This window comes from Crinia signifera, chromosome 5, assembly GCF_055691185.1.
Source record: "Crinia signifera chromosome 5, ASM5569118v1, whole genome shotgun sequence".
Taxonomy (NCBI): Eukaryota; Metazoa; Chordata; class Amphibia; order Anura; family Myobatrachidae; genus Crinia; species Crinia signifera.
In genome coordinates this window covers 24,347,369-24,475,242 of record NC_139221.1, presented here as the reverse complement: position 1 = coordinate 24,475,242, position 127,874 = coordinate 24,347,369, and the positions used below count along the sequence as shown (strand labels likewise).

At 44.6% G+C, this 127,874-nt stretch overlaps 1 protein-coding gene across 1 annotated transcript; it reads right to left on the bottom strand.

Annotated features, from left to right (window-relative positions):
- Window positions 1–9,810: 9,810 nt before the first annotated feature.
- MEOX2 (mesenchyme homeobox 2) lies at window positions 9,811–101,912 on the bottom strand. The gene is made up of 3 exons (XM_083186189.1): window positions 101,087–101,912; window positions 20,308–20,480; window positions 9,811–11,652 (listed from the first exon to the last, which is right to left on the bottom strand). The coding sequence occupies exons 1-3, from the start codon at window positions 101,586–101,588 to the stop codon at window positions 11,428–11,430; spliced, it is 900 nt and encodes a 299-aa protein (XP_083042315.1). The 5' UTR covers window positions 101,589–101,912; the 3' UTR covers window positions 9,811–11,427.
- Window positions 101,913–127,874: the final 25,962 nt, after the last annotated feature.

Genomic DNA, 127,874 nt, shown 5'->3' with positions numbered 1-127,874 from the left:
TTCTATATAAGATACAATATAACTGCTTACTGCCGCAGCTTATCTTTACTTTGCTCCTTTGCCAAGTATTTGGAGACCACCCGACAGATCTCCTGCAGCTCCCCAGTAGATTGCAGCACTACCTCACTTTAAACGAAACACTCCAGTCACGATTTTGACTCCACTCAGTAATACGCAGTGTTTGAGGTGTATTAATGTTAGACAGTCGCTGTAGTGTCTTTGGTTGTACTAATTAGTTAATTACTTGTTTTGTTCCATCAAGCCGGATTCATCCCCCACCTGCAGCTAATGTCTATGTGTGATAGATGCGGATGATGACAGCAGCTGCTGAGGACGGCGCAGAAAGCTAAATGATGCTTCCCCCCAAAAACTGGGTCTATTAGATATTGTTGGCAGTTTCTATGGAACTTTATGATAATGGGTTTTAAACCTTGCATCCATTAATAACTGCGTGTAGGGCTTCTGCGTCTCTGAATTCCGGCGGTTTCCAACCATAATGTGCCAAAATCATTTAACATTTCAGTTCTTTCTAGAATATTGTACTAATACGTGAGAAATTTGTTAATTTAATATATTAGAAAACGATGTGCACTTACGTCAGTGTACCCCTGAACCTTTATTCTTGGGTTCACTCATGTGACAATGGGGCAGATGTATTCGGCCTTAAAAAGACATAAACACAGGGTGATAAAGAGTGGTAAATGTCCAGCCAATCAGCTCCTAACTGTCATGGTTTAGACTATGTTTGAACATTTTCATTTAGGGGCTGATTGGCTGGACTTTTATCACTCGTTATCACCCTCGTGTTTATTAAGGCTGAATACATCTACCCCAATATGTCTTGGCTACTGGGATTCTGCAGGAACAATCTGTGAAGTAGTAACCAAATTTTGATGAATAAAAGATCAAATTGTACAACAGGGCAATCTGTGGCACTAAAAGTGCTGTGGAACTAGACCTCCCAGCATGCCCTGACACAGTTTTGATGGGATTTGTAGTTCCACAGGTCCGATCAACCAGCGTACGGCCTTTGTTTACAGGACATCGCTGACTGTCCTCCGTTAATTGCAGCCCTGCGCGCAAAACTGAATCGGGCCCTGTTTGAGAATCTCCAGTGACACCTTTGATTATTTGCTGATATAGATGTGGTTCCAGCATCCTGCATTGGTACCTGATACCCACAGCTGCTAGTGTGCTGTTTGACATCCTGCTCCACTCAAGCTCTTCCCCATTTACCAGTGTGTATAACAGTGAGTACAGCTGTAACTCAGGGTTGCCTATCTTCCCAGAATAGCCGGGAGTCTCCTGAATATCGGGTCTCCTTCCCGCCCCCTTGGAAAGGTGGGCAACCCTCCCGGATACTGGCGGAACCCCAGAATCTCACTGGTCGAAGAGGAGGCTTTAAAAGTAGACAACCCTGCTGTAACTCCTTAAAAAAAGCCCACTACACTGGTTAAGTAACTTGGCTGTTCGTAGTTACGAGTCAGTTGATGATGATTTTCTTGTTCGCTAATGAACTTTACATAAAGTGACGGAGCTACAGTTAACTCTGAGTAATATCTGTAACCAATAGTCCTTGGTGTCTTGTACAGTATTTAGGGGCACATTTATCAAACAATATTTGCGGCTAAATACCCGAAAACACCCGTTTTGGAGGGTTAGACACAAATATTAAGTATCCCCCAAATTTATCAAAAGGGGACCGCAGCAGGAATCTCTGATCCTTGCTGCGATCCCCCCTGCATCGCCGCCAGTCGCATCCCCCATAGCCAAGCTGCCTGATATATCAACATCGGGCAGCCCGGTTTTGCACCCCCTGGGCTATCGATAGCCCATTGTAGCCTATGGGCTGCACACCGCACTGCCCCGGCGGCAGTGCGGTCGGCGGAGGGTCAGCGCATAACCACGCATGCGCAGACCCCCCGTCTTCCAGCTCTTTCCGGAGACCCGTCCCTGCTCCTACATTTAGGTGATATGATCGCATTCAGGGCAGCAATTCTGGGCAGTAATATTCCGCCCAGGGGTAAATGGGACCCTAATGCAGCCCACACATGCACCGATTCCAGCGTGCGTTGTGGGCTTAACTAGCACACACAGCATCGCATCGTATGCCTTGTGCATACGATGTGCATGCGATGCTGTGCTAGAAAAAGCTAGTACAAAAAGTATGTGCAGCACATACTTTTTGTACTGTACGATGAGGTGCCGCGGGAGCGCGCACCCCATCATACAGCATCGCACCGCCGGCATCGGCGCGTGTGTGGGCTGCATTATGCTGGCCACACATCAGACCAACTTTCCTCCAACCATCCAACTAGTTGGTTGGTTGGACTGAAAATCTGGTACTGTATGGGGGCAATTGCCAATAAGCAATTTGCTCACAAACTCAGGAGAATGGACGAAAACATTCAGTGAAATTGTTTAAATCAAGTAGGTCCAACTACAGTACATTGTCTGAGTGACAGTTATTGTCCATTTTCCGATTTGGGAAACAAATGACTTAATTACAATTTGCATTTGCTCCTATCCAGTACCAGGTTTTTATTCCATCCAACCAACTAGTTGGATGGTTGGAGGAAAGTTGGTCTGATGTGTGGCCAGCATTAGACTGCTCATCATAAATGGAACTACAGTAATCTGGGGGATGAAAAAAACCTGGACAACAGCAATTTAGTATAATGGAAAATTATGTTTTCTTTATTCTTGAACATTTTTACACAGTACAAACAATGTTTTGCTATGTCGTATCTTGTCCTTGTTCATGGTAAGTGAGAATGAGTTTCTAATGCATACATATATATAACATATATTATACACACAGCCAAGGTACACTCTCGGCTAGTCCCTACTCCATAGACAGTAGAAGATTCCACTGTCATTTCCTTTATGTAAACCAAGTATTTCATTGCCTGGAAACCAAGAGTCATAAAGATAAGTCTACGGTTTCTACATGTGGTCCATGAATCAGAACCGTCATGGATCCCGCTTTCATTGACGACATTGTCATGTGCACCCAAAGAGCAATGTGCACAGGTTCATAAGGTCACAGAGAGATAAAGTGGAGAGAGACCAACCAGCCCCTAACTGCTGGCTAGTCAAAAGGTCGACCACTACTCGTTGACGTTGACACAAGGTTAACACAAGCAATAGGTCAATGCGCAATGGTCGACACAAGTTTTTCACTATTTTCGTTTTTTACCCAAATAATGGGTTTTAAACCTTGCATCCATTAATAACTGCGTGTAGGGCTTCTGCGTCTCTGAATTCCGGCGGTTTTCAACCATAATGTGCCAAAATCATTTAACATTTCAGTTTTTTCTAGAATATTGTACTAATACGTGAGGAATTTGTTAATTTAATATATTAGAAAACGATGTGCACTTACGTCACTGTACCCCTGAACCTTTATTCTTGGGTTCACTCATGTGACAATGGGGCAGATGTATTCGGCCTTAAAAAGACATAAACACAGGGTGATAAAGAGTGGTAAATGTCCAGCCAATCAGCTCCTAACTGTCATGGTTTAGGCTATGTTTGAACATTTTCATTTAGGGGCTGATTGGCTAGACTTTTATCACTCATTATCACCCTCGTGTTTATTAAGGCTGAATACATCTGCCCCAATATGTCTTGGCTACTGGGATTCTGCAGGAACAATCTGTGAAGTAGTAACCAAATTTTGATGAATAAAAGATCAAATTGTACAACAGGGCAATCTGTGGCACTAAAAGTGCTGTGGAACTAGACCTCCCAGCATGCCCTGACACAGTTTTGATGGGATTTGTAGTTCCACAGGTCCGATCAACCAGCTTACGGCCTTTGTTTACAGGACATCGCTGACTGTCCTCCGATAATTGCAGCCCTGCGCGCAAAACTGAATCGGGCCCTGTTTGGGAATCTCCAGTGACACCTGTGATTATTTGCTGATATAGATGTTGTTCCAGCATCCTGCATTGGTACCTGATAGCCACAGCTGCTAGTGCGCTGTTTGACAACCTGCTCCACTCAAGCTCCTCCCCATTTACCAGTGTGTATAACAGTGAGTACAGCTGTAACTCAGGGTTGCCTATCTTCCCAGAATAGCCGGGAGTCTCCTGAATATCGGGTCTCCTTCCCGCCCCCTTGGAAAGGTGGGCAACCCTCCCGGATACTGTCGGAACACCAGAATCTCACTGCCCGAAGAGGAGGCTTTAAAAGTAGACAACCCTGCTGTAACTCCTTAAAAAAAGCCCACTACACTGGTTAAGTAACTTTGCTGTTCGTAGTTATAGGTCAGTTGATGATGATTGTCTTGTACGCTAATGAACTTTACATAAAGTGACGGCGCTACAGTTAACTCTGAGTAATATCTGCAGGGCTTAAAGTGGTCCTGGAGAGGTGGTGGAACTCCGCTCCCCTAACACCGCCCCCTACCCCCATTAGGCAGAGCCGAGAACAGTGCTAGGGAATTGTGCCTTACCACCCATAAAGGGATAATGGTCCCACCATACATGGTAGCATAATCGTATACACATTACACCGCATGTAGTGCCCTTGATTCATATTAAGTCACAAAGTAATTCCCCTTATACACATAATGCCCACAGTTGTTCATCTTAACTTTACATTATGTACGCCGTGACAGAAGAAGAAGCCGATGGGACAGGTTTTTCTGTTGGAATAACTGTTCAGGGCTATGGTGGAGGTGGAACTCAGTTCCCCCTACCATTAGAGGTGGTGGAACTCAGTTCCACCCAGTTCCCCCTCACTTTAACCCCTGAATATCTGTACCCAATAGTCCTTGGTGTCTTGTACAGTATTTAGGGGCACATTTATCAAACACTATTTGTGGCTAAATCCCCGAAAACTCCCGTTTTGGGGGGTTAGCCACAAATATTAAGTATCCCCCAAATTTATCAAAGGGGGACCGCAGCAGGAATCTCTGATCCTTGCTGCGATCCCCCCTGCATCGCCGCCAGTCGCATCCCCCATAGCCAAGCTGCCTGATTTATCAACATCGGGCAGCCCGGTTTTGCACCCCCTGGGCTATCGATAGCCCATTGTAGCCTATGGGCTGCACACCGCACTGCCCCGGTGGCAGTGCGGTCGGCGGAGGGTCAGCGCATAACCACGCATGCGCAGACCCCCCGGCTTCCAGCTCTTTCCGGAGCCCCGTCCCTGCTCCTACATTTAGGTTATATGATCGCATTCTGGGCAGCAATTCTGGGCAGTAATATTCCGCCCAGGGGTAAATGGGACCCTTATTCTGGCCACACATCAGACCAACTTTCCTCCAACCATCCAACTAGTTGGTTGGTTGGACTGAAAATCTGGTACTGTATGGGGGCAATTGCCAATAAGCAATTTGCTCACAAACTCAGGAGAATGGACAAAAACATTCAGTGAAATTGTTTAAATCAAGTAGGTCCAACTACAGTACATTGTCTGAGGGACAGTTATTGTCCATTTTCCGATTTGGGAAACAAATGACTTAATTACAAATTACATTTGCTCCTATCTAGTACCAGGTTTTTATTCCATCCAACCAACTAGTTGGATGGTTGGAGGAAAGTTGGTCTGATGTGTGGCCAGCATTAGGGTGGTATTCAATGTCAGGGTCACGGCAGTCGAGCTTGCTCGACCGCCGTGACCCAGTCCCGTTCTCGGTCAGCTCGACCGAGAACACGCAGGCGGGATTCAATGTCCCGCCTGCCGGGGAGCGAAAAGGGGGCGTGGCCGTGAGTTGCGGCCGGAAAGAGGCGAGCTGCAGCCGGCAGCTCGTCACTTCCCGGCTGTTCTCGGCAGAACGAGCCCGACAGCTTTTGATGTCGGGCTTGTTCTGCCGAGATACCCTGCTCAATGCTGTCGGGGAAGACAGCATTTAATAGGGCCCGGCGGGCATTTCCCCGGTGGGAGGTGCTCGCCGGAGATTGAATATCCCCCTTAGACTGCTCATCATAAATGGAACTACAGTATTTTGGGGGATGAAAAAAACCTGGACAACAACAATTTCGTATAATGGAAAATTATGTTTTCTTTATTCTTGAACATTTTTACACAGTACAAACAATGTTTTGCTATGTCGTATCTTGTCCTTGTTCATGGTAAGTGAGAATGAGTTTCTAATGCATACATATATATAACATATATTATACACACAGCCAAGGTACACTCTCGGCTAGTCCCTACTCCATAGACAGTAGAAGATTCCACTGTCATTTCCTTTATGTAAACCAAGTATTTCATTGCCTGGAAACCAGGAGTCATAAAGATAAGTCTACGGTTTCTACATATGGTCTATGAATCAGAACCGTCATGGATCCCGCTTTCATTGACGACATTGTCATGTGCACCCAAAGAGCAATGCGCACAGGTTCATAAGGTCACAGAGAGATAAAGTGGAGAGAGACCAACCAGCCCCTAACTGCTGGCTAGTCAAAAGGTCGACCACTACTGGTTGACGTTGACACAAGGTTAACACAAGCAATAGGTCAATGTGGCAATGGTCGACACAAGTTTTTCACTATTTTCGTTTTTTACCCACTGACTGGTTCCTCCTTTACAATCCATTACAATTGAGAAGGGTACAGCATGGCGATCACGTTACACTTGTTGGGGGTCCATATCGACATTGACACAAAAAATCAAGTGAAAAAGCATGTCGACATTTTCCTGTGTTGACTATTTCCAGGCCCATCTATTGCCTGTGGCAACTTTTTGTCCGTGTCCACCTTTTTCTGTGTTAACCTTTTTCAAAGTCGGACGAATAGTGGTCGGTGTTCATACTGTTCTAACGGTCCACACCCTGCACTTTATCTCTCTGAGGCTTAGTACATATCCCCATTTTATCCAACCAGCATAATTAAGTAGAGTTATGGGGGAGCTTTCATCAAAGCTGGGAGAGAGGTAAAGTATTAACCAATGAGCTGCTAACTGCTAAACAGTGTTTGAAAAACAATTACAGTCTTTGGGCCAGATGCACTAAGCTTCAAAAGTGATAAAATGGAGAGTGACAAACAGCCAGCCAATCAGCTCCTACCTGCCATGTCACAGACTGTGTTTGAAAAATGTCAGGCAGGAGCTGATTGGCTGGTGGTGTATCACTCTCCATGTTATCACTTTTGAAGCTTAGAGAATCTGGCCCTTTGACTGAAGACTATGTCGGTGCCGCAATGCTGGGCATGGCTCCAGCTCTGATTATCAACACTTGTTCAGCCAGGCGGCGTTAAGCCCCTCTCTAAGTAGCGAATGGCCAGCCGCTGCTTAGTGAGCAGTATTGAATCAGGCCCTGAGTGGAAGTTTGAGGCCCAGTTACAGTAGTAAATACTTGTTGAAACTATTCTAGCATCTGTAATCTTTAGCCACCTGGTTGGATGCAAAAGAGCGTCAGGATGAACGATTGTCATCAGGGGTGGATTGGTGAACGGCGCCATTGTGATCCCGCCCCCGATGTGCAATGCCTGTAACACCGGCATTACACATGGGGAACATGGCCATGATGATGCAGTCACCATGGCCACACACCCTCACATGGTTCTTCAGGTAGCCCCGCCCCCAGCCCCGCCCCATTGACTGCGCTCTCCCAGCAACCCAGCAGTACAGTAACTCTGCCATCCAGTGACATGTTATACCTCTGGTATCGGGACACTTCTACAATATGGCCCTTATTCTGGTTCACTCGCAAAGGCAAATTCCTTCTCAATTGGGCAAAACCATGTGCACTGCAGGTGGGGCAGATGTTACTTGTGCAGAGAGTTAGATTTGGGTGGGGTTTTACTTCAAAGTGAGATCTATATTGCAGTGTAAAAATAAAGCAGTCAGTATTTTCCCTGCACAGAAACAAAATAACTCACCCAAATCTAACTCTCACTGCCCCCCTGCAGTGCAGCATGGTTTTGTCCATTTGAGAAGGAATTAGCCACTGCGATTGAACCAGAATAAAGGCCTATGTCATCTATTTCAAATGGAAACGTATAAGTGATGTAAGGAAATGAGTGTTTCTATATAGGAGTACATTGTGGTAATGTTGTCATGTAATCAGGGAAATTGCAGAATGGATTATTTACAGAGCTAAAGTTGTTTTTATATTATTGCATTTGCTTTTTTTTCCTTTTTTTAATTGAGTTTTTTTGTACTGTATTCAGAAGACTTATACCCCTTTCAGACAGACAAAAAGACCCGGGAATTTTCCTGGTCCAGGAGGGTAGACCCAGGTTTTTTTTCTGTCTGAAAGGGTCAACCCGGGTCTAAAATGCCAGGACTTCAACCCAGGAATTTACCTGGGTTTTTCCCGGGTCTGTTTTCCAAAAACCCGGGTCGCCGGCTGTCTGAAAGGAAACGACCCGGGTTTTGGGGATTATTACACATTGTTAGGCACTGATTGGCTCTCCTGGTTGGGTCCTGGCTGATTGGTTGTGAGGATGGGCCTCTCTGATTGGCTGGGAGGGCATGGCAATGGGGCTGGCCTCTGAGGTCATTAGGGAGCTGAAGAAAGGACAGCATGGGCCACTGGTAGAAGCAAGAGGTGAGAGCTGCTGGCAGTGAGAGGGGAGGAGGATATCGGCAGATGACTGGGACAGTCAAAGATGCCACAGTGTACTCAAACATTGCAAATATACTGACAGCCATGTGAGGTAACATGTACCTTCCAGTATATAAAAACAATAAAACTTGTTTACAACATATCCTTGTGTCATGCCATGGTTAATGCAATGCAGTGAGCAGTCACCACCCACTTTTGATGACCTCATCTCTGTGTGCCTTTAAAACTGTCCTTTTCTTATGACACAGAGAGTTTTGCAGGAAAAATCCGGCTTCTGTGTGAAAGGGGGTCAGCACCTTGCTGCCTAGTTCTACCCAGGTTTTTGTATCCGGGAAATACCTGGGTTTTTGGGATTTTTCTGTCTAAAAGGGGTATAACAGGGTAAATTTATAGGCAGGGAGTTCAATGCATGAATTTTCATTTCATATTCTGCCATAATCGTGAAAAAAAACTTCCTTTTCATTTCTGTGACTGTAGAAAAAACGTCACTGGCAAAACAGGAAAAACACAACTGTCTTTAAACGAAATCATATGAGCGTGTAAACAATGATCAAGGTAGGATTCCCAACATATACAGCTCAGGATAATGGAACCATGAGGCCTGTATTTTGCTCATCCTAAATTGTAGATGTTCGTCTTACTTACAGACGCGTCCTCATACACCTATTCCCAATGCTCCATGTGGCGGCAAGACATCCAGCGTGAGTGAGCTGCGCCAAGCCGTGTAGCATTTCCTTTAACCCTTTGAGTGCTACGCGAATTTGTCAAAATTGGTGTGAAAATTGCCAAGCAAGCAATTGTATTCCTGTAATGTTACCTTGTATAGGAAATATAATCTTTTTTTTACACCACATTTTTTATTTGAATTAGTATAACGAAAGTGAGCGACGCTGGCGTTTTTTAGCGGATATTTTGCACATCGCTCACAGAGATGTTGGCACTCAAAGGGTTAAATGTGTACCCTATTCTCATCTGAAATGCTGCAAAGCACCACCCAATATGTACTCGAGACGCCAGGCTGCGACTTTAACCACATTAGAATCAGTTTTAATGTCACAGATGAAGAACAATGGAACTGGCATGAAGAAAAGCCATCTATCATAGTGCCAGACGCACTAAGTTTCAAAAGTGATAAAATGGAGAGTGATAAACCACCAGTCAATCAGCTCCTACCTGCCATGTCACAGACTGTGTTTGAAAAATGTCAGACAGGAGCTGATTGGCTGGTGGTTTATCAATCCCAATTTTATCACTTTTGAAGCTTAGTTCATCTGAGCCATTGTGTTGGCCCCACCTCCTTTACCTGTGATGTCACGCACAGGGGGTGGGATCGCCGGCACCTGGAAACTACAGGAGCCTCCGGAGACCGGGCCTCGGTAGGGGTACGACTGCCATTCTATTGGCTGCAGGGTGCCATTCCATGCACCCTGCACGCCATAAGCCCAGGCTCGGTGTGGCGCACCTCTCGCCCACACCTAATTGCAGAGCCGGATTAAGCCTTTGGGGGGCCCGGGGCACTTTAAAAAGGGGGGGGGGGCCTCCTACTTGTCATTACTGGCTGCAAATTGCAGCTCATTCCAGTTAAAAAAAATACAAGCAACGCAAGTCCTTTGAGCACGACGGCGGCCATTTTGTATGAGGACACATCTGTATAGGTGGCAGTGTGGCTATTGCTGCCCATGAAGCAGTTATGCCAGTGCACCTCAGATATAGGGCCTGATTCAGACATTATTGCATAGCTGCCCAGGGCTGGGGCTCACACACCTTCCCCTAAAATGCCTGGGCACATCTGCGTTTTCCCTGAAACTCCTAGAAAATGGGCAGTTACCACCCACAAGCGCCGGATTCCTGTCAATCACTTTGCGAGCAGATAGTGATGCCTGGCATGTAAATTCGTTGCCGTGCAATTAGGTCTGAATTAGGCCCATAGCGACGCACTAATTAAATGCACAATAGCCACTAGGATGGACAGTTATCGGGCCTTCTACAGAGGACAAGAAGATGTGTTGCCCATAATAACAAATGAGTGTCTTGATACCATTTATATAGCAACAGGTCTAAAATGAAAGCAAGCATCTGATTGGTTACTCTGGGCAATGCCCCTGCTTGTCCTCTGTCAAAGCTCTGATTGATCGTTTCCTATATATAAATTAAATTAAATGGGATTTTCAAGTCTTCTGTCTCTTTGATAACATCTTGAAGGCGGTTGCACCGTGCTAGGAGGTAACCAACATTGGGGTATGAGAACAGAGCTATCAGCTTTGCTATTCAAACCTTGAGAAAACTCCTTTTAATACTCTGGAAATATTACTGTAAACAAAAGTGCAAGCTAAAAGCAAGATCACCTGCTCAACGTCACCCCCTTCATATTCTAAAGCCGGCCCGCCCAAACAGGTGGCCCTCCAGCTGCTGTGAAACTACAACTCCCAGCATCCCTTGCAACAGTTTTGCTCTTATACAATGCTAGAACTGTGGCAAAGCATGCTGGGATGTGTAGTTTCCCAACATCTGGAGAGCCACAGGTTTGGCCAGGCCTGTTATAAAGTACTGGAATGTTCCAAACCAACGTTATTCATCGTCAGTGCCCAGACCCGGGAATTAGGCATCCGAAGCAAAGACGCCAATCAGCGCCATTCGCCCACATTTAATGAACGTGTGGTGCTAAAGGTTGCTATGGCCCAGCCTGGCATCCACCTGTTACCTGCCCTGGTCCTGGCCCTGTCCTTAGTCCTATGACTAACTCGCGTGTAAGACCTTAGTGTCGTCAATAATGAAACCTTCTTTATGAGACAAACATTAGTTCAGAGAATCTATGTTCTTGAAGCTTTCTTCCAGCCAGTCTTTGCCGTGTCATTTTTCTTTCCTGAGAACAAAACTGGTTCCGAGTCACTTTTTTCATGTACAAATCATAAATGAGCGTGTTCTGAGCTCTGATCGCTGTCACGGCTGTCGTCATTGGCTAGTGAATCGGATGTGTGTTGGAGACTCGACGCGCCGATCCCAGACAGCTCTGAAGGCAGCAGTGTCCCCTTTTTCACATTAACCAGTTCTTTCTCCCTCGCTGCCGCACCCTGTTGGCCTCCTTTCACTCGCTTCCACTTCATTCGGCGGTTCTGAAACCAGACTTTCACCTTATAGGGAGAATACAAAAAGAACAGTTTAAGTTTGTTAAATACGCAAACATATTCCTATAGTAAAATTGCATCATACAGGGGTCGATTCATAGTCATTTCGGCATAATGGAAGGGCAACGTGCAATGTGCACAAAACCTGTACGTAAGGTAGGCCTTAATATGCACCCCTAATTAAAATGCCCAATCTACATGTGAGGTACGAGCTAATTACTGGCCATTGTCAGCATTCAAACTCCATCACAACAGCACTGCTTCTAACGGAATTGACTCCATAGCACAGGTGTTGGGATGGCCATCGACCATCGATGATTTTAAATCATCGGTGGTTTATGGCAGATGTAGAATACTTTTGCCATCGATGGGGGAGAACCAGATGTTTCCCTCCATCGATGGCATAACAGAACCGAATATTTATTTTTTCTTAAAAAGGCGACGGGACACGGAGCATAGCCCCGCCCTGACACCCCTGAAGCCCCATCCTGACACCCCTGAAGCCCTGCCCCCACAATATGATTGGCCTATGGGCTAGTCAGTCAAAGAAAATGCATATGTGAGGGATGACCATCGATAGTTTTACCTATCGATGGTCCTCCATTTCATATTATGTCACTATTGATTGCTGGTTGCACTATTGCCATTGACATGAGTTTTCCACTTTCTTTTCCTGAATTCCGATATGGACACCGAATCAGTGTACCGTGTCCCCTCGCAGGGCGCGCTGCGCTCTGCACACTGTTATATTCTCCCTCCCAAAAAAACTGTAAAAATGATGTCGACCTTTTTGACTGTCAACCTTCCCATTGTCGACCTAATGCTTGTGTCCACCTTCCGACCCCATGAACCATAGCCATGTCGACCTATCTCATGTTCCAACCTAAGCCGCGTCACCCTTTAGTGGTCGACCTAATAAATGTCAGCCTTCAGTGTCGACATGGTGACCATATCCCCACAAAAATAGGCAATTTTCAGAGATCGATAGATTTTTTTAGTAAATATAATTATAAATATTTGAAACTTTCTATTGCTACAACAGGGCTCCTCCTAATGAACAGCGCACAGACTTCAGTGCAGAAGAAGTGTAACAGAATTGTGAATATAGTAACAATTGCTACGACAGAAACCCGACACTCAGAACTGCCGCCACAAGCTGACAGACATGTAATGCAGCAGTGACCTCTGAGCTTCCCTCAGTCTCATCTGGTCACATTTTGTTCCCATAGCAGAGATCTATAGCAACAGCGGTGCCCACAGTCAGACATGGCCAGTGACTGGGAACTGCAGCCCGTAGGGCTACTGCTACTGGTGCAGAGCACTTGTTCCACTAAGCAGACATCAGAGCTGTCAAACCCCCCACTTGGACGCCTGGCGACTTTTTCCATCTTTCACTTTCACTCTGCAGCTCATCATCATACAGGTCCCGGATCCCTCCCAGGCAACACGTACATAGAAGCCATTTGCCAAAACAAATATTCCAGCGCAGTATACCGGTGGCGGAAAATAGATTCCGTTCCGATGCATTTGCTAAAGTTTATCAAATTAAATTGGACATTGGAGTTTGGACGGTGTGCTACTTTTCTGGGTGCTTATGGGATATATGAAATACGGGATGCAGTTACAATCCCGGCGGTCTGAATCCCGACATTCAAAATCCCGACGCCGGAATCCCGACCGCCGAAATCCCGATACTTTCTCCCTCTGTGGGAGTCCACGACACCCATAGAGGGAGAATCAATTAGTGTGCGCAGCGAGCCAGCAAGGGGGAGCGTTCCAATTCCCCCCCTTGTCGGGATTTCGGCGGTCTGGATTCAGGCATCTGGATTTTGAACGCCGGGATTCCGACCGCCGGCATTTAGAACCACTCCCATGAAATACTGTAGGGTGAGACTGACATGAACCGATGAGATACCGGCAACAAGGGGCGGTAGATTTCAATTGAAAGGTAAAACCAGGTTTGTAATTGCCTTGCAAATCATTGCTGCTTTAAAGCTACAGCTGATAGCAGCGATTATGTGTGACATCACACACAAAAGAGGCGGGGCCAGCATTTGTCACCAGGAGCGCTTGTTAGGGAGCTGATCCATGAAGGGATAAGCTGGTCGGGGGGAGGGAGGGGGATGCGGGTCTCTTTGGGTCACCTGTGTGATGCTCCCAAGGGCACGTGTTTATATCCATCCTATTTTAGTACATGTGAGGCAGGGATTGACTGGGACCATGAAGCAAACAAAGCGTGTGGCCGTGGTCTATGTGGGCATGCCATGAGCAGGGCCGGATTAAAGGGGGGGCACAGGGGGTCAGTATGTGGTTGGCATGTATTTTAAAAAGTAATTTATCCTCAAATTTCTCAAAATGTAATCTTCCTCTAGTGTCAGTGTATGTCCTCGTGTTCTGTTGCTCCTCTTCCTGTGAAGAATGTCTCCTACCTGTACCTTGTTATAACCCTGGGTATATTTGAAAGTTTCTATCATGTCCCCCCTTTCCCTTCTCTGCTCTAAAGTATACATATTAAGATCTTTTAGTCTTTCCTGGTACGTTTTGCATACCTCCCAACTTCCGCCCGAAAAGGGGGCGGGGCGCATGCAAATGAGGGCGCGGCTTATGCTAATTAGCCGCAACCTCATTTTCATACGAGAATAGACGCTGTGCGCATGCGCACAGCGTCTATTCTACTAGATTGGGGGGTCTCCCAACTGCCACCCCCCGCAGCGGGACAATGCCTGCCGCGGGTGGGACGTCGGGACAGGACCCAAAAATCGGGACTGTCCCGACGGAATCGTGACAGTTGGGAGGTATGCGTTTTGTGATGTAGGCCATGCACCATTTTAGTTGCCCTTCTTTGTACAGTCTCTAATGTATTTATATCCTTCTGGAGATATGGCCTCCAGAACTGAACACAATACTCTAGGTGAGGTCGTACCAATGACCTATACAGTGGCAGTATTACTTCTTTCTTTCTACTGCTGATACCTCTCCCTATGCAACCAAGCATCTGACTTGCCTTCTTCATTGCTTTGTTACATTGCCTACCTGCTTTTAAGTCCCCTGAAATAGTGACACCTAGATCCCTCTCTTCCTCAGTAGTTTCCATTATAGTGCCATTTATACTATATTTAGTCTTTGGATTTTTGCAACCCAAGTGCATGATTTTGCATTTTTTGCCATTAAACTGTAGTTGCCATGCTCTTGACCATTCCTCTAATCTACCTAGATCCTCAATCATTTGTTTTATCCCTCCTGGTGTGTCTACTCTGTTGCATACCTTTGTGTCATCTGCAAAAAGGCACATTTTACCCTTAGTTCCATTTGCAATATCACCAATAAAGATATTAACACTGGTCCAAGTACAGATCCCCGGGGTACCCCACTTGTAACCTTTCCCTCCTTTGACTGTACTCCGTTTACTACAACTCTCTGTTTTCTGTCCTGCAACTAAGATCTTATCCATTCAACCATCTTAGAATCCAATCCCAAGGAAAGGCAAAAATAGTGGAGAGTTTGGCCAAAGTTGAATTTTTTTTACTGGGTGCTTCTCTATCTGTCATCTCTCTACAGGAGGTCACCAATGATCTATTTATTATATGGTGGTCCCTGATGCTCCCTGTATTACATGGTGGTCACTGTGATCTGCTCTGTATTACATAACGTTCACTGCGACTCTCTATATTATATGGTGGACAGTCGAGTGGCGGCTCCAGAGATGAGGCTGCAGCACAGCACACAATTCAAATAGGGAAGTCCCAACAACTGTCAGTTTGGAATGCCAGTTTGAGACAGTTGCTGTGCCTTCCCTATTTGAATTGAAAACTCTTCTGCCGCCCCGCCTCCCCTGATGCGCTCTGTATTAGATGGTGGTAACTGTGATGCGCTATGTATTGTATTGTGGTTACTGCAATATTGTATGCATCACTGCATTTTCGCTACCGTGTGGGCATGGCCAGCGCCGTATCGACCTTAGCCGTGTCAACCTATTTCAGGTGTCGACCTAAGGCCTGTCCACCTTCCACTAAATAGGGTCGACCTTATGACCAGAGATGTGAAAGACGACTGCCTTGTGCTGTGATAAGCGCAGATCAAAAATCTCTGTTATCCATGCATGAGATTAAATCAAATAATCCATAACCAAGTGGCAGTGGGTGATATTTACTAAGGGTAAAATGCTGGCGGGGATCGCCGAAAACAAGCGACCCTCGCCATTTAAACCCCACGCCGGTCGCTCACCCTATTCAATGTTCCGAGGGAACCCTCACTGTCAGATGACGGCGAGCAGAGGCGTACCTAGATATTCATAGGCCCCATAACAAAAGTTTGTAAGGGCCCCCTATTTAGCAACTGATGGTGATAAATGTATGTAAAACATATTATTTAGACATCAAAGATGGGCCCCCTTCAGCTCTGGGCCCCATAGCAGCCGCACCCCTTGCACCCATGGTAGTTACGTCCTTGACGGCGAGGATTGCCCCAAACAGTGAGGCTACATTTAGCCCCGTGCCTCGCTGTTTTAGAGGTCGCACAAAACCATTTCCACATTGCTGAAAAAAACAAGCAAGGTGGAAACGGCGTGAGCAGGGGGTCAGCTGAATACTGACCGTGCTGTCAGAGCTAATACTAACATTGCTCGCTGTCACAGCTCGCAGAAGTCATTGAATAACCCCCAGAGACTTTCCTCTTCCCAGTAGTAGTTTGTAGAAGGATTGTGTGCACAAACAGAATGCACTTTCCTGTTTCCAGCTGCGAAATCTTTTTTTTTTTTAATGTAGGAAATCCACAGCTAGAAATTGGATTTCAAGGACAGTCCAAGGTTTCCTACATTCCATGGAAGGACGAAAAAGTCACCAGGGAGACCCCGAGCCATTAAATACAATCAGTATACAGAATATAACAAAATCTGGTTTTTCAGGGTAAAATTAACTGTCAGTGAATTAAGAAGCGTTGTATCAAACTTAGGGGGTTATTCAGACCTGATTGCATTTCTACGAATTCGCCAGGCGATAATGAATAGACTACGTATGCATGTGCGAGGCCTTCCATTTGTGGGTTGTGACCGTCCGTTTTCTGGGAGTGTCAGGGAAATGCAGCCATGGCTAGGTGTGAGGGGAAGTCATGTGACGCCAGCTCCGCCCCCGATCAGCCTGCTTCTATCGCAGCCGCTGAGTAAGTCCTGGGCTACGCACAGACTGCACTCACACACTGGGGAATCATTACACGGTGAGCGGCTGTTATCTGGGAGTGTCAGGTAATACGCAGGCGTTGTCAGGTGTATGAGGGGAAGTCATGTGATGCCAGCTCCGCCCCCGATCAGCCTGATTCTATCGCAGCCGCTGAGTAAGTCTTGGGCTACGCACAGACTGCACTCACACACTGGGGAATCATTACATGGTGAGCTGCTGTTATCTGGGAGTGTCAGGGACAATGCAGGCGTGGCCAGGTGTGTGAGGGGAAGTCATGCGATGCCAGCTCCACCCCCCGATCAGCCTGATTCTATCGCAGCCACTGAGTAAGTCCTGGGCTAGACACAGACTGCACACACTGTGGAATCATTACATGGTGAGCGGCTGTTATCTGGGAGTGTCAGGGATAATACAGGCGTTGTCAGGTGTATGAGTGGAAGTCATGTGACGCCAGCTCCGCCCAGGATCAGCCTGCTTCTATCGCAGCCGCTAAGTAAGTCCTGGACCTGTGTACAGACTGCGAACCCTGTCAAAATCATTCGATGGTGAGCGGCTTGCGAATGGATTTGCGGCGAATCGCTGATCCGGGTAATTTTTGCAAACCCTGCTCAGCAATTTGCAGGCTTGTACGGGGTGGGATTTCACTCTGGATGGGTGGTCTGCAATATAGCAGCCCAGCAATCATGTCTGACTAATCCCCTTTATTTGATGGTCTCAGATCTGAAATTAAATGTTATTATAGAACAAGAGTAAAAGTGAAGGAACGGCAGGATACTAATTGCATTAGAGATGTTATTAAAAAATCCACCTCTGAATAAGCAATAGCAGGTTGATGTGTGTCTGCACCTGCTCACCAGAATACCCGCCCCTCCCTTACTTGGGGTGTTGGTTTGCCCTCCTGTCTACAAAGTGATGATTAAGCTGTAGCCAGAACAGGTTGCAGAATCTGAATATATTGCCTAGCAGGCATTCGTGGTTGTATTTATGGAACGCTATATTTATCCTTCAATCACAAATCGCCTTGCAATCTTCTCTAAGTCAGCACGTTAATCGTGTGTAATTAATACGCTTGCACGTGTGTGTGTCTTGGATTAATTTAATGTGTCAAAATCTAGCTATGATAAGAATGTCTATTTTATAAGAGTCCAGGTTTATTCGGGTCATTAACATTATTTGGGGATCAACTACAACATGTAAAAAAAAAAACATGGAAGAAATGTGAATTTTAAGGGACTGCGCACCTTCCGTCAACATGAATTTATTTATTTACAGTTACTTACTGTATATAGCGCAGCATATTCCGTTGGGCTTTACAATTGGAAACAACAGTGATTAAACAAACTGGGTAGAAACAAACCGACATAGAGGTAGGAGGGCCCTGCTCGCAAGCTTACAATCTATAGGGATAACAGGAGGGATACATAAGGATAGAATTCCATAGCATGGCAGTCCCATCAGATTACAGGACGGTCCTGATGGGATGCAATTATATATGAATGCTACTGGAGGTTGTGTGGGGGGTTCGGTATATGATAAGCTTGCCTGAAGAGGTGAGTTTTCAGGGAACGCTTCAAAGTTTGGAGACTAGAGGAGAGTCTTAATGTGCGTGGAAGGGCATTCCATAAGGTGGGTGCTGCCCGACAAAAATCCTGCAAGTGTAAGTGGGAGCGAGTAATGAGTGTGGATGAGTGTGGATGAGAGACGCAGATCTTGTGCAGAGCGGAGAGGACGGGTGGGGATATATTTTGAGATAAGCGAAGAGATAGAAGTCAGTGTAGTCAGAGTAATGGCTATGTATGTAAGTAGAAGTATTTTATATTGAATGCAGTAATATAAAGACAACCAAAGGAGCGGATCGGCAGAAGATGCACGTCTAGCCAGGAAGATCAGCCTTGCAGCTGCATTCAAGTTGGATTGTAGTGGGGGGCGGGAGGAGGGGGGGGGCTCAGGTGGTCAGTACCATTCAGTCAAAGATAATGGATGATCATCGATAGCAAAAACTATCAATGGTTATCCATCACATAGTTTGTGGCTATGGATGGCTGGTTGCAGTATCACCATCGTTGGCAACCACCGATGGTGACTAAACCAATGACCATCCCTACCTGTGAGGCTTACTGTACAGGAGAGCTGTCCCTTAGATCACAATCGATGCTGAAAAACACACTAGTTGCAGTTCAGATATAAACTTCTGTTGGGAACGTCGTAAAATCTGATATGAATTAAATCTCACAGTATATTGTCATTCCTATGTCTACGCTGTGATAGAATTGTCTATACCTGCACATCTGTATGCACGTACTCTATCGGCATGAAGATATATATCAGCACACACATATATATTATATAACGGAACATACTGTAGATATAAATTAAACCGGGGATTGAAAGCATTTGCTTTCCTAAGTTTTGATGGCTTGCGGAAACTCCCTACATCCCGGCACCTGGCATAGCCCTTCCTCTAATATACTGCTTTAGGAATGTTTAAAGCCCCGATCATCTGCTTTACATTTGCTGTTAATAATTTGCACATTTTTATTGTGTGCACTGCGTGGTGCATGTCTGCTGTAGCTTATCTGTTGCGGGATAACCTTGTCTTATTCTACCTGTCCCCCAAACATGGAGGAGACAGCGTTCGGACTTGTGCCGCAGTGATGTCACTAGTTTGTGCGTTCTAATGACCTCTGTTTCCGGCCACTGTAATTCCTGTGGTCTCACCAATCACCTTTCTACATGGTATTCTATACTATTCTACCGCTGCGCCCTAGTGGATGGTAGGTCATGAAATACCGCCTGTCGGCACATGTCGGCCATACTTGCCGACTTTATAATTCTCCTCTCCGGGAGAAGCCCGGAGAGGAGTGAAAGGGGGGCGGGATGTGGCTTCGTTTTGGGGGCCCCCATAACAGACAGCCGCATTCATTCGCAGGTCCGCAGGTGGGGAAGGGGCTAAAATGATGCAAAATGACGTGTTTCGCGTCATTTTAGCCACGCCCCCTCCCCACGGACCCGCGAAATTCAGCGTTTTATACCGCGGGGAAGGGGGGGGGGGGTGTGGGGCTGTGGCATAATGTGGGAGACTTGCCCACCTTCCCGGGGGGCCAGGAGGGGGACCCAAATTGTGGGACCCTCCCAGCCATTCCAGGAGGGTAGGCAAGTATGATGTCGGCTAAAAATAAAAGTGAAAAACTCATTTTGACTAAGCCATTGTCGGCCTAATGCTTGTTTTGAGCTTCCATCCATGTCAACCTTAGGCATGTAGATCTATTTCAGGTGTTGATCTAAGCCATGTCGACCATCAATGGCCGACCCAATGCATGTCGACATGTCTTGTGTCGACTTAATGGCCATATACCTATGAGACAGTGTGGTTAATAGGTGTCAGTAAACTGACTGAGGGCATTACGATACAACCCTTGTGTTAGTATTAGATAGGAGGACAGTACAGCAATGTTATAATGCATCTTGGGGGGGGGGGGGGGAATACCTGTCTTTCAGTGAGGTCCAGGTTTACTGCTATTTCGTATCTTCTCAACCGCGTCAGGTAGTTATGGTGGGCGAACTCCGCCTCCAGCTCTCTGATTTGCTCCTTGGTGAAGGCCGTTCTTTCTTTCCGCGGCTTACTATTTACATCGGACTTGTAATTGCCCTCCTGGGAATCTGCAGAGAGAGAGAAACCTTCATTTGTATATTTGTAGTGTTATGTAAAATACATTGTGAAATGAGAAACAGGCGTCTCACATACACTCACTGTTGTCTGGGCTGTTTTATTTAGGATGCTATAACATAATAGCTTTTTACTTATTGAAAGCAGGTGTCATACACATAACAGTACACATCAACTAACACAAAGTGATTTCAATATATATATATATATATATATATATATATATATATATACTAGTAAGCCCACTCAAAGCAAGTGCTTCGAAAGCTAGTCTGCTACCTTGTAATTGCCTCGTTTGTGCATGTGTGAGAGAGAAAGAGATGTAGTTTCACTGGCTGCCAACAGATGGCAGTGTTTCGGAGACACACAATCAGACACTAGACATATATATAGATGATATGTGTGTGTGTGCTTTCCCGGGACCATCCAGTTTTAAAGATGGCTGGGGAGGGGGCAATGGTCTGTGGCCAGCTGTGTAGAGACTTGGTTACTTGGCACATGAAGAATTTAAACAAAGGAGGCCTCTTCTTTGGGAGCTGGCTGGCAAGCAGGAGAGGCTGCACCTCGCACACTACGTATAACCATGAATTGTAATATGTCTGAATGGCAAAGTGTGAAAAAGTCATAGAGGCCAAGACTGGGTTGTGTACCACCTGTAATGTTAGAGAGACCAGGACTGGGTTGTGCACCACCTGTAATGTTAGAGAGGCCAGGACTGGGTTGTGCACCGCCTGTAATGTTAGAGAGGCCAGGACTGGGTTGTGCACCACCTGTAATGTTATAGTGGCCAGGACTGGGTTGTGCACCACCTGTAATGTTATAGTGGCCAGGACTGGGTTGTGCACCGCCTGTAATGTTAGAGAGGCCAGGACTGGGTTGTGCACCACCTGTAATGTTAGAGAGGCCAGGACTGGGTTGTGCACCACCTGTAATGTTATAGTGGCCAGGACTGGGTTGTGCACCACCTGTAATGTTATAGTGGCCAGGACTGGGTTGTGCACCGCCTGTAATGTTATAGTGGCCAGGACTGGGTTGTGCACCACCTGAAATGTTAGAGAGGCCAGGACTGGGTTGTGCACAATCTGTAATGTTACAGAGGTCAGGACTGGGTTGTGCGCCATCTGTATTGTTAGAGAGGCCAGGACTGGGTTGTGCACCATTTGTAATGTTACAGAGATCAGGACTGGGTTGTGCGCCATCTGTATTGTTAGAGAGGTCAGGTCTGGGTTGTGCACCACCTGTAATGTTAGAGAGGCCAAGTCTGGGTTGTGCACCGCCTGTAATGTTAAAGTGGCCAGGACTGGGTTGTGCACCACCTGTAATGTTAGAGTTGCCAGGACTGGGTTGTGCACCGCCTGTAATGTTAGAGTTGCCAGAACTGGGTTGTGTGCCACCTGTAATGTTAGAGTGGCCAGGACTGGGTTGTGCTCCACCTGTAATGTTAGAGAGGCCAGGACTGGGTTGTGTGCCACCTGTAATATTAGAGAGGCCAGGACTGGGTTGTCCACCACCTGTAATGTTAGATTAGCCAGGTCTGGTTGTGCGCCACCTGTAATGTTAGAGTGGCCAGGACTGGGTTGTGCGCTGTCTGTAATATTAGAGAGACCAGGACTGGGTTGTGCACCACCTGTAATATTAGAGAGACGAGAACTGGGTTGTGCTCTACCTGTAATGTTAGAGTGGCCAGGACAGGGTTGTGCACCATCTGTAATGTTAGAGTGGCCAGGTCTGGGTTGTGTGCCACCTGTAATATTAGAGAGGCCCGGTCTGGGTTGTGCACCGCCTGTAATATTAGAGAGGCCAGGACTGGGTTGCGTGCCACCTGTAATATTAGTGAGACCAGGACTGGGTTGTGCGTTGTCTGTAATGTTAGAGAGACCATGTCCGCGTTGCACCCTACCTGTAATGTAATACAGATGTGTCCTTTGGGATTTTACACATTGCAGCATACAGTACAACACTTGGAATAGTGCGGCATATACAAGACTACGCCTCTGGTATGCAATGAAATTAATGGGAGCTGGCTATCGATTTATACACTGCGACTCCTGCGCATCGCGGGTCCCGTACAAAACACTGTTATATGCAGCAACAAGGCAGTGGGACGCTTCTGTCATTTATTAGACTTTACTGCATGTTATAGCATAGCGCCTGCATTTTGTAATACTCTATGAAAATAATAATTATAATAATAATAATAATAATTATACAATTAAAATAGCACTTAAAAATAAAAAAAATGTGAGACTAATAATTAGTCAAAATACCCCCTCCAAAGTTGTTGTACTGTCCTCGGAAAGAGAATCTGGGAGGAATCCAATGAACGGTTGTGTCTATAACCCCTTCAGTTAATGTACCCTTGGAAGTCATCAGACCATGTGAACAGCATAATACATGATAACCATGGGATATACCATAAGACCCACAATGGCAAAGGTAGGATCAATGTTATTGACAGTTTCTTATATAGCGCACACATATTCCACAGAGCTTTACATAGACAATTTGCACATTCACATCAGTCCCTGCCCCAGTGGAGCTTACAATCTATATTCCCTACCACATGTACACGCACACACATTCACTCTTGGGTTAATTTTTTTTGGAAGCCTATTAACACACCAGTATATTTTTTCGAATGTGGGAGGAAACCGGAGTACCCAGAGTAAACCCACGCAGGCATGGGGAGAATATACAAACTCTGCACAGTTAGAGCCATGGTGGGAATGGAACCCATGACCTCAGTGCTGTGAGGCAGTAATGCTAACCATTACACTGTCTGTACTGCTCATGAGACTAGAAGTGTACCCTCACTGTTCGCTTTTCTCAACAACCTTCAAGCTTTGTTCACCACAGGTTGCCAATTAGAGATATAGATGTTGACGTGGATAGTAAAACTGTTAGACACCAACCTTGCCCTTTCCCCTGCCGTTGTGGGTCACATGTTATTTCCCACGGCGCTGTGCAGTTCACGTGGTATGATGACATCAGAGGGTACATTAGCTGAAGGGGACCTAGCGTCTACCTTATGATCCAAGCTTACCTGTAAAGTTGCCCAGAATGTGTGTGCTACACGCCAAAGCCAACAGTATTAAAGAAAATTGCATTGGCAACCCTGCACCTAAAATGGTTTGCCAAGGTGCAATTTCGCTCCCTTAAACTGCATTTTTTTTCACACCCTAATAAAAGTTCATATGACATCACTGTATAAAATAAAATTCCTAAAATTATTCTTAAATGCTGGCTAAAAAAAATAAACCAAAACCACTTTATTAGGTCTTATTATAGGGGGGGGGGGGGGGTTGCATTCTATTCTGTGCTATTTTGTATGTGTTTTTTTTTACTATTTTACCTCTACAAACATATTATTTTCCTTTAAAAGTAAAAAGTCGTAAATCTCCTGTTTTTTAAACTTGTTTCTGGAAATATCCTGATTTAACAGCCCACTTGGGACTATGGGTTGGGAGATACCAACCCACCATGACCTTTCGGTCTCTTTTCACATCCTACGGAGCAAGGCGCTCATGGTTTCTCGCTGGTGGAAAAAGGGTTGGAGACCCAAAAAATGTTGGCAGGTTTTATATTAGTTTCCATCTGCTGTACAGATGTTGCAAGTTGTTCAAAAGTCCTGTTCTGTTTTATAAGGACTTATTCTTCCGTGCCCTATGATAAATGTTCAGTCTAGAACGTTTAGCCTGAGGGGATTTGTGGAGATGACCCCCTGTCCTCTCCTCTACTATACATCTGGTATACAATATGCTAATATTGCATGTATATTACATAGTATGATCCATAGAGTTACAGGCCAACATTGTAATGCAGATCTGGGATCTGGTGACAGTTCAGACTCAGACACTTTGTCAAATACAAGATTATTATGTATATATATATATATATATATATATATATATATATATATATCTATATCTCACCCTACAATAGTGTTATATGGCGCCCTTACATAAATTTAGAGTTTAACTAATTTCTGTTTTTCCCAATCCTTATTTGTCCAATTTGTACACACTAAGATTTTTCTTTCATGTAAAATACATTTATTGACACATACATAAAAACATTAAAACCAAACTTTTTTGCAGTTAATTCTTGTCTTTGGTATTATCCTTTGATTATGGATGATATAAAACAACCTGACACGTTTCATCTCCTTCAAGAGACTTCATCAGGGGTGTGCCAAATATTTTGAAATAATATGAAAGAATCTTTAAAGTGATATAAACTGGATGCGTCTTCTCAGTTTATTTGTAAACTCTCTGGTGTCTTTTTAGTATTTATTTTATTGGAAGCTCCTTAACGCCTTCCTAATATCTAGTAGCTTGGATGTGAATCCTTATATGTAAATTTTGTTTCCGAACCGTTTACTAACGGGTTATATTGACAGGATTTTGCGGTTATTCATTCATGCTCACATAAATGATTCCATAAGCATCTATATGACCCAGTTTGGAATAAAAATCCTTTTTAAATCCTCTAATAGTGGATATGTATTCCCACCTTTTAGAGTTCAAATTGATAGACAATCAGAAGGAGACAACACTCCTTCTAGTGCTAGGTGCATGTGTACTCCTCAAGGTCCAAATGGCAAGGAGATGAAACGCGTCGGGTTTTTTGATATCATCCATAATCAAAGGATAATACCAAAGACAAGAATTAACTGCAAAAAAGTTTGGTTTTAATGTTTTTATGTATGTGTCAATAAATGTATTTTACATGAAAGAAAAATCTTAGTGTGTACAAATTGGACAAATAAGGATTGGGAAAAAACAGAAATTAGTTCAACTCTAAATTTATGTAAGGGCGCCATATAACACTATTGTAGGGTGATTTGGATTGTGGGGATCTACTAGTAGAGGACAAAGTGTTATAGGCGACCGAGAGTCAGCATTTAGCGCAATTCTAGAGATTTTGTGTGATATATATATATATAGCGATGCTGCACGGGTGGCACTCCAGAAATAACGACAGGTAGACAGGTGTCAGGTGACCTGACACCTGTCTACCTGTCGTTATTTCTGGAGTGCCACCAGTGCAGCATCGCTATATTGGACAGAGATTGTCTCTCTCCCTCTGGGAGGGGACCCGACCCTATTGCTTTGACTTTTGGAGTGCCGGCCATCCATCGGACATTTTCTATATATATATATATATATATATATATATATATATATATATATATATATATATGTATATATATATATATGTATATATATATATATATACATACATTCCAGGCGAGTCTCCCTTATACGTTTATTCTAAACACCGAAATATTCAGAAAACCGTGGTTTTTCAGAATATTCTGCCTTTTTTGTTTGTATTCCCCCCCACACCTCAGGACCAGGTATGAAAAAAAAAATTCCAAAATCCACACAAATCCCTTATCCAAAATGCTCATGGTGCTGAGCATTTCGGATAAGGGATACTCAACCTGTATATAACCGAAATGCTCAGGACCAGGAGCATTTTGGATAAGGGATTTTGGAATATTTTTTTTTCTCCACACTTACCTGGTCCCCTGGTGGTGCCCCGATGGTCCCCCAATGTCCACAGTGTCCCCGGCGGCCACGGCGGCTTTCAGGATCCTCTTCAGCAGCATCTCCGATCCCAGGGGTGCATTGTATGAGTGCACGTCGGTGACGTCACTGGCGCACCCGCGCACTCCTGCCATGCACCGGAGGTGCCGCTGAAGAGGATCCTGAAGGCCCATGAAAACTAAAATATTCTAAAAAAAAAACATGATTTTCTGAATATTTCGGATTTTGGAATACACGAATAAGGGAGACCCGACCTGTGTGTATATATGTGTATATATATATATATATGGAAAAAAGGGTGAAAAGAGCGCCTCCTAGTGTAGTATTTAGTGTAATCAAAAGACACTTCCACCAATTGTGTAACACCCCAAGTCGTGAAGGTGTACCATTTATGGTGGTAAATGGTACACCTTCACGACTTGGGGTGTTACACAATTGGTGGAAGTGTCTTTTGATTACACTAAATACTACACTAGGAGGCGCTCTTTTCACCCTTTTTTCCAGATTTTTGCATGAACAGGGCTAAATTGAACTAGCCCACTGGAAAGGAGCAGCCGCCCTGGAAAGAGGGAAAAGCGGTGTAGAAGAAGAGACTGTGTTCCTTCTGAAAGATATTTGATACTCTTCTGATAAGGACTTTTGTGAGAAATAGTTGGACTAGCGCGGGTACCATTACTTGTTCTCCATATATATATATATATATATATTGTAAGACAGTGACAGGGAAAGTCATAGACGGCAGGTACCTTTCCCCTAGAATCCTGTCTTATGGCATATAGACTGCAGGCTATTTCAATCTGTGTGGTAAGCTCCGGCTTACAAAGGGTGTTCTGTCCTGGGCTGGTAATCAGGAGAGCACCTGATTCTTTAAAAAGGAGTCAGCCCTCTCCATAGTGCTCTCTCTCTCTCCCTGGGTGTTGGAGGCAGTAAGCTGCTGCTAGAGAGAGACAAGGCTGTAAGTACTGCACTACTTGATCTATATCTGCTGTGTGTGTCCAGTGTCACATAGTGTGGCCCTGGTATAGAGAGGGACGTTTATTCTGTTTAGTTAGAGCTCAGACGAGCAGGTTTTTATTTTCTGTTTTGCCTGAAGTGTAAAGGCTGTTTTTAGTTTCTTGCTCTGAGTGCTGCAATAAAACTCAGGCAAGCCCTGTTTTGGACCCAAGCCGTGATGTCACTGTCTAAGTCTGTGCCAAATCCTCACCTGTGCCTACCAGTTTGATGCTAAAACCCCACATATGGTGGAGAATGCGAGCAGGCATCTCACTTAAAGAGACATACATCGAACTATAGGACTTTTGCTACAGCAAGCTGGAAGTTGTTGCTAAAGGCAACCAGCCACAAGTGAGTGTCTGGAGTGTGTTGATACTTGTATGTCCTGGCTGAAGGCTGCTGTAACACTGCAACAGGAGACTGTTAAAATGGAGGACCTTTTAAAACACTTGGTGCAGGCAAATGAGCTGCAGCGGCAGGCAAACGCATATCAGCAAAAGGTGCATGAGGAGGCCATGCGTGCCCAGGCTGAAACCAATGTTTTGCTGCTTGAATCCAACAGACAAGCCTTAAAGGAACAGCAGCAAACTAATCTGCAATTACAAGAGCAAATACAGAATGTGGCTAAGAGTGTGGCGCAGAGTGTGCAAACACCCCAACCCTTGCTTCCAACCACACGGGCTGCAGTACAGAAGTCTCTGCAAAAGATGACTCTCACGGATGATGTAGAGGCCTATCTTGCAGTGTTTGAACGTGTAGCAGAGCGTGAACAGTTACCCGTGGATCAATGGGCAGGTGTGGTAGCACCTTTTCTAACTGGAGAACCACAAAAGGCGTATTTTGATCTGAGTGAGCAGGATGCTAAGGACTACGCGAAACTCAAGGGAGAGATCCTTGCTCGCTTAGGCGTAAACATGAGTGTGCGTGCCCGGAAGGTGCATAACTGGACTTTTTCTGAACAGTTACCTGCGCGGTCCCAAATGTATGACCTGGTCCACCTGGTAAGGAAATGGCTACAGCCAGAGGACTCTACACCAGCGCAGATCGTGGAGAGAGTCGTGCTGGACAAGTATCGTTGTTCCCTACCTCCAAAGGTTCAGCGCTGGGTCGGTCAGGGCGACCCTAATGATGCCGAGGGGCTTGTCAACTTGGTTGAGAGGTACAGAGCTACTGAAAATCTAATCCAAGAAGTGCCTCCTGGACATTCCACCCTCAAGAACAGCAAAGCGGCCGGATCATCTGGTAAGACTGTTCCGTTTACTAGAGGGGTAAATAATGTTGTAAAGGGAGGTGGCCTAGATGGGGAACAAACAGTGGAGAGGCGTTCCCAAGGGACAGTAGGGTCCAAACCTGGGTCGCAAAAAGACTGGGGCCGCATACAGTGTTGGCGTTGTCATGGACCTGGGCATATTGCTGCCAATTGCCCCCTTACTTCTGAGCCAATGGAGTGTGATACAGCCAGGCGAAGCTCTTTATATGCACGTTCTGTTTTCTCTGCTGAGACTGTGTCAGAAACTGGACAGCAAATATGTCATGTAAAGGTGGATGGTTATCCCGGGAGGGCTCTACTGGACTCTGGGAGTTTAGTTACTCTCATCCATGTCAGCTTGGTAGACCCTGGGACACTCACAGGACGTTACATAGGGGTCTTGTGCATACATGGGGACACCAAGGAGTATCCCACAGCTTTAGTCCAGCTAAAGAGTACTTGTGGAACTGTGTCCCATGAAGTGGGCGTGGTAGAGACCCTGATGCATAGTGTGATCCTGGGAAGAGACTTCCCATTGTTCTGGGACTTGTGGAAAAAAAATGTACACTGCACTAGAAATGATGTTAATAATGAGAATGTGTGCCCTGTGATTAGTCCTGAGCCTTTTGATCAGGATACTGAGGTTCAAACGGTAGGGGTGACCACTATTGAATCTGACCGTTTTACCCTAGCTGTTCTTGCAGGTGAAGCTGAGGAGCAGGAAGAAGCGTGTGACATGCCTGAACTAGAGATGTCACGTGATAATTTTGGGACTGCTCAACTTAGAGATCCCACCTTATTAAGAGCTAGGGAAAATCCTAAAGTCATAAATGGTGAGCCCCAATACCCCAATGCTGACAAAGAGTTCCCATATATGGCCATTAACCAGGATCTACTGTATCGGGTAGATAAAAAAGTGGGAAGTGTAAATTATAAAGTGTATCAACCAGGTAAACGGAAGCCAGAACAGTTGTACCATGTGAACTTAATTAAACCCTGGAAAGACAGAGAGACTCTAACAGCTGTAAGTGCCCCCTTTAGTGATAGCCCAGAGGTGCAGGTGTCAGAGACCCTGTCCAAATCCCAGAAGCAGGAAACTAAAGAGTTAGTACAAAGGAATTATGATGTGTTCTCAGAACTTCCAGGGCGCACCACAGCCATAAAACATGACATTGTCACCGAACCTGGAGTTCGGGTACGCTTAAAACCCTATAGAGTACCAGAAGCGCGTAGACAGGCCATATCTGGGGAGGTCCAGAAAATGTTAGACCTAGGGGTTATCGAGGAGTCTAAAAGTGAGTGGTCAAGCCCGATTGTGTTAATTCCAAAACCAGATGGCTCATTGCGCTTCTGTAATGACTTCCGGAAGCTGAACGAGGTATCAAAGTTTGATGCCTACCCAATGCCAAGAGTTGATGAGTTAATTGAAAGACTTGGTCATGCTAGATATTTCTCTACCCTCGACTTAACTAAAGGTTACTGGCAAGTACCTCTTACCGATAGTGCCAAAGAGAAAACAGCGTTTGTCACCCCCGATGGGCTGTTTCAATATCTCTGTTTGCCTTTTGGGTTGCATGGGGCTCCAGCAACTTTTCAAAGGTTGATGGACATTGTTCTAAAACCCCATCGTCAGTATGCCTCGGCATATCTAGACGACATCATAATTTTTAGTGATGACTGGAAGAGTCATTTACCCAAAGTCCAGGCGGTGTTGAATTCCCTCAGAGAGGCGGGGTTGACAGCGAACCCAAAAAAGTGTACTTTAGGCCTCGAGGAGGCACGTTACCTGGGGTATGTTATCGGGAGAGGTATAATAAAGCCTCAAATAAATAAAGTGGAGGCTATCCAAGACTGGCCTCGTCCTTCGACAAAAAAACAAGTCAGGGCTTTTTTGGGAATTCTGGGGTATTACCGTAGGTTCATTCCCCAGTTTGCAACCATGGCAGCGCCCCTAACCGATCTTACCAAAGGAGGTAGGGCAGTTATGGTCAGCTGGAACCCAGAGGCTGAAAGGGCATTCCAAGAATTAAAAGGGGCCCTTTGTAATCAACCAGTCCTGATCACTCCAGATTTTAAAAAAGAGTTTATCGTACAGACTGATGCTTCTGATGTGGGACTAGGTGCTGTCCTCTCCCAAGAAGTTGGTGGAGAGGAACACCCGGTAACATATTTGAGCAGGAAGCTCACACCTGCGGAGAGAAACTACAGTATAGTCGAGCGGGAGTGCTTAGCAATCAAGTGGGCCCTTGAATCCCTAAAGTACTATCTCTTAGGACGCTCCTTTAGATTAATCACTGACCACTCCCCACTTACATGGATGTACCAAGCCAAAGAGAGAAATGCAAGGGTCATGAGATGGTTTCTCAATTTGCAAAATTTCAAATTTACAGTGGAACACAGAGCAGGAAGGCTTCAGGGTAATGCCGATGCCCTATCCCGAACATACTGCCAGTTGGCAGACAGTGTCCGACCCCACAGGTTCGAACAGAGGGGGAGGGTATGTAAGACAGTGACAGGAAAAATCATAGACGGCAGGTACCTTTCCCCTAGAATCCTGTCTTATGGCATATAGACTGCAGGCTATTTCAATCTGTGTGGTAAGCTCCGGCTTACAAAGGGTGTTCTGTCCTGGGCTGGTAATCAGGAGAGCACCTGATTCTTTAAAAAGGAGTCAGCCCTCTCCATAGTGCTCTCTCTCTCTCCCTGGGTGTTGGAGGCAGTAAGCTGCTGCTAGAGAGAGACAAGGCTGTAAGTACTGCACTACTTGATCTATATCTGCTGTGTGTGTCCAGTGTCACATAGTGTGGCCCTGGTATAGAGAGGGACGTTTATTCTGTTTAGTTAGAGCTCAGACGAGCAGGTTTTTATTTTCTGTTTTGCCTGAAGTGTAAAGGCTGTTTTTAGTTTCTTGCTCTGAGTGCTGCAATAAAACTCAGGCAAGCCCTGTTTTGGACCCAAGCCGTGATGTCACTGTCTAAGTCTGTGCCAAATCCTCACCTGTGCCTACCAGTTTGATGCTAAAACCCCACAATATATATATATATATATATATATATATAGCACTTACCCAACCTCAACAGGACTCAGTTCGTGGTGAAAAAACGTGTGTATTCAAACAAAGTACAACATGGTTTAGACAGACAGCAGGGCTGACCCGACAGCCGTTTCAACCGGAACCCTGTCCGGTTTTCTTCAGGGGTGACACAGAATGAACAAATGCAAGTTTAAATAGCAGATAAAACAGGCGCCAAACCCGCCTTGAGCCTCGGCTCCGGGAGCTGTCACTCAGGACCACGGGCGGTGTGCAGAGGTTTGTTGTCAGTAACCTAGTTACCAGGGGGGTGTGCGGGCGCGTCATCAGGGAACCCCTGTGACGTATCATGCAAATGTTCCTGCGCCCCGACGTCTAGTTCCGTGTGTAACCAAATCATACTGCAGGGAAGCGCTGATAGTTAACCGGCGCGCTCAGGTCCCAGTGTGTGAGAATGATGGCCGTGAGGAGAGGTACAGGGGGGAACAGAATCGTGAGCCAGGGAGAGGGAAGGAAATGTGCAAAAGTACATCATGAACTAGTCGACACACGGCGGTGTCAACTCCTGCTATTAAGCAGGATACATAATGCTATAAACAGGCAAAATAATGTTGTGAGGGCAATGCAAGCTGCGCACTGGTACAATGCAGAGAAACAGGCATGTTAACTTTGAGAGCTGATCAACACACAGCGGTGTCGGCTCATATTCAAGAGCACTCGGCGGTGCCACACAATAAACGTACAACATGCATGATGGAAGAACAATGTGGCAAGCACTCGGCGGTGCTGCCTTGGATATCCATATCAGACCAGACCATGTATCATATGCTAATGCTACCATTATGTGCCTGTTGTGCATTTAAAAAGGATGTGATTCCAGGTGCCGTGTCCACATGTGGCCAGAGCACCTGCACACTTCTGGAAGAGATGTACTATGTATGTTAATGTATGTGTAACTTGCTATGGGCTAGCAGGAGTTTTTAAACACTTGTGAATAAGTGATGGTCTCTGGTTAATGTACAAAAGTCATTGACTAGAGTACACTCAGGTACTGTTCGTGACGGGATTACAAAAAGCATCCCATTTTCCAGTCCTCATTAAGTCCTATGGGGGCCAATGTCTTCAGTCGGAAGATCCACTGGAGTTCCCGTTGTAGGAGTCGCTTGTCACGATCTCCGCCACGTCTCAGTGGTGGTATGTGGTCAATCAGATGGCATTTTAACTGCCCAACGTTATGTTTGTACTCCAAGAAATGTCTTGCCACTGGTAAGTGCTTAAGGTCCAATTGTTCCTTGCTGGGAATAAAACATTTTTTGATTGAAGATCTGTGTTGGCTGACGCGCTCTTTAATCATTCGCGTAGTCTTGCCCACATAGACTAAGTTACAAGGACAAGTTAAGGCATAAATGACGTATCGGCTGTTGCAATCCAGCCTGTGGCGCATGATGTATTCAGCACCATCAGTGGGATTTTTGAATTTGTTGCCTGTCACCAAGAATTGGCAGTTGCTGCAGCCAGGACATCTGTACACTCCATTTTTTCGAGTTAGCCAGTTCTTTTTGGGGACAATGTTATTACTGATGTCAGTTACTACTAGCATATCCTTCAGATTCGGACCTCGTCTGTATGCAAATCTGGGTGGCACTTTGAGTACTGGCTCAAGTGTGGGGTCTGTAGCTAACAGGTGCCAGTGTTCAAGGATCTTAGATTTGATATGTCTTGATGCCACAGTGTAAGTACTGCAGAAGTTGAGTCTCCCATCTGTCTGTTTACCGTCACTTGTCTTTTGAGCAAGTAGCGACTCTCTTTCCAGGTTGAGAACCCTTTGTAGGGCATTGTCTACCTCAGTCTTTCTGTAGCCTCTATTTAGGAAGCGTTGGCCCATTTTGTCTAATGCCTGCCACAGATTAGCTGGGTCAGAGTTGATGCGGCATACTCTCATCATCTGTGAGAATGGTAAGCCATTCTTTAGGGCATCAGGGTGAAAGCTATCAGCATGCAGGAGAGTGTTTTTGTCCGTGCTTTTGGTGAAAACTGTAGTGGTGATTAGTCCATCTATAAGGGACACGCTCACATCCAGATAGCTGATGTTCACTTTGCTGAAGTTAACAGTGAATCTTATTTTGCCTGGAAGGGAATTCAAATGGTCAACAAACTTCAGTAGGGTGTTCTCGCCCCCAGTCCACAGGATGAAAAGGTCATCTATATATCTTACATATAGTCCAATGTGTTGCCAGAATTCTGGATTCCCATAGATATGGAGTTCCTCATAGGCCGCCATAAAAAGGTTCGCATACGATGGGGCCATATTGGACCCCATCGCAGTGCCCTGGCGCTGTAGAAAGAAACTATTGAGAAAGAGAAAATAGTTTTTGTTTAGTATGACCTCCATAAGCAGAGTGAGGTAGTCTACTGGAGGAACTCCTGTTGAGGTTGGGTAAGTGCTATATATTAAACTGTATGGACCCTGCACCGCTGCTACCTTCTGCTTAACCATATTGAGTGCCGTTCTGAGACTCACTTTATATATATATATATACATATACCTCCCACTCCTTGATATTGCTTCCACGACTGAGAAGTAGGGATGGCCAGTGTTGCCATTGATGGAACTGGCCATCGATAGTGGCATACTATGCAACGGATTACGATTGATGTTTTTACATATTGATGGTCATCCATTTTCTTTGACTGATTGGCCTGGGGCCTATCAAAACATGGGGCGGGACTTCATGGGTGTTAGGGGCGAAGCTATCCTGCGTGTTTGGCCCATTATGGGGGGGAGTATTTGTTTACACTTGACATCAAACCCTCTGGTTCTCCCCCATCGATGGCAACACTATTCTACATTTACCATAAACCTTCGATGATTTTGAATCATTGATGGTCGATGGCCATCTCTACTGAGGAGGCCCTGGGGCCAGTTGTGTCATTGTGACTGGCCAGTTGGAAAAGAGGAGCACCAAAATCAAATTATATCACCTCAACATGAGAACGTTCTGAGGAGGATCAACGGCGTGGACCGACGGGGAGCACCCCCTCCGACGGATGGCAAGGCCTGGCGGTTGGCAATTTTATTGCCAGCCCCTGCAAGCATGAGAGGGGCTCCATCTGTATATGTCTTATATGACTTATCTTAAAATGTCGACATGTCAAAAAGACGACATGAGTTTTTCATGATTTTTTTCTTTGAACCTGACCTGCATGGCAAGCGCAGTGAGCCATTTGAGGGGATACGGTATTTCGACACAGACACCCCTATAAAAAAACAACACGCAGATTATTAGACACGTCAACAATTTAAATGTCGGCATTTTGCCCAGTGTCAGCATTTTGACCATGCCGGCATCATAAATGTCGGCATTTTGGACATGCCGTTGGACATGTCTGCCAATGCTTGTCAGTATTTTCATCGTTGGTATTTTGAATGTCGGGAAATCATACCGGACCCGGGCTGGGGGGTGGCTGGTATGTACTGGAATCATTTGTGGCTCAGATGTCCTTGAGCATAATGACTTTTTCTTAACACCTCGGCCACTGAGTTTGTCTGTGAGCTGCTCTGTGACTTGCTGCCACTTGCTGTTATAAATATATCTGTGCCTGAATCAGAGATGAAAGTTGGAGAAACAGCTCCCGTATAATGGGGATTTACACAGACTATCCGGGATTATCCTGATTAGGTGAAATATCTCTGTGCCCACAGCAGTCAGTCATAATTACTTACCTAGTGATACAGAAAAAAATACATCTGCAGAACAACAAATCCTTCCTGCGCAGAATGAATAGACGTCTCGATAGACGGTCCGCCAGACAAACAGGTCATAGGCACCATGTGGCGCTCTCCTCCATTGCCTCTATACGCTATTATGTGTTTCGTTAGCGGGAGGGTGAGTAAGGTCTCTGGGCGGATATATTGGCACTGGGGGGGTGGTGCCACAATGGGGACCTTTGGATAAATGTTGGTGGGGGTTATGTTACTGGTGATCTGTTACCAATGTACATAAGGAGGTGGGAACCTCCCCCTAGCAGCGCCCCGCAGGTAAAATCTGCTACTGTGCTCTGAATAATACCCCTTTTACAACAAAAATGCCGGGTCGCACCCGTGTTTTTGATCCCTGCTTCAAGCCGGGTGCGACCCGGCATTTGCTCCATTTACAACGCCCGCAGCACCCCGCCGCTTGGAGATGACGTCATCTCCAAGCACCGATCACCACCGCCAAGACTCATACCGCTGCGCTGGGGGCAAGCCCAGCAATAAGGTAATCTGCTGGGCTGCCCCCAGCCCCTGTGCACCGTCATCCATTCACCTCCTCCACTGCCGCTGTCTGCAGAGTATAGCAGACAGCAGCGCAGCCTGTGTGTGCCCCCCCCGTCCAACCGCCGAATGCTACGGTCTGCAGGTTGCACGTCCCCCATTGATGTAAATGGGAGCTGGGTTGGATGACCCGGCGTACCCATTTACACCACCCTCTACCCAGGTCCTGGCCATGTTCTATCCAAGTCAGGACCTGGGTAGAAGTCCTGTGTAAAGGGACACGGCGTGTCCCATTTACACCGCCGCTAACCCGGGTCTGACCCGCCGAAGACCCAGAGTTTTGCGGCGGTGCAAAAGGAGTATAAGTGACGCCAGATGCAGTCTGTAAAACCTACGACTCCGATCCACATGGGACCGTGCATCGGATCGGATGTCAAACATATGTGATTTCGCCACTTATCACCTGATTTCTATGCCCGATCCATCAGAAGAAGTACATTTTGATCAATATGCCCCTAAACATGATAATAATAATACTTAAATATATAATAAAGAAGCAGACTTAAGTGAGAAAAATAGATAAAATATGGGGTGAAATGTAATAGGGTGAGAGAATCAGAAAGTGAGAGATTTGGTAAGAAATCCCCAGTTTATTTTAAAGCGGCAATCCTTTACACTGCAAAATCAAACTGGTTTTGCAGACTAAATGATTGCTGCTTTTAAAAAAAAAACGGAGATTTCTAACCAAATCTCTCACTTTTTGATTCTCTCACCCTATTACATTTCACCAAAGATGTTCACAGCGCGGAACATGAGGCAGCAATAATACAATAAACAGGAAAAAATGAGCTTTAAATTCCATTTATGCATTAGCAGGAAGGCGGACAGATCAGTACAGAATATTGCTGGAAACAATATACCGAAATGATTTGTTAGTTACAGTAACAGCCTTAGATGGAAAGTTACTTAATATTATCTGCAGAAAGAATGTAAACAGAGCCGGTAATAACGCGGCCTAGAACAGTTTAAAATATGTTTTATATTTTTGACTTTATTAAGTTCTCTGTCTGGCGAGCTGGAAATCACCAAGGAAAAGGAAAATCTAAGTATCATACATTAAAAAAAAAAAGTATAATAAACTTTATTGTAAATATTCCAAATTGTTAAAACAAAGAAACTGGTGAAAAATTGGATTAAGCCATTATTATGCTGGCAGCGACAATAAGAAATAGAATAGAATGGGACAGGGACGATATCTGTAATCAGAAAGGGACAGCGCGTTACTGCTTCTAAAACACTTATCAAGATCCGCCTCTTCATGCTAATTTTTCGTAAATCCCACCTGTCCTGCTTTTAGCGGGACAGTCCTGGTTTTTTATACCCCCTTTCAGACCGCAAATGATGGGTTGCATCCGGGTCGGGACATGCGTCCATCCCAGGAGCTGATGGGGGAGGCGGAGTGGCTGGGCATCCCCAGGGGGTGGGGGAGGATGCAGCACTTGGAGCTGACACTGTCTTCAAGCACTGCCTCCGCCATAGTGCCCATTCACACTGCATAGCAACCCAGGTCACAGCCATGTTTAACCCTGGTCATGACCAGGGTTGAAAAATGCTGGGTTGCTCGACCTGGGAAACATGGCAGTGGCTCTGCAGTTCAACCCAGATTAACACAGCATACATTTGATTGGGTGGTGTCAGAGGTATTAGTGAACTGTGAATACTTCAGAAGTATGGGAAACAGCGTAGACATGACATTAACTGGATAGTACATGTACAATCGCTGGTCTCCGGGAACATGGCACCTGTGCCACATTCTCTGAGATTTCTCTATTTCGCATGTGAAAATCACAGGAAAAATGGTGAAATGGCCATCACAACATTTTCCCAGGGATTTCTACTGTTCTTCAGGACTCCAAACAGGCAAGTATGAGTGGACACTATGCACCCTTTTAAACTGTAGATACACCTCTGTAGGGATGACTCAACCTATGAACATCTTAATTATTTATCTAGTGGTGTCAGTTTACTGACATATAACAGCCGTACTCACTGTTGTATTCACTCTGGTTGTCTTGAATCAAACCTTCAGTATAGTGGAATTTTATACATTTAACCAGCTGGGTAGGGTATACTGCTTGCAGGTCATGGTGCAAGGGTGCTGAAACAGCTTCATATTCAGGTCTTTTTGGAGCTAAGTATGGAGACATATGTCTCCTGCCATGTTACCCTACTTCTCAGTATTACACAGAACCAAGCATGGCTGTAGCCACATGGTGTAGCAATACAACAGATTGGAGGACAGACCACCCTGGGTCTTAGTGCCCTGCATGTATGCACAGTAATGATACAATGCAGTAGCGCACTGCTTTCAAACAATTTGGAAATTATAAATCAATTGATTAGTGATTATACAAAGACCCTTAACTCATAGTCAGTTTGGTCTTTCCAAAACATGAATTACTCAAACAAAAATTCCAAAGGTTGCAGAATATTTTCTGTGATAGGAGAGTTTATCTGTGAGAGGACAAAGTTCCCTTGAACAGGTGATAAAGCATTTCCAGGTAGGTTGTGTGTCAGGCTGATTATTTTCCACACTTCTGTGACTGCTTTAAGTTAATTGATGAAACCTTTGGCACGACAGGTACAGTACGTGCACGGAGCTAGACCCTCGGAGTCGCATTCCAAAATGACAAAATGAATTAATAACCAGATGTAGGAAAGCCGGAATATTACTATAGATGTGGGACACAGTAATTGTATCCGCTGCCAAACCACAGCAATGGAACTTATTGGGGTAATAAAAAGGCTGGTATACTGTAGAATTGCCGTATTTACACGCTGATAGAAATATACACAATTTTCTAACTGAAATATGTCAATTTTTAAAAAAAATTTACATACAAAAATATTGGGCCAAATGTAATAGGGTGAGAGTTTCAGAAAGTCAGAAAGTGAGAGATTTTGGGAGAGTTTTCACATTTTTTTTAAAGCAGCAATCAATGACATGGCAAAATCAACCTGGTTTTGCATGGTCAATGATTGCCACTTTAAACAAATGGGAAAACTGTCTCCCTTTCTGAAACTCTCACCCTATAACATTTGGCCCCATTACGTCTACAAAGTGCATAAATATAATTTTAACCAATTTCTCACACATTACCAATCCCTGGTTTATATTTTTAAAGGTCTAGCTATACTGTCAATAGAAGAGTTTATGCAGTTAGTATGCTTCATTTCCTGTGGTGTAAGAATGAAGCCAGATGGGATGTTGATTGAAAGGTCTACAGTTTCTAGTTGGTAGAGTCAATAGGTCGACCCCAAAAGGTACAGTAGACGTGCAATAGTTCGACACAGACAAAAGGTCAACTTGCAACATGTCAGCTTTGACGTGGTACAGTCACAAAAAAATCGTTACTGTCCCACGACAATCGGGAGGTATGGAGAAGCCTTGGGGAGAGATAAAGAACCAGCCAACTGGCTCATAACTGCCATGTTACAGGCTGTTTTTATACAATGACAGCAGCTGATTACAGTAGGATGCGCCCCACGCTGTCGAGGGGGCTTCTCACACTCTGCCCAAGAAGCAGGGTATCTATGCTTAAATGCTTGTTGCTGTGAGATATTTTTAGGTAGCATTAGTAACAATATATTTTGGGAAGCTTTGCAAGTATTGATACTAACATTGTGGCCTGCAATATGGGGTGTCTTGTTTGCAACTACAGTATATATTTGCTGTGATATTTTTTTTTTTTCTTACAAAGCAAAGTATACATGATTAATGTGCTGCCTATGCAATAACCTCCATATGTAATTTGACCTTGGGTGAGTTCATCCCTAAGCATATAACTATATTTTCTGTGTATTATGTGTTTATTTATTGTGAACACAAGACTGTCTGCAACTTGTAGACACTACCCATATTTATTGGATGTACTGTTTTCCTTACATTAAAGCATTAGCCAAATCAGTACGGACACTCTAATTAAGCAAATGTGTTTAATTAATGCAAGAAAAAGTTTGTCACTCACTAGCAGCAGCAGCAAGCTTTGGATGAGTGCACACCAGCACAGATAAGAAGACTCTGTGTGATCATGTGCTTCTGTTTCTCTGATGTCAGGGGTTCCCACAAGGGGGGCAATAAGAGTTGTCAGCATGAACTCCTGAGCAGCTACAGCAAATCACAGTGATTACAAAAACAAAATCACTGTTTTTTGCAAACTAACTGCTTAGTGGCACCCATGGCAGAATCTGAAGAATCCAGAAGATTAGATATACAATACAGGGTAGCAGGAGATTTATGACTGAAAGATGAGCCTCCTGCAGGATACTGTAGTGTTGGTAACTAAGAACTGATTGTCTGGTACTTTATCTCTGTACACTTTATCTCTCTCTCTCTCTCTAAGGCTTAGTACATAGACCCCCTAAGGAGCCTATTTATTATAAGGAGAAGAGCCCTAAATCCAAGGCACATTTCCCTTTTTTTTTAACTCTAACTGGGAATTCCGATTTGGTGCGCACGAGTTGCCCAAGTCATGTATGTGCCGAAAGGACTTGTATTGGCTACCCAAGAGGTAAGTTATCTCTTACCACTGCTGTATACTTACCGACAATCTGACTGCTCCCTGCCATTGGTCTCCGAGCTGAACCTATGGTCATTAGACCAAAAAAGGGCAAGTACAGTATTTTTGCTTTTATTTATTTCTTTGTAGGTTGCATTTCCTTATGTAAAGGGGGAATTTGGGTGTACACCCTGCCAGGGCTGGCCCAAGGTTTTTTGGACATCCTAGGCAAAAGTGGATTGCGGTAATTTACCATCGCGGCCAGGGAGATTCGGGGGGTTTCGGCGGCATCCGGGAGGATTGCCACCTCCCGAATGCACATATGTAATGAGCGTCCCGCTAGTTCCTATTTGCAGCAGGGACCCCGCCGATGAAATCACACTCTCCTAATGGACCCGCTTCCTCCTGCCCAGACAGCGCTGCCCGGATCCCCAGGATTGCTGCCAGGTACCAGGGGAGGGGGGGATGGGGGTACCGACTGCAAGGTACCAGGGGAGGGGGGGCAGGACAGGTACCAGGGGAGGGGGGAACCAGTGTGGGCTACCGTTTAAGACCCATTCCCACTGCCAAAAAATGGGTCTTAAGTGGGTAAAACACTGCTTTTTACCCATTTAACAAATACCGGTATCTGTTAAACGGGTAAAGCACCCTGAAGCTTTCCCGCTGCAGCTCTACCCGTTTAAAAGGGTTAAAAAACCGACAAATTACCGTTTAAGAGCTGCAATGGGAAAGGGGTATTTACTAGTTACTCCAAAAAGAGCAGTTGCAAAAAAGAAAAAACGTTCTTCCTTCCAGTATATTGACTTTTGCTCTGACTCTTTGCACCAAGCTTAAATATTTTCCGTGCATTAAATGTTTCACGGTCAAGATTAATTACTCAGCTCAGCGCACTGTACATAAGGCGATGCTTAATATCCTGAACTGTTTATAGGTATTGGATCAGAATTTACTCGGGTGCTATTTAAGAGACAGGAAAACTCAGTCCAAGTGTCAAAATGCCTTTTGGCAAATGGCAAATAATTCCGCAGCAACAGTTTCATGGAATTGCATCTACATTTCAGTGCAAATAAAGTTCAGACGAATAAAGACACCCCATCCCCCCCCCCCCCCCAACACACACACACAAAGTTTTGCAGTATTAAATTAGACAGGCTGCATAATAACTACCCGGTCCGGAAATGATGCAAGCTCCCGCAGTTGTGTACTGTATTGTGATTTTTAGGAAGTGTATTTTTGTGAATGATTTAGCAGATTGGTAACTTCTTTTTTTTTTCGCGATCATAACTTTTTATGATTATGTTTCAGCTGCGTACACCTGCTCTTTCAAGACTAAATGTAAGTACCAGATAGTCCGCCCATTGTGCTAGTATCTCTCTAGGGCAGCCTCTGCCAACCGGTTTATGACCTAATCATAAATCGTTTTAGCATATGTAGAATCCTTATGGTCAGTCGATCATTCTATTCGCTAATATTAAATGTCATATTATCCTAAAGGCTTAAGGCTCCAAGTATTAATGCATCCTTGCATTGGAATCTGGCTGGTGTGATTAATTCTCATTCATACCCCTTTCACACCAGCCTCAATTCCCGGGTTGAGTCCGGGAACAGCCCGGTACTAGCGCTGGTGTGAAAGGTTCCCGGGACAAATTACCGGGCTAATTTGCCGGCAATCCAACCCTGCTATGTAGCAGGGTTGTTCCCGGGTTCAACCCGGGGACCTGGCTGGTGTGAATGGGGTAGGGTATATTTACCCGAGCTGACGGTCCTCGGTGTCCTGTCCGGCCGGGAATCCACGCAGGCGGCGGGTACAAATGACGGGACAGGCGGTGGATGATGATGACGCAGCTCTCTGGCGGCAGTGAGGGCGCCGGAGAGCTGCGTCATCTTCATCCACCGCCTGTCCCAACATTTGCGCCGCCGCCTGTGTGGATCCCCGGCCTGCACAGAGGACCAACAACAGTGGTGAGTATTCTCACCACCTCCTGCCCACCTTCGCCGCCATCCCGCTGACTGCCCGATGCCATCCCGCCGACTGCCCGCCTCCTCCCCACCTCCTGCTGCCCTCCTTCCTGCCCCCTTAACACACCAGAAAATGCAGGGACTTATCTGTTGTGAAAGGGTTCCAACCCGGGAATGTCCCTGCTTGTCCCGGGAATGTAATTCCTGAGTTTGTCTCTGCATTTCTGGTGTGAAAAGGGTATGATATTAACAATACCTGAATTGTTTATTTATTTATTAAAAAAGACAAATGTTCTGTTGAGTTTTTGTTATTGACCTAAATAATGGGCCTGATTCAGGCTGCATATACACGAAGCCTAACGACCAAGTTAACGCCGCCCTGGCGCCCAGGCAAACGTACGCCCAAACCCCCCCCCCCAGCGCCTGAATCCCCTGGCTACACTGTGAGTGTATGCTTACAATATTTCTAGTGGTACTCTTTACCTAGAAGGGCGCCAGCGATTGAAATCGCGGTCGTCGGGGGTAAAAATCGCGGTCATCGCGGGCATCGCGGGTAAATCGGGATGGCCGCGATGCCCGCGATGACCGCGATTTTCCCATAGGGAACAATGTTAAAAAGGCTGATTGACCGCGATTTCACTGTTAAATGCCTCAATGGACCCGATTTGGCCCTAGGAATCAATGTTAAATGGGCCACAGAGCCCAAATAAGCACAATTAACCCTTAAATGTCCCCCCCAATTTTTAAATCCACGCGAACCCGAAGCGTGGCGAGCGCAGCGAGCCCGCGAGGGGCGGCGGTACGCGTCCTCCGACCTTTTCATGCCCTACTATCCACTAGGGCGTGGAGTGAGAATATAATAGTGTGGCGAGCGCAGCGAGCCACCGAGCCCGAAGCGTGGCGAGCGCACGCGGATACCTTCACAGGTAGACGCGTCCCCTCGCGGGCTTCACAGGTGTCGGCGTCGCCACGGACACCTGTGAAGCCCGCGAGGGGACGCGTATAACTGTGAAGGTATCCGCGTCCCCTCGCGGGGCTCGCTGCGCTCGCCACGCTTCGGGCTCGGTGGCTCGCTGCGCTCGCCACACTATTATATTCTCACTCCACGCCCTAGTGGATAGTAGGGCATGAAAAGGTCGGAGGACGCGTACCGCCGCCCCTCGCGGGCTCGCTGCGCTCGCCACGCTTCGGGTTCGCGTGGATCGTGGGGTGGCGTTAAAAATTGGGGGGGACATTTAAGGGTTAATGGGCTCTGTGCCCATTTAACATTGATTTCTATGGCCAAATCGGGTCAATTGAGCTATTTAACAGTAAAATCGGGTCCATCGCGCCTTTTAACATTGATTCCTATGGGAAATCGTGAGCATCGCGTCGCGGGCATCGCGGGTACATTTATGGCCGGCCGCGACGCGACCGACACGATTTCCATGTTTAACATGGGTTTCAATGGGAAATCGCGGGCATCGCGTCGGTCGCGTCGCGGACACACATAAATGTACCCGCGATGCCCGCGACGGGCGCCCTTCTAGGTAAAGAGTACCTTTCTAGTTTACATTGCGTTTCACTGTCCACATATAATAGTATGGTGACCTTCATTCTGTCGCAATAGGAGCACAGTGGATGTGAAATATACTTGCAAACTCTCCTGTGCAGGAGTATCACGATGTTCCGGACAGTCCCACGCACCCCCAGAAGAGTACCGCATCTCCCGAGGAGTTTATACAGAGAGTTTGATTGCCATATAGTGGGGCCTGGCTAAATGAATCCACTTATTTTAATCCCACCCCTCCCCAGGCAACCTGCGGCTGGGGCCTGCCAAGTCACCTGACAGTCTGGCATCGGCATCAGCCTGCAGTAAAACCTCAGATTGGAAGCTCTTGAGCACCCACAGAATCGGCGCCTATGCCACCTCCCCCCCCCCCCCCCCCAGATCCCTGCCCGTCTCCCTGAAGCGGAGACAGGCAGGAAAAGCCCTTCCACGTCGCGTTGAAGTGGGCACTTGTGCGTCTCCGCCAGATGCAGAGCCTCTCCGCCAGTAATCACCAGTTAAGAAAATCTGGTGATTCCTAGTGCTGGCTGAGAGGCGCTCCTTCTGTAACTGGATTAATCCTATTCATTCATTCACGATCGAAATTCAAGTGGATCAGCAAATCCGCCTCTGATCCATGTGTTTTCGACCAGTTTTGGTGCAGTTTGTGGGCGTTTTAAACCCCTCAATTAAAGACAGAGGGCACAAATTAGTTTTTTTTTTTTGGATAGCTCAAAAAAGTCACTTAATTGAATACCCCACACAGAATCCAACAGATGGAGCATACTGTAAATATTGATGAATATGCCCATAGTGCAGTGTGCGCATGGGCGCCGGAACGGGGGGGGGGGGGGGGCGAGGGGGCAGCTTGCCCCCCCCAAAATTACTGAGGCGCTAAAGTACCGTTGTCTGGGGGCGCTGTCAGGGCCGGCGACAGGGGGGGTCAAGGGGGACATGTGTGACGGGCCCCGGCGATCTGAAGGGCCCCAGAGCCCGGCCGGGGCCCGTCTGTGTCTTGATGTATGTGTGAGGTCTTTTCTACACTCACATATCCTGCAGTGCTATGCGCGCTGGCGCCGCTGCGCCGGGTCTCTCCATCCGTCCTCCCTGTCAGACTCAGTCCCCTCCCTGCCGGCCGCCCTGCCCAGCGGTGTTTGATTGACACTTACAGTGTCCGACGCCGCGGCCGCCCGCCCCCTGCTGCTTCAGCGACGAGCGTCGCATGGGCATGGCATCCAGCATCCAGGTCCCCAGCGCGCTCCAACCCCATCCTGCTGCGGCCAGCGTGTCTGCCCTGCTGTGTATGGGAGGGATCCAGGCAGCAAAACAAAAAAAGTAAGTTGAGGAGATCTCTAAACTTGCTCACAATTTGAGTTAATGTACATTGGGGATGTATTAAGTTATGGGGAGTGTGTGAACAATTGATGTTCTGGGCATATGAGTGGTGTGGGGACATGTTCTGGGCAAATGAGGGTTATAGGGACATGTGCTGAACATATGAGGGATGTGGGGACATGTGCTGGACATATGAGGGATGTAGGGGCATGTGCTGGGCATATGAGGGATGTGGGGGCATGTGCTGGACATATGAGGGATGTGGGGGCATGTGCTGGACATATGAGGGATGTGGGGGCATGTGCTGGACATATGAGGGTTATAGGGACATGTGCTGGACATATGAGGGTTATAGGGACATGTGCTGGACATATGAGGGTTATAGGGACATGTGCTGGACATATGAGGGATGTGGGGGCATGTGCTGGACATATGAGGGTTATAGGGACATGTGCTGGACATATGAGGGATGTGGGGGCATGTGCTGGACATATGAGGGATGTGGGGGCATGTGCTGGACATATGAGGGATGTGGAGGCATGTGCTGGACATATGAGGGATGTGGGGACATGTGCTGGACAAATGTTATTTTGTTACTAATAAAACTACAGTGTTTTTCTGTTACTCTATTACTATTGATGAAAACATATTTCATTAACTATCAGGGGGTAACATATAGCAATTTAGGGGGCGCCAAAATGAGATTATATCTTGCCCCCCCCCCCAAACCTAAAAACGTTCCAGCGCCACTGAGTGTGCGATTCATTTAATTACAAATGTCCCATAACCCTTTTGGTATGCGGTGAGATGGTGTAGAATTGACTCTATAACATTTGGAAACGCAATACTGCGCATTAATACAACATTTGAAAAAGTGGTTTGAAGAAAGTAAGCAAAGTATTAAAGGTGCTGTATTCTAAACTTACTTTGAGAGACTGGAGTTGATGTATTAAGCTGTGAAAAGAGTGGAGAAGTTGCCTATGGCAACCAATCAGCAAAAATCTGTCATACTTGATAAATGTTACCTTAATGCTGATTGGTTACTATCAGCAAATCTCCACTCTTTCAAATATGAAATTACTTTAGAGCAGTGAACTCCATCATTAATTGGGCATAAGCTCCTCGAGACAAAATAAACCTAAAATTAAAAAAAAAAACCCGATCTGGCTAATAACTGAAAAATGCCCCTTACACGTTATGCCACACACTATAATGCTTATTACATATTATGCCACATACCGTAATGCTTATTACACATTATACCACCACTGAAATGCCCCAATGCAATATGCCATACACAGCAATGCCCAACACAATATGGAGCACACCACAATGCCTGACACAATATGCCACACATCGCAGTTCCTGACGCATTAAGCCACACACCTCAATGCCTGACACAATATGCCGAAAACCTCCTAACCTGATACAATATGCCGCACACCGCAATGCCCCTGAAATAATATGCCGCACACCTCAATGCCCATGGCAAAGTATGGCTTTTGATTTACCTGCTCGTTGTCATGTTGATTGCCAGGGTTGTCATGTGCGTTGCCAGGGGTCAATGCTTGTTGCCAAGGATGCAATGCAAGAACCAGATGGTGTCCCCCCCCAGTAGCGCACGCAGGGGGGGTTTCTGAGTACCCAGAAACCCCTCCTGGAGTCTAACGGACCTCGGCTCTTGGGAACCGGAGATATCTGACTTCAAAGCAGTGGTCCCCATCCAAGCCTGTTAATTGCTTATTGCTATATTGTCAGATATTTCAGGTTCTGTATGACTTAGAGTTTTTTCTGAGTATATATTCCTAAACCTGGGACTCTCCCCCTTTAATGGACACTAGAAGCTTGTCTCTACTGTTCCCAGAACCAGAGATATCAGCCTTCCAGCAGCTGGTTACTGCTCCAGCTCCACACACCTGGTATGTAGTTTTATATACTCGTTGGCAGATTGCTCTGCCTCCTGAACTCTGATCCCCTAGTCCCCAGTACCATTTGGTAGGTGGGACTCTCTAGTTTTTAATTCCTTTAAAATCTAAGAAATCTATTTCTGGGAACTGGAGATCTCTGCAGTCAAGCAAGCTGTCCTCCCACCAGAAAATTATGAATAATAAGCCCACTCCACTATACACCCCTCCTCTGCGTATTAAATATCCTCTACCACCCTGGAAGTTATGTATCTGGGCCCCTTCATTCAGCCCAATGCCCCTTTCTCCCACCCCATCTCCCACCATCTGTGCAGTAAAGGTGTAATTAGTGGAAATTACTGATCCAGGCCCTACATGCAGAGCGGTTGATATAATACCCCCTACCACCCACTTGTCTGTGGTGACCGGTCCCTGCTCTCCTCCTGGCTCAGCTCCAGCTATAATGAAAAATCTCCGAGACAAAATGTCCGCCGCCTTACAGCAGACCGGTTTTTTTTGGATACTAGAGGAGGCCACCGCCTCCTCTAGCATCCCAAAAAAACTGTCTGCTATAAGTAGGCGGACATTTTGTCTGGAAGATTTTTCATTAAGCTGGAGCTAAGCCAGGAGGACAAGTAGAGCAGAGCTGCGTGTCCGGGTTAGAGGCAGCGGAACAACAGCGGCGCCCACACTTTACTCAGTGCCTCCCCGCCGCTGCGGGGTCTGCAGGGCTATTGTTAGGCCACTGCTGCTCAACCTGCTCTATATGCATCCCGCACTGTATTTCACCCACACTGTATCCCGCACTGTATTTCACCCACACTGTATCTTGCACTGTATCCGATGGTCACTCCAACAGAATTCAGATTTTGAATTTAACTTTAAGGTTTTGGATCACAAAAATTACCTGATTTTAACACGTGCATCAATTTTTATCAAAGTATTCAATTTTTTTTAAATGTTTTTTTAAGAAAACCAAAAACTGAATCAGGACCAAAATCAACATATCATCTCTCTCTCTCTCTCTCTCTCTCTCTCTCTCTCTCTCTCTCTCTCTCTCTCTCTCTCTCTCTCTCTCTCTCTCTCTCTCTCTCTCTCTCTCTCTCTATATATATAGATATATATATATATATATATATCTATATATATATATATATATATATATACTTTAAATCATCTATGAAAAGGCATTGAAATAATAAATGGAACGATGATCGTATGATGCAAGTATACTAGGGCAGAAGACAAAGGTTCCTTTTAAATAAACGTATACGTCTGCGTCTTCTACCAGACTAACGCAGACTGACCGATTTTTATGGCGGTGTGTCTGATTTGCTCCAATAAAACCCAGCGCTGGTAAAGTCATCACACAGGATCGGGGTCCAGCAGCCCTCAGTTGACTGAAGCTGGATGTTTGCGAGCAGTAGTTCCAGTAGGAACCCGAGGATTTAGCTTTGGCTGCCTGGCAGAGCTCTTCCTCAAAGCTTTGACTTAGGACCTGTTTGACTTCTGAGTGTATGGAAATCTCCGGCCTATTTTCCAGCAGGTGTGAGAGGATAGAGGCCCTTTCTGTTGCCGCCGGGTGCCATTTTCGGCCTAATTCATCCGAGTGGTTGAAACACAAGTGGGGTTTGTGCTTCTTAGCCGTCTACTGTGCGCAAGAACCCAATAGTAATTTGTTTATTTCAGAGGAAATGGAAAGCAGTCAGCGATGACAGATTTACTGGCTAAATGGACATCACTCCTTCCTTTTTCTCCGTTTCAAGCTCTGCAAGCTGAATTATAACCCCACCGAACGTGTTCCTGTAAGGATTTGACGGCGCATTACAAGCGAGGAGAATATACAGGAATATGGGCAATGAAATGCTTCCATAACGTAATTTTACTACTGCAAGTCTGAAAGGTTTATGATTCCTGTCAAGTACTTTGCAGGTAATATGATTCTTAAGTGTAATTTAGACGTCTATCAAACGTAAACGCGCTCAGATATTACTAGGCAGGATTTAGGGAATAATCCCTTTCTCCGAATGGGAACAATAGTGGTGGTAACACCTAAGCATCCAGTCGGCCATAAATCACAAACTAGCAAATGTCCTACAAAGATAAATAGTTATACCATGTATAAGGAAGAAGTTCTAATCATGGAACAACTTAATATATTTTACTGGGATTTTTTAACATAAAAACCTGCGGGCTGCAGCACCAACCACCCAGTGCGGGGGGTAGGGGGGCAATAAGCCCGTATAAACACCCACTGCCACCCTCGAACTACAGTACTACAGTACAGCACAAGCACACTGTACTGCTGACACTGACAGCAACCCTCTGTCGACACCCCATGTCAAAATAGTGTACTATGGGTGTATCCAATACTGTACCCAAACTAAACTATATCCAACACATACTACTGTGTATCCAACACTGTATCCAACACATACTACTGTATATCTCACACTGTATCCAACACATACTACTGTATATCTCACACTGTATCCAACCCACACTGTATCCAACCTGCACTGTATCCAACACATACTACTGTATATCGCACACTGTATCCAACACATACTACTGTATATCTCACACTGTATCCAACCCACACTGTATCCAACCCACACTGTATCCAACCCACACTGTATCCAACCTGCACTGTATCCAACACATACTACATACTACTGTATATCCCTCACTGTATCCAACACATTCTACTGTGTACCCCTCACTACTGTATATCTCACACTGTATCCAACCCACACTGTATCCAACCTGTACTGTATCCAACACATACTACTGTATATCGCTAACTGTATCCAACACATACTACTGTATATCCCTAACTGTATCCGACACATACACTGTATATCCCACACTGTATCCAACTCACACTGTATCCAACCTGCACTGTATCCAACACATACTACTGTATATCCCTAACTGTATCCAACACATACTACTGTATATCACTAACTGTATACAACACATACACTGTATATCCCACACTGTATCCAACCCACACTGTATCCAACACATGCTACTATATATCCCTCACTGTATCCAACACATACTACTGTATACCCCTCACTGTATCCAACACATACAGATGTAGCCGGTCTTATTGTTGCTGGCGAATTGCCAGCAGCATGTTGCTGGCGATCCGCCAGCAACACGGCGCTCCATCTGACTGAGACGTGCGTGCGTCCCCCACGCACACGCGTCTCAGTATCCGGGCGGCGAGGCGGACGCAATCCTGTCCGCCTCCCACTTCAGGGGGCTGCGGGGGGCTGCGGGGGGTGCGGGGACCCGGTGTAGACACCGGGCGACCGCCGGCAGCACCGTCGGAAGGGGACGCGCGCGCACCTCGTGCGCGCACGTCCCCTTCCGGCATACAGATGGCGCGGGGCAGGGGATGGCGGCTGGCGTCGCCATCGCCATCCCCTGGATAGATAAGTCCCGCTCCATCTGTACTACTTTATATCCCTCACTGTATCCAACACATAATACTGTATATTGCCCCACTGTATCCAACACATAATACTGTATATTGCCCCACTGTATCCAACACATACTACTGTATCAGCGCTCGGGTGGATGTCAAATGAAAGTCCTTTTCTTATAGATAAAAATGCGCAAACACATTTTATTTATCCATATACAGCAATTTCCATAATTGCTGTATATGGATGAATAAAGTGTTTGCACATTTTTATCTATAAGAAAAGGACTTTCATTTGACATCCACCCAAGCGCCTATTATTCTAGACTCCTAATTCTTTTCTGTATCACTCTATTTTTGCCTGGCTGTTTGAACCAGTAAGGCAGTTCCGGAGCCTGGCTGCCGGGAGGGCGCTTTTCAAAAAATCACACACCATTCCTTTTAACCCTACATACTACTGTATATCCTTCACTGTATCCAACACATACTACTGTATATCCCCCACTGTATCCAACACATACTACTGTGTATCCCTCACCGTATCCAACACATACTACTGTATACCCCTCACTGTATCCAACCCACACTGTATCCAACACACACAGATGGTGCAGGGGATGCAACTGCTATGGGGCCCCGTGGGTTGAGGGGCCCGGGGGAAAAGCAGGCTTTATTTACCCCTTTATTGGTACCCCGTCCAGGGCTGGCCAGCCACGGTGAGCATGGTACGCCCGGGGAACCTTATGTAAAAAGTGTCCCCCGGCTGTGGCATGACACCATGGGCTGTTGGAGCCAGGTGCTGGTTCCAAAATGCAGGGGACCCACAGTTTTTTTGCCCCCCATATTTTTCGGACCAGGACTGGTCCAAGAGTCCGGTGCTGGTTTCAGAAATACGGGGGATCCCTACGCTTTTTGTCCCCCATATTTTTGGAACCAGGTCCGGCTCAATGTCCCATTAAATTATCATATTATTTATTCACTAGTTTTAAGTCATTTTATTGAGCGCCGCTTAGTATTTTTTTCCTCTGCCACCTCCAAACAGGGAGCTGACTACTCCCCTCCAAGCAGCAGCCTTGGGTTAGCAACACACGACAAGCGCTCCTAATCAACTAATTGCTAATTCCTTCTTTACTCTATCTGCGCCGCCTGCAATCAGCAACAAAAATATAGCGCTATGGATTGTTGGAGGGAGAAGCATCCCAAACCGTTGTCTTGCCTAGGGCCTACAGATTTCTACACCCCCCTCTGCCGGCAACACAGCTATATGGGGAGAGGGGGGGGTCACTGCACGGTGCTCCTGGGCTGGTAGACTGAGGGCAGCCCCTTTAGAAAGCCCTAATGCAACTTTTATTGTACTGAGTTTAATGCCCTACAAATAAGTGTTTATATTATGGGAGATTAGTTCCTCTATAAAGAGTTTGTAAACGCAGATTGGCAAATTATTGTTCACTTCGAAAACTTCGAAATATTTCCGTGTACTTTACAGCTGTTCTTTCCGACTGCGCTAGGAGCGGCCCTTGTTATATAACAATAGAATTCATTCATTTCAAAACTCAGCAAGCGCCATCATATAACGCATATATCCTTCTTCCTCTGAAAGTTTGATTTCCTTGTACGTTTGCACTGTAGTTCCACAAATGAAAGAATAACATCCTCGTAGGCTGCGGCGCACAGCGCCTGGGATTTGTGAGGTGTTACTACAGAAGTTGTGGTGGAATTACCTGATACACACAATAAAATAGAATCTATCAGTTGCTACATCTGGGTCAGACGCCTTTTTCCGGAGAGTTTTGGGTTTGGAGATCGCTGCCAAGAAGTTTATTTACGGTCTTCTGACTAATGGTCTGTTTTATGCATAAGACACTTTATTAACACATTTCTTATACGTGCACTGATGCGATCACGTTTAATGTGTGTCTGCACATACTGGCCAGACACCCGGAGCTGTACAGTAGCTTTCAAGATGTTATAGATGGAAAAAATAATGTGCAAATGTTTGTAATTGTAGGCGCGAACGCGACTAAGTTATTTATTTGTGCATCAAGTTAATAAGCTTTGCCGGGCGTGTTTGCTTAATATTATGCTTAGGGGGTCAAATTAGACCTTTTCCCGGTGTTCGGGGGGTTGGCACATGCCCGAATATGTGCATGCACGAGCCCAGGGAGCCAACGGATTTGGCGAGTTTCACTCTTGACAGACCCACAAAAACAATGGGTGCGCCTATGAAAAAGCTGGGTGTAACCCCCAGTGGTGTAACTATTGGTACTTGTGTATTTTGGCGGCGCCCCCGATGTCCGTCGTACGACGATCAGATCGCATTGCATCGCATGCCATGCACCCGATGGCATACGATGCGATGCGACGCGATTTTGACCCCCTATACGACCAAAAATCGTATAGGCACCCTAAAGGGTGCTTTTGAGCACCCAAATGGGTGCTTACAATGTTAAATGCACCCCCACGCCACCCCCCCACTATAAACGTGAACCCGAAGCGTGGCGAGCGCAGCGAGCCCGCGAGGGGCGGCGGTACGCGTCCTACGACCTTTTCATACCCCCACTATCCACGTCGGCGTGGAGTTGAGAATAGAATAGTGTGGCGAGCGCAGCGAGCCACCGAGCCCGAAGCGTGGCGAGCGCAGCGAGCCCCGCGAGGGGACGCGGATACCTTCACAGGTAAACGCGTCCCTTCGCGGGCTTCACAGGTATCCGCGTCCCCTCGCGGGGCTCGCTGCGCTCGCCACGCTTCGGGCTCGGTGGCTCGCTGCGCTCGCCACACTATTCTATTCTCAACTCCACGCCGACGTGGATAGTGGGGGTATGAAAAGGTCGTAGGACGCGTACCGCCGCCCCTCGCGGGTTCACGTTTATAGTGGGGGGGTGGCGTGGGGGTGCATTTAACATTGTAAGCACCCATTTGGGTGCTATACAATGTTTAATCGCATCGCATCGCATCGTATGGCATTGTATGCCATGTACAATGGCATACAATTTCAAAATTGTATGCCATCGTGCACTATCGTACGATATCGCGTCGCATCGCATACCATCGTATGTGTTATGGTATGCGATGCGATGGGCGCCGCCAAAATACACAAGTACCTAACTATTAATTGCCCCCCCCCCCACCAGAAACTATGGCTGCCCCCTGTAAAATAAAGCCCGCCGCCCGCCTCCAACCGCGCTACTTACCCCTCTGCTCGCCGCCGCCGGGACCCGCAGATCTACTAGTCTCTTGTCTGCGGTCCCGGCTCTCCTCCTGGCAGGCTTCTGTTAATGAAAACAGCAGACCATTTTTGAGGATGCTAGAGGAGGCCGCCGCCTCAGACAGAAAGAGAAAACGCTGCTTGCTAAATTCACGACAGCATTACAAAAGGATCCAATCACAGATCCATACGGAATTCCTGAACCATCGCACAGTTTTTGTGGTCTGTGCAATTGTGAGTAGGCCTGAGGCTTTAACTTATTTGCGATTGAGAGAGGCTGGAAGTGGTCATCACACATGTCACGCTCCTCAAAAATACATGGCGCGCCTGCGTTTTTTAATACACACCCAGAAAATGGTAGGTGTTTGCCCGAAAATGCTGGTTTCCTGTTAGTCAAAGAGCCGGATTCAGATCTGTGTATACATAGGTAACAGGTAAATGCCACGCACCGCACCTCCGCCGCCTGGAGTCCGCTCTCCAGCATGCAAGTCGATGTGTTCACATACACAACCGCTCACATGCTGCCAAACGGAAGATCAATCGTTTGACGGTCGCTCACCATACCATGATTTCTTTTCCGTTTGCAAAATGGCCGAATTCAGGGCGGGCGCTGATGTCATGTGATGCCTGCGTTCGCAGGGTCACATCCATCTTTTTCACAGGAGTACTCACCATTTGCATGATTCTCTTGATTTGCTAAATCTGTAATTAGTGGCCAGGTCTGAATCAGGCCTTTTATCTTAAAGAATAGGGCCAATTTGTTCCCATCCGCCTATGAGGATGCGGGTGTGCTGTGATAATATCGGCCTATTCAGCAATGCGGTTGATTACATTGATTAAGAAGAAAGTGCTGTTGCTTAAAGATATCAGGAATTTTTTCAAAAAAAATACCCAACTATGGGCTGCGCGTGTGCATCGCCGCTGCCGGTTCCCCCTCCTCCCCATTTGAAATGACCCCCACAACCCTTATCATATATACCAAGGCCCGGTTTCAGTAATCGGAGTTCCTGGAGGGCTGTTGGGAATTGGAACTCCCTGCTGCTGAACTACAGTGCTGTAAAGTGAGCTGCCACTTTGCGGCATCATTTTACTACCACGGGGGTCCTGATAACCAGTAGCCCTTACCGATCGCGGGTGCACTTTATTTTTCTACAGTTATCATCACAGGGCTCACTGTGTTTTTTTTTTTTTTTTACTTTCTTTTTTGTTGTAAAATTTGGCCAGATTGCATTTCCCATTATAAGTGCGATTTGGTTACTAACAAAATGCGAACTAAAGTTTTTTTTTTTTAAAACTGCTACAAAAGCCCTTAAATGCATAAAGGTGATCCTAAAATAATGCGGTGTGAAACAGGTAAGAAAACACCACTTTTTACATTATGTTTCTCAAAAACAATAAATATGCCCTTTAATATTAAGGGATGCATATAGGCCTACAGTACATGGTAAGTTGGTGGTTTCCCTGACATGACATAATGCAGTAATGTACTGAGAGTTGGGGGACTGTGTATAATTAGACCTCACCCACATTGTGGCATAATAATGGGATTCCTGGCAATGTATGTTAAACGAATATAGGTAGACCCAACAACCATATTACTCTTCTGTTGATGTCCATTATAATTAACCTGACATCACAAACTGTAGGACATATAAAACACTCCTGATTGGATCATGCCAAGATGAGTGATAGGGGACATTTAGCCAATAGGACGAACAGCAGAAATTACTAATTAAAATAGTACCTAGGGCACTAAATTGAAAACTACTAGATGCAGCAAGTGGGACACAGCTTAATGTATTTTCTCAAGAACGGTACGCGTATTGCTAACTGTGTTGTTTCCAGGTATATTCGCATAGTTGTATTAAGCATTCTAGCTTTATGTTCCTGGACATTACATTGTGTAGCTAACAGAGCAAACATATAAATGTTAACATAATGCATTTATATTTATGTGTGCTGTGATTTATGTCAATATGCGCCAACCTCAAGGTGCCCAAACACGTTGCGATTTTAACATGCGTTTTGAACTTTTAAAGTTCAAAATGCATCGCATTAGTTAGAATCGCACCGTGTACCTGCGGGGATGCAATGCGATGCGCGCGCCCGCAGGTACAATATTGTATAGCACAAAAAAGTGCTACATCGCATCACTTTTGTAGTACATGCGATGTGATGCAATGCGATGTCCCTTAGGTAACTATAAACGCAAAAAAAAAAAAATTTTAAAGGGCAAAAATCCCATCGCAACAGTAAAGTACTGTACATTATATCGCATCGCATCCCCTACAAGTGCCAAAATCGCACGGCACCTTTAAGTTCAAAACTCACAGCAAATTAAAATCGGAACATGTATGGGCACCTTAAGTCAAGTTTCAGCTTTGTAACTGCTGGTAATAACCCCCACTGTGTGGCACAGGGATGAGGTGAGTCCGGAGGTGTTGGGTCACTCTCTCAAGGCCCTCTTCTCCTTTTTAAGTATATCACGGAGGCCTCCTCTGTGCCTGTGCAAGATTAGGGGGGTGCTGGCTCTACCATCGATGGATGAAAACCATCAATACTGTAGTTTGCATTTGATGACAATGGTTTCAGTAATTGATGGTGGAATATGCCATCATCGTCTGCTCATTGTTCTTGCACTATCCCCAACCAACAATGGTAAGAGCCATTCATCGTTTTGCCCAGTGGTGAGAAACCATCCATGGTTTTACTGTTGGGTATGGGTCATTGGATCGTAGATCGACACCTATTAAAGGTCAACATTGACTATAGTTCGACAGGGACTTTGGGTGAACATAACAAGGGTCGACATGGTGTTTTGTTTTTGGGTCTATGTTGTCTTCCTTCGACATGGACACCGTATAAGTGTACAGTGTCCCCTCGCTTGGCGCGCTTCGCTCGCTATGCTTGAGATACAGACCAGAGTGTGCTAGATCTACCAAAGCAACACCCCAAGCAGAAAAAAGTAAGGGTGGGATGTACTAAGGGAAAATGGGGAAAAACCCTGTTTTACCGCATTTTCCTATGTACTATTACCCGCCCTTTGGGTGGTGATACCCTATAAAAGCCTATGGGCTTCTTTTCGCCGCCCGCCGCAACCCCGCCGCCTCGCCGACCCCACCCTCTCCCCCTCCCTTGGGCTTACCTTCTTGCAGGTCCTCCTGGACCCCGGAAGGTAAGCCCTTCCTACCCCTAGCAACGCAGCCGGACGTCCTTCCGGCTGCAGGGGGGTGGAGGAGGCGCCGGGGACAGCCTGCTTAGCTGTCCCCGGCATAAAGGCAGCAAGAGACGGCAGGGAGGAGATGGAGACCCCCCGCACATCACAGTACAGGTATCGCGGAGGGTCTCCGTTACCGCACCGCGATGCCAGCCGCATATGTAAGTACATATGCGCTGGCATCGAGGCGGGCATACGGCGATGTATATTGATACATCCTGCCCTAAGTGCTCAAGTTTTGAACGGTTCATGGTGCTAGAATGAACATTAACATCAATGGACAGCTTGGCTCCTGAATGAAGATGTACAGATCTCCGCATTAGCTGGATGAGGTTTTGCATTATCACAAGTTAATAACTATGGACTCTCCAGCTGCCTGCAAATACGGCCACTTTGCATATCTCCTGGAATCTGCCATCAATGTAAGCGTTTAGTTATACAGTAGATTTCCTGTTGAAATGTGGGTGTGGAAGTGACACGTACTCTCGATATCATTCTTGTTGACATGACTGTTTCAAAGATCATTTAAAAATAACAGCACAAATTTAGGCCAGTGTTCCACTAATATCTAATTGTATGAAATGTACGCAGTGACCTGAGGACTCCATTGCACGCACCTCTGACTTTCTCCCAGTAGGGACAGACTGTTATGTTTCGTCATTTCTATAGATGTTGAAGCCAGAGCCAAAACCACCAACATCTTGCAGACAACCGCTCTCCGTCAGGCGACTTCTACCCATCAGGCCTTAGCGTAATAACAAGATACTGTAGGAAACAAATTTCTCTTATCCCCGCTTTGTAGCCGGCTCATTAACACATTCTTCTAAACTGCAATTTCTGCCAAGTAAAGGGGATGCGAGCCAAACAAAGAATTACAATAGATTGTAAACACTAATTTAAGGCTTAAGCATACTAGCAAAAATAATTACCACCGAATAAAAGACACATATGTACCGAATTTTCCAGAAATAGCTTATTGCCGCATTGTTACTCTCCCCCATCGTTCATAATTAAGGTTTGCTGAATAGTCGCTAGCAGCATTGTGATATAACAAGTGCTAAACTTACTGCAGATTATTGTTTTTTGCCATTTCGTCCTTATTTTCTCTCCCTACTGATATTTCTAGAACATTTTTAGGGTGCCCACACACGGTCCGTTTATCGATCCGTTTTGTACTTAAATAGCACGAATCGCATCGCATCGCATGCCTTGTGCATGTGTTGTGCATGCAATGCGATGCGATGAAATGTACAGGTATAATTATGTGAGTGCAGGGTATGAACTGTGGCCCACCCTGCACCCACTATAGATATGCCACTACTGGAACCACTGCATACAAGGATGCAATCGCTGGTTTTGATGCCCTGAAATGGTAGAAGCACGTGCATTTTGCATTTAAGTAGCCAGCTCCTCCCACAAATGGCCACTGTCTGTCAATCACCATCCACACTATTACTGTACATCCACATGTGAATGAGGCCATAGTCCGGCTGTACTAATGTTGGCAGACACTGGCCCTTTAGTTTATGTATGTATGCAGGGGCGCCGACTGGCCAGCCAAGCACCGATTAAATAGAGGTGGCATGGCCACCGGGCAGGGCGTGGTCAAGCCCCATGAAAAAAATAAAAGAGAGGGAGAGAGAGGACAGGCTGCTGCTGCAGCTGTCTCTCCCCCCAGCTCAGCACACAGCACTGAGCAGCTTATGCTGAGCTGGGGAGAGAGGCTGTGCTGCGGCAGCAACCTGTCATCTCTCTCCCCACTGCCCGGCTCGCAGCAAGGGGGTAGGGGGGTCACAGGATCCGGGCCCCTCCAGCAGACCTGGGCCCGGATAAAAAGTATACGGAGGAAGCCGCGATCGCCGGACTGTATATCTGCCAAGAAACCAACAATTCTCCTAAATAATCTTGCCAGAACTTTGATAATTGTCCTGACCTATTACGGGCTAATACGAGACACCGTTTACAACCAAAACAACATCTGTGAAGCCTTAAAACAGACCAGATGCATCTTTGTTAAATAAATGAACCCAGTTTGAAACATGATATCGGTTTATTCACTCCACTATGAATGACGGTGAACTTTCTTTCCATTCACATTATACAGTAAATAGTAAAGAAGGATTTCTAATTAATTTCTGGCAGAAAACTAACATTTATATTTAAATTGGTTGCTGGTTGCATGCTGGAGAACGCAGCTGTCGTGAAACGGTTCCGGTTGGAAAAACTTTTGTTTTGCAGCTGCGAGACAGCAAAAATCATATCAATGCTTCAGAAGGAGAACTATAAGAATACGATACTAAGATGGGAGTTCTATTCCAGATCTATTATCTTCTAATCTTCCCATCTGAAATAGACTCCCATTTTAGTAAATTTACCCCTAGATATAATTTTCTAGAATTTGCTAGAAAATAATGTTGCTAAGGGCAACACCTACTCATGTCCTCTTTACGACGTTTACTGCCATGGCCAAATCCAAAAAGGGTGCCCTCCATGTTGTCTCTCCGCCAACATGTTGTGTTACAGCTTAACTGGGCTCCTCATACTGGGGGAAATTTACTAAGAATACGAATACCAAAAAATCGTAATCGTATTCTTAATACGAATGAATACGTATTTTCATTGGTATTCCAGAAGATAATTTACTAATCAGTTGTATTCGACTGATTCGTATTATCTGATGGCGTATTGATTCGTATTTTTTCTGATACGAATTTGTATTTTAAATACAAATTCCTATTTTTTTAATACAAATTCGTATTTTAAAATACAAATTTGTATTGGTTTTAGCCTGCATGGATCAGTCAGATCCGTGCAGGCTGCAGTGTAAAAAAAAGTAAATATAAATAAATAATTTAAAAAAACGAACCATGTTACACTCTTTTGCCACAAATTCACATCTCATTAAATATGCAAATTAGCTGAAAAAATTCACTTTAAAAAAGTGCGATGTAGTGTGATTTCGGAAAATGCTAACTTTTTTCACATTCCATTAAATCTCGGCCCAGGTATCTCATAGCCTATACTGAAATGGTCTGTGAAATGGTCTGTGAATGCAAACCTTGTGCTATGTTTGAAGCTGAGAAGTGTGTATGTGTGCTTAGTGGCCTTTTATAAGGCACACATTTGTGATTTTGATCAGCTGGGGGTTATTTTCAGATTTTTTTTTCTCATGTGTAGAATTCTAAGACGTGAAATACACTTCCAAATCAAGGTGTATTTTTTGGAGTATTTTTTTACGATTCGTATGCGTTTATGATTCGTATTTGTATTTTTTGCAAATATGAATTGTTAGTAAATGACTAAAGTACGTTGTTTTTATGTTCAAAATCTGCGTATTCTATCGATGTCGTATTCATTAGTATTTGTATACAGAAATACGAATACGCCATGTATACACCATGAATATGAATACACATACAAAAATCGTATTTTGCTGTGCGAATACATATTTTTTATACGATTTTACCTTAGTAAATTTCCCCCACAGTATCAGCTATTGTGAATTATTCAGAAACATCAGCACTGTATACTATTTCCCATTAGGTAACTAATTTTATTTAACTACTAATATTTTGAAGCTACCTTTTGTCATCTTATAAAGACCATTTTTAATGTTCATGGGAAGCACGGACTGTGTGTAACTTTTTGATAAATATATATAGACAATTTAAAATGGCAGCATTTTGACCGTTTTGGCATTTTGGCCGTGTGGACATAATGAAAGTTGGCACTTTGAACATGTCGGTATTTTGACCGTTGGTATTTTGAATGTTGGGAGATCATACCTTCCAAATCCAAAGGACCAAATGACCTGCATAAGACTTGTGTTACAAAAATCGCACCTTATTTTTGAGTCTATATTTAACGTAGATTGAGTTAAGCTAACTCTGCAAGGATAGGATGTCACCTACCGCATATGTAAATTCCAAAAACATTTATGGAAAAAAGTTTGTTCTACACTGTACATTACATCATGAGCACTGATGGTTTCAAATTGACATGTGCTGCTCAGCTTAAGCCCCATATACACGAGGAGACCCCCCAGTGGTAAGGCCATGGAAACAAGATTGTGCGTACACACTGAACGATATTGGCAAAACAGTATCTTGAGTGACGACATTATTATTATTATTATAATTTTATTTATAAGGCGCCACAAGTGTTTCGCAGCACCGTACAAAGGAACAATAGAGGGAGACAAAACTTGGCATAACATTGAATAAATAACAAAAATACAGTACAAATAAAGAGTGCCACAGATCAATACACATTACAGCTTAAATGTAAGTAGTGAGGACCCAATCAACAAACTAGAGGCTTGATGCCAATGATGGAGAGGAGTATGCGGACAAGATGGTCACTGAGTGTTGGAGTATAGGAGAGCTGTGAGTGACATGTGAAGAGAAGTGGGCTTTGACAACAGGAGGGAAGAGGGCCCTGCTCAGAGGAGCTTACAATCTAGTAGGAAGGGGAGACAGACAGATTACAAGAGGTGCAAGCGAGTGGGTGATGGTTAGATAGCAGGATGTAAAAAGGCAAGGGATCGGAGAACCAGCTGGTTTATGCAGTGGAAGGGTACGCTTTGATGAATAGGTGAGTTTTCAGTGCCCGTTTGAAGCTTTGCAAGGTCGGGGAGAGTCTAATGGAGCAAGGGAGTGCGTTCCACTGAAGGGGTGCAGCACGGGCAAAGTCCTGTACTCTAGCATGGGAAGCAGTGATCAGGGTGGAGGAGAGACGACAGTTGTCAGCTGACCGTAGAGGGCGGGAGGGTGTATGAATGGAGATGAGGTTAGAGATATATGGAGCAATGGAATTAGAGATGGCCCTGTATGTCAGTGTGAGGTGTTTGAAGAGGATTCTGTAGGGGAATGGAAGCCAGTGCAGATTTTGTTGACATCCACCTTTGTTGACGATATTGCCAACATTGAGCATGCAGCACATACTGTATGCCAAGAAAGGTCGTTAAGGATGCCGGGAGCCTGCATCGTTAACAATACTAAGCATACACGCTAGATGATTTTTTTAAAGATTTCACTCACTAGGGCCAAAAATAATTGAACAATATTTTTTTTTTTAAATCCTCAAGTGTGTATAGGACTTAAGAAACATGACAAAACACTTCTCCCCTGCTCACTACTACTGGCTACTATATATCAGCACAATGGCACATCAGGCAGGTAAAGAGCAGAGGCTGCTGCTGTTCAGCCCTGTTCGCCCCTCCCTGGATCCGACACTATTATGCAAAGAAATGGATCCTTGCACTTTCACTGGCCTTCTCTGCTTGTATGCACACTTACACTGCTCAACCATGTAAATGTTCACCATTAGCTGCGACAGTGTAAGGAGGATAGGGATTATTGGACAGCTGCTTTTTCAGAGCCGCCTTCCTGCTTTCGGGCAATACTGAACAAATGGACATACTTTTGTATCTATCCCCATAACTCACTGTAGGCTAGATACTTATTGTTTCCTCTATAATAATAAAAGGATAAAATAATAATAAAATGTTAATTAAATAATATACATGGTTCCATTATCTGTCCGAATCGGCCACATAATTGCCGCATGTATGCAGTCAATCAATCCAAACATAACCAGCATGTCCCTCCGATTCAATCAGTTCCATGTTTCCAGTTGGTCGCATCTGGCAGTGTAGGCCCTACCGGAGTAGTGGGACTGACATTTCCCCTGTTCCTTCACATGATAAGGATTCAGGAAATGTCTCCTCCCCAAGGGCGGAGCACCAATCTCACAGTGTATGCCCCAGATATCTGCACGGTCAGATAAAATGTCTGTTGGTAGAGTATCATAGTAAAATGGTAGGTAATTATATCAGACCCAATACAATGCCCTAGTACAGTGGTTCCCAAACTGGGTGCCGGGGCTCCCTGGGGTGGCTTGGGACATTTGCAGGGGTGCCCCAGGTTGGTGGGCCAGGACCAATTCAAATTATTTATGGTCAATTATTTATGGTCAAAACCAGTGCTGGTGGCTGCCAATCATAAAATGTGTACAAACAAGCGAATCCTGCCCATTACCACATAACCGCATGTAAATCCAATCCACTTAATGTAATATTTAGTCTGCTTTTTTTTTTTTTTGGCCTAGGGGTGCCATGAAAAAGTTCTCATACTCTAGGGTGCTGTAATTCAAAAAATGATTGGGAAGCCCTGCCCTAGTCATTGAACATACAATAGAGAGGCAACCATGATGTCATAGATGTCCCATCTGACCACAAGCAGTAGGTGTTACCAGTTGATCCTTCTCGTATAATTTTTTTCATTTCTCATGTGGAATTGTGTACAGCTGTATATGACCAATACAGGACTCAGTTTTTGCCTTTTTAGCAGAATGTTTCCAGAGTGCTAATTGTATTCTGATTTAACCAAAGACAAATCCCAAAGTAACTCTATGCTGGGTTTTGTACAACAGCCAGCCGCAGCCTAAATAATGAAATCACTTTCACAGTTGTTAATCAGATTCATCCAACGAAACGAGTGATGTCACCTACGCTGCTAGACCACAACTAAGTGCTGTCCTAGACACAACTTCTGTAAAACTTTTTTTTCTATTTCAATCTGTGGGTTGTTTTAAAATGCAATAGCCTTATATTATAGAAACAAAACAGTAATAGAGAAGCGCCTACTATAATAAAAGAAATAAAAAATTAACGTTGTTAAGGGGTTACCTGAATTTTCTTTTTACACTTGGTTAACAATTTTAATGTTATGACCCGTATATTGGAAGAAGTGACGGTGATATGTAAGGCATGAGGTACACATAGAGTATTACACAACTGGCGGTCTCTATTATGTGGTCTAAAGGCTAAACTAAATTATTTTCTTCTGTGCATCTACTCTAACGGCCTGATTCTGGTTGTCTCGGTAAGCTGCGAAGATCGCAGCATACCAAGTGCCAGAGAGCCCTTCCGCCGCCCTGGTGAAAATCTGCCCCCCCTCCACCACCGTTTCCCTTCCCGTGTACCGAAGACACATCCCCTCTCATGCCACCGCAGCAGAAGAATTAATTTAATGGTCGCCAACCAACGAATGATTTCTCCTGCCTTCTCAAATATAAATCAGTCTCAACTGACTTATATTTGCAGCCGCAGGGACAAAGACAGGTTGGGTGGCTAACGTCGTGTGACGTCAGCTGCCCGCCCTCGCCAGGCATCGGCCTGTCCGCGTACCCATGGGAATGCCCAGCAAGCCACTGCCTTCCGTACGTCCTGTCCCACTCTGCCCGGCAGAAATACGCATGACCAACGAGGCAGAGGGCAAAATTCTACATGTGATCCAGAATCAGCACCTTAAGCCCCGTACACACTGAGTGACTTTCATCTGAGTGGCTTTCAGCATGAAAGCCGCCCAGTGTGTACAGGGCAACGATGAGTGGTGAGCGCTGCTGTGCACTCCCGCATCATCGTTGCCGGCCGCCACTCATCTGCTGGTATTACCAGCAGATGAGAGACAGAGGACACCTTTCCATAGCATCCTGCTATAGAAAGCTGACCACCCCCGGGGAATATGGCTGGGCAGGGGGAAAACCTCTCAGTGTGTATGTGTGTGTATATATATATATATATATATATATCTTTACTCTTTTTTACATGATGCAGATGTGTTGCTTCGTATACTTCTACTTATGTCATAATTTCAGTGTTTATTATTATGGGTGGATTGTAAATACTGTAGAAGTGCGTTATTACAGCAGGTACTTGAATTACCCCATATATTATGCAACATATCATAATGACAATCATGAGTAAAATATTCAGTATATTATGTCTACTATATATCTTATTGATTTTTTTTTTTTTTTAACTTTTACATACATTTGTTTTAGTTTTTGTTGTGGCCTGCAATTAAATCAATCAATGACACATTAGAACTTACAGTATTGACCATTATAGTATGTTAGTGATAGGACCCCAGCAATTAAAGAAATATAGAAACATATACAGACATAATTATTTTTATCGCTTAACAGAATGTTTTCATTTGTTATATATTTTAAAATATTCCATATATTTTTTCATGCCTATATATTTTTACACCATATATTTCAGTTGTTGGGGCAGTACTGATGGTGTAATGGTTAGCATTACCGCCTCACAGCACTGAGGTCATGGGTTTCGATTCCCACCATGGCTCTAACTGTGCGGAGTTTGTATATTCTCCCAGTACTTGCGTGGGTTTCCTCCGGGTACTCCGGTTTCCTCCCACAATCCAAAAATATACTGGTAGGCTAATTGGCTCCCAACAAATTAACCCTAGAATGTCTGTGTGTGCATGTACATGTGGTAGGGAATATAGATTGTAAGCTCCACTGGGGCAGGGACTGATGTGAATGCTGTAAATCGCTGCGGAATATGTATGCGCTATATAAGAAACTGTTAATAAATAAATAGTTGTTAATAATATAAACGGTGGCTTCATTTAAGAGCTATCATTCTTATAAAGAAAAAAGTAAAAGAAAGTAAAAGTAAAGTAAAAAAAAAAGTAAAAGTAAAGTAAAAAAAAATACCGATAAAATATCTGCTTCCTTAGTCATAGATATATGTACATTTTTGTATCAGTTATGTTAATAGAAAAATGTAGTATTAAAAAAAATCGGTTGGATTAAAGGTGATGTAATTGTTTTTAAAGTAGAATGATTTCAATTTCAATTTAATAAAGCCAGACAGAGATATAATTATGTTTGTATAAATGGTGAAATATTTATAGAACTGCTCATATGGATTTTTTTTAAAGTCAATACATTACTTAAAAATTACCACAGTTTAGAAATTACCATTATTTTCAGATTTTCACATTTATTGTTTAGTTTTCTGATGTTGAGGTTAAAATTTGTATTGATTAATCAATTAAAAAAAAAACTTATAGATAATACATTATGTTCCTGCACAAATCTGTAATGATAAAAATCAATTATGTACATCACTCTATTTAGAAAATACAAATATAAGTACTGGAAAACCATTAAGTAAAAAAATAGATCCTCACACACCTTCAAAGTAGTGTACTTTAACGGCACCAATTTGTGGAAAGTAAATTCTTGCACTCAATGTAACGTTTTTCCAACTGGGTCGTTTTACATTAAATGGAACCAAGTGAACCGTGCAATAGTTTAAACAAAATATTATTCATTAGTAAATTTGAAACTATTATAAATTATGACTCTACTTAAATATTTTCCTATAATGTAATACTCTAAAAAAGGATTAGAAAGTTGGAAGTCAAACTTACAGTATATACACTTTATATATTTTATAGCTATATCTAATTGCATACAAACTGGGCCAAAATATATTTTAAAAAAAGTCTATCCTTTTCTGGCAAACAATTTACTTCTTAGCCTCTCTTCCACTGAATATATATATATATATATATATATATATATATATATATATATATATATATATATATATAACATATATATATATATATATATATATATATATATATATATATATATATATATATATATATATATATGGACATCAGCTGTCCCCTAAATAATCTTTGATGGCAAGTCACTGAAAATAATACTGTATAAAAAAAGTTGGAATGGGGTATTAGCGAGCAATGGTGTCACAGTGCATTTAAATACAGTTTTAAAAAACCCTCTACATTTTCTCAAATTTTAAAAAGGACAATTTATTAAGAATTTAATTCTATAAAAAATATAAAAACTATAATTGAAATAACGCACTGTGAGTTATTGGCCAAAATATGGGATATATATAAATAAATACTTTTAAGAAGTTAAAAAGAGACTAAGAGTAGTTTTTAATTTACAACTCCTTTTAGTCTAAAGTTTAAGTATTTAAGTACTTCCGAATTCACTCAACAACTTGAAGCTTAAAGTTCTAGACTGTAATTTGGTCTCCTAGCTTTATTTATAGCTTAGCGTGTACGTAACTCTTTACCGTACGTAAGTACTTGGAACTCCATGTACAATGTCTGTACTCGTGTCAGCGGCCCTGCTCTAACAAATTATATACCAAATACAAGAAACCATTAATGATAGCCGCTTCAGCAAACTGGCTTTATAATAACAGCTATTTCTATGAACGGAAAACATTATTTTAGAAAAGGTCGCTAATACTTCTTGAAAAACTGAACACTACAGTAATTGTCCTCACATTTAGCAAGATTACTTGTTACAATCATTTCCCAGCCTTCTCCTAATACCAGACTTTAGAATCAATCTCAGAACCGCACCATGTTGTATAGATTTTCTGTGTACAGTATGGCATTAAATCACTTTTATAATCTTCAAAGACAGATAATTAATACATAACATGTCTATACGTTTTCTCGCTCACTACGCATTTCCTTTAGAAAAGAATTAAATTGAACTTACAGTATTATAACGAATGTTTTAGGAGTAAGACAAGAGGGTCTCTCCTCTTGGGATTCAGACTCTTTTTTTTTCCTTTTAGTATTTGTAAGACATGTAAGACTGAGAATCATTATCTGGACTATTAAATTCTATTCAGATATTCTATTGGTCCTTTTGAAAAAAGGAATTTTCTCATGCCAATATATTTACTGGTCTACTAGACCTTCCGTCATAGGATTTTATATTGCGCATGTTTATTAAGGATGATAACAGATGTCCTATAAGATCATTGTACAAATTCTTTGTGATTTGCCCCTGAGGAAGTCTTAAAGACGAAACGAGTTGGGGGGTATGAGAACAAATGTACTTACTATGGAATCTGTAATCAACTGACAACTTTGAAAATCTCAGATTATATAAGCTTTGTGCTAGCTTTGAATTGTGATCACTTCATGTATTTTTTTATTCACCAGAGTGGCATAACTAAGTTCACATTTGCACCCTCTAATATCTCGTTTTGATTAGATCACTTTTTTTGCCCATCACTAACAGGATGGGTTTATTGGAGGTGCTGCAATATTTGGTTGACCAGTTGAGTGCAAGTGGGACCTTCACACTAGATATATATAGATAGATAGATATAGATAGATATAATGTGTATATACAGTATATATATATATAATATCATCTATATACTGTATATGTCTAGTGTCCATGTGTCTCTGAAACACTGCCATCTGTTGGCAGCGAGTGAAACAACATCTTTCTCTCTCACACATGCACAAACACAGAAGATAGCAGATTAGCTGTTGAAGCTTTTGCTTCGAGCGGGCTTAATTATATGTAACCAGAGCAGCAAGACAAAAAAGGAAATATACATTTATATGAGATAGGTAGATCTATAGATTATTATTATTATTATTATTATTATTATTATTTGTTGTTTATTTATATGGCTCCACAAGGGTCCTACCAAAACACATAAATGTGCAAAGACAAGAAAACAACGACAGTAAAAGGAAATTTACTGTAGGACGAGTACAGTACAAGGTCAATAAAAATTGTTGCATTAGGGGACAGGACACTGCAATAATTATTAGGGTGGCAGAGCCCTGGGTTAGGTGCCATTGAACGGAGTAAGGAGTAAACTATCTATGTATAGAGAAAAAAGCAGTGAGGAGAGAGGGCCCTGCTCATGAGAGCTTACATTCTATAGATAGGTAGAGCGGTAGCTAGACAAATGTAAAATAGCTGGCTATTAGATACAGTACATTCTATAAATAGATAGATGGATACAATAGATAGATACAGTAGATACAGTAGATACAGTAGATAGATAGATTGATAGATGTTATCTAAATATAGAAAATAAAAGAGCAAATAGATAGTTTATCAGAAACAACTGTCATTAAATAATGGCAATTATCGCTGTTTATCGTTATCCAATTGTGCCAGGTCATCGCTTCCGTAAACCAGCTGTCCCAGCCACGATGCGCTCTTACGTACCATACTGAGCACATACCGGGGAGCCATGCGCAAAATTCAGTCTAGCGGCAGAATGTAAAAAATAAAGCTTTATAGCAGCGGCGTAACTATAGCACCGCTGTGCATGTGGGGGTGCCGGGGGCTGCGGTGCTATAGTTAAACACACCCCCCCCCCCCCCAATCCCCCGCAGACTTACCTATCTCGCTTGTCTCGGCGGCTCCGTTCTTCTGCTGAGGACCACCACAAAATGGCCGCCCCCATATAGCACACAGTTCTCTGAAACTGTCTGCTGTATGGGGGCGGCCATTTTGTGGTGGTCCTCAGCAGAAGAACGGAGCCGCCGGGACCAGCGTGATAGGTAAGCCTGTGGGGGATTGGGGGGGTTTGCATAGGCGGCGGGGCGGCAGGGCAGTGGGGTAGGGGTGCTCGGCGGGGCGGTGGCGAGGGGGGGGCGCCCCCCCACTAATGGTGGGGGGGCGCCCAAAACATAGCTACGCCACTGCTTTATAGATAGTGGCAAATACAGGCAGTATTATTAGGAGACACGTACTGTAGCACATACTCAAGAGACACATACTCAGGAGTCACATACAGTTACACATACTCAGGAGACACCTGCTGTAGCACATACTCAGGAGATATATACTGTAGCACAGCAGTTCTCAAACTGTGGGTCCTGACCCCAAAGTGGGTCCCAACCTTCTCAGCATGGGGTCATGACTCCATGTTGCTGACCATCAGGCTGATGACTTTTGTAATCTCAGTCAGTGATTTAAGGAGTCTGGAAAATCTGTTGAATTGTCTGTTATGTTAGACTCCTCCCATCACTTGTGCTGCCATGTTTGTGCTGTCTGCTGACTACACATGTGATGTGATAACCTTCTTCAGTATTTTTCTGTGGTCCCATAATTATTTTTATTGTCTAATGGAGTCCCAGAGCAAAGTAGTTTGAGGATCCTTGCTGTAGCACATGCTCAGGAGACACATACTGTAGCACATAATCAGGAGACACATACTGTAGCACATAATCAGGAGACACATACTGTAGCACATGCTCAGGAGACACATACTGTAGCACATACTCCGGAGACACACACTGTAGCACATAATCAGGAGACACATACTGTAGCACATACTCAGGAGTCACGTCACATAATCAGGAGTCACATACTGTAGCACATACTCAGGAGACACATACTGTAGCACATGCTCAGGAGACACATACTGTAGCACATAATCAGGAGACACATACTGTAGCACATAATCAGGAGACACATACAGTATCCCATACTCAGGAGACATATACTGTAGCCCATACTCAGGAGTCATATATAGTAGCACATACAGTAGCACATACTCAGGAGGCACATACTGTAGCACATACTCAGGAGTCACATACTGTAACACATACTCAGGAGTCACATACTGTAGCACATACTCAGGAGACACATACTGTAGCACATACTCAGGAGACGCATACTGTAGCACATATCAGGAGGCACATACTGTAGCACATACTCAGGAGTCATATACTGTAGCACATACTCAGGAGGTACATACTGTAGCACATACTCAGGAGACACAAACTGTAGCACATACTCAGGAGTCACATAGTAGCACATACTCAGGAGACACATACTGTAGCACATACTCAGGAGTCACATACAGTAGCCCATACTCAGGAACAAATACTGTAGCCCATATTCAGGAGACACATACTGTAGCACATACTCAGGAGACACATACTGTAGCACATACTCAGGAGACGCATACTGTAGCACATACTCAGGAGGCACATACTGTAGCACATACTCAGGAGACACATACTGTAGCACATACTCAGGAGTCACATACTGTAGCACATACTCAGGAGTCACATACTGTAGCACATACTCAGGAGACACATACTGTAGCACATACTCAGGAGACACATACTGTAGCACATACTCAGGAGACACATACAGTAGCACATACTCAGGAGTCACATACTGTAGCCCATACTCAGGAGACACATACTGTAGCACATATCAGGAGACACATACTGTAGCACATTCTCAGGAGTCATATACTGTAGCACATACTCAGGAGACACAAACTGTAGCACATACTCAGGAGTCACATAGTAGCACATACTCAGGAGACACATACTGTAGCACATACTCAGGAGTCACATACAGTAGCCCATACTCAGGAACAAATATTGTAGCCCATATTCAGGAGACACATACTGTAGCACATACTCAGGAAACACATACAGTAACCCATACTCAGGAGACACATACTGTAGCCCATACTCAGGAGACATATACTGTAGCCCATACTCAGGAGACACATACTGTAGCACATACTCAGGAGACACATACTGTAGCACATACTCAGGAGACACATACTGTAGCACATACTCAGGAGACACATACTGTAGCACATACTCAGGAGTCACATACAGTAGCCCATACTCAGGAACAAATACTGTAGCCCATACTCAGGAGACACATACTGTAGCACATACTCAGGAGACACATACAGTAACCCATACTCAGGAGACACATACTGTAGCCCATACTCAGGAGACATATACTGTAGCCCATACTCAGGAGACACATACTGTAGCACATACCCAGGAGTCACATACAGTAGCACATACTCAGGAGACACATACTGCAGCACATACTCAGGAGACACATACAGTAACCCATACTCAGGAGACACATACTGTAGCACATACTCAGGAGACACATACAGTAACCCATACTCAGGAGACACATACTGTAGCCCATACTCAGGAGACATATATTGTAGCCCATACTCAGGAGACACATACTGTAGCACATACCCAGGAGTCACATACAGTAGCACATACTCAGGAGACACATACTGCAGCACATACTCAGGAGACACATACAGTAACCCATACTCAGGAGTCACATACAGTAGCACATACTCAGGAGTCACATCCTGTAGCACATACTCAGGAGACATACTGTAACACATACACAGGAGACACATACTGTAGTACATACTCAGGAGACACATACAGTAACCCATACTCAGGAGACACATACTGTAGCACATACTCAGGAGACACATACTGTAGCACATACTCAGGAGACACATACTGTAGAAAATACTCAGGAGACATATACTGTAGCACATACTCAGGAGTCACATACAGTAGCCCATACTCAGGAACAAATACTGTAGCCCATATTCAGGAGACACATACTGTAGCCCATAATCAGGAGACACATACTGTAGCACATACTCAGGAGACACAAACTGTAGCACATACTCGGGAGTCACATACTGTAGCACATACTCAGGAGACACATACTGTAGCACATACTCAGGAGACACATACTGTAGCCCATACAATAACAGTACAGACTCACATGGTGGCTCGTGGTTGGGGGCTGTTAGAAAGGTGATTTTACTTCACTTCTTTGTTGACTCTTACAACACTGTTATTTTTCTTTTAAATTAATTTAATCTTAGATAATAGTAGAATTGTCGGTACATGTTTCCTAGCACGGCGCCCATCGTGGGCCATCGCATACCTTAAGTTAAGGTATGCGATGGACCCGACCAACTCGATTTTTGGCTATTTTTAGCCTTTTCCCGACAATTAGAAAATCGGGTCCATCGCATGCCATTATAATGGCATGCGATGCGACCGACGCGACGGACGCAATTTATTATTGAATGCATTGTACTCAATGTTAAATTCCTATGTAGCCACGCTTCGGGCTCGGTGGCACACTGAGCTCGTCACACTATATAAACTCAACTCCACACCGACGTGGATAGTGGGGGTATGAAAAGGTCGTAGGACGCGTACCACCGCCCAATGCGGGCTCGCTGCGCTCGCCACAATTCGGATTGGCGTTGATCGTGGGGTGGCGTTAACAATGGGAGGGCATTTGAACAATGAAAATTGGGGTCTAGGGGGGGGCATTTTACATTTGGCCCAATGTAAAATCGGGTCTCAGGGACCATTTTACATTGGTTCCAATGTAAAAATCGGGTCGATCACGTTGATCGCATCACATGCGATTTGGTTGCATGCGATGCGATCGACGTGATTTTTGAGGACCCGATGGATACAATTAAAATCGTTGGAGCCGTGCTAGGAAACAAGTACCGAATTGTCCAGCAATTAATGTACCTGTACCTCTGCTATTGGGCAAGGTGGTGATATGCTGCAGAGACACAGGGAAAGGACAGGGGTGATGGGAAAGGGAAGGTGCAGGCATGGGCATAATTATAGAGGGTGCCAATGGTGTTATTGGTATGGGGACCAGAGGCGTAATGGGGCAATGATCCAGGTTATAAAGTTGTAAACCAATTTCCCAGATTTACCTGCTAAGCAATGGGTCTGACCCATTGCCCAAACTGAAGTGTGTGACATTACATTATCAATGTAGGGGATGTTATAATGGTAAGGGGGCACTGTCATTTGCCATAATCTGATCTGTTCATTGTAATATGGATGGCACTATAATATTACAGAATAAGAACTGCGTCACGCTAATGTGGCACGATGTGACATGGATGCACTATAATGTGGTATAATGTGTAATGTTGGAACTGTAACTCTGCATAATATGAGCTTCAGGGCACTCTAATGTGGCACGATGTGACACGGAGGCACTATAGTGTGGTATAATGTGTAATGTTGGAACTGTAACTCTGCATAATATGAGCTTCAGGGCACTCTAATGTGGCACAATATGACACGGAGGCACTATAGTGTGGTATAATGTGAACTGTTGGAACTGTAACTCTGCATAATATGAGCTTCAGGGCACTGTAATGTGGCACGATGTGACACGGAGGCACTATAGTGTGGTATAATGTGAACTTAGGGTTACCACCTTTTTGTTGAGAGATTCCCGGACATTGGCCCACCCCTTGACACACCCACTGCCCCGCCCATGTCCCGCCCCAGCTCCGCCCTTTGGCCCCCTTATGTTGAATTTTTTTAAACCTTTGCTTCAATTTCATTCTTGATTTTGCATACCATAATGCCAGTTACATGTTACATCATACACAGTAATACCCATTACACGTTATGCCCCACACCGTGATGCCCATTACATGTTACGACATACACCGCAATGCCTATTACACGATATGCTAGGACTGTAAAGGTTTTTTGTAAAGCAGGCATAATACAGACAGTGCGCGCCGTAGGCAAAAAAATTCAACATAACGCCGATTACACGTCACACACCCATTACATAATGTACAAAATGGCATAGTATACCACATGCCATAATGCCCATTACATCTTATGCCACACAGCGTGATGCCCATTACACATTATGCTTATTACTTGTTATGCCAGGACTCAATTTTTTTCTAAGATAGGGACAACACAGTCACCATAATGCTGATTACACATCACACACCCATTACATAGTATACCACATGCCATAATGCCCATTACATGTTATGCCATACACCTAAATGCCCATTACACGTTATGCCAGGACTCAACAATTTTTTTGTAATGGAGGGACGAACAGTGCACGCCGAAGGCGTGCGCTAAAAAAAATTCACCGTAATGCTGATTACATGGCACACACCCATTACATAGTATACCACATGCCATAATGCCCATTACACATTATCCCAAACACCGCAATGCCCATTACACATTATTCCAAACACCGTAATGCCCATTATGCCACACACTGTGATGCCCATTACACACACCACACATCCTAATGCCTATTATATATATTATGCCATATAAGTGCCACTTACATACATGTTAATTGTTAGTGGTTTAATGCGTGATGACAGGGCCTTCATGCCCGATGCCACTAGGTAGTGCAAATGCATGTTGCCAAAGGGGGGGGGGGGGGGTGCAAATGCCCATTGCCAAGGGGTAGAATAAATACCTATTACCCTTATTACCAAGGGGGTGTGTATTCCAGGTCTGGGCTGGATCGGTCACATCAGTGGAGTGGCGTAACTAGAAATTTTGCGTCCCCCTGGCAACAAATGTTTTGCACCCCCTCCCATACATTATTAATTATAATTTTTTTCATACATATCCTTACATTTAATCCATCACTATTTCCCCTTTACCCCTCCTATCACAATTATCCCTCCTCCTCCCATCAAAGTTATCCCTCCTGTTCCCTCACTTAACACACATATATATATATATATATATATATATATATATATATATATATATATATATATATATAATCCTAGAAGTTTCAGAGTCAGACCTGGGGTGGCAGGCAGGCAGGCTCCAGGTGCAGCTGTCCGGATTCTGGACACACACAAGTGCAGTGTGCACTTGAATCTTTAGTTTCACTTTCAGCTCAGACTGTGGCAGCCTTTATAATCAACCTAAAGCCTCACTATAATATACCTTACTGTGAGGATTTAGGTTGATTGTAAAGCCTGCCACTGTCTATAAAACTAGCGAAGTGTCTGTGGCAGGCAGGACCGAGGGCGAGAAGCATTATGCTCACCTCGTCTCAGCAGGGAGAATTCCTCCTTGCTTCCTATACCCTGCTGAGGCTAGCACCGCCAAGGACTGAGCCCTGGCATTCTCCTCCTGCATTTACACAGGTACTGCTGCTGCATCACAGGGTCCGACAGCCCAGGGAGACGGGGGTCCCTCCAGGGTATGGGAAGTCCCGGCGGGGTCCCTCCAGCGCATGGAAATTAAGCGGAGACACCTCCGGTTACTTCCCATGCGCTGGAGGGACCCCGCCGGCGACTTCTCATACCCTGGAGGGACCCCCTGTCTGCCTGTGCTGACGGACACTGATGACACAGAGCTGTCTCTCCCTCAACCCCCCGCTAACCCCATAGATTCGGACAGTGCTGCTGCTGCCAGGGCCATCTGAATCCCGGACATTGTATAGTCCAGGACAGCCACCCGTCCGGACTCCGGACGCCGGCCTGAAATACCGGACTGTCCGGAGTAATCCCGGACGGGTGGTAACCCTATGTGAACTGTTGGAACTGTAACTGCATAATATGAGCTTCAGGGCACTCTAATGTGGCACGATGTGACACGGAGGCACTATAGTGTGGTATAATGTGAACTGTTGGAACTGTAACTGCATAATATGAGCTTCAGGGCACTCTAATGTGGCACAGTATGACTGGTTCTGGGATAAATGGTCGACAGTGTCTAGGTCAACAGTCACAAGGTTGGCCACTAGGTTAACACCAAAAAATTTGTCGACTTGCACTCTGTCGACAGTGAGAAAAGGTTGACATGGAAATGGTCAACACAGGCCTTACCAGTTTTTTATGTCTATGTCGCCGTATGTCAACATGGACACCGTATAGGTGTGATACATCCCCCCACATGGCTCGCTGCGCTCATCATGCTTCGGGCACGGTGCCTCATAGCCCTTGGCACACTATTCTATTCTAACTCTATGCCCACTTGGATCGTGAAATAAGAACGGGTTATTTAAAATAAAATTCCTGAAAAACTTGTGTTGACCTTTTCCTGTGTTGACCATTTCCATGTTGACATTTTGCTTGCCATGATCCTTTGTCAATGTTGACCTAATCATTGTCACCCAATAGTGGACGGCCAAATGACCGTCAAACTACGCACTGTTGACCGGATACAGTATGAACATGGATGCGATGTATTGTGGCATAATATGAATTGGGGGCACTGAACTTCATACTGTACTGTCAGCCCTACATTGTGACATCATGTAATCCAAAGAACTACAGTGCAATGATTCATAAAAGGAACTAGAGCACTGTGGGGAATAAAATTAATAAATTAATAAAATCAATAACTGCTGTGGAAAGGTGCCACTCAGGGCTGGATTAACAATGGGCCTGATGGAGCTACAGCTCCAGGCCCACTCTCCATGCCCATTTTGTAGCTGAGGGCCAGGGCTTTCCAATGAGCCCAGACCCGCTTTGCTAGCCCCCCAGGAACCGGAGATACTGCCAGGCAAACCTGGAACGTTTTCCCCATAGGATAACATGGGACCCGACCAGCACGCGGTTCCAACGGCTGCCGGATCCCCCTCTGGCATCACTGAAGCTCAAGGTCCAGTCGAACCCAAATCGCTGAGCCTTCAATCTGATACCAGGCTGGTCCATATGGGTTCATTAATTCCAGAGATATTGTGGGTAAATATTCAATTTATGAAATGTAATTTCATGGCTGTTCATGTTGTTTGAGGACAGATTTCTCTGGAACCAAAATCATTAGAAGCCCACTGAAAAGTTCTTCAATATGATACTGGTCTCATGTTGGTTAAAGGGGCGTGTGGTTTTCTCTCCCCTTTACACCAGAAAATGCATGGACTAGGCTGGTGTAAAAGGTACCAGCCCAGGAATGTCCCTGCATGATCCTAGGACCATATTCCCGGGTAAATCCCTGCATTTTCTGGTGTGAAAGGGGTATTATTTCAAATAGCTGGGACCTACAGTGCTCTGAATACAGCCGGGCAGCCACTTCTCTCTGCCCGGCTGTCAATGGCTGTCATTTCTGCCCGCCGGCTGCTGTCCCCCAGTTACTGCGAGCAAGTATTCCCCCTTGGCAATGAGCATGTAATCCCCCATGGCAATGAGCATGGAACCTCTGGCAATGAGCATTTAGGTAAGCAGCACTAATGTAGCAGAATTTTTAATAGGCATTATGGTGTTTGGCATAATACGTAATGGACATTATGGTGTGTGGCTTAACATGTAATGGCAATGCCCCTGTTTATGAGCCGTATTGTGCATTATTGCTCAATCTGTTTGGTATAGTGTGTATTTTGGCTCAATCCATGTTGCAAAATGTGAATTTTGCCTCAATCTGTGTGACATAAAATTTATTTTGACTCGATCCATTTGCCATAGTGTGAATTTTGGCTCAGTCAGTGTGAAATTTGGCTCATTCCATGTGGCATAATATGTAAGAGGCAAGTACAGTATAAGGGGGTTACTATTGTGCTGCATGATTTGTATAAGGGGTATATGGTGTGGTAAACTTAGATGACCATGTAAAAGGTGCTGAAATGTTGTCTACCAAGTTTTGGCTTTCAGTATTTTATTTATGACTGGAGTGCCGCCTCACCCCTCAAGTATCTTAGGACATCGGTTTTCTGCGGGTGCACCTTTGGAGGGCATCCGCCAATATGTCTCCCTGTATTTTTCCTATGCCAGCCCTCTGCCTTTCCCAGGCATATATAGTTAAAAGTATTTACACAAATGGAGACACACCCATGAGCAGACCACCCAACCAGAACACTGGTCACGCCTCCCATATTATTAGGTGCTGGACCCAACCGCTATTATTGCGCATAATAGGCCCTTGATAGTTTTCAGCCCCAGGCCCATTTAGACCTTAATCTGGCACTGGTGCCACTCAAGAATCATTGGAACACGGGCAGTGTTAGGGCCAGATGTATCAAGCTTCAAAAGTGATAAAATGGAGAGTGATAAACAGCCAGCCAATCAGCTCCTGCTTGCCATGTCACAGACTATGTTTAAAAAATGTCAGGCAGGAGCTGATTGGCTGGCTGTTTATCACTCTCCATTTTATCACTTTTGAAGCTTAGTACATCTGGCCCTTAGTGTGTGTCAAAATAGTATAGTGTAGTGTATTATATTATGGTACTGTATTTTGTAGTAGTATACGGTGGCGGTGTTAGTGTGTGTGATGTGCAATCTTTCGTGCTAGCAGTACTGTATAATTAGCATAATGCCAATCCCACGCAGCAAAAACAATGTTCTACCGTTCATTAAAATATGTGTAATGATGTCATGCCTCTCTGCCCATTATGTATGAAGCAATGAGGAGTGCACCGCCTTATTTGCAGAAGTGCACTAACAGTTTGTGTCAACCAATCATATTACCAGCTGTGCAGCCACTTCCTGTCCTTGCACCTTCTTTTGTGGATATGTAGATTAACTTACAGTATAATGCATTTGTTTAAAATAGGTTATATGACTTCATATCCAACTAACTTAATGTACACAATGGAATCATTTACAAAATGATCTACTTTTTTTAAATTTCTAGTAAAATATTGCTAAATTATGTTTCATATATAATCCTGAGACTGAATGGAGGTTGAGGCTCTCTATAATTTTGTACGTCTAAAGGTTTTTTTTTATTATGCCGCTTGTTGTGAGCCATTAATTGGGCTTTCACCCGGATGTGCAGCTGGAAGGTTCAAAATGGGCATCATTACCGTTAGGGGGTATCATTACCATTAGGGAGATGAGACCTGCGCCCTCCTACAGTAGGTGGTGGAAAAACCGCGCCTCTTCCATCATTAGAAAAATACTTTGAGGTTCCGATCCCGCATATTTACTACATGGCCCTAATTCTGGCTGACTCGCTCAGATGCGAATTTGCGTCCTTGCGAGTCACCCTAACCCCGCCTTGCGAATGGTTAGCCGGCCTCACACATTCGCAAGCGGGAATGGTTTCGCAAGGCTTGCGAATGGATGTGGGAACCTTCCCCCATCTTTAGATGGTCGCCGACCATCGAATGATGGTGAAGGCGCACGCATATGTAAGAGTGGTCCAGACCACCCTTACATATGCCTGTAGAATTGCAGGGAATTGGGCGGGCAGCTGATATCCGGTTATGTCATCTGCCCGCCCCCTGCACGTGCCTCGCGGACACATTAGCATGTGTACGCCCAGAGTTTCATGGGAACACCCATGAAACTCTGGGCATTCACATATGCTAATGGCCCATCCCGGCACCCCACTCCACTCTCCACCCCCTTGCTCGCAAGGCTGGGTGCGTGCACCCGGCAAACAGGCTTTTCGCCGAGTTCGCACGCACCCAGCGTATACACATGCGCAAAAATGCTGCTGCGCATACGCAAAACATCGGTCCCCGTGCATATTCACGGCTGAGCGAGTCAACCAGAAAAAGGACCCATATGCATGGTCCTCAGATATAGAGGGATACGGGGTAAAAGTAGGCCATTCTGCAGTAGGCACGTGCAGTCATAGGAGGTGGGTGTCATACTTTAATGATAAGAACAGATTTTTCCAATGATCAGTGGTAGATTTACAATATCTGAAAAGTCTGTGTTATATATTTTAAGAATCTGCTTTAATCATTAGAGTATGACAGGGAGAGTCAATGTGAGGCAGCGACAGATAAGCCTCACCTTTCATTTAGAAACTGCCTGGAACTAGGGGCAGTGCTGTTCCATGGGCAATACAGCCCGATTGAAGTAAAGCATCATTGGAGGCATGCCTCACTGTTGGGGCTGTACCTACAATGTCACATGAGCGGAGAAGAAGCAAATAAGGCATAAAGGAGAGAGGGCGGCCTGCTGTGCTCCTGCTAGACCGTCCCAATTATCCCTCCCCTTGAAATCATACTCTGAGACAAGTTTTGGGATTAAATCATTGGCCACAGTTTTATTCACAATCTTTAACCAACGTTTTGCAGGGTGAGGACAGAGAGCGGTGGGCAAGGTGCAAGAGCCTATCAATGCCGATCATTGATTTTGAGCTGGGGCGTGCCACATACCTACGCGGTAGGCCCTCGGCAACGCCCCTTCCCATTTCTGGGAGCCAGCCCCTGCAGATCACTCTCGCTTGGTGCGCAGCCGATGGCCCGCCATCGAAAGCTGGAGCCTGGCGTGCGGCCCAACGCCGAGGGTGAATCTGCCACCTCAGCTGGTTCCCCTCCTCCGCCTGCCTTGAGCACCGCCTCTTCCCACCCTGCAACATACATCAATGCAACCACTGTGACATAATACATAACTCATACCAAATATCATTACAATACATCCCTGTAACAGCTTTGACATAGCACATAACTCATACAAAATACCGTTACAATAAATCACTGCAACAATTGTGACATACCACATAACTCACAAAAAGTACCGTTACAATATCGACTTGACATGTCTAAACTTTCTCACGCACTTACAGTATGCCCCCCCCCTGTTGTGCCGGGTCACCGGTCGCGTGGCCTGCCCCTCACCCTTATGCCGTGTCGGCGCCATACCGGCGCCTGTGCTCCCTGCAGCAGCGGCTGGCAGGTTCACAGCCAGACCCGGAAGCTGCACCTGATCAGCATGGCTGCTTCTCCCTCTCCTCTGTACAACCTTAGGCAGCATGGTCACCCCTCACATTCCCCAATATACACACAGGTGGGGGCTGGAGGCTGCAGGGAGCCCGGCAGATGGAGTGTTAAGGGAAGTGGGGTGCTTCAATATATAATATATGCAGTGCCTCTCCAGATTTTAACCTCACTGCACGTCACTGCAATATATCAACCAAGGGCGTAACTACCATAGGTGCAGTGTGTTCAGTTGATATGGGGCCCAGAGCTGAGAGGGGCCCACTTTGCCTGTCAAAGTATCATGTGCTATATACATTTTTCAGCATTAGTTGATGAATAGGGGCCCTTACAAACTTTTGCTATGGGGCCCACATCTATCTAGTTATGCCACTGATATCAACAGAAACCCCTGATAATGGGGTGACTGCAGGTGGTGCTGTTACATGATGTGTTCTGTGCTGTCTCTATGGTTTAAACATCTTCTCTATTGTAGAAGCCTATGTATTATATGCACTATATCCAGGGTCCTCAGACTATTTTGCGCTGGGACCCCATCAGACAATAAAAATAATTACAGGACCCCATGAAGTAACTGTAGAAGGTCATCACATCACATGTGTAGTCAGCAGATAGCACATACATGGCAGCATTGTGGAGGCACAGAGTGATGGGAGGAGTCTGATATACCATAACCCATCACATCACATGTGTAGTCAGCAGACAGGACATACATGGCAGCATTGTGGAGGCACAGAGTGATGGGAGGAGTCTGATATACCATAACCCATCACATGTGTAGTCAGCAGACAGCACATACATGGCAGCATTGTGGAGGCACAGAGTGATGAAAGGAGTCTAATATACCATAACCCATCACATCACATGTGTAGTCAGCAGACAGCACATACATGGCAGCATTGTGGAGGCACAGAGTGATGGGAGGAGTCTGATATACCATAACCCATCACATCACAAGTGTAGTCAGCAGACAGCACATACATGGCAGCATTGTGGTGGCACAGAGTGATGGGAGGAGTCTGATATACCATAACCCATCACATGTGTAGTCAGCAGACAGCACATACATGACAGCATTGTGGAGGCACAGAGTGATGGGAGGAGTCTAATATACCATAACCCATCACATCACACGTGTAGTCAGCAGACAGCACATACATGGCAGCATTGTGGAGGCACAGATTGATGGGAGGAGTCTGATATACCATAACCCATCACATCACACGTGTAGTCAGCAGACAGCACATACATGGCAGCATTGTGGGGGCACAGAGTGATGGGAGGAGTCTGATATACCATAACCCATGACATCACATGTGTAGTCAGCAGACAGCACACACATGGCAGCATTGTGGAGGCACAGAGTGATGGCAGGAGTCTGATATACCATAACCCATCACATCACACGTGTAGTCAGCAGACAGCACATACATGGCAGCATTGTGGAGGCACAGAGTGATGGGAGGAGTATAATATACCATAACCCATCACATCACACGTGTAGTCAGCAGACAGCACATACATGGCAGCATTGTGGAGGCACAGAGTGATGGGAGGAGTCTGATATACCATAACCCATCACATCACACGTGTAGTCAGCAGACAGCACATACATGGCAGCATTGTGGAGGCACAGAGTGATAGGAGGAGTCTAATATACCATAACCCATCACATCACACGTGTAGTCAGCAGACAGCACATACATGGCAGCATTGTGGAGGCACAGAGTGATGGGAGGAGTCTGATATACCATAACCCATCACATCACACGTGTAGTCAGCAGACAGCACATACATGGCAGCATTGTGGAGGCACAGAGTGATAGGAGGAGTCTAATATAGCATAACCCATCACATAACACGTGTAGTCAGCAGACAGCACATACATGGCAGCATTGTGGAGGCACAGAGTGATGGGAGGAGTCTGATATACCATAACCCATCACATGTGTGGTCAGCATACAGCACATACATGGCATCATTGTGGGGGCACAGAGTGATGGGAGGAGTCTAATATACCATAACCCATCACATGTGTAGTCAGCAGACAGCACATACATGGCAGCATAGTGGAGGCACAGACTAATGGGAGGAGTCTAAAATAACAGACAATTCAACAGATATTTCAGACTCCTTGAATCACTGACTGAGATTAGCAAAAGTAATCAGCCTGATGATCAGCAACATTGAGTCACAACACCATGCTGAGAAGGTCGCGACCCACTTTGGGGTCAGAACCCACAGTTTGAGAACCCCTGCACTATATCATATGTGTGTGATGAAATGTCTGCACCTTCTAGTTACACCATGTACTGTACATCTTCCCTTTCTGTTTATGGTGATCACAAGAGTAGATTCTGCAATAGATTGTAATCAGTAAACCCCACTAGTACATAAGAGCACCTGCCCGCGAGGGTGGTTATTGCCCATTAGGACTAATTTTGCTGGCTGCAATTTGGTAACACACCAAGGGGGTTATATGAAGTTCATTCGGACAGGGTGTTTTGGGGACTGGGCATGTGCACGGCCTATTATGCGCATTTGAAGCCCAACTTTGAGAACAGCTTCGGTGAATACTTCTATTTGAGAAGGCATGCGAAGGGTGTTTTCATTACATATCCCCTAGCATGGTACTGAGGGGAATCGTTGTGGGGGTCGCACCGTTATTTGCCGGTGCGCTGTCTCAGGTGCTTGGTAAGCTGCAATGTTCTCAGTTTACAGAGCAAACCTGAACCAGGCCCCAAATTCCTTTCCCCTCATTCCAAACTATCCCAGGGTTTACACTTTTGTTTACACCCTTGAACCAGATACATTCTCAATATTCACGTGGATTGAAAACTGTCACCCTGCGCACCTCCTCGTTGCTGCCTGGGTACCTTAGTAGGTGTTCCCAACACTCATAAGTTTGTTGAGGAGAAATTTGTATATAATGAGCCTGGGCGCACTGGGTGTACTCACAAAAGGTTTATTTGGGACAATAGATAAAAAGTGCAAGATAAAAATTCCAGATAAAAAATTACAAGACGACACAGATTAACAAATCATGTGACCCTATCCCTCGTGTACATACAGTTTGCAATTTGCAGGGAGGGAATTTAGCTAGAATTACAGATATTTGACAATATAGATCATTACCTAGTTTCCAAGACCCAGTTCACACCAACACACGACCTGGGTTTCTCCTGAATCCTTGAGTGTCAAAGGGTTATCAATATGGGTTGGAACCATGTTGAGCATACCAGCTTGGACCTGGGATTTTGGTGTGTAATTGCTCATACTGTAGATTCTCTGAATAATATACAGGTAAGTATAGAGGAGGAGTAATGCCATTCAGGCAGTGGCGGCTCCTACCTCTTTCAGGGAGAGGGGCTGCCTCTGTCCGCAGGCACCACCCTCTACCTGTCACGGCCACTGCCTTCAGGTCCCCGGCACCTGTCCTATGATAACAGATGATGGGACTGGCGCATGTGCAGTACAAACATTTGTACTGCGCATATGGCCAGCTTCTATGGGCTGCTTCGGCATGTGCAGTACCGATATAGGTACTGCGCATATGCGTTTGCCGTTTTTGCAAGGCAGCCTGCAGCAAGGCGTCCCGGAGGGAGGTAACACCTCCCAATGGGACTGCCTTGGTGACTGGCAGGTCGGACTTCCAATAGGAAGTCACTGTCAGTCACAGTGAAGCCAGTGCAGTCTCACAGAACGCATCTGGCTTCACTATAGTGGCGGATTTTACCTGGGGGGGGGGCTGCAGCACTGCAGCCCATAGGTAAAAACTGCCACTGCGTTCAGGTAAAAAAAATCTGTACCTATAAGTAAAGTGTTATAGCAAACATAAAAATTCACCGCTACGCAGACAGCTGGGATCGTCATGTTATTTGGTCATAGTAATATTATTTCCCAAGATTTGGGGTTAGATTTAATAAAGCTTTTAAAAAGGAAAAGCGGAGGCATGGCCTATACCAATCAGATTTTAGGTTTCCTTTTTTATTCTGAATCAGTGAAAAAGACAAAATCTGATTGGTTTCTAAAAATGTCATAACTATAATGATGATGATGATAAAAATAACAGTTGAAATTGTGACCCTTATAGAAAGTATTAATTTATTTTAATCAACTTTATATTTATAATATAAAAGAAGTCCTGCCATTATAAACATTAATAAATTATACATTTAGTAAGTAAATGTTATCTCTAGTATCATTCAAGAGCTATACTGTAACTATTTCACAACACCCAACTATCTTAATTTTCACGGGACAGTCCCAATTTTTTTGGGACTGTCCCGCATCCACCCAGGACAGGCAATGTCCTGGGGGGCAGTTAGGAATCCTCCCAGTCTGCCATCAGTGAAAAAGAGGGGCTGGAGGCATGGTGATGGAAATGGGGGTGTGGCTTGCAACAAAGGCATCCACAAGGCCACACCCCCTACTGCAGAGGCCACACTCCTTTTTGGGCACTCGCAAACCCCAACATGCAAATGTTGTTAGGTATGCTGTCTATCAGCATTCTATCTATATATCTTGTATTATATAAATGTGTTTTTTAATAAATACTTACCCGTCCTTTCTACTACAAGGGACAGGTAAAGACTATATCGGTGACATGCAGAGGAGGAAGAGGCAGAGCCTCACCTGCTCTGTAAAATATAGCATTTTGAGTATAAAAATTATAAGAATAATACAAAGAAGATATTTATAACTTAAAATATTGCATATTTGTATTATGAATATAATTCTAATAATTTTTGTGATAGACAGATAAATAATATTGGTGCACATATCAGCCTTGCAAAACAGTAACAAATCTTCATTTCAGCAGGTTGTTATCATACAGCAAGATCAACATTTCTGTCCTCGCCTTGGACCTTTGTCAAGATAGTTATATACAGTATACTGTATAACAAGGAGGCAAAGACAGGCGGCACTCCGAGTCTTGTAATAATCAACAACTAGTATTCGGCATAACAGTCCAAACGGGCAACATTTCAGGGCCTTAGTAGCCCTTCTGTCAAAGCAACAAGCTGCTGAACACAAATTGTTATTACAAGACTAGAGTGACACTAAGTATAAACTATGAGTCTAATAATTTACTAATTAAACCAATAGATTCAAATACAGTATATATATATATATATATATATATATATATATACATACACATACAGTGCAGCAGATATAATGACACCTTGCTTTCTGCTGGTATTCAAATGTTGTTTAATACACACAATTATTTAAAAAATTGTGTAACATTATTGTGTGTATAAGGTGTATTTGAAACATAAATCAATTTCTTGTTTGGACACATAATGGGTGAGATTTAATAGGATGAGAGATTCAGAAAGTGAAAGATTTGGTAAGAATTCTCCAGTTTTTTTAAGGCGGCAATCATTTCTACTGCAATACCAGTTTCATTTTGCAGTGTAAATGATTGCCGCTTTAAAAAAAACTGGAGATTTCTTACCAAATCTCTGATCCTATTAAATCTCACCCATTGTTTCATGCACAAAATTGTTGACAATGATCTTCGGACCCTGTGTATATGTGTATATGAAACAAATTTGTATTCTGTGTACAGACTTGGGACCCCAATATCTCATTATGGTAAGCAAATACTCCAAAGTATAAAGACAATCTGATATTCAAAATACTGCCGGTCCCAAGCATTTTGAATATGAAATCCTGAATGTGTGTGTGTATGTATATATATATATATATATATATATATATATATATATATATATATATATATATAGGTACTTGTTTCCTAGAACGGCCACAACGATTTAGATCGTTGTGGTCGTAAGATAAAAAATCGGATCGGTCGCATCGCATGCGATTTGGTCGCATACGATGCGACCGATCCGATCTGCCGATTTTTCACCCGATTTTTTTTTTTTTTACACCAGATTTGTTTAAATTGCCCCCCCAAATGTTAATAAGTGTGCTAGACCCCACGATAGACGTGAACCCGAAGCGTGGCGAGCGCAGCGAGCCCGCGAGGGGCGGCGGTGCGCGTCCTCCGACCTTTTCATTCCCCTACTATCCACTAGGGCGTGGAGTGAGAATATAATAGTGTGGCGAGCGCAGCGAGCCACCGAGCCCGAAGCGTGGCGAGCGCAGCGAGCCCCGCGAGGGGACGCGTCTCACTTCACAGGTATACGCGTCCCCTCGCGGGGCTCGCTGCGCTCGCCACGCTTCGGGCTCGGTGGCTCGCTGCGCTCGCCACACTATTATATTCTCACTCCACGCCCTAGTGGATAGTAGGGGAATGAAAAGGTCGGAGGACGCGCACCGCCGCCCCTCGCGGGCTCGCTGCGCTCGCCACGCTTCGGGTTCACGTCTATCGTGGGGTCATGGCGGGCACATAAAAAATGTGAAATGGGTCATATTGGCCCATTTCACCTTTTTTATCATTTTTCCCTATGTGAGATGGACTTAATCAAGTCCATCTCATCTTGTGCCATTATAATGGCACAAGACCAACCGATTTCAATGTTAAAAGATTTTTTAACATTGAAGTCTATGGAAAAATCGGGTCAATCGGTCGGTCGCATCGCGGCCGATTTTAATTGGTCGCGACCGACCGATTGACCCGATTTCTGTCAATCAAAGTGAAAAAATTGTAAAAAATCGGCCACATCGTGAGGATCGTGTCCCTTAATTAAGAGCCACGATCACTCACGATTGTGGCCGTTCTAGGAAACAAGTACCTATATATATATATATATATATATATATATACACACACACGCACATAAATACATTAATCATATATACTGTATATTTGTCTTTCTATGTGTCCTAAAAAAAAAGCACTATTGAAGCCCGGTACATACTGTAATTAATGAGTCAGTTAATTCTACATAAAGTAAAGGCGAATTTTGTGTTACAAATGTATTGTTATTAGAAGGGCACAAACTAAATATTTTAAATTGTGCATAACTCGCTTATGTTTATATACAGACTTACAGTTGGGCTAAAATAATATTTCCGAATACTTCTCAATGCATGGATCAGATCTGTTATGCACCAGGCCTTGTTTTTAAATAAACTGATACATACACAATTTTTAAAAAATCACCACGTTAATTTTTGTATACACCACTACAGCTACAGTCCACTGTATGTTACTGCATAATACATGGAAAAACGTATGCGTCGTACAATTTAAAACTGTACTAGAAGGCTCCAGAGAATAACTCGCTTTAGTGACATCACTAAAAACCTATTGCAGAGTAAATTCTGCAATATCCCCAAACATCTCGCAGTAATTAGATCCTTGGGGGTATATGCGAGTATTTAATTCCTGCTTTTGTGACTACATAGGTGGGTCGTAATGAGTAAAATATTAACGACATGTATACATTGGTCAGGAAAACGGACATTTTCTACCAGCGGTAACCAATTTTAATAACCACTGCGTGAGAACCTTTTGCAGCGACGAATGAATGTGGCAACAAGAAAATGCAACACCTTGCATTGACTCTTGCTAAATATACTGTTATTTGTTACTAGTTGTCTTAAAGTACCTGGTTTTATACCTTTTCCAGCATTATTTTGTCCTACTGATTTTATTATTTTAACCCTTTTGAGTGCCCAATGAATTTATCAAAATTGGTGTGAAAATTGCATCATAATGACCTGTAATGTTACCTTATATAGGAAATATAATCTTTTCTCTTTTTTTTTACACATTTTTTACTTGAATTTATATAACAAATGTCAGCGACGCTGGTATTTTTAGCAGATATTTTGCGCCTCTCTCACAGAGAATTGGGCACCCAAAGGATTAAAATCCCATTATACCCCTAACATTTTAAAGTTAGTTTAAAATGTATAATTATGTTGAAGTTAATAAAACAATATATATTAAATAAAGACATTAAAAAAAATTATTTGTATGTCGGTCTCTTCCCTTTCGATATAAATATTGCAGAAATATTTTTGTTATTGTTTATGGTAAAATAATCAACTTCGAAGCTTAAATCGGGGCTGTCCCTATCTATGGTTCGTTTCAAATACATCTCTTATATATTTGGCTACATCTGTCACTCAAAGTGGGTGTCTGTGTCTATAACGCTCTGTTCCTGGACTTTCCTCTTAATGTGTGATTGCCTTCATCTGTGCTGAACACCTTTCTGAGAAATTAACCTGTTTAAAACAGGTGATGGCAATCATACATTAAGGGGAAGTCTAGAAACAGAGCATTGTGTCCCTCCTGGAGAGGGTCATGTTGGGAGGTATGTGACAGAGAACCAGCCCAGTGAGCCCACAGACAGTGCCAGACACCCACTGGCTTCCCATGTTGCCCAGCACTGCTACTCCACAGCCACCAGGTGAGCGCCCCCCTCCCGCGATTTGCGGCAAAACCTCCCCCCCGCGCGCCCCCCCCCCTCCCGCGATTCGCGGCAAAACCACCCGCTCCCCCACGACCCCCCCTACCGTGATTCGCAGCAAAAACACCCCCGCGACCCCCCCTCCCGCGATTCGCTGCAAAAAGAACCCCCCCACGACCCCTCCTGCAATTCGTGGCATAACCACAACCCCGCGACCCCCCCCTCCCGCGAATCGCGGCAAACCCTCCCCCGTGACTCCCCCCCCTGATTCGCGGAAAAAACACCCCCCCCGCGACCTCCCTCCCGCGATTCGCGGCAAAAAGAACCCCCCCGTGACCCCCCCTTGCACGATTGGCGGCACCCCCCCTGCGACCCCCCTCCCGCGATTCGCGGCACCCCCTCCCCCCCCGCAATTCGCAGCAGCCCCAGGATTAAATGGCACATACAAAACACTGACATGGCTATGGTCGACAATGAAAAAGGTTGACATGAGTTTTTGAAGATTTATTTTTAATTTTTTTAATTTTTTCATATTCATTGTCATGTGTCGACATGGACACCAATGAAGTGGCACACTTATGTCAACATTTACATGTGTTGACCTTTCTGTGTTGATTTTTTCTTGTGGCGATTCGCGTCACACCCCCCGCAACCCCCCCTCCCGCGATTCGCGGCACCCCCCGTGACCCCCCACCTCCCGCAATTCGCGGCAACCCCCCACCGGAACCCCTGTGAACCCCGCCCTCCCGCGATTCGCGGCACCCACCCCCGCGACCCCCCCTCCCGCAATTCGCGGCACCCCCCGTGATTCGCGGCAGCTCCAGAATTAAATTGCACATGGAAAACACTGACATGGCTATGGTCGACAATGAAAAAGGTTGACATGAGTTTTTGAAGTTTTTTTTTTCATTTTTTGAATATTTTCATATTCATTCTCATGTGTCGACATGGACACCAATGAAGTGCCACACTTATGTCAACATTTACATGTGTTGACCTTTCTGTGTTGATTTTTTCTTGTGGCGATTTGCGTCACCCCCCCCCCCCACAACCCCCACTCCCGCGATTCACGGCACACACACACACACCTCCCCCGCGATTCTCGGCACCCCACCCCGTGACCCCCCCTCCCGTGATTCCTGGCACACCCCAGCGACCCCCCCTCCCATGATTCGCCGCAAGCCCCGCCCCGTAACCCCCCTCCCGCGATTCGCGGCACCCATCCACGCGACCCCCCCTCCCGCAATTCGCGGCACCCCCCCCCCGCGATTCGCGGCAGCTCCAGAATTAAATTGCACATGGAAAACACTGACATGGCTATGGTCGACAATGAAAAAGGTTGACATGAGTTTTTGAAGTTTTTTTTTTTAATTTTTTGAATGTTTTCATATTCATTCTCATGTGTCGACATGAACACCAATGAAGTGCCACACTTATGTCAACATTTACATGTGTTGACCTTTCTGTGTTGATTTTTTCATGTGGCGATTCGCGTCACACCCCCCCACCCCCCGCAACCCCCACTCCCGCGATTCACGGCACACACACCCCCCCCCCCGCGATTCTCGGCACCCCACCCCGTGACCCCCCCTCCCGTGATTCACGGCACACCCCCCGCGACCCCCCCTACCATGATTCGCCGCAACCCCCGCCCCCGTAACCCCCCTCCCGCGATTTGCGGCAACCCACCCCGCGACCCCCCTCCCGCGATTCTCTGCAATCCCTCCCCTCCCGCGATTCGCAGCATCCACCCCCCCGCGACCCCCCCTCCTGCAATTCGCGGCACCCTCCGCGACCCCCCCTCCCGCGATTCGCGGACACCTAAGTTGCAATACAGGGCATCTTTCATACAATTCTAACCATATTTCTCATATACAAACGTTCACAAATTAAGGGGGCGCAGCCCCTTACGACGGTGTGAAGAGCGCCCGTAGGGCGCGATGAATCACCTAGTTAATATAATATGTAGGTAAAGAACTCAAGAAAATAACTTATAATACTTTTCCCATTTCCTCAAATAGAAAGACATTGGCGATTGGATCGCCACTCCTTGGAGATTATAAATTGTACAATTTTGTAATACTTTTTGGCAGTAGGAGGAATAGAACAGGTTTAAAAAAATTAATTTTCTATGTTCCTGAATAAAAAGTCCCATTATTTCATGGTCCCTTTTTAAAAAGAATTGTATTAATGTATCGCTTTTATCCCCCCCCCCCCCGAAAATGTATTATTATTATTAATATTATTATTAGCAGTAGTAGTAGTATTAATATTATAGTTGTTATTCTTCTTCCTATTATTATTATAACAAAAACAATGTAAGAAATCTGCATATTTTGAATGGTTTCAGGACGAAAACTTGCATTTAATCTTATTACTTGGCATAGGGATGATATATTATAACCTCATTAACCCCTATGTTTTCATATCATGTATCTCACATCGCCAAAATAACCCAGGTAAATAACCTGATGTAGCAACCCAGGTTGAGTTGCGGTGTGAAAGCACCCAACCTAATAACCTGGGTTGTCCAACCCGGCAATTCGACTCAGTTTATAAGAAGGGTTAAACCCAAGTCGCTTTCAGTACAATGGGTAACCCGGGTTAAATGTGAAAGCACCAGACCCAGGTCCGACCCGGCATAGTGATGTGAAAGGGGTATGAGTTGTCCTAGTGTATTTTAAAAGAGTGTTTTGCTTTTAATACTGATTGCTTGTCCTATGTGAATAATGTGTATTCAAGCCAGTGTCTGAAATACTTGGCGAGATACAAAAGATGTCCAAAGCAGAAATATATGGCGACATATTTGGGCTAAGCAGTGATCCATAGTGTCACTCTTGTTACATGTTGTCAGCAATTATTTCAAAACATCTGGGACATCCGAAAACTTACTTTTGCATTTTAAACCTTGACCCTTTAAATGCCAAGGGAATTTGTCAAGAGAGGTGTGAAAATGTCTAAACAAACATTGTTATTCGTCATAATGACCTGTACTGGTTACCTTATATAGGAAAAATATATATATTCTTTTCTACACAACATCTTTTATTCAAATTTATATAACAAATGTGAGCGACGCTGGTATTTTTAGCCGATATTTTGTGCATCTCTCACTGAGATATTAGAACTCAAAGGGTTAAGCCCAGAGATGTAGGACTATATCTGCAATAATCAGTCATTGTCTCCCTCCCATACCATTGCATCATATCCAGAAACTTTAGGGTTACGAGAGATTACACAAATATCACAAGTTACATTCTCAGAGCAAAGAAAAGAACAAAAAGTACATAACTGCATAACAATGAAACACACCAGCAACAGATTTTGGCCTATAAAGATGCCCTCAGTGAGCGTCTCAATGTATTTAAGGATTGAGTCATTTTACATAAACTTGCCTACTCTCCTAGAGCGTCTGGGAGATCCCCATAATTTTGGGGAGACCTCTCGGACTATGAGAAGATTAGGCATCCTAGTTTATTGTCCTGTGAAGTTGGTGGGGATGGATGACAAAAAAATACATCATCAGGTGGAGAAACGCATAGTCAAAAACACAGTAATTGCACCTTAGGCCTCCACATCCCCCAAAAAATGGCAAGTAGGATATGACAACTGTAGCAAGTTTTAGGTCACTGTATGAAAACATTTGGTTGTTGATCTCCCATTGTAAAGTGTCTTGAGACCATCTGAAGAATAGCTCTATATAATATTATTATTATTATTATTATTTTTTATTATTATTATTGTGATATATTTTCAGTCTTGCCTTTGTTCAGAAGCTCAGTGCCTCAAAATACTTTTGGTTCAGTATTTAGAGCTCTTTGTGGAATAAACAACAAAATGAGCCTCCTATACAAAGTAGCATAATTAGCTAATATTCAAAATTCCCTATGCGTATAAAACAGACAGTTGGTTGAACTAGGCGAGGGTGAGTTTATTTAATGAGAACTGGTAACATGACTGAGGTCCCCAGTGGATTGATAGGTGGCATTCTACTTGTCCTTTATTGTCTTGAACTGTAATGCCCCCGTACGCACGGTTCGATTTGGTCTATTTTTCTATTCCATTTTGCTTATATAAGCAAAATCAAATAAAAAATCAAACTCATTTCGATTCGATCCCGATGCATGGCCCCACAATTTCTAAATCAAATGGAAAAATAGACAAGACTGTATAGTACAGATCTGTACTAAATAGTCCAAATCTAATGCATTTTGCCTTGCTGTGCGATTCCATTGGGATCGAACAGGAAGGCAATTGCACCGTGCGTACCCCCCTTAAGTCACTGTTTCCTGTTTTGCTTATTTGTTTATGTACTTTGTAATTCTGTGCTGTGGATCCCTTGAGCCGCCGTATAAATAAAGGATCATAATAATAATAATAATAATTAATTATCATGAACGTTGGTTCAGACCAGAAAATTTGTTGCCTCCTGTCCTGGGAGGACCCAGTCTACTTGTTTTCATGCGAACGATTCACATTATTCAGATGTTCATATTAAATAAATCAGATTTCCTCTCTTACTTTGCCGTTCAAAAATATTTGTAGAAGATCAACTGTTCCCATTGCTTAAAATATTGGGCACCAATGTCTCCTAATAAAAACTTTGCTTTGACCACAGGAGGGTTACGTTCCAGCCGCACCGCCGGCAAAGACTAGAATTGTTTTTTTTATCATTCTGTTACCAGAGTATGTAGTTCAATGCAAGTGACATTAACTTGTGCATCACCTGTGTAGTACCTGCCATAAAGAAGCAATGGATTCAGTATTACCAATAATACACCTGCTTGCGGTAGTCTATAAGGACATTTTTAGTAAGTGTTCTCAGTACAATCGCAACGCTGCATCCTGGTGTCCACAGTCTACTTTAAGGTCAGAGAACTCCTGGCAGGTCTGCAATAAATGTATTAGTTTTGGTGATCAGAAGATATTTGAGTAGGCAGAGGCGGGAAATATCAATAAAGGATTTTTTTTATATATCTTATCCGGAAATTCGCTGTCCAAAAAGTTCTGGGTTCCAGGAAGGAAATAAAGTAAATTATTGGAGCTGTTGGGTGATTTTGTCATCCATGCAGACAGACATGATTACAAAGTGTTTCTTGTACAGTTATGGTGAGGAGGTCTGTTAAACAATTTAATAAGGAGAAAGACGAGGAGAGACAGGGAACTTTCTCATGTGTATTAGTAGATTTACAGAGAAACATCTTATACGGAGGATCCACAACTTTCTGCATCATAAATCTCATGACTACAGCCCAGACAGATTGAAAGATGGATAGATAAACGATTGATAGATCGATCGATCGATATATGTATCTATCAATCGATCTATCCATCAATAGATATATGTACTGTAAGACAGATAGATAGACAGATATATATCTGACAGATAGATAGATATCTACCTGTCTTATATATATATATCTAATAGAGGGTACACACAGTGAGATGTGCACTATTTTTCTATTAGATTTTGCTTATAGAAGCAAAATCGAATAGAAAATCTAATGGGCATCGAATGGTTTTTCTACATTCGATGCAGATGCGATCCCAATGCGCGCTCCTGTGTAGTATAGATCTGTATTATATAGTAGAATCTAATGCATTTTGCATACCATTCAATTTGATCCCGATACGATCCTAATTGAATCAGGATCGAATCGCAAGCAAAATAGCACTGTGTGTACCCACTATACGACAGATAGATATATAGACAGACACTGGTATCTGCAAAAAATTAAGATGCCCACAATGTACCAGGGACACTAGATTATTAATATTATTATTAGATTAGATAGTAGATTGGTGCTTTAGTGGCACAGGAATTGGTGTAGAGTCGCAGATTAAACATAAAGATAAGTTGCGGGAGGCAATGTGTACCATAAGCCCCTGTAGTCTGTGTACCCATGCATTGTACCTTTGTCATATTAGTGATGCAACAAAAAGATTTCATTTAAGAGACACTTGGTGCAGCTATAGGTGTGAAATCCGTGGGGTACCAAGTACCAAGTAGCCCCCCACCCCTCCCCTAAAGGGGGCTATTTGGTGCAATTTAAGAAAAGTTAAATGTGAACACATCTTATATATATAGATATATAGATAGGCAGACAGATAGTAGATTCATAGTAGATTAATAGACAGATATATGTGAAAATTTGGTAGATAGATAAATAGATATATATATCATAGCATGATGTCTGGCACTCAAACAACAGATAACAACTAGAACGGGTGCCCCCTTTAGCCGCCACAGCAATCAGCCAAACAGCCCAGTATAGTTCCGTAAGTGGCACTCACGTTACTTCAAAATGACGACAGCGACTCACTGATAAATCAACGTTTCGGTATTTATTAATACCGTCTTCCGGATAAGATATAACACAAACACACTCACCTTTAAATAAGAAATACCAAGTGAAAGACAGCTGGTCTCTCACTTGGTATTTCTTATTTAAGGTGAGTGTGTTCATGTTATATTATATCCTGAAGATGGTATTAATAAATAATGAAATGTTGATTTATTAGTGAGTCGCTGTCATAATTTGAGATAAATAGGTATGAGATAGACAGATTTACGATAGATAGATAGATAGATAGATAGATAGATAGACAGGTCATATATATATATATATATATATATGTATATATATATATGTAAAGCGCTGCGGAATATGTTTGTGCTGTATATATAAAAAAAAACTGTTAATAAATAAGTAAATAAATAAAATATATGCAGACAGATAACTGAGAGATATTGTAGATTTTAGAAAATGTAGATATGAGATAGATAAATAGACAATACACAATACAGTATGTTATAGATTGATAAAAGATGAGATAGATCGATGGATTACTTTATCTTATAGACAAATGTGTAAAATTTTATTTGCATTGACCCTTTGAGTGCCAAGGGAATTTATCAAAATAGGTGTGAGAATTGCCCAGCATGCATTTTTAATAACCCTTTGCGTGCCAATGGTGAGGTGAGAGCTCCTTAAAATATTTGTTACAAAATGCCAGCGACTGTTCTTTTTTGGGTGCAATATTTAATATAATATATTTAATATTTAATCCTAAACTACAATGAATTGACGTGGCTGAATTTGTATTTATATATATACTAGAAGAACAGTCGCTGTGAGCGGCGCTGGCATTTTTAGCGGATATTTTAAGAATCGCTCAACGTTTAAATTGAGGGTCAAGAAATAAAACAGGACGGGTCCATATAATGGTAGTTTCCCTAGTAAGATTTATATGTGCGGAGGTGCGGATGGCAGCAGCCATATAATCACACCGATTGTGCCAGAGTACTGTATGTACAATACGGGAGTGTTGTAAGGTTACCGCAGGGTGCTCTCCCAAAATCACAAGTACAGTAGGTTGTTGATGTTCTGTGATCTTACAGAAATAGCACCTCAAAGGTATAATACTCAAATACTTACATAATAGTGTAAGTACGAGTGTGAGTAATATAGTAATTAAAAGCTCATTGATAAAATTGTTCCTCATAATAATAAATTAAAATTACTAGAAAGCTGATTTTTGTAGTCATTCTAAAATGACTCAGCATGCAAATATAACAACAAAATGAACGTAATTCTATAGTGTAAGTAGGGTTGCCACCTCATCCCTTTAAAACTAGAGACATATTAATTACACAGGTTCTGTGGCTGATTAAAAAAATACAGTTGGAATGAAGTCTGATGGCTGTTTAAAAAAAAAAACAGTTGAAATTGAGTCTTAAAGTCAGCCAGCCACAGAACCTGTGTAATTAATATGTCTCCAGTTTTAAAGGGATGAGGTGGCAACCCTAAGTGTAAGGCAGGCACTAATGATACGCACACACATGTATAGTCTGTGGCAATACGCACACAAACACAATCCACATGCACCTGTTGCTTTTGTAAATATATGCAACATACACAAACTACAAGCCCCAGAATGCCCTGCTCGAGAAATATACCCGCTGGTATCAGCCGAATTCATGGCATCAGAAAACGTCTGCATTTTTTAATTGCATATCAAATATGTGCTCACAGCCACCGAAGGCTGGCAGGGAACACTGGGACTTGGGGGTAAATGTACTAATGGTTCAAAAAATGAAAAAGATGATATTGGTCAAAGCAGAGAATTGGATTACTGTATGTCTATCATTTATCTACGGTATCCCAGGAAATTAGAGAGAGAATTTAATCGGTTGCTATGGGCAACTTCACCTCTGTAACTCACCAAAGAAACTTTGTGAGACCGCCCGCAGGTATGGCATTTCAGTCTGTAGTATTGTTATATGATAAGGTAGAACTCCCCAGCAAATATTTGCAGGACACCATTCATTTGCCCTGTTGATAAATACGGCGCTGCAGGTAATAGTCACCTGTGTGAACAGCCTGTATAACTAATACAAATCTGCAACGCCAGCTTCCAAATGAAAGTATAATTTACATATACAAGGGGTGATATTTTGTGACCGCTCTTTAATGCTTAGAGCATAAAGGTTAATCTACGCTTTAACAAGGCAGCTGGAAAATGCTTTGCTTTACAATAAAGGCAGGCGTTAAATCTCCCCTTCGTTTTAATTCACGTGAATGTGGGTATCGTTAAATACACTACGCAAAGTCTTCAAACAGTTGCGTAACTGAAGTATAATGAAAGGCCCGTTAAGGTTCTGTTTTTGCAACGCACGCAAACATTAACATGAAAAACAGAAGTTTTGTATAGAAATCAGTTTATACCCCCCCCCCCCCCCCCCTACCCACACACACACACTCATCTCACTGTACACCCAGCGAAAATACACAAGAGGATGTTTTCCCAAGATATCCCCAGGGGAAGGGACGATGCATAGGTGCTGAAAGGGGTCCGTCCTGATAAATTTGATAGATATGTTCGTAAATATTGATATTGGAGCACTCCAAAAAGTATTTTCATCGGAAGATATACGTAACTTATTTTAAAGTTGCGTGTAAAGGCCGTTAACTATTTCCTTCCTGACGTTTGCGGCTAAACTGTCGCCCTATAATTTGATCCAGCAGTCAGAATATATTCTTGTAATATTTGTAACCTCTGGACACTATGTTTTGATATTTCATAAGATCCGCCATAAATAACCGTTGTGACGACAAGCAATTGAGAATTAGTGACAGTTCTCCAATTATTTTGATTAATTTTTTAATTTTATGTGTGACCATTAAATATTATTGAAGTATGACATATAAAGATGAAAAGTCTGATCAATCGCTTTCTCATTCTCAATTTCTCTATATATACTGTAATATATATATATATATATATATATATATATATATATATGCAGTATATAGTGTGTGTATAATATATTTATATACAGTATATATATATATATACAGTACTATTTTTCTGAAAAAATAGGTTCAGGAACTCCAGGTCTGGTGGTGGATCAATTAAATAAAAAGAAACATAAATAAAAGAGAGAGGTAGGGAGAGATAGATGTATATATTGTATTTAGAAACAAAGGCACTCACATGTGACTTTAAAATAAAACTTATCTTATGAAAAGTAGATTTTCAGTTCCTGATGATGTCATATTTAATTAGAGGTTCAGGAACTGAGTTCCTGCTGGTTCCTGCTGAAAAATAGCACTGTATATATATATATATATATATATATATATATATATATATATATATATGCATTATATATATGCATAGGAATTTCAGATAAAAGATTTTGTAAGATACCTAATTGAATGATGAGTTAAGTAACGAAGTAACGTATGTAGTTATTTACTGATAGGAAACATTCCTATTAATTTAATAGATAAAACAGGAATCAGACTGCATTACATAACAGGGCAGAGATGACTTAATCAGCGATACAGTAAAAGATATACATGAGACACAATAAATGTAATTTACTGAACTCAGCTAACTGCTATGGACTATTGTGCAGCATTTTGTCTCAGCATCTGTAGATTACATAGTAGTTAATAAGCAGTTAATAATTTTTTTTTTAATTCACTCTTTTAAATATTATCTTTTAGATTTTTATATTATTTTCAAAGAAGTTTGAGTTTATAACACAATGAATATAGTATTATGGAGGTATTGCGTATGATTTAAATGCCCAAGGATCACTCTGGATGATTATTTTAGAAAATTAAAATGTATTGTAAGTGTCAATTTATAGACATTTTTCAAGCTTGCATCAAACGAAAAAAAATCTCAGTTTGGACTTAATTTGGTCAGTAAAGTAACAATATTGTACTGATATAGTGTGAGGAAGGCACCACAGGCTGACAAAAAGGAAATTATTAATTCCCTTATGTAAAAAAAAAAAGGAAAAAACAGATTGTGGAATGTCCGGTGAAAAATGGATGAAATTAATTTATATTTTGATAGTTTATCTGCTGCAAGTGTCACATTCTGCTGCATTGTTGGCATTTATAATAATCTATTATAATTCTATATTCTTAAATAATAAATACACAATTTAGTAAGAAACATCTAACCTAAATATATTAATATATATATATATATATATATATACATATACATACATTAAGACACACACACATATATATATATATATATATATATACACACTAACACACACACACACATATATATACAAGCACACACTAACACACACACACACACACACACACACATATATATATATTTGTATATATATATATATATATATATATATATATATACACACACACATATTTTATATATATATACATACACACACTAACACACACACACACACATATATATACACGCACACACTAACACACACACACACACACACACACACACACACACATTGCATTAATAAAATTGATTGGCATGGTAAATAACTGAATTTGTTTATATAGAAATCTGCAGATCCTCAAAATGTGTAGATTCATTATTATAAACAACAATAAATGACGTAAGCTAATGAGTTTAGTCAGTACTCTAATTACAATTATAATAATAAAAAAATACATATATTTCACACAATAAAGTCTCGATAGTCTACAAATCAATCCAAATGTGCCATAATGCCTCTGTTGATAAACTTGAGTCTAGGCCCCTAATTAACACTTACTTTATAAGGATTACAAAGATGAATTACAGTGCCCTCAGCTCTTTCTTTCCCAAATATGTATATGTTATGGCATATTAATGGTGGTCCACTCTAGCGCTAATACGATAATGAATGGAAAAACAAGCTGTGTTTTTTAAACTACACGCTCAGATGTCTATTATACACATTGCAAGAGTAAATCACTCAGTCACTGTTAAAATATTAGTAACTGCAAACAGGATTACGCAACTACTAATGCTGATTGGGCTAAACCAGAATGAGATAAAATGCGTCAGTTGCCTTTACTGTATATCAGAATATCTTTCAAAGTCATTTTCAGCTAAAAACTGTGCCGAAATATTTTTGAAAAATGGTTTTATATTTTGCAGAGCTCACAGAAAAAGGTGCAAGTCGAGATAAAATTTAAGTCTGTTCCATTTAAGTCTTTTACTATTTGTGGATTTAATTAATTTCTGATGACTTTAAGAAAAATGAAATAAAAATAAAATTATTCCATGTACACTACACAAACATGCATATCGGTATATGTTAAAAATGATAAACTATGTAGAGTCGTGATTTGCTTTCGAAGTGAAATAACGTGCTGTTGTTGCCATATTAACGGCCAAATGCACAAAAATTAAAAACTACGCTGAAACGCTCAACCGCCATGCGTGATAACGCCATTATGCACTGCGATATAAAATTACTGCGTGTTCACAATTTTTTTTCTCTGCATTTCTACTGTATACAGTTTTATTAGTAAGAGAAAGAATTGGTTGTCCAATTGCAATACTTATTAATGACGGAAGTATGACTATATGTATACATGTATTGAATTTGGACAACCAAAGGTTATTCAGCCACTTAATAAGTTTGAACCTGCAATAACACGAAACCTTCTATAGCCTCTGTATAAAGCAGGTACAGCCGGTTAAGCCTTTATACTAAGATTGAAGACTAGTTTTTTAAACTGTGAAACATTCTAACATAGAACATTAAACTCTAGTGCAAAGATTAGTCTACTGCAAGGTGCTACAATGAGAAGATGGCCTTAGCAATGTCAAGCAAGGTGCCCTCCATCCAATGTTCTCTTACCTGAGCTGTCACTTTTCCTTTTCCCCGACCTTTTCTCTGTGTCGGAGGGGGAGAGGGTCTGTCTGCCATAGTCCCCACTCACACAAGCGGAACCAGAAGAGTTACTGCCCAAGTTAGACGCATTCGAACACAAAATAGGGGGGCTGCTCCCTAGTTCTGGGGGCCCAGAATCCTGCTGAAGGCAAAGGCTATGTCTTGTAGAGGCAAGAGGCGAGGACATCTGAGGAATGTGCCAATTGGATTGCAAGCTCTGGTGCTGCTGTTGCTGGTGGTGGTGGTGGTGATGGTGGAGGTGGTGGTGCCCTCTGTGGTGCTGGCCTCCGAACATGCCCTCCTCGTTAGGGTAGCCAGCGATTATGCAGGAGGAGGAAGAGGTGGACAAGTCAGGGTAGGACATATGGTCAGTTCTCCCATGGAGGGCAAGAGAAGATTGGGTAAAGGGGTGCAAGCTCTGCGAGGTGGCATGGGGGCTGCGTAGGCAGCCAAAAAGCGTGTGTTCCATCGCATGCAAGTTTCAAGTTGCAGGCAGCAGAGTTAGAAAGGATTAAACTTCACAACGCTGTCACTTTTCACTGTAAAATGATATTTTCCCCAAACAGTGACGGCACACTCTTAGCACGGATCAGGTAATCCAGGTCTTCAGCCTGGTGGCCGGTCTCCTTGGATTAAACACCGTACACTGACCAGGATGAGTTTTCTCTGAGCTACTCAGATGTCATCAGTAGGAGAGGTTACAGGCAGCAGAAGGTGGTCCCATGGATCTGCTTTAAGGGGGAAACAGCTAAGAGAGGATATAAATAGTGTGTAATGTGAGCCGGGGGCTGGCTTAGCAACACAGCACTGACCACAAGCTTTCTCCAAAACTTTAACACAGATCTCTGTGCGAGATGCAACAGCATCCCCGCACTGAGCACTCACAGCTGAAAGGAGCAGTGAGTGCTGTAAGAAAGGGACCTGACCTGACATCGCAGCGGCTTCACTATCCGGCCGCACTGTGACACCTAGAACAATTCAATTCTTACATTTGGAATCTCATACTCAGAGGGAGAACGTAAATGTTACTTCTACCACTCAGGGGAACCAATATCTGATTTCCTAAATCATTTTATGGGATATAATTATCAAATAGATTTATCAAAGCTTGGAGAGTTAAAAAAAGGGGAGAGAGATACAGTGCCAACCAATCAGCTCCTAACTGTCATTTTACAGGTGGTGGATCAGATGCACTACACTTTGACAAGGGATAAAGTGGAGAGAGATAAAGTACCAGCCAATCAGCGCCCAACTTAAAAATTGTCATTTAGGGGGCCAGTTGGTTAGTACTTTATCACTCCCCAAGGCTTAGTACATTCCCCCCTTCAGTGTTACCAGAGGCTCTGCAATGTATAAATAATATTACAGTTTATCACCTAGGGGCTTTGGGATTGTGTTTGTTTGGTTTTTATTAACTATGTTTTCTGTACCATGTGATTATTGTTTTTGTAAGTACCATGGTACTGTGTTAATGGCACTGTGTTTGCTTAATTTGTTTATTTAAAAAAAAGTATTAATACAAATAAATGTTTTGTTTTCAAAAATAAAAATACAGTTTATAATATTGAATTCACTAAATACTGCATTATACTACTAATATTAAATAAATAAAAAATATTTAGAAGTGAAGAAGAGGATAGCAAGGGTGGCTTTAGGTCATAAAGAATTAGATTTAAATGTATATTAAAAAATATATAAAATTGTACATCTACATGTGAGTGTATATATATACTAGTAAGCCCAATCAAAGCAGAAGCTTTGAAAGTTAGTCTGCTGTGTTTGTGTGAGAGAGAAAGAGATGTAGATTCACACGTTGCCAACAGATGGCAGTGTTTCGGAGACAAACGGACACTATACATGTATATATAGAAGATATATATATATATATATATATATGTGTTTGTGTGTGTATATATATATATATATATACTGTATATATATATATATATATATATACATACAGTATAAAGATAGAGATAGACACACACAACATGGGTGACATTTAATAAGATGCAAGTTTTAGTAAAATTCTAAAATCGCACCTTAACGCACCATATCACACTGTAGTGATGAGCACCTGGGGGGGGGGCATGTCGGCGGTAGTGATGTGCGCCGAAATGGCCTGGTTTCCCAGTGGGCCAATCCGCCCCTGCATACTCAGTGCTATTTTTCAGCAGGAACCAGCAGGAACTCAGTTCCTGAACTCTAATTAAATATGACATCATCAGGAACTGAAAATGTACTTCCCATAACATATGTTTTATTTTAAAGTCACCTGTGTGTGCCTTTGTTTCTAAATACAATATATACAGTACATCTATCTCTCCCTCTATTATACTGTATATACCTGTACATATTTTTTATTTAATTGATCCATCCCCAGACCTGGAGTTCCTGGACCTATTTTTCCAGAAAAATAGTACTGGGTATACTTACCCATGTCTCATTTTCCACAGGATCATCACAACTACTGGTGCAACCGTCAGACACAACACAAATGATGGAAGAAGATACAGAAATAATTCTTCTGTCGAAGCATTCTCACCTTAGGAAGAAAACACACCGGCAACTGTGACTCAAAGGTTGTCAACTGTGGTGACACCCCAGCAAACCACACCCACCCAACCACCCCACACACCATCTACAGCAGATGAGGTAGCACGCTCATTACATACATTTAACACAAACAAATAGAGTTCATGGAGATGCAAAGCCATCAAATGGGCAATATGCAAGGATACCTTAAAATATATTTCAGTATCTAAAAAAAATGGACAACAGTGTCCGTGTAAGTGTGGGAACACAAGTATGAATGGCTACCACCCTGGACACACGACTTGGCGAGATCAGCCAGGCCCTACAGGTCCAAATCAATAATGTAGCCACCTTAAATGAGAGTGTACATGGTCAAACACAAGCTATATCAGCACAAACTACTGCATTGGTCGCCCTGCAGACACAATTTAATAACCAAGAGATCAATTCATTAGGGGCAGCTACATCCACAATTTGCAGTGTGTCAATTACACCACTGAGTGGCTCACCAACTTCACCCCCATGTAGGAGTGTGCGAACCAGGGGTTGCCTGGGGTCAGGGGCAAAGGGGGGCTGTGCGCGTACACAGGTTCCCAAAAAATAATGATGTAACATGCAAATGTTTATTTTTGTTATAGTACAGTTTTGGATTGCGGAATGTGTTCATGACAATTTATGGAGCAGTAAATGCACAAACCAAGCATTGCTGACATTAGTAAAGACGTTCCTTTACAGTAACATGTGTCTGTGGTTTTTTCCATCGTAATGATTTGGTGAATTAAACTAAAATGCTGTAATCCACTATGGTACTGTGCAGTTAGGGTGTTACAATATATTGGTGTTTTAGGTCATTTTTTTAATTGCCATACACTATTGTAAAACGTTACCTACCAGCATGTCATCACCAAGGGATACCTCAGGTTAAGCAGCTTCTCTGCTACTCCCCTAAATATTGGTGATAATGTATGGGAAATGGTTTATGGTACTTAAACACACTTACACAAAAGGTACATGTAGTATATTTTAAAAATGCAATTACCTGAGAAATTGCGCGTTATGATCTCCCTACGCATCAGATCCCCCTCCGCGTACCCCTAACTACCGTAGTTTGGGTAGTTTCAGCTTCCTGCACCACTGCTGCATTGTCATCCTTCACATAACGTGGTTGGGAAAGGGCAATGCTATGTAACAAGCAGCAAGCCTGGACAATCATCACTAATTTTGCTGGGAGGTAAAGCAGTATACCTGATGACCTGTCCAAACGCCTTTTCAGCACCCGAAGGTATGTTCCACGACATTACGGGTGGCAATGTGTGCTTCGTTATAGCGGTGCAGGGCCTTGCGGTGAACGCAGAGGTGCCATGAGCCACGGGAGACACCCATATCCTGAGTCACCTTGAAAGAAAAAAATGAGGTCAGTTCAGTATATGGTAACATAAATGAGCAAGGAGAAAAACACCGATATTTAAAGAAGTATGGTAAAAGAGAGGGACTGATTACACCTATATATTGGAAACATCAGAAGACACAACACACTAAAGTGTCACTTCAGAGTAAAAAAAACATGCGCTATAGCACAGGGTACACTTACTGTTGGTAATTAGTGGTTTCATAAACAAGCATACCCATAATTTATCCAGACTGGTATCACCTTTAAAAGTGATTAAGGGTTAGATACATTTCTGGCTAAACTTAACACACTATTCACACACTACACAGAAGTGCAATACATTTTTAGGGTACTGCTTTCCCAGCACGGCGCCCGTCTCATTGATTGTATGCCTTAAGTTTAAGGTACTTAAGGCATACAATCAACGCGATGGACCCGATTTATTAATCTCATGGATCTTATGTATGCATAAGATCCATGAGATGCATGAGATAAAAAAATCGTGAGACCCCAATAACCATTGTTAACACCACCAGCACTATCAACGCCAACCCGAAGCGTGGCGAGCGCAGCGAGCCCGCGAGGTCCGGCGGTACGCGTCCTCCTACCTTTTCATACCCCCACTATCCACGTCGGCGTGGAGTTGATTTTATATAGTGTGGCGAGCGCAGCGAGGCGAGCGGACGCGGACTACTTTACATGTATTCCGCGTGCGCTCGCCACGCTTCGGGCTCGGTGGCGTGCTGCGCTCGCCACACTATATAAAATCAACTCCACGCTGACGTGGATAGTGGGGGTATGAAAAGGTCGGAGGACGCGTACCACCGCCCCTCATGGGCTCGCTACGCTCGCCACGCTTCGGGTTGGCGTCAATAGTGGGGTGGCGTTAACAATGGGGGGCCATTTCACCCGTGAGGGGGGGGTTAGCAAATAAAATTGGGGTTTGGGGGGCTTTTTACATTGATTCCAATGTAAAAATCTCGTCGATTGCGTCTATAGCATCATCTCATGCATCTTATGCAGCACAAACACATAAGATGCATGAGATGCTTGAGATATCAGCCCCACACATACAATCTAGATCGTGGGCGCCGTGCTAGGAAAGCAGTACCATTTTTAGTATATAAATGAACACATAATAGCACTATACATAGTGGCCAATCATTTACATAAATTAAAATGTACTTACCAAGTAGCCTGCTCTCTGGCATTTGGTGGTCCTGGAATCGGTCCCAGAGGGCTGAGTGACGCAGAATATAGGCATCATGGCAGTTCCCTGGGTAGCCTGCAACCACACTGAGCATTTTGAGGTTGGCATCACATACCACCTGCACGTTAAGAGAGTGACACCCACACCGATTGACGTAGACGTGTCCCCTCATGTGCGGTGCCCGAAGCCCAATGTGGCTGCAATTTATGGCTCCCAGAACATTTGGAAATGCTGAGAGCCAATAGAAAGCCACCTTAAGGTCCTGCCACTCGGACTCAGAACGTGGGAATCTGATGTATGTGCACCACAACTTCTTGAAAGCAAGTAACACTTGAGATAAATGCTTAGAGAAAGTGGCTTGTGAGACCCCCAATGACCATGAGGTCACAGCCTGAGTGGAGCCTGTGGCCAAGAAGTAGAGGGCACACATTAATTTCTGCAGCCCAGACACTGCATAGTTGGCACCCCCATAAGGGTTCATATCATCTCTCACCTGCTCATCTAAGTTCAAGTGGTTAGTGCGCTTCATCCGAAACATCCCCACAACCTGTTGATCAGAGAGGGAGTCCAGGTACAGCCTAGCACGATACCTACGTGAAGCACACAGGACTCTGGGTACCTGGATCTGGCACCCAGCTTCCTCCCTCCTCCTGCGCAGCTCCTCCAAACGAACAAAGTCACAAACAGCCAGCTCAACACCACTCTGCACAATCTCCATCTCTCAAACCCTCACAGGTGTCCTTAATGATGTTTGGGTATATGTAGGGGAGTTTATGAATAAAATTGTGGACACCTGTGTGAAAATGAACCATTTCTGCATTTATACAAAGTTGCTTTTAGGTCAATTCACCCATGAGGACCTGGTCTTCATCATTGGCGATTTGTAGACATTTTTGAAATGCGAATTCCATTAAATAAGCGATTTGTATACTTTTCAATGCAAAAACATCTGGATGCGAAAAAATTGCGAATTTAAACCGGCAAATTACATGACTAAGCGCACCCTATTAAGTAAGCAGTTTCGCCAAAATGTGCGAAAACACCATTTTGTTGCCCAAATATCGCACAAATTCAACTAGCGCAGGCCTGGCCAACCTGTGGCTCTCCAGATGTTGTGAAACTACAAATCCCATCACGCCTTGCAACAGGATTGCTATAAGGTAGTGTTAAAACTGTGGCATGGCATGCTGGGATTTGTAGTTTCACAACATCTGGAGAGCCACAAGTTGGCCAGGCCTGAACTAGCGCATCCTATTAAATGTCACCCACCGTTCCTAAAAAAAAAGGCCCACTTAAAGTAGCTCATTTAAAATGAGTGCACTCTTCATTCCTTGAAGTTCATTAGAATATTCTGCCATCATAATAAAATCTTATTTTTGGATTTGTGCACAGAAGGGGGGGTGACAAATTGGCTAGCCTGTGTAAGCCATTTAATGCGCAATCCATAATTATGGCCCTCTTTCAGCATGCTACGCAGATCGTAATTATTGCGGATCTGTGCATGCATGCGTGATACTGTGAACTGTGGTTGCATTGCAAAAAAAATGTGACCACAGCCCACTTTGTGGTCGTTATCTGTACAACGCAGGTGTGTATGGACTGTTGGTGGTAAATGTAAATATCACATTCAGCCACTGCAACTTTAAAAATGGCCGGCTTGAGCAGTTAGACTGCACTGCCAAGGGGGATACCGGTTATGTGTGAGCACCAGGCGGTATAACATAGCGATTGTACAACAACGAGGCACCCACAAAATGTTGCCTTGTGCTGGCCCCCCCTCCCCCTAGCCTGCTGCCGGGAATTGTCATCTGGGAAGTTTTGCATAATTATGACTGATCCTTCTCCCATAAGAATTTCCGGTACTCTTTACCTAGAACGGCGCCCACGATGTCCATCGCGGTCATCGGGGGTAAAAAATCGCGGGCATCGCGGCCATCGCATGCACTAAAAAAACGGGTGCGTCCTCCGACCTTTTCATACCCCCACTATCCACGTCGGCGTGGAGTTGAGAATAGAATAGTGTGGCGAGCGCAGCGAGCCACCGAGCCCGAAGCGTGGCGAGCGCAGCGAGCCCCGCGCGGGGACGCGGATACCTGTGAAACCTGCGAAGGGACGCGTTTACCTGTGAAGGTATCCGCGTCCCCTCGCCACGCTTCGGGCTCGGTGGCTCGCTGCGCTCGCCACACTATTCTATTCTCAACTCCACGCCGACGTGGATAGTGGGGGTATGAAAAGGTCGGAGGACGCGTTCCGCCGCCCCTCGCGGGCTCGCTGCGCTCGCCACGCTTCGGGTTCACGTTGATCGTGGGGTGGCGTTAACAATTGTGGGGGCCATTTCACACTTCAGGGGGACTATTTGGGCTCTGTGGCCCATTTAACATTGTTTTCTATGGAAAAATCGCGGGCATTGAGTCATTGAACAGTAAAATCGCGTCCAATCACACTTTTAACATTGTTCCCTATGGGAAATCGCGGGCATCGCGTCGCACCCGTTTTTTAGTGCATTTGATGGCCGCGATGCCCGCGATGGGCGCCGTGCTAGGTAAAGAGTACCGAATTTCCATCATCAGCTTAAATAGGTGTGTGGTATTGTACAGTATACAAAGTAGAGTATGCCTTATCTGTAGATCCCTTATCCAAAAAATTGGGTTGCCCTATTTAGGCAGGTCTAAAGGTGCCCATACACTATTCCCAGCTGGGCTGATTTCACCCGATCCTGACAGATCAGATGTGTTTGACTTGCCCCTCGGGTCAAATGCGCAGGCACATCAGATCTGAGCAAGAGGTCGGACTTGCTGCCCGTCCGACATCCGTCTTGGCTCCCCATGGCTAGAGTGTGGCCACCTTTGGTTTAGGTATATTTAAGTAAGAGTGGCTCTATACTAGTTGATTATAAGACCCACACTGAGGTTGAAATGGGTTTGGGTACCAGTACGGGTATTCCGGGTACTCTGGTTTCCTCCCATAATGCAACAATATACTGGTACTGGAGGGTAATTGGCTTCCAACAAAATTAACCCTAGAATGTCTGTGTGTGCGTGTACATATGGTAGGGAATATAGATTGCAAGCTCCGCTGGGGCAGGGACTGCTGTAAATGTTCAAATAGTCTCTCTGTACAGCGCTGCGGAATATGTGTGCGCTATATAAATAACTCGTAATAAATAAATGAAAAATATTGTAATTCCATTCATCACTTTTGTATCAGTTTTTGTATATAGCTCCGGCTTCTTAACACTAACACTTATTAAAACTTTATATTTCTCACTGCTGTGCTGCTCTGGGCTTTCTGGCTTATTCTTTATTGGGGAGCCACATCCTACACCTAGATAGAGTGATAGGGACCCCCAATACTCAATAAAGCCTTGGCGATGGCTTGGGGGCTTACCCATGTATTTGCAAAAATATGTAACCAATCCTACTACCATGTTGTTTTAATCTGGTTACTGATATCATTCAGTGTTGGGGTAAACAATTTGTCTTATTTCTTAGTCTCTCTGTCCACAAGTACCTGCAGGAGAAATCAGGTGCCTGATGACGGGATTGCGACGGTCAGTATACCGACATCAAAATTCTGACTGTTCAAAGGCCTTGTCAGTCGGGATCCTGACCGGCAAGGGCTATTCTCCCTTGTACTCAGAGGACCGTTGTTGGTATACTGATAGTCAAAATCCTGACTACCGGCCCATCATACCACTCCTGGTAAAAACACCTCTGGCCAGTCCCTCCGGCCACAGGCATCTATGGGTGACAACAACTTTGACAAGTCTCTTCGTTCACTAGCACCTACATGTGACAATTCCTCTGATGACAAAAATTTGTAGGTGACAAACATCTGGCCAGCCTCTCCAGCCCCAAGCACATGATGACACCTCCAGACAGCCACTCTGACCACATGCACCTGCTGGGTACAACACCTCTAGCCACTCCGACCACGTACCACTGCAGTAGACAACACCTTTACTCAGCAAGTTCAATCACATGCACCTGTAGGTGACAACACTTCTGGACAGCCTCTCCAGCCACAAGCACCTGCAGATGACCACACATCTGGCCAGCCTCTCCAGCCACAAGAACCTGCACATGACAACACCTCTGGCCAGCCTCTCCAGCCACAAGCACCTGCACATGACAACACCTCTGGCCAGCCACTCCAGCCGCAAGCACCTGCAGATGACACCTCTGACCACAAATACATGTAAGTGACAACACATCTGGCCAGACCCTCCGACTACAAGCAACTGCAGAGAAAAACATCTCTGGTCAGCCACTTTGGCATTATACACCTGCAGGAAACAAAAAATCTCTGGTCATCCACTCCGGCCACAAGCACCTGCTTGCAACACTGTTTTCACCTGGTCCCTGATATCTCGAAGACCGATTGGGCCAGCACTGTCCTAAACAAACAGGATAGATTTTCTAAAAGGTCCACCTTGATGATTAGATTCATATGACTTCATATGGTGGAAAGTTTTTGCCTTATTAATTTCTGCAAGTAGTAGCTCCACTTCAGCTGATATTGGCAAGATCCTTCACTCTTACTTCCAGAGGATCATGCTCTCATCAACTAGCTGCACAAGGCTTAGACTCCTCTTACAGGTCTTGCTCCAGAGAGAGTCAATTACCTAAAAATGTAAATGCTGCTTTCATGCGTGGGTCATTAACTGAACAACCACACCCAAGACCTGGACCGGAGATAACTATAACACTGGCTTGTCTATTATCCAAAACTTAGCAATTACTGCAGGCCAATTTCCATCTTTAGTCACAGGCAGTGGAATGTTTGCATTTTAACCAGACAATACCATTTAGTGGCTTTTAGGCTCAACTGGTGGAAGAAAACAGTCATTTTTTCCCCCTGAGATGTACAGATAAATTTGTTCCAAGCATTTATGCTAAAATATACATTTGCAACCGCTTGTTTTTCGTGGTGGTTAGTGGTGGCATATTTCATACCCTCCAACATCTGAGGGGAAGAATTCGGTACACAATAGGAAAGGGGCGTGACCTCTGGGAAAGGGGGCGCGGCAAAGCCTCCTTTCCTATACTTTCAATGGTAAAGTTGGAGGGTAAATATTATTGAATCAACAAGGGCAGCCACCTTACTTGCTGCAGTGCTTGCTTCACTGGCTCATCTGATGATCCGATTCCCTGTCATACGCTGGCTACCGCAGCCCACGCGTTGCTCACACTCAGGCAGCTTCGTGCCCAGAAGGACATGACTGTGCATGCGGAGAAGGCTGACAGTCCATTCCCCTAAGTGCGCAGGGTCCACGGTGCCGGCGCGTGACGTTATGACGCATCATTGGACCACCCACAATGCACTCTTGGGAACGGGTACTGGGCAGGGGAGAATGGCGCCAGTGGCGTAGCCACCATGCGGCAAACCCAACGGTGGCGGGGAGGCGCTGAGTAATCTGGGCACCGGGGTCTGCGGGAGCTATGCCGTGTTCGTGGCCAGAAGCCGGAACCTACTTTGTCTGCGTCCCGGCGCTCCTAGCTCCTTATGACAAAATGTCCCTCAAAAAATGGCTGCCCCCTTACAACAGACAGGGGCAGCAGCGGCCTCCTCTAGCATCCTTCAAAACGGTCTGCTGTAAGGGGGCGGCCATTTTTTGAGGGACATTTTGTCATAAGGGCTCGGAGCCCGGAGGAGGCTAGGAGTGCAAAGTAGATCTGCGGTCCCGTTTTCCGGCCATGAACGCAGACAGGTAAGACAGGGGGGAGAGAGTGGAGAGATGGGGGGAGAGAGGGAGGGGCCGCACAATTTGGCGCTACGCCACTGAATGGCGCACCAGTGGCTGACACCGAGCCTGGATCCAGGCGGAGGATTTGGGACATGGAGAGCGCAGCATTGATTGATAGGAACCAGGGGGAGTGTCGGACCAATAAATCGGTACATTCGGTACAGACATTATTTGCCGGTACTGTACCGGCTAAATCGGTACTGTTGGAGGGTATGATATTTCTGTATGATCTTAAGTAAGCCACCTCTCACCAAACGTGGTCCTGAAGGCCTCCCAGCAGTCCAGCTTTTACGAATATACATGCGTTTGCAAGGATGGTATACTCAGACTGATGAAGTCATTTATTGTATGTGTAACCCTTTGAGTGCCAATGTTGCTGTGAGAGATCCTCAAAATATCCGCTACATCCCTAGGGTACACAGTTGCGTAGTTGGACGATAATTGCTCATCTGTGAACATCTGTGAACCAGGCCGATAGTTACTGTCACTTCTCTGCCGCTGCACAGTCGCTGTGACAAAGAGAGCGCCCAATCTATTGTATGATTCCGGTCATTCACTTATAGCGCCTTCGGAATATTGGGCCTGATTCAGAGTTGCCCACTAAGCGCTGCCCGCCGCCCTGCTGGGAAAGATTTATCAAAGCTTGGATAGTGATAGCCATAAAGTACCAATCGGCTCCCAACTGCCACTTCACAAGCTGCTTTTCAAAAATGACAACAGCTGATGTCATTTCAAAAATGACAAGTGGTTTTTACAGTGAGGGGAATGTATCAAACAATGGGGAGGGATAAAGTTGAGATTAAGATGAAGTACCAACTAATCAGCTCCTAACTGCCACATCAAAGGCTGTGTTTAAAAAAAATGACAGGACCTGATTGGCTGGTACTTTGGGAGTGATTCTAGTTTAATCTATGCAAATGCACAGTGGAGCGATTTTCAGAGATTGCGCATAAGTATTTATGCACATCTCCAGCCGATGTGTGCAAGCGGGCATGGCGAATTGTTTATCAGTGCTGGCGGGGGGCGTGGGGCGGTGGTCCATTGACACGCCCACCATGAGTGCGGGTGGTGGGTGGACCTTCGTGTGGGTGGCATTTACATGACCCGCAAAGCTGCGAATTTCGGGCCTTTATCTCTCTTCACATCCGTCTCTATTTCATATCCCTCCAAGCTTTGATAACTCTCCCCCTGTATGTTGTCTGTGCAGATATCGGTGTAATTGTGTGTAAATGACGATTATTAGGAAGCACAGTGTTAAGGCCCCCATACACTACGCGATTTGGCCCCGATTTCACCCGATTCTGGAGGATTGGCCCGAGAAATCAGGTGAAATTGGCCAAATTGCGTAGGGTATGACATCTGATCCGATGCGCGGTCCCGTGCGCATCGGATCAGATCCAGATGTCGGACGGTCTGCACATAAGATTAATCATGTGCAGCCGTCTGGGGGAGCATCAGGAGCATGCTGGCAGTGGGTACCTGTCCGGGGAGCGGCAGGAGCAGGGACTGGTCCGGGGAGAGGCACAAGGTGTAGCGGCAGGCAGCGGATGGTTGTGGGTACCTGTCTCCCAGACTCCTGACTCCCAGAGTGGGTACCTGTCCGGGGAGCGGCAGGAGCAGGGACTTGTCCAGGGAGAGGCACAAGGTGTAGCGGCAGAGAGGGAGCGGGGACCGCGGAGCAAGAGGCTGAGCAGAGACCGGGGGCGCGGCGGGAGAATAGAAGGAAATCCTATTCAAAAGACTGAGAGGCCGCTGATTGGCTGGGAACTCAGCGGCCGCCCAGTCTTTTGAATAGGATGGTTTCTATTCTCCCGCTCGCCGTGGGGACCGCAGAGCGGCGGGAGAATAGAAACCATCCTATTCAAAAGACTGGGCTGCCGGTGATTGGCTGAGTTCCCAGCCAATCAGCGGCCGCTCAGTCTTTTGAATAGGATTTCCTTCTATTCTCCCGCCGCGCCCCTGGTCTCTGCTCAGCATCTGCGCCGCGGTCCCCACTCCCTGCCAGCCACTACACCTTGTGCCTCTCCCCGGACCAGTCCCTGCTCCTGCCGCTCCCCGGACAGGTACCCACTCTGGGAGTCAGGAGTCTGGGAGACAGGTACCCACAACCATCCGCTGCCTGCCGCTACACCTTGTGCCGCTCCCCGGACCAGTCCCTTCTCCTGCCGCTCCCCGGACAGGTACCCACTGCCAGCCTGCTCCTGATGCCCCCCCCCCCACACTCCAGATTTTTACATGTGATAAATCGCATCCGATTTATCACATGTAAAAAATGGCACATCAAGTGCCAAAACTTATCAAGCTCCCCCGGGGAGCTGCCCGGGAAGCTCAGGGGAAATCGGGGCTAACTTGTCCTTAGGACAAGTCGCCCTAGTGTATGGGGGCCTTTAAAGGATTATGCAGAAAGTGATACTGTCATTTCCTATACAGTAGGCTCTTCCCGTACTGCAGTATCGTCTGCCCGGAGCATCTGCTTGTGATTTGCACCGATCAGCGATGTGACCTAACTGATGACGAGTGTGAGGCACATAATAGCTGTCACACCTCCGGAGATTAAATATCACACTTACAGAAAGTCAGAACAGCTCTGACTGCCAGATCTTCCTATTATACAATTTATTCATATGTTATTATAGAAAGTGGATAAGGAAGAATCAGCTGCAGAAAGGACAATTTAAACTGTATAATAAACACTGCAATCCACTTACCACACCTCCTCCACGAGGATCCATAATTCTATGCTTCAGCTGCGTATCTTCCAGCTTCTCTATGAAGTGGGTGAATTGTGGGCAGAGCACCCATTTCTTCTGTGTTGTGGGCAGAGTTGCCGACGCTCCTGCATTCTGCAGGAGACTCCCTGAAATAGCAGCAATCTCCCTATCTCCCTCATTAGTCTAGCAATCTCCCTCATGTCACCTAGCCCACATTACACTTACATCATAGTTACCTCCCCTCCTGCATTCTGCAGGAGACTCCCTGATAAACAGCAATCTCCCTCTCTCCCTGATTAGTCTAGCAATCTCCCTCATGTCACCTAGCCCACATTACACTGTTACATCATTGTTACCTCCCCTCCTGCATTCTGCAGGAGACTCCCTGATAAACAGCAATCTCCCTCTCTCCCTGATTAGTCTAGCAATCTCCCTCATGTCACCTACCCCACATTACACTGTTACGTCATAGGTACCTCCTCATCTGCATTATGCAGGAGACTCCCTGACATAGCAGCAATCTCCCTCTCTCACTCATTAGTCTACTAATCTCCCTCATGTCACCTAGCCCACATTATACTGTTATATCATAGTTACCTCCCCTCCTGCATTCTGCAGGAGACTCCCTGACATAGCAGCAATCTCTCTCTCCCTCTTTAGTCTAGCAATCTCCCTCATGTCACCTAGCCCACATTATACTGTTACATCATAGTTATCTCCCCTCCTGCATTCTGCAGGAGACTCCCTAAAATAGCAGCAATCTCCCTCTCTACCTCATTAGTTTAGCAATCTCCCTTGTGTCACCTAGCCCACATTACACTGTTACATCATAGTTACCTTCCCTCCTGCATTCTGCAGGAGACTCCCTGAAATAGCAGCAATCTCCCTCTCTCCCTCATTAGTCTAGCAATCTCCCTCATGTCACCTAGCCCACATTACACTGTAACATCATAGTTACCTCCCCTCCTGCATTCTGCAGGAGACTTCCTGACATAGCAGCAATCTCTCTCTCTCCCTCATTAGTCTAGCAATCTCCCTCATGTCACCTAGCCCACATTACACTGTTACATCATAGTTACCTCCCATCCTGCATTCTGCACTAGACTCCCTGACATAGCAGTAATCTCCCTCTCTCCCTCATTAGTCTACCAATCTCCCTCATGTCACCTAGTCCACATTGCACTGTTACATCATAGTTACCTCCCCCCTGCATTCTGCAGGAGACTCCCTGAAATAGCAGCAATCTACCTCTCTACCTCATTAGTCTAGCAATCTCCCTCATGTCACCTAGCCCACATTGCACTGTTACATCATAGTTACCTCCCCCCTGCATTCTGCAGGAGACTCCCTGAAATAGCAGCAATCTACCTCTCTACCTCATTAGTCTAGCAATCTCCCTCATGTCACCTAGCCCACATTACACTGTTACATCATAGTTACCTCCCCTCCTGCATTCTGCAGGAGACTCCCTGACATAGCAGCAATCTCCCTCTCTCCCTTATTAGTCTAGCAATCTCCCTCATGTCACCTAGCCCACATTACACTGTTACATCATAGTTACCTCCCCTCCTGTATTCTGCAGGAGACTCCCTGACATTTCAGCAATCTCCCTCTCACCCTCATTATTCTTGCAATCTCCCTTATTTTCACCTAGCCCACATTACACACCACACCATGCCTCCCAACGATTTTCACGGTACAGTCCCATTTTTGCATCCCCCCCTAGGCTGGCAATGTCCCTCAGAGGCGGTGGTGGGGCAGTTGGGAGTCCCAAGAGGGAAATAGAGGCTCTGCTCATGTGCACATTGTCTAGTCAGTTAGTCTGAGTCTGAGGGGCTGGGAAGCATGGCATCTGCCATAGCCTCTGACAAGCAGCAGAGAGCAGGGATATTTGGAGGTACTGTACTGTCCACACAGCAATCAAGTGGCCATGTTTCTGGATTCCTATAATATCAGACCCTGTAATAAGCTCTCCCCCTGGTGGTCACTGGCAGCAACTGCAACTAAAGGATCCTGTGTTCTCTTCTCTGGATATTTTAGGGATGGCCATCGTTGCCTTTGCCATCAACTGGCCATCGATAGTGTCATACTATGCAAAGGATGACATTGATGTTTTTCCCTATCAATGTCATCCATTTTCTTTGACTGATTAGCCTGTGGGCCAATCAAAACACAGGGCAGGGCTTCACGGGTGCTGGGGGAGGAGCTATGCTCAATGTTTATGCTTAATATCGATGGAGGGAAACCAACTAGTTCTGGCTGGTGACTGGTGATGGCTATTCTACATCGGCAATAAACCATCGATGATTTTGAATGATCGATGGTCGATGGCCACCTCTTGGTTATTCCCGTGTTAACTCAACTGCTGCAGCAGCCGAGCAGGAGAATCTGGGACTTTTAAGTCAGACTAAAGCCTGGACCAGGAGTCTCCGGGAGGATGCGCAAGGGTATGATGGCGGCCGATGCGTACAGGGCCGCGGATCCATCCAGCACCTATATTACATATACATGATAATATGAAAGCTTAAATGGGCTTAGTGATCACCCACCTGCACTTCATGGTGCTACATACAAATATGAAGCAGGCGCAAAGTAGCTTGGGCGCTCCCCCCTCTTTCTCCTCGGCATTCTGCATCGCAGCTGTGTCTGTTCACTGGTGCACACTATGGGCCTTATTCTAGTTCCCTCTTTCTGACAATATCCTTCTCAGATGGACAAAACCATTTGCACTGCAGGTGGGGCAGATGTGACATGTGCAGAGAGAATTAGATTTGGGTGAGTAATTTTGTTTCTGTGAAGGGAAAATACTGACTGCTTTATTTTTACACTGCAATATAGATCTCACTTTGAAGAAAAACCCCACCCAAATCTAATTCTCTCTGCACATGTTACATCTGCCCCACCTGCAGTGCACATGGTTTTGTCCATCTAAGAAGGAATTTTCCTCTAAGAGTGAACTAGAATAAGGCCCAGTATTTCAGTGGCAATGGTGTAAGTCACAAAGTAAGCACATTGCTGAGTGACAGTAAGGATGGTGTTGCTCACTTTTATCAGTACTGAGTGTATTGCCCATTCCCAAAGGTTAGCCCCTAAGTCACACTCCGCTGCCGCCACCAGTGTCTGGAGTTCTCATGCATTGTACTTCAGCAACACTGTTGATGGGATTAAGGGGGGTATCTAATTACTCTGATAATTAATAGCAGGTAATTTCTTAAACCGGGGTGATCCTATTAGCACAAAGCAAAATCCCTGATAAAGGGGGGCTTTTGGGGCTGGGCAGTGCAACACAAACGCATCGGGAAAACTAATTTAAAAAACACTTTAAACACTTTCACTTCAGAACTGTGAGGCAGGACAAATCGTGTGACTTAGGTGCATTGTAGGTGGTCTACCAAACAGGGCTATCAGGTGCAACATAAGAATAGGTTGGTGTGGTCACATCCGTGTATTCCAATAGACATAAAACTCATATCACAGACAAATGTACCGCCATTTCCAGTGGTGGATCCAGGGGAGGGGCTGCAGCACAGTTCAAAATTCAAATAGGGGAGGTGCACAAACTGCCACCAACTGTCATTCCAAACTGACTCAATTACAGTGGGTGTGGCTCACCTATTGCTGCAGCCCCTTCTCTGAAACCTCACCTGGTCATTTCTCTTATTAGTCCTGTAGGGACTATCCATAAACTTTTATACAGGTACACCACCGATTTTCCGGCAACCGTTTGTCCGGAACCTCTTTTAATCCGGACACTTTTGATTTGTCAGGATTAAGGGAGTTTAGGGACCTCCTTTAATCTGGACAAAGCAAAATTGTAAATTGTCTGGATTAAAAGAGGTTGATGAACTCTTTTAATCCGGAACACTTTCTGCGCATGGGCGTAACGCAATAGGCGCAAGTGTCAGTGAGTACAGCTTCCGCGGACACTGCAGGTGACACAGGAAGCATCATGTTGTGTGAGGTCAAAGCAAGTACCACACATCGGCGGAACACACAGCATGAGAAAGTGCCACTGGGTACAGCTTCCAAGGATCCCGCAGGTGACACAGCAGGCAGCAGTGGGGCTGATATGGCGTCCAAGGTCCCAGCAAGAGTTTCAGTCATACTGCACTTACTGTTAATGGTTGTTCAAAATATACCTGATACCTGTTTTGCTTATACACTGTAATAAACCATTTTGCATACACCATACCTCCCAACAGCCCCGATTTTAGTGGGACAGTCCCGATTATCAGGACCTGTCCCACTGTCCCTCCCGCGGCCGGCAGTGTCCCGCGGTGAGGGGGGGCTGTTGGGAGTCCCCCCTGTTGGCTGCTAAACAGCGTGGAATAAACGGTCTATTCCCTCAGCCAGGGGGCTGGGGGCATGGCTAGAGGCTCACAGAGCCTCTGGGTCATGCCCCCATAGCGGCAAAATGGGGGCGTGGCCTCGCGGGGGGAGCTCCGAGTATAGGCCATGCCCCCGAAATTAGGCCACACCCCCAAAAATTTCGGCGCGCATCGACAGTGTCCCGCATCCTACTCGGGCAAAGTTGGGAGGTATGCATACAGTACTGTGTTTATTCATTCATTAATATTATGCTGTAGCATATATTTGACTATTTATTGCTTTAGAAATGTACTGAAGGTGCAAAATTTGTAAACACTAGAAATCCTTCTGTAATCCGGCAAAATCGATAATCCGGCATGGCATTGGAACCAATCATGCCGGAAAATTGGTGGTGTACCTGTACTTGCAGAGGAGTTAAAGTGGTAGCTACCACTCAAATCAACAAATGGTATTAAAGGATAACATTTACCAGATGTCAGCTGCCCATCGAATGAAGCGGGTGGATTACACTAGGCTGAGAATTGATGTTACTGCGTAACATCCATTTGCAAGCCGCTGCGAGGGAGTCGCCCTTGCAAATAGTTGCTGTCAGCCAACCATTCTCAAAGCAGGGTTTGGTGGACTCGCAAGGCTGCGAATTCGCAGCCTTGAGAATCAACCAGAATATCCCCCATAATGTAAATGACAAATTAAATATGACGTCTCAAAAAAAAAAAAAATTAGCAAATTCAAAAATTTGCCGTAAATTTTTAGCCAGCACAAAACATATTCTTTAGTAGAGCTGAAGCTGAAAACAAGTAACAATGCGCGCCCTTATCTTTACCGAAACGAATTTCCAGAGAAAGAACTGAAAATACATTTTACTTTGAAGATTAATGTCAATATTTTTGAAGCATTGTCATGCCGATCTGTCCACCTAAACTGTGGTTCGGCGGAGTCACGCAATGTGCTCACCCATCAGACCGGGTTAAAAGAAAAAAAAACTTGCAGGCTTTAAATATGTAAGAATTAAGAATATTTCCTGTACAATTCCAGTAATCTGCATTCCAGGGGTAAGAATCGCCCCCTCCCCACGTTAACTGAATAAATTGCAGAGGCTCCGATGCTGGTTTCCACCTATTGGAAATCCCAAGCGTCTCACTACTTAGAAAATAACTTTTTGACTTGATATCCTTCCATTGTTGTAAATATGCGTCACTGAGAGATCCTTGTGCGGGGCAGAACTCCCAAATCTCTGCACGCTGGCATTTCTTTGTGGAAGGGGAGTAACTGTTCCGTCTTCATGCTGAAAGGGGAACTCAGCTTTCCGATGTGCCTAATGAATGAAAGGATAATTATGCCCCAGAGTCAATGACCTAATGGTGTAAAATGTTCACAGGTTAACGAGAGCAGCACTTCTTAGCATAATAGAGGTGGTGAATGAGGGTCTCCTGGCCCCGATCGCAAAGTCTTACTTACAGTAAAGAAGCGGTTATTTTAGTCATTTACTGGGAATTATTTCTAGTATTATTATTACTGTTGTTGTTATTTTTATACTTTTATTTGATTTATTTAGGTGTGATCGGAATGGAAGAGAATGGGACTTTTGTTTGGAATATTGCAGTGTGAATATTTAAAATTCTTAAGGTGCATACACACTGTACATTTTTTTGACCAATTTGATTGAAAGACATTTCCATTGTCCTGGACGAAAGATGTTGACGAAAGATATTGACTAAAGATATTGACGACAGACGAACGACGAATGATGATGCGCATACCCGCTAGTTGTTCATCAAGATTGTTCATCAACTGTGCATGCGGCTCAATTTGCATATCTTTCAAAAAGAGCCTATAAACTGTAGCTAGATCTTTCATCTTTCGTCTGTCGTCAACATCTTTCGTCAACATCTTTCGTCCAGGACATAAGTTCAATGGAAATGTCTTTCAACCAAATTGGTCAAAAAAATTGTACAGTGTGTATGCACCTTAACATTAATTAATGTAATTTTATGGTGTATATATAATACAATGAGGGGGATGTGCTAACATCCGCCACCTAATCGCATATGTTAGAGCATATGCGATTATATTGTGGGGCGGCGGATGTTAGTAATGCAACGGGCGGATCTTTGCGATGCAGAGTCGCCCTTGGACTTCCGGATCTGAGACCCAGGAGTCCCTCTGCACATGAGCAGAGTGATGGAGAGAATTCTCACATTAGCTACTACAGTATGGTTAAGCGAGGGTTGCATAGGCATGATGGCATTTAAGAGACTGCGAATTTTGTGATTGTCCTAATAAAGTTGTGTGAATAGTTCATTACCCATAGAAGTCAGGTGATTGATGGTTAGAGTAGCCAATTAGGTGTAGAAGGGGTGGTAGCTTATGCAGGTGGTATATAAAGGGGGGTCAGATGATGCTGCTTCCTCTTGGAGTCTGGATTACCACCCTCCCTCCCTTGCTTTTTTTCAATTGCTATCTGGCCTTTCGGCCTTCACCCAATTTGGCTTCACAAAAATGAATTACTGATTGGCGGGAAGGCGCCTTCGACCAGCGGTCAATTTTGAGGTACAGGTGGTCACTGTGCATTATTGCCCCCCTATGCCAGGACGGCTGGTGAGTCCTGCCCCCGAGGGTGAGGAGGGACGTTGGCCACTTCCTGGAAGTGTCCTCGCCATGCCATAGGAGGGGTGGTAAGACCGTCACAGTGCGGGCTGTGCCTTAAATTCAATGGGGGGCGGTTCATCGCTAAGCTTATAAGTTGGGGTGTTGTAGTCGCCGCCATTACTAAAAAATTTTGACCTGAACTGGTCTCCAAGCGCTTTCCTGGCCATCCCTTTCAATAGGGTCATACCACTTAATAAATATTGTTGACCTTTTAACTTATGCAGTTGTTGTCCGTGTGATTATTTTTAGAATAAGGTGTCCGTGTGATTTTTTTCTAGGGGTTATTTAGAAGTAAGTTAAGGTAAATGTCAATCATGATCTCTTATATATTTGGCTACATCTGTCACTCAAAGTGTGTCTGAAGCTGTAACGCTGGGTGGAGCCTCTGACTCACATGACAGAGAACCAGCCCAGTGAGCCCACAGTCATAGGAGGGACACAATGCTCTGCTCCTGCTCCAGACACACCAGGTGAGCGCCCCACATACCTCCCAACATGACCCTCTCCAGGAGGGACAGAATGCTCTGTTTGTGGACTTCCATCTTAATTTATGATTGTCATCACCTGTTTTAAACAGAGTAATTGATAAGAAAGGTGTTTAAGCACAGGTGATGGTAATCCATAAATTAAGAAGAAAGTCCAGAAACAGAGCAATGTGTCCCTGGAGAGGGTCATGTTGGGTATGCACCTCCCTCCCTCCCCCATTCACGGCATCCCCACGATTAAATGGCACATGCAAAACACTGACATGGCTATGGTCGACAATGAAAAAGGTTGACAAGATTTATTTTTCACTTTTTCAATGTTTTCATATTCATTCTCATGTGTCGACATGGACACCAATGAAGTGCCACACTTATGTCAACATTTACATGTGTTGACCTTTCTGTGTTGATTTTTTCTTGTGGCGATTCGCGGCACCCCCCGCAACCCCCCTCAATTCGCGGCACCCCCGGTGACTCCCGCGATTCGCGGCCCCACCCCGTGACACACCCCCCCTCCTGCGATTCGCGGCACCCCGCGACCCCCCCTCCCGCGATTCGCACCAACCCCCTGGGCCCCCCTCGCGAGGTTCACGTTGCCCCCCACGACCCCCCCAACCACAATTCCCCACCCCTGAACCCCCCTCCTGTCATTGCTGCAACCACCCGCCCCCGCGACCCACCCTCCCGCGATTCACTGCAACACCCCGCGCCCCCCCCTCCCACGATTCGCGGCACCCACACCCCCCCCCCCCCCGTGACCCCCCCTCCCGCAATTCACGGCATCCACCCACGACCCCTCCTCCCGTGATTCGCGGACACCCCTCACCTCCTCCCCCCCACCCCTGCGCGCGATTCACGGCAACCCCAGGATTAAATGGCACATGCACGGCTATGGTCGACAATGAAAAAAGTTGACATGAGTTTTTGAAGATTTCTTTTTCTTTTTTTCAATGTTTTCATATTCATTCTCATGTGTCGACATGGACACCGATGAAGTGCCACACTTATGTCAACATTTACATGTGTTGAACTTTCTGTGTTGATTTTTTCGTGTAGCAATTTTTTTCCAGTGACAACTATGAACTATGTGCACGTCAACCTACACATCATCAACCAATTCTTTGTATAATATATAACACCTGTTCTGTTTTACTGTAGGTGTTTTAAGTCAGATCTTTTACTGCTACTATTACTGTTTATGTAAATGCATTCTGAATGACAGCAACATCCTACCATCCTTCTACAAGAATATATAACCAACTAGGTAATTCATCGCGCCCCGTGCCCCCCCCCCTCCCGCAATTCACGGACCCCCCGCGCACCCCCCCTCCCACGATTCGCAACCCCCCCTCGCGCAATTCACGCCCCCTCTCACGCTTTGCGGACCCCCGCCCTCGCCGACACCTGCGCCCCCTCCCTCCCTTGATTCACGGCACCCCCCGCACCCCTCCCGCAATTCACGGCACCCCTAAGCCCCTCTTTAGTCCCCCTTATACTCACACACCCCTATCACTACCCAGCTTCCTGCTCTCCTGAACCGTAACTCCCACCACTGGGGAGTCGCTGACGCTGTTTTGCCCACATGCCCCTATCATGCCTCATGGCCCACCCTCCTGCTCTCATGCACCCTAACTCCCACCCAGTAGGAGGAGACACTGACTAAGGGCCACCATCCTGTACTCCTGTACTGCCACGCTGGACCCTCACCCACTGCCAGAAGCTGCACAGTATCTCCCACCCTCCTCTTTAGTCCCCCTTATGCCCACACACCCCTATCACTACCCAGCCTCCTGTTTTCCTGTGTCGTGACCTCCGCCAGTGGGGAGCTGCTGACTCAGAAACACCCTACTATACTATTGCACACACACACACCTAAACAACATGCACACACAGCCCCCCCACACCCACAAATGTCACTGTACCATCCACACTATCAATGTACATCTTACTCTGTAACCGCTTTTTAATTAAACAAAACAATACACACCCCCTTCCACATCATATGCTCTCTATTTACACATTTCACCTATAACTCAAGTTGCAATACAGGCCATCTTTCATACAATTCTAACCATCTTTCTCATATACAAACGTTCACAAATTAAGGGGGCGCAGCCCCTTACGACGGTGTGAAGAGCGCCCGTAGAGCGCGATGAATCACCTAGTAATTCAATACCCGCCTTATAGATTTCTAGTACAAGGTGTTCCTCTGGGAAACTTACTATATGTGATCCAGGTGGTGGAGACACCAGCATCCTTATATGGAGGATCCTGACAGCTTAACCCTTCGTGTTTGCATCCTACTCTAACACACACCCCTGCAGACTAACCCTCCCTGTTAGTGCGTAACCCTCCTATCTCACCACCTAAATCTAAATCACCCTGCCCCGTAGGCTAACTGTCACTCCCCTTCGAAGTGCCTAAAGGTCCCCATACACGTTACAATTATTGTATACAATATCGCATCTCATCGCATCTCAGTTTTGCGATGAGATGAGATCTAGTACAAAAAGTATGTGTTGCACAAACTTTTTGTACTAGATCTCATCTCATTGCAAAACCGAGACGCGATGAGATGCCATATTGTATACAATAATTTTAACGTGTATGGGCATCTTAAGCCTCACTCTTCATAGACTAACCCTAACCTTCTACCCAACCCCCATCATAGCCTTACCCTAAATGTCCCTTATAGTATCTAAATCTAACCTTCCCCCCATCCCGTGCCTTACTCTAACCAGCCCCATTATACTTAGGTTCGGGATGCCGGCTGTTAGGATTCCAGTGTTGGCATAGCAATCCAGTGCCGGCACCGGTGTTCTGGCGGCAGTCGGGATTATAATTGCATCTTGTTCCTCTTCGCTGTGCTGTGTAGGGCATTCGGAATCACCTGGCCAGCAAGAGTATGCATTTAGAGCTCAATCACTAGGCAGGGTAATACCTGTCTCCTGGTGGTAACTCATCCCCATCCAGCATCCTCCATGGAGAGCATGAGGACACGCAGCATTTTCCTGGGCGCACCCCCAGTTTTTGTGGTCACGCCCATGAAACGCTGGGCAGCCCCATGCCCCTGCCCCCATCCACCCCCTGCTTGTCCCAATACTTGCGAATAGCTCTGTGACTATGCAAGTCGCCAAGCCCATTCGCAAAAGGGAGGCTGCACGTGCTCATAATTGAGCATGCGCAGTCCCCAAACCATTGAACTTGCTATATTGCTAGTCAACCTGAATCTCCCCCATAGTACTCACATCATTAAAATGCCTATTGACCTCCCGATGCAACTAATGTACGAGACACTATGAATCTACTCCCTATGGGGCTGGTCTCCGCAGAACTTGCCAGGTATACTAGCTGATCCATGGTACTTTGCCAAAAAACATTTGTACATAACCCATTGACACTGTGCAGTAATAGTAAAAGTCATCTGGGAAAGCCAGAAGGGGAAACTGTCCGGGGATCTGAGATATGAGGTATTCAAGCTTACGCGTTTCATGATGTAATCAGGCAGCAGTTATTCTGCAGTGCAGCCAATTGTATCACTGTTTGTACAGCTTTCCAACTCCCTTTATTATCACCTTAGTGCGGACTTGAACTTGTATCTAAAATATTCCTTATTACTCAGGGGCAGCTTAAGAGAGCAGGGGCCTGTGTGCAGTCTCCACGCACAGTGGTGAGCAGTAGGCTCTGGCACTGTGCCAGAAACTACTGTGCGTGCAAAGGATTCTGGGAACATGGTGCATGTGGTAAGATCCCTGTGACGTCTCTACTGCGCCATTTTTCCAGTGATTTGTGCAGTGCATAGAGGAGACTATAATGTCTGGGCAGGGGCGTAGTGAGGTCAGAGCCGGCAGAGCACAAGCTCCGGGCGCTGGAAGATAACAGGGTGCCGGAGCCGTACCTGCACCGCCAGCCCGCCTGCTCCCCTGCACGCTCCTCTACCCGCTCCACCGCCCGCACCAAGCTAGCCAATAGGCACTTGTGGTCCAGCAGCCAATCAACTGGGGGCTGCTGGACCGCGAGCGCCTATTGGCCAGCGGTCCACCGGGAGATGTGAAATTTAAATAGCAGCTGCAGCACGTCTCCCGGACACAGCGGGGAGCGGGCAGGTCCGGTGACAGAGGGAGGCGCGCGGATTGCACCACTGCTTTGCTGTCTGGGGGGTCTGACCGCACACTGCATCTGTCAGCTTGGGCGGGGCGGGGGGGGGGGTGCTGACCGCACACTGCCTCTGATGGCTTGGGCAGGGGGTGCGCGGCTCCCCAGCGGCTGGCTAAATAAGGATTACTCCCACCTTCCCTCCCTGCTCCACACTATTACATGCTCCACACTACTACTCCCACCCTCACTCCACACTACTACTCCCACCCTCCCTCCCTGCTCCGCACTATCACTGCCATCTTCCCTCCCTGCTCCGCACTATCACTCCCACCCTCCCTACTCCGCACTATTAATCCCTCCCTGCTCCAAACCACTACTATGCTTGATGGGAAGGGGGGGCCCAGAGATATCAGTGTATGGGGCCCCATGATTTCTGTCGCCGGCCCTGGGAGCAGGCAGGGTAGCTGCGGGCAGGGTAGCTGGTGGTGCATTGAATTGAAAATAGCGGCGGGGAGCTGGGAGCAGGCTGTTGCACAGTTCTGTCTCCCTTGGCAATGAGCAATTTCAGTCCCTCTTGGCATCGAGCATGAAGCCCCTCGGCATCGAGCATGAAGCCCAGGCATCGAGCATGTAGGTAAGTGGCACTTATGTGTCAAATGTGTAATGGGCATTACGGTGTGTTCTATAGTATGTAATGGGCATTACAGTGTGTTATATAGTATGTCATGGGCATTACAGTGTTATATAGTATGTAATGGGCATTACAGTGTTATATAGTATGTAATGGGCATTGCGGTGTGTTATATAGTATGTAATGGGCATTACAGTGTGTTATATAGTATGTAATGGGCATTACGGTGTGTTATATAGTATGTAATGGGCATTACGGTGTGTTATATAGTATGTGATGGGCATTACAGTGTGTTATATAGTATGTAATGGGCATTACAGTGTGTTATATAGTATGTAATGGGCATTACAGTGTGTTATATAGTATGCAATGGGCATTACAGTGTGTTATATAGTATGCAATGGGCATCATGTGTGGCCTTATGTGTAATTGGCATTACAAAGTTCGCTAAAATGTGCAATGGGCATTACGGTGTGTGGTATAATGTTGGTCCGCGCCCATTTTTCACTGCGCAGGAGCCTCACCTACTACAAATTGGGGGAAGGGGGGGGGGCGCAAAACATGCCCTTGCTCCGGGCACTGTGGCACCTAGCTACACCACTGAGTGTGGGGCCCTCTGACCTGATTATAGATACGCCACTGACTTTTACAAAATAAGCATTTTGTCTGCATTTTAAATGAGGCTCATCTTATTACATATGTAACCTTAAATATAGTTGACAAATATAAATAGACACCGTGTTAACTATATAAATATAGACGTACTGTAACTCATAATATCCTCTCAATGGGCTAGAGCGGGGTGGCCACACTGGTCCTCGAAACCTACCAATAATCCACATTTTCCAAATCACCTAGCTGGTGCACAGATGGAGTCATTACTAACTGTCACATTTCCCAGACCACCTAGCTGGTGCACAGGTGTAGTCATTACTAACTGTCACATTTTCCAGACCACCTAGCTGGTGCTC

Coding starts and splice junctions, on each gene's coding strand:
- MEOX2 (XM_083186189.1), bottom strand. CDS start 101,588: ATGGAACACACGCTTTTTGGCTGCCTACGCAGCCCCCATGCCACCTCG. Junction 20,481..101,086: donor AAGGAAAAGTGACAGCTCAG/GTAAGAGAACAT, acceptor CTCTCTCTGCAG/ATTCCCAGGAGGGCAATTAC. Junction 11,653..20,307: donor TGGACCTCACTGAAAGACAG/GTATTCCCCCCC, acceptor TCTCCCTATAAG/GTGAAAGTCTGGTTTCAGAA.